At 47.7% G+C, this 144,179-nt stretch overlaps 2 protein-coding genes across 3 annotated transcripts in view; one reads left to right on the forward strand and one right to left on the reverse strand.

Annotated features, from left to right (window-relative positions):
• MRO (maestro) overlaps positions 1-3,654 on the forward strand; it is a 7,395-nt gene extending 3,741 nt beyond the window's left edge. Inside the window, exons 4-6 of one of the 2 annotated variants that reach the window (XM_069467993.1) lie at positions 1,828-1,983; positions 3,143-3,250; positions 3,601-3,654. In XM_069467993.1, the coding sequence (XP_069324094.1) occupies positions 1,828-1,983; positions 3,143-3,250; positions 3,601-3,654 (318 nt within the window). The remainder of the gene's footprint in view (positions 1-1,827; positions 1,984-3,142; positions 3,251-3,600) is intronic. The other variant, XM_069467994.1, reaches the window with a different exon arrangement.
• Positions 3,655-32,227: 28,573 nt separating this feature from the next.
• On the reverse strand, positions 32,228-80,148 carry MAPK4 (mitogen-activated protein kinase 4). Its single transcript, XM_069467996.1, has 5 exons — positions 79,554-80,148; positions 43,875-44,019; positions 39,697-39,858; positions 35,057-35,270; positions 32,228-32,934 (listed from the first exon to the last, which is right to left on the reverse strand). The coding sequence occupies exons 1-5, from the start codon at positions 80,097-80,099 to the stop codon at positions 32,241-32,243; spliced, it is 1,761 nt and encodes a 586-aa protein (XP_069324097.1). The 5' UTR covers positions 80,100-80,148; the 3' UTR covers positions 32,228-32,240.
• Positions 80,149-144,179: the final 64,031 nt, after the last annotated feature.

Genomic DNA, 144,179 nt, shown 5'->3' on the forward strand with positions numbered 1-144,179 from the left:
TCTGGAGGTGCCATCTGAACTTCCGGGACCTGCTTGCCATTGAGATGGTCTTTAAACCAAGGTTGCCTGTGATTTTTGATCAGAAATCTCTGGCCACGTAGAAACATGGAAATTCTCATGCAGAGTCGTCTGCCGACAGTTTACATCCCTCATAGATAGCATTTGTCATTGTGTGCCCTGCGCTGTGCTTGCCTGTGCATGTGTCCCCCCCCTCCTAGGGGGACAGGCACCTGTCTCGCACATCTCTGTACATCTCATAACATTAGGGTAGGGCTTTGGAAAGGGGGAGTTTTTCATAAATGTTAAGGTTTTTTTTTTTTTTAATTTTTTTATTTTTTTAGAGACAGGGTCTTTCTCTTTTGCCCAAGCTGGAGTGCAGTGGCACAATTGTAGCTCACTGCAGCCTCGAGCGATCCTCCTGCCTCAGCCTCCTGAGTTGCTGGGACTACAGGCACACACCGTCGTACCTGGCTAATTTTTCTTATTTTTTGTAGAGATGGGGGCTCACTAAGTTGCCCAGGCTGGTCTCGAACTCCTGGCCTCAAGTGATCCTCCTGCCTTGGTCTCCCAAAGTGCTGGGATTACAGGCGTGAGCCACCGCACCCAGCCGTAAATGTTGGTTTAATTGAACACACACACACACACACACACACACACTGATAGAGCAGTGACAAAAATGCAACCCTGAGGCAAATTCTGTATATGTCACATATGCTAAAAGAATATTTTAAAATAGTTCACAAAATGATTAGAAGTCCTCAGTCTTGCTGAGTCTCTGTGAACCCCAATCCTAGGTGCTCCTCGTCCCCTGAGGAGGCCCGCCCAGCCATGTTCCTTTGGGTGCACTTGGAGCTGGGTAGGACCACAAAATGTTGATATAAAAACCTGTGCACCACGAGTCAGCAGACGGGGTCACTCTGCTGGCTCTCTGCTATCTGACAATGCCTCGGTCTCCTTACCTGGAAAGGGGATGCTTGGGACCAAACACCTCCCTTTGGAGAGAAAGAGAGGGCTGAGCTCACTCACATGCTCAGGGACAAACCAACCAATTGGACTGAAAGCAGGGAGTGTTGAGAAGGTGTCAGGGAAAGAAATATGATTATTATTTCCACTACAGGTGGGAGAAACTCGGAAGAAAAGTAAAGATAAGAGACCTGGCAAAAATGCTGGGAATAATAAATAGGGAACTGGTTGCATAAATTTTGATGTAGAAAAGAAAAAGAAAACAAAGGAAAGAAAAATGAAAACTCCTTTATATATTGACATGGAAAAGCTCCTAGATAGATTGACGGAAAAATCAAGGTGCATGGTAACGACGAAATTCGTAACGACGGTGGCATGGTGTGCTTGTATTTATGTAAAAAGAGGGAAAGGACCATGTGATATATTAATACATTTTTCTTTGTTCTTCATTTTCTGAAGTGATACACACAAACTTAAAACTTTGCTTGTGGGGAGGAAAATTTGGTGGCAGATGGAGAGCAGAAGGAGACTTATTTTTTCTATAAAACTTTTTTTTTTTGAGTTTTGAACCATATAAATGTATTCTATCTCCAAAACATGAAATAACGAATGAAAGAGCTGAGAAGCTAGGAGTAGCACTAGTGATTCCCCCAGGCTAACCCTCTTGTCTGCTGGAGAAGAGGTTCATGAAGACTTCGGCCCTCTCCACCCCGTCCCCCGCCCACCCAGCTGGGTGCTTTAGATGAAATCTGACATCATACCCTGGGATAGACCTCCAAGAACCACAGCTGTGATGTGTTCTGATGTAGTTGCCTTTGGGGAATGACCTGGCTTTGTTGTTGTGTTTTTGATGGGGACTCACAGGAAAACGACAGTCTGAGATACTCGGCCTTTGTTTTGTTTGGGCAATTGGCTGCCTTTGCTGGGCGGAAATGGAAGAAATTTTTCACCAGTCAGGTTAAGCAGACACGGGATTCCCTCCTGATCCATTTACAGGACAGAAACCCCCAGGTTGCTAAGGTAAGACCGTGACCCTCTGACCTCCCGTGTGAAATCTCCATGCTGTGCGTAAAAGGAGCTGGGATGCAGCCCTCTTGAGTTGAGATGCGCAGCTATGGAGGCTTAGCAGGGTATCTGTGTGAGTCCTGGGCAAAGTGCCCCCTCCACGTACTCTCTCTGGCCAAGAGTGTTATTTTCCATTTGCTTCTGGCCCACCTGGCCAAGCCCAGCGCCTGTCAGTGCTAGATAAGCTCAGGGTGATGGGCAGGGCCCAGAGAGGCACAGGTTTAAATAGGGCACAGCAGCCCACAAAATGAGCATATGGATTCACGCCCAATTAGCTTTTGTCACTGTGCGGGCATAGATTTCCCACCCCTAGCTTCTTAATTGCCTGTGGAACTTTTGTTTTATTCTTGGAGAAAATGTGTCCTAACAGGGCTGGATCAACTTCAGGCCTGCCTTGGAGTGGGACTGGGTGAATGTTTCAAAGCCATTGGGAACAAAGTGTTCTACCAAACCACCTGTCTTCTTTAAGTAAGAGAGAGAGAGATACTAAATTTAGGAATCCAGTGCTACTTTTTTTTTTTTTTTTTTTTTGAGACAGATTCTCACTCTGTTGCCCGGGCTAGAGTGCCATGACGTCAGCCTAGCTCACAGCAACCTCAAACTCCTGGGCTCAAGCGATCCTCCTGCCTCAGCCTCCCGAGTTGCTGGGACTACAGGCATGTGCCACCGTGCCCGGCTAATTTTTCTATATACATTTTTAGCTGTCCATATAATTTCTTTCTATTTTTAGTAGAGACGGAGTCTTGTTCTTGCTCAGGCTGGTCTCAAACTCCTGAGCTCAAACGATCCACCCGCCTCGGCCTCCCAGAGTGCTAGGATTACAGGCGTGAGCCACCGTGCCCGGCCTCCAGTGCTACTTTTAATGGGAGGATAAAAAGGGCTTTGATCAGCTATGAAACTATGCTCTTCCCACCAGCCCCCAAATTATAAGGTCATTTTATAAGTACACATCCTTTAAGGTTCAAATTTTCAAACTCCCTGGAAGTTAAGTTCATACTCTCAGTGGCTCCCTGACCACAGATTGGGTGCAATCCTCTGGGACAGTCTTCCCTTGCTTGGGGTTTTAGAACTCTGTAATATTTTGGACAATAAGATGGTAATTTATTTTCCTCAGGCTTGCAAAACAACTTTTCGAGCCTGTTCTCCGTATCTGAAACTAAGGAAGGAATACAGCTTCCAGAGTGAAGACGATCAAAGGAACCCTAAACTCTGCCGGCAGCTGGTGAGTGAGCTGGGGCAGGAGAGAATTCTCTTAGGGTCTCTGCCCTCGTGGTGGTTAACACGGAAGGCGGCCAAGGACACCATGGAGTTACCCCCCCATAAAACGAGTCAGGCCAATTATGTTTCAATTATAACTGGCCCATCATACAATGTAAATGGCAAAACACCCAGAGGATTGTGCACAAAATATACTGGCAGGCCCAGTTCTGGTCATAAGTGGACGGCAGGCGATAAGGCCACCACCTCTCCCAACTGTCCTCATGACCCGCACTGATAACTGACTACTGGTGATATAGTCCAGGGGGTTCACTGAGTCCCTCGCTCACAGGTTCCTCTGCTCATTTCTTTCAGAGCCACTATCATCCAGAGCTCCTGCAGTTCTTCTATGCAAATAAAATTCTGTAAACCCGGAGCAGCAGGGAGGTGGTTCCATGTGAGCACATTGCCAGGAACCTGAGTTCCTCTGTTTTATCTCATTGGATGCCTCTTCTACTTGCTTCTTGTGAGTGCACTACAAAAGGGGATGTTAGGAGAGCAATCAATGGGGAAAAAAAAAAAAAACACCATGGAATTGTATCATTAAATCTAAAGTAAAATTCTAAATTGCTTTCACTTATCTCATTTTCTTCCCATGCAAATTTGACGAGAAGGTATGCATTTTCTTTAAAACATTTCAAATGTTTTTTAGATTCATTGCTTATGTCTTAGCTTTTTCCTTTTTAAGGTCATCTCTGTTACCTACCCTTTATTTTTAATATTTAATTTCTGAGGCTCAGGAAAATAACTGTTACCTTAAGTCTCTTAAAATGTATTTGCTGTTGTTACTTTGCTATTAATGTTTGCTATTGATACCTTCCCTTGCGAAGACTTATTTACAGTTGGCCAAGATACCAAGATGGTGATTGCAGGGGTATCTTTAGCTTCTTGTGATATTAAACAGTCATTGCCTCCAAGGGTATCCTAAACAAGAATTAATAAAGAGAAAAAATCTATAAAGCATGTGTTGAATATCCTGAGGCTGACGGTAATTTATGGAACAATAGTAATAGTAAGTAACATTTACTGAGAGTGTTTACAATTTAGCAGGCACTGTTGAAGCACTCTTTGAAAGTATTATTTGATACTCAAAACAACCCTATGAGATAGGTACTCATTATTAACCTCATTTTATAGATGAGAAAAGTAAGGTACAGGGAAACTAAGTATTAATAACTTACCCAAGATAACTCTGTAAATGGAGGAGCCAGAATCCAAATTCCTACGATTGGACATCGTGAGCTCACTCTCAATAACCAAGCAGTCTTGCCTCTTCATGGGATCATTGATGGATGGTCAGAAATGTAAAAAGCAAAATAAAACAAACAAACAAAAACGACCCCTCAGCTTCTGCTCTTCTGTTAAACCCAGTTAACTTTTGCTTTTATATGTACTCAGTATACATTTTTATTAATTTAACTTATGTGAACTAAGGGTATATTTTTATTATTCACTTCTTAGCTATTATGCCAATATTTTTGGTAACCAATCCTAGTTATTTGGGGGGTCATATCACCCATAAAAAGTTTCAGGAAAAATCTCTCAGCCCCTCCCACCTTCCCTTCAACCAGATTGCTTCCCAAGCTCCTATAGAAATGCTGATACCGCCACCAAACTCGGTATCCGGGCCACATCCAGAGTGTTGTGTTCAGTCTCGGAAATAGAAAGATCACCAGAGATGGAAAACACAAAAGGGTCAGAAGTCACAGAGGGATCTTACATGGCATTCGGAGACCCAGGAACTCAATTTTCTGCTGCAGCTCCCAGAGACAGGGCTGTGCAACACAGAGGAAGGGGTGAGGAGTGTCCCGGGGGGAGACAGGCACGTGGGAGATGGCTGATGGGGTGGCAGGTGCCAGGCAGGACTGGGGTTTCTTCCTTCCTATTTTGAAGCTGGGGACTGTGGCAGCAGGAGCTCTTAGGCAGGACACAGGCTCAGGAGCAGATGGGTGATTCTGAGTCGTGAGACCCCACCTCCGGGGATGTTGGCCTGTTTGAAACTATGCTGTGAGGTTGGTTTAGAATCTGAGCAGTTCCCTTAAGTGATCAGTGAGTGGCATGAGAAATGACCAAATTTTGCTGGCATTGAAGAAGGCAGGGATAGGGTGAGGCAGGTAGGGTTACATGCTCTACAGCAGTGGTCCCCAGCCTTTTTGGCACCGGGGACTGGTTTCATGGAAGACAATTTTTCCAGGAACTGGGGGCAGGGGAAGGAGGGTGGGGAGATGGAGCTCAGGCAGTGATGCGAGCGATGGGGAGTGGCTGTAAATACAGATGAAGCTTCGCTCGCTTGCCTGCCGCTCACCTCTGCTGTGCAGCCCTTTCCTAGCAGGGCATGGACCAGTCCTGGTCTGCGGCCTGGTGGTTGTGGACCACAGCTCTAGAGTAGAAAAATCTGTGCAGTTAGTGGCCCTCAGTGGCTTAAAATCATGGAAGATGCTGTTGGATTATTTAAGATTCTGTGGTGGCCTCTTATTTTGGTGGCCCTAATGAATCATGCCTCCTGATACTCATGTCCTTATGTAGTCCCTTCCCCTTGAATCTGGGCTGGCCTTGTGACCTGCTTTAACCATTAGATTGAGACAGAAGTGGCATGTGCCAGTTCTAGGAGCCCTGGAGCTTCCTCTTTTGCACTCTGGGGGATGCCAGCTGCCACATGAGAAGTTATACTACCAGTAACAAAGGAGAGGCTGGGCATGGTGGCTCACACTTGTAATCCTAACACTCTGGGACGCCAAGGCAGGAGGTCCACTTGAGATCAGTGAGACCAGCCTGAGCAAGCGTGAGACCCCATCTCTACTAAAGTAGAAAAATTAGTGGGGCGTGGTGGCACGGGCCTATAGTCCCAGCTTCTCGGGAGGCTGAGGCAGGAGGATTGCTTGAGCCCAGGAGTTTGAGGTTGCTGTGAGCTATGGTGACACCACTGTACTCCAGCCAGGGCAGCAGAGTGAGACTCTGTCTCAAAAAACAAAGAAACAAACAAAACATAGGAGAATGTCTGAGATCCATGTGTGGGGGAGAATGGAGAAACCCAGCCCACAGCAACATCAGAGGCCCAGACGCATGACCCAAATTGGTCCTTCCAGCCAGACCCCAGTCACTGAAGCTCCTCCAGGCGACACCATGTGGAAAAGAGCTGGGCATCTCCAATCAAGACTATCCCAATCGTGGCATCATGAACAAGGAATCAAATGACTGTTGTTTTAAGTCATTAACTTTTGGGATAGTTTGTCACATAGCAATAAGTAACCAAAAAAGATCCCTTATCATTGACTTTGGTGTTTTGGCCAATTTTGTTTTGCTCTTCATACATCCTTTTTGCGTTTAAATTATATTGCTAGCAAATTAAATTATTACGAAATTTAGTGGCAAGAGCAAGGGACCATGCTTTGTTTTTCCTTTTGTATCTCACCATACCTGTCACAGGGCCTACCACATATCAGATGATTAAGAATCATTTGCTTAATGACTAGATGGTTTCAAATTGCAGAGGGGAAAAAGTCCAAAGTCGAGCCTGCCATTCGGGGCTCCTGACCCACGAGGTCACTCCCTTCCTTTTCAGCCTTTTCCTCTGTTATGTTCTTTGCTCCTCTGTCTTCCCTGGACACTTCTTGGATTCTTCTACTCCCTCACCTTTGCTCAGTCTGTTCTTTCTGCTTTGAATCCCTCCCCCACCCCCCACCCACCCATGCACGTTCACGCCCAACCCACACGCACTCGCATGCACACGCACACACATTTCACATGCGCGTCTTATCTGGACTCCAAGGCCTAGGTCAAATGCCTGACCCCCTCAGCCAGGGAAGAGCTTGAATCTCTGAATTCCCAGAACATTCTAGCAATCTTATCCACGTAACATGTCTTATCTCATCTGACAGTTTTTTTTTTTTTTTTTTTTACTTATATGTCTTTTTCCTGTTAGATTGGAGCCGCTGAAGGCAGGCCCCTATTTTGTATATCTTTATATCTCCCATGTGACCTCAAAAGTACACTCAGCAAGGGAACGTTGATCAGGGAAAAAAAAATGTCAGAAAGTCACCTGAAGCTATTACTCCTTTTTGGGAGGAGCCCATTTTGACAAATGAGGATAATTCTTTATAACTGATCCACAGGTTACTTTTACACCTATGTATTTAAAGTTTCCCCTTCCCCATGAGAGGCCTGTTAATTTGAATGCCAACCTCAAGGTCATGCTCTGACCATCTCTTCCTTTTGAACATTAGATACTGAACAGTGGACGGAAAGAAAGAAAAAGGAATGTTGGAATGCTACCATGCTAAGTGCTCGGGCTAGAGCTGTGCATGAAACTTGGTCCCTGCTTTAGGGTGCTTTGGGATGGGTCTGTCTTGAAGGGAGGGAAAGAGGAGAGGAAGAGAGGAAGGAGAGGGCCGAGAATCTAACAGGTGTGGCCAGTTGTGCTAAGCAGTGGGAAGAGAAGCCTGTGAAATTCCACTGAATAGACCAATTAATCAGGGGAATGCTTCACATGTTATAAAAAACACGAAGAGTGTGTTCTAGAAGGAAAGAAACAACAGCTGTGTAGGTTAGCTGTCAGTGTTACAAATGAGGCAGATACATATTTGTGCTTTTCTGCATTTTCCAAGATTTCTGCAAAGAGCATGTATTACTTTTATAATAAAACCCATGAAAAAATGCCCTTTTAGGAGAGATGATTTGATATGCAAAGGCACCTATTAGTTGCCAAGTCAAGCACAGACTCCCAAAGCAGACTTTTAAGATTCTTTCATGGCCGGGCGCGGTGGCTCACGCCTGTAATCCTAGCACTCTGGGAGGCCGAGGTGGGCGGATCGTTTGAGCTCAGGAGTTCGAGACCAGCCTGAGCAAGAGCAAGACCCCATCTCTACTAAAAATAGAAAGAAATTATATGGACAGCTAAAAATATATATAGAAAAAATTAGCCGGGCATGGTGGTGCATGCCTGTAGTCCCAGCTACTCGGGAGGCTGAGACAGCAGGATCGCTTGAGCTCAGGAGTTTGAGGTTGCTGTGAGCTAGGCTAACGCCACGGCACTCACTCTAGCCTGGGCAACAGAGTGAGACTCTGTCTCAAAAAAAAAAAAAAAAAAAAAAAGATTCTTTCATATTAATAATAGACACCAACCTGTAATTTCCGGTGGCTCTTCCTCAATTTCTACTGCCCGGAACACTTGGTCCTCCAGTTCCTTGTTTCTATCAACCATTCCCTGGGCTGATTCCAAATGCCCCCTTCTTCAGAGGGAGAGCCGAGCAGCTGGGAGGATGCGCGAGGCTCTGCCACTTACCCATGTGGCTGTGGGCACCTCAGCACACCTGGCCTCAGTTTGCTGATCTGTGAAATGGAGAAAATTACCCAACTCACAGAGTTGCTGAGCTACACGGATTCAATTAGGTAACACTGAGCACCTGGCACAGTGCTTGGCACATAGAAGGTGCTCAGGAATGTTAGTTATTTTTGTTCCTCACTCCCAGCCAACTCTCCAGACCTTATTTCTTCTCTTCCTGAAACTGCCCAGGTCTTCAGAGAGGTCCACTCTGGCTTGCCATATGGTGAGGTGTCACCTTGATCCTCCAGTCCTCGGGACAGCCTCTGTGTCCTATTCCTCACCAGTTCTCCAAGTGTGTAGCTCTTAGCCGTGGCTGTCACCCATAAAGATCGGTTGAGTTTATGGAACTGCAAATGCTGGTGCCTTGACTTGGCATGAATCTGTCACCTGATAGGCTTTGGAATTTTAATAAAAATAAGAATCATAACTAAATGAGAACAGCAAGTGGTTCTTTCCCACGGGGTCCTTGTTGGGGTGTTGCTCATGATCAAAGCAGGAGCGATACCCTTTTATGTTCTCAAGATGGTTTCAATGGCTCCGTTCATTCCACCCTAATATTCCCACAACTCTGTTAGTAATTCTGTATTGTATCTTTCAGGCAATCTCTTAATAATTAATGCCCCACCTTGTGTTGCCGAGTATGACCGCTGTAATCCTGCTCCTTGCAAGCTAATGAATTTCCCACAGCCGTTTGCAAATGTTAACCAGGTAATGGCCCAAATGTCTCCCTGCAAGAAGAAAATGTTTTTCAGACATGTAGATCAGAGAGTTAAAATGTCATTTCCTAAGCCACACTGCTAGCAGCATATGCCTCTGCTACGGCAAAAATGCGATCAGAAATCCACGGCCTGCCCGACTGCAAGAGCAGATACAACCACCTGCCGGAACAGGAGAGAAGCTCAATTCTCAAGTACTTCGTGCGTGCTGAAAGGACGCTAGGTCTGGATCAGAAGACCTGGCTTCTCTGACTTTACCACTCACTAGCTGGTTATCTTGAGCAAGTCATATAACCTTGCAGAGCCCCAATTTCTTCATCTGCAAATGGGGGTAAAACCCATCACACAAGATACTGTAATAATCAAATGAGACAGTCTGCGGAAACTATGAAATATTACCCCAAAATGAAGTGTTCTTATTTACATGATTACTACTCATTATTGGAGCCTATTTATACAAGGGGAAGGGTGGAAAGAATGAAATAGAATATTAACACAGATCCCAACTGAAAAGCAACAAATAATCAGTGTGTAAAAAAAAATCTTAAAAGTATACATAGTAAAATTAGGTATGATACTTTGTTTTACATAAGGATGTTTTCCCAGATAACAGATGCTCTTTACATGTAAAATAGGATTCAGTTACAAGTTAACACCTATCCATTTTGTACAATATAATTACACCCAGACTTTTTCGGTATGACAGAGAGAGTAACCTTCAGAAATTATGGAAAACCTGGTGGTCTTGCTTTGGGTTACCCTAATATCAGGATTAAGTTTAAGTCAAAAACTATTTATGACTCCAGTAGGGAAAAATAAAAATTTTAATATGCTGGATTTAAGTCTGCTAGAGTGATGGTTTATTTACCAGCCCCCTAACAAGCCTGAGAAGATTAAACCCATGGAACTGTGATTTTCTGGCTAGCAAGAAAATCTACACAATGTGCAGAGTGGTGAATTAAATTAATTCAAAGTTAGTGAGTTCCTTTTACAAACTTAAGGGAGTAAATTCAATTTCTTAAATAAAAATTTTATGACTTAAAAAACACAATTTCCTGTGTTAAACACGGTTTACTTATTTAGGTGGTTAAACTATTTTTGTTTATAAATCTGTCTTCCTCTCATTAATTAACAATTATCAAAGGGAGAGGATTTTATTATAAAGGTAATGGAGTTTGTACAGTCAAATCTGTTTAATCTTAAAAGACCTTTGCCCTACCTGCATCTGTGTTTATACCTGGACCTAATTATTGATTAACCTCTTCACTCTTCTCTATCCCAAGAAAAGTAATAGTTGGCTCAGTGGTTTGAGTTTCACAAGGCTTTTTATTAAATATATGATTTACATTTACATGTCAATAAATAAGATCTGTCTGAGAAATCAAAATCTGTAACTTCTGGTTTCCCCAGCACTGATGCAAGACTGTCCCCAGCTGGTTGTGTGACTTCACTTCTCGGGCCACAGGCTGAGGGGGGTGTCTGAGAGGGTGAGGTTGGGTTATCCCTTCTCTAAGGGGCATCCAGATCTTACCCCCTGTGCTTCCGGAGCTGGAGCCCATGGTGTGTATGACAAATGGCAGTCAGCCTGTGACAGAGGGTTGAACTTTATAGCTGCTTCTACTTTCAAAGTTCTTTAGATAAGAGAGCAGTTCATGGTGATCTCTTAACTAATAAAAGCAATTGTCAGGCCGGGTGCAGTGGCTCACGCCTGTAATCCTAGCACTCTGGGAGGCCGAGGTGGGAGGATCACTTGAGGTCAGGAGTTCAAGACCAGCCTGAGCAAGAGTAAGACCCCATCTCTACTAAAAATAGAAAGAAATTATATGGACAGCTAAAAATATATATAGAAAAATTAGCCGGACGTGGTGGTGCATTCCTGTAGTCCCAGCTACTCGGGAGGCTGAGGCAGGAGGATCGCTTGAGCCCAGGAGTTTGAGGTTGCTGTGAGCTAGGCTGACGCCACGGCACTCTAGCCCGGGCAACAGAGTGAGACTCTGTCTCAGAAAAAAGAAGAAGAAGAAGAAGAAAATTGTCAGTACTTTTCCATGGATGAGCATAAAACAATCATTAAAAATAAATAATCAACAGAGAAACCTGTCGCCTCTAGTTCACCCTCTGCTTTCCCCTTTCTGGTCCTGTCCTGGCCCCGTGGGGTGGAGTAAAGCCAACTCAGGTGCTATGTGGGGTTTTGCAGAAAGGGGTAGTGTGCGAGGCACCACAGGTGGTTTCTAGTAAGGAAGGGCTTGGCTAAGGTGGGTTTTCCGACTAGGTGTGTGTAGTGAGGTATGGACGTCATTTGTCCCCCCGTGGTGAATATAGCTGCCCTTGTTCTTTTTAACACAGCCCTTTCACTGGGGGTTAGCTCTGTTAGGTGAACATTCATTATTCAGTTTAGTCTCCATGCTCTGATGCTGGCATTATTAACTCTGCCCACAGCCTGTCACAGCAGGTTTGGAGACTGCCTGAAGAACTCCAAGTACTCGTGCTGCCCTGCCCTTTCTAGAAGGATTTAACACCATGAGCTGTATTAACATGGCCAGTTAGGATTGCTGTACACCCTCCTCCTGCCATAAGACCATCATTTCTTACCAAATTTAAGCATATTTCTTTGACTCACTTCTTCAACACAGTTGGGTACCATTGATTCCAAAAATTGGACAAGTATATATTTGCACGTGTGTATTTTGTGTGTGTGTGTGTGTGTGTGTGTGTGAACAAAGTATGTTTGAGTGATGCTCCTGCAGAGAGAGAAGTGCTTCCAAATTCACACAACTTATCAAGAAACCTGTATTTCAGAGTGCTAGAAAATTCAGCAAAGCAGCTATTAAACCATCCCCAGCCCACTATGACAAATGGCCCAATCTAGCCAGGATTCCTTTCATTCTTCTCTCTCTCTCTGTCTTTTTGAGACACTTACAGTTTGACAACTAGCTTTTGGACTCTAGGGATTTAGCCTCCTGTGATCCATAATTAGATCCTTAGGAATTCAAGGCCCTTGGAAACTAATTAGGACCTTTGCCTTCTTTTGATCTGTTCGAGAAGGCATTCTATATTAAGAACTGCTGATCTTGTCCTGGGACCCTCATTTGGAAGGGCTGTCTGAAAGATTCTGCTTACGTGGCTGGCCTGGCATGAGCTAACTAACGTCCCCACTCCGGCTGCTGCAGAATGTTCCTTGGGAGAGAGGTGCTCCATGTGCACTTCTGGCTAACAGTGCTGTCAGCCCTTGGCTGCGTGGGGACAGGGCATGCCTGAGGCCCTCCTCCTGTCTCTGTATAGCTGTGTGACACCGCTTCTCACTTCCTCCTCCTGAAACTCCTCATCCTTGCAGCCCCTTAGCCTGCTGCCTCAGCCTCCTGAGTAGCTGAGCTTACAGGTGTGAGACACCACACCCAGCTAAAATGTTTTAAATTTAATATTTTGTATTTTTTAAATTGACACATAATAATTGTATATATTTATAGGGTATATAGTGAGTTTCGATACAACCTACCGTGATCAAATCAGGGTAATTAGCATTATCATCACCTCAAACACTTATCACTTGTTTGTGTTGGAAATGTTCAAAAATCCTATCTTCTAGCTATTTGAAAATTTATGATAAATTGTTGACTACAGTCACCCTGCAGTGCTATAGAACACTAGAACTCTTCCTCCCGTCTAGCTGCCATTTTGCATCCTTTAGACAAGCCCTCCCTAGCCCCCCTCCTTCCTGCCCTTCCCAGCTTCTAGTAACCACTATTCTACTCTCTGCTTCTATGAGATCAACTTTTTTAGCTTCCACATATGAGTGAGAACACTGTGCATTTAAAATTTTGACAGATATTGCCAAGTCGCTCTCCCTATAGGCTGCGCCAATTTGCACCCGCAGGAGCAATGAATAGGAAAGTGCATGTTTGCCCACATGCTCACTCACACAGTGGGTTATCAGACTTTTTGATCACAGCCAATCTGGTAGTTTAAAAAATGGCATGTCATTGCAGTTTTGTTTTGCATTTCTCTTATCCGCTGTGAGGTTGTGCATCTTTCTGATGGCGTATGGATGCATCAAGGTAAGATGGTAGGCTAGCAAGGACATGTCTGGGTGGCAAGCTGAGCGAGATCTCTCAAGTCACCCTGAGGAGGCAGCTCTTTATCTACATGAAAAGCCAGGCCAGCTCCGACCCAGGCAGAAGCGTAGGTGTGGTGAACCGGGCAGCAACCCGTTAGGTCTTCATAGGTGCCGCTGGCCCACCCAAGGCAAAGGGATCCTCTGCTGCCCAGCCTGCTCTGCATCACTGGCCTGGGAAGAGGAGCCTCCTTGGTGAGGAGTCCACCTGGCCCTCACTAGGTCTGGGCAGACCGTGGGAGAGGGTGTTGGAGACTTCCATCCTCGGGAAAGAAAGTTGGGGTGCCAAGGGTTTGATATCAGCCTGGGCAACATAGCAAGACCCCATCTCTTAAAAAAAATTAAGAATTAACCAGGTGTTGTGGTATATGCCTATAGTCCCAGCTACTTGGGAGTCTGAGATGGGAACATTGCTTGAGGCCAAGAGTTTGGGACCAGCCTGGGCAACATAGTGACACCCTGTCTCTAAAAAAAGAAAAGAAAAAAGCTGGGGTAGAAGCCCAATTTATGGCCTCAGAAAGGAGGGAGTCGGGCACTACATATCGGGAGCACAGTCACTGTGTAATTTCTCCAGGTTCTCTGTAAGGTTTCTGTAGGGCTTAGTAATAATCAACGTAAATGCAAAGGGGCAGGAACTTGTCTTGCAAGCAGGGAGCAAAGAGGGTGGTGTGCAAGGTCACAGGGGAGAGGAGGGCAGCCTGGGACCAGGAGCCTGCTGCGGGAGGACGGAGACGTGTGTCACGGGGCGAGCAGAGGGACAGCTCCCGTCAAGCCCTGGTACCTCGGCTCCCCGAACACATCCCATCCCTGGCCTGGGCTCACAGGAGCAGCAGCTCCCTCAGTGACCAGAGGAGGGCGACAGCATCCCTGCTTTCCGTCTTCTAGGAGGCATTCTCCCGAAACAGATGGGTGTCGGATTTCCAGGCCACACTTGGAATTGTCACAGCAAGGAAGGCTTTGTTCTTCTGTCTCCGAGGGGAGGAGAGGGCATCACTCTCCGCAGCGAAGGCGTGCGATCGCTTTCATTCCTGTCTCCAGCCTTTACATAGGTATTTGTTGAAGCCTTTTGATGTGCTTTGCCGCCAATCGCCTGCGGATCGCTCTGCCTAAGTAGCCGCTGCCGTCCTGTGTCTCTGGCCGCAGGTGCATCTGCGGAGGGACAGCCCAGGTGCCCTGCCCAGCCCACCCACCGTGGCCGGCGCTGCCGCAAGCCAAGCACCTCTCCCTTTTCCTGAGCTCGTTCATTCCCCCTCACTCTTCTAGAATCCATGCCAAGCCCCGCTTCCCTTTGCGTGTGTGTGTGTGTGTGTGTGTGTGTGTATTTTTGTTTGTTTGTTTTGTTTTTTGGGGAGGGGGGTGTAAAATTCACATAACATAAAATTCCTCATTTTAACCATTTTAAAGTGTACAATTTAGTGGCATTTAGTACATTCATAATTTTGTGCAACTTTCACCACTATCTAGTTCTAGAACATTTTTTATCACCCCCAAAGGAAATTCCATACGCTTTCATCAGTCATTTCCTATGTCCCCTTCTCTGGGTGCCTGGCAACCACTGATCTGCATTCTGTCTCTAAGGTTCACCTGTTCTAGATATTCACGTAAACGGAATCATACAACATATGGCCTCTTGTGTCTGGCTGCTTTCGCTGCATCCACACTGTAGCATCCATCGGTACTTCATTCCTTTTTAGGCTGGACAATATTCCCTTGCATGGAGTTACCATATTTCGTGTATCCATTCATCTGCTGGTAGATATGTGGATTGTTTTCACCGTTGGCTATTGCAATAATGCGGTTATGAATATTGGTATACAAGTATCTGTTTGATTTCCTGCTTTCAAGTCTTTTGGGTATACACCTGGGAGTGGAATTGTTAGGCCATATGATCATTCTAGGTTTCACTTTTTGAGGAACCACTAAACTATTTTCCACGGTGGTTGCACCATTTTATATTCCTGCCAGCCAAGTACAAGAGTTCCAATTTCTCCACATCCTCATTTGTTATTTTTCATTAAAAAGAATTGTTATACCCATTCTAGTGGTGTGTAGTGGTATCTAATTGTGATTTCAACTTGCATTTCCCTAATAACTAATGATATTGAGGATCTTTCCATGTACTTCTTGGCCATTTGTATTTCTTTTTTAGAGAAATGTGTATTTAAATTCTTTGCCCATTTGGGTTATCGTTTTGTTTTTATGTTTTAAAACATAAAAACTTTCTGTTTTTGAATTGTACTTCCTGTTTAATTCTTCTGTAACCCTAAAACTGTTTTAAGAAATAAAGTCTATTAATTAAAGAAAAATTTAAACTTCATCATCAAAAAAGAAAGAAAGAAAGAAAGAAAGAGGCCAGGTGTGGTAACTCACACCTATAACCCTAGCACTCCGGGAGGCCAAGGCAGGAGGATCGCCTGAGCTCAGGAGTTCAAGACCAGCCTGAGCAACAGAGACCCTGTCTCTACTAAAAATAGAAAAATTAGCTGGGCGCAGTGGCATGCATCTGTAGTCCCAGCTACTCGAGAGACTGAAGTAGGAGGAGCACTTGAGCCCAGGAGTTTGAGGTTGCTGTGAGCTGCTGTGATGGTACCACGGCACTCTAGCCTGGGCAACAGAGAGGCTGTCTCAAAAAAAAAAAAAAAAAAAAAAAAAGAAGAAAGAAAGAAAGAAAGAAAAGAGAGAGTTGAGTGAGCTGAGCTGTTTGTGCCATGATTCCTTTATCTGTCTTTAAATACGGTTTCCTTGAAAGCAGTATGCTGAGAACTGCTGTGCCCATCTTACAACCATGAAGGCACAAAGCTGAGAACAAAATCCAACATCCTGAGGAGGACAGAATTAAAACAAAACAAAACAACAGTAAAATTCTGTCTTTAAAAATACTGAAGGGTTGGATTAACTATCCCTTAAACTGCCCCATCTCCAGAGTTCTTGTAAGAAAATACATATCTCATTATTTATTACTTTTAATTGGTCTTCATTTGCCTGCAGTGGAAAACATCCTAATTAATATTAACATATGAATACAGTTAGCCCATTTTACACATAGGTAAACTGAGGTTAGAAATTTAGCTATGTGCTCAAGAACACACAGCTGGAAAGTGGTATCCCTGGGATTGAAACCTGGTTTTCCTAACTCCTGATGCTCCACAGTCTTTCAATCTAATATGCACTTCCTTGAATGTGGGCAGAACATGTGACTTGCTTTTAAGCAACAGAATATGGCAAAGGTGTCAGAGAGACTCTCATTGCTGTCTCGATGAAGTTAGTACCATGTCAGAGAAGCAAGGGAACTGCAGGCTGTCCCTGGGAACTGTTGGGGGCTTCTAGGGTCTGATGGTGGCCTCCAGCAGACAGCAAGCAAACACCTTGGGACTTCAGTCATGTCGCTCAAGGAAATGAATTCTGCCAACAATGAGAATGAGCTTGGAAGCAGATTCTTCCCCACTCCAGCCCCTAGATGAGAATGCAGCCCAGCTAACACATTGATTACAGCCTCGTGACTCTAAGCAGAGGACCCAGTTAAGTGGTACCTGGATTCCTGACCTATAGAAATTACGAAATAATAAATAGATGAAGTTTTAAGTGGCTAAATTTGTCACAATTTGTTACACAGCAATAGAAAATGAAGACACTATCCCCTGCGTGAACCCTGTTTTGATTTTCCGCAATTACCTAAACTGTGTTTTACAAATCCTGACATTGACACAAATATTAGACCTTATGTTTCAGATGGGTAAATAATGGTTCTGGAATGAAACAATTTACTAGCAAGAGTCCTTATCTTTTCACTTTGAATTGCAGGAAAACACAAAGAAAGATGTGTTTAGAAGAGAACATAATTAAATCGTCTTTCTTCAGACGGTGTGTCAATCTGATTAGCACGCAAATTGTTTTTCCACTGGCTTCTTCTGGATTGTAAATATTGTCTATCTCCTAACCCTGCTCCCCAGAGGGACTTGTGACACTAAATAACAAAGCCCTGTGGGGTACAGATGATTTGTGTTACAGTTTCTCTGAAATCCTCTCAACCCGGAAGAAGGTGTGGTTGCCTTTATTTGCTCCTGGGCTGCCATATTTATCTCTGTCTCCCCAGCCAGTCCCTGGGGTATAGTAGACCCTCCCTCCACATTTGTTCACTGGGGAAATAATTGATTTTTAATTGTCCTGGTTTTGCAGCTCAGAAAGTGGATGCACAGGAGTTAAATGGCCTGACCTGAGCTTGGAGTAAAGGGAACAGTTTCACTCGACACTTGCTGAATCGCCAGTTGTCTTCTAGGCTCCACGTGTCCTCATTTCTTATTGTCCATGTCAGCTGGAACGAGGGCTGACGATCAAATTCAAACCATGGCTGCAACGGAGTGCAACCTTTATAAACTCAGCATCGCTTTCTCCCAAACTCAAACTGTTCCTGCTCGTTTAGTTCCTTCCCTGGACAGAAGTTTGGCTGCACGGATCAAGTCTGTAGGTCAGGGTCTTGGAGGCACAAGTGGTCGTTTCTGGACTAACAGTGCAGGAAAGACCCGAGACCCAGCTGCTGGAGACAGGGCGGCAGTGAGAGGGGACCAGCACAGACTTCTCCCTGCAGGCACCTAACTTCAGGGTTCTCTCGCTTCCCCTTTCCAGAACCTCCAGCTTCGCCACCCAGTGGCTATGTTCTGTGTCCAGATGTGTGTCTGTTCTTGGCCTCCAGAAGGGCAGATGGTCAGTTAGGGCTCAGAGGGGGAGTGGCTGTTAGAGACACTCATTAGGACAAATGGCTCGTGGGGTAAGTACACAAAAACCAAATTGAGTAACATCCTAATTCAGAGGAAAACAAGCCCCTGGGTAGCTTGTGCCAGATGAGGTGAGAGGAAAGTAGGATGTCACTGTTTCGCCTTCCCTGTTTCTCCTCTTTCACCCGATTGCCTCCCTCCCTGTCCCCCCTCCTTTAACCTCAGGGTGAGCTCTCTGTCACCCTCGGGGCATCTTCTCTCCTTCTCCAGGGCCCTCCAACAAGACCCTCCAACAAGTGCCCTTAGAGTTTCTCTTCTTCCTTCAGATGAGCTCATCCACACCCAGGTCTCCAAGGGCACTTTTTGACAGGTGACAAGCATCTCAAAGGGGAAGCGACTCTGACAGTGGAACTTCCTTCCTCACTCTGTGGGTGGGTGGGGTAATTTTTATATTTCGGCCTCAAGTCGTATCCCACAGACCCTACCTACGAGGCTGACAGGTTCAGAATTCAGCTGGGGAGCATTTGGGGAGGTGGGGACGGATGGGATGAGATCAACTTGGCCCAGAAGCAGGTGTCGCCTGTGTTGCGGGGCTGTGGGGACCGATGCCCACCCCTTCCAGCCGGGACCAGGTGGTCAGCCGACCCGAGACAGGATGCTTCCCCTGCCCTGGCTGGCGGGGGCCTGATGGCATTATCCTCTCGTCCTGGCCTCTGCACCTGCTGCCTTCTCCTCCACTCTCGGCCCCCTCCCTGCCCTCTCCCTTCCCCCGACCTGGTACTCCTTGCACTTCCTGGTAATTCCATCACCAGGCATTTGATCCAATTTTGGGCTCATGGCTTCCCAGCAGTGGCAGATGGAAGGCATCAGAGTCCCCAGGTGAGGAGGTGGCTTGGCGCTTGGCCTGTGTCAGACCGGCGATGCTTGCGGCACAGCAGCAGCCCTGGTGGGTAGTTTCTGACCCCCTCGCCTGGCTGAGAGTTCCTTTGGGGCAGGAGAGGGCCGGTTTTGTCCACGGCTGCATCCCAGCTCCACAGGCCATGCGGCCCACAGGGCCACTTCACCAGCAGGCTGTCCTGTCACCTTGTGTCCGCTCCTACCTGGGGCTCTTGTTGCCATGGAGACTTGCCCACAGGAAACCCCCCTGTGGGTGTCTGGAGCCACCCACCCAGGTGTGTGTCCACCTTAACGCCTTTGTAAGTAATCCGTCACACTGTGCACCCGTGTAGGACTCTGTACTGTGTTGCATTCTGGACCACCATCCGGCCAGAGCAGCTCCATCATGAGACGTAGACAAGGCTGTGTCCACACTCCCCCAGTGCGTGTGGGCGGGCAAAGGACTGGTCCACGGTCGGGGACTAAGACCCAGTTCTCTGTCTCCTGGACCAGTGGTCTTCTCACTGCTGCACACATGTACCCAAAACTTTGTCTTAGTCCGTTTAGGCTGCTGTAACAAAATACTACAGACTGGGTAGCTTATAAACAACAGAAACCGATTCCTTACAGTGCTGGAGGCTGGGAAGTCCAAGGTCAAGGCAGATTTGGTCTCTGGGGAGGGCCCACTTTCTGGCTCATACATAGGACACAGCCAGAAGGCATTCACACGGTAGAAGGGCCTGGGAGCTCTCTCAGGCCTCCTTTTTAAGGGCACTAATTTCATGCATGAGGGCTCCACCTTTGTGACCTAATCACCTCCCAAAGGCCTCACCTCCTAATACCATCACCTTGGAGGTTAGGATTTTAATATATGAATTTTTGGGGGGCTACATTCAGCTGATAGCACCCTTCTTCACCATGTGTCTGCTTCCCCAAAGCCCACCTCCCCAGGAGAGTGAGGCCATGCCCCTTTCCTCTGCCCCAAGCCTAGTGTCAACCTGGGCTCCTCATTTAGTGTCTCATTTCCTGGCCTGGAGACGAAGCCCCGCTTCCCTTACCCTGGCCTCCCTGGACTTCACAGGTGTTGGCCGGAGCCCCTCCCGGTGCCATCCCTGCAGGTAGACAGTCCCAGAGTCTCCAGCTCTGCTCCTACCCCTCTCCACAGAGCAGAGGCCACTTTCTGGCCTGTCCTGAGGACTGGCCTCTCCTCCAGGCTCCTCCACCCCTTCCCTTGACTGGGCTCAGTGGTCCTTTCCAGCACCCTCTTAAGCTTCTTGAGGCATCCAAAAAAACAACACACCTCCTCCCACAATTTCCAACCATTTCCCCCTCTGCTTAGTGTTTTGGGGTTTGCATTTAAAAGCTCTAATTAAAATTGCTTAACTTTCCTTCATAGTTGACATTCTTCCCTCACCTCCCCAAGGCTGGTTAGGAACAAAACATCAGCCAAGGTAGAGGCTACTGTGTGGTGGTTTGTTTCTGCCACGCCCCCTCCTTCCCACCCCCCCAGGAAGGAGCTGGGGAGGGGGTTACAGAAAGGTCAAGGATGCTCTCTGGACAGGCGATGCAGCCTCAGGGCAGGTGCTTCCAGGGCAGGGCAGGTGCTTCCAGGGCAGGGCAGGTGCTTCCAGGGCAAACAGAGTGACTGCTCTTTCTGTCCGGATGTGGAAGGTGACAGCAATGGCCTGCAATAGTCCTTTCCTTACTCCTCACCGTCCTGGAGGGACACCCCACTCACTTCCCTGGACTTCCGCAGGTGGTTTTCACCTAGCCCGGCCCCATTTCCCTCTGTATCTTACTCAGCCCCGAAAGTGAAAACTTTAGCCTCTGTTTTAAGTGGCTTACAGAAGTGGATTTATAGATCATGTAAAAAAAACCTTTCTGCTTTATAATCTTCACACGCAATCCATACTCAGCAACGTTATTCTCAGAGCCTCCCTGGACTGGAAGCAAAGCCATTAAAACCGAGGGTCTGTCATCACCAAATCCCAGTCTGTTATTAACCTGTCACTTGTTTGGCTCCCATTAAACCTCTAGAGCTGCAGGCCATGTAAACAGACAGTTAAAAACAAGCATCAGACTTTCCAGGTGAGGTCACATGCTGGCCCTCCAGTAGTGGAGCAGGTGGTGGCCTTGGGTGGGGGGGTGAGGTGAAGGGACAATGGACTAGTTCTTCCTCTCAAATCTTTCTTGCCACTGTCACTGGTTCAAGGGGTGATGTCCCCAATGCGAATCAAGGGCCCTGGAGGTTTCCAGCCTGGCCCCTGGCAGTGTGGTGGCCTGGGGCCCTGGAGGGGGTGGCCAGTTAACTAGTAAACAAATTCCTTCAGGTGGAAATCCCTCAGGGCCCTGGGTTCTGATCTTGATCTCAGCACCAATGCCCCATGGTGATCCTCCTGGTCCTTCACCTTGTCAGTAACCTGTCGCTAAGTCACACGGTGAAAGCCTGGCGCCCTTGGGCAGATTGGCAGAGCACTTGCAGGTGGGGCTGAGGCCGGCACCCAAGAGCAGAGAATTCAGAGCTTGATTCTGACACAAGAGCCCAGCCTACCTGCGCCCCCCACCCCCCCCCCACTCCCTTCCGGGCATTCCAGGTCAAGAATACTGAAGGCTGATCTCTCATCCTGCCCAACTGTGCAAATGCAATGTCTCCCCCAGGCTGGGCTGAGGCCGGTGAGAGATCAAGGGATGGGAAGACACGGAGGTGATGGGTTTGGGCCAGAGGCACCACAGAGGGGTGTGAAAAGAGAAGAGAAAAAAAGATTACACAAAGCAACTTGGAGGTCTCCCGGCAGCCAGAGGTGTTAGCAGTTCTCTGCTGGGAGCTGCTCTGGCCCGTGTTAGCTGGACTCCCGCGTGGCCTTCTGAGATCAGCGTGTGTGGGGCCGGCTGCGGGATAGCCGCCCTTGCAGCCAGGCCCGGCTCATAAAACTTGAACAGCAGCTTCACAGAGCCTAATCCTATAACCCCGGCAGGCTCCCCGCCTCCTCCTCCTCTTTTAAGTCAATAAACTTTCTTTCTGGAAGAGAAAAGCCAAGAAGTGACCCGGTTCTCACATGCACAGCAGGGACTCTGGCAAGAGCCCCAAGGGAGGAGGCAGGTCTGGGCTTGCTCAGGGCCTGGTGGGGAGGGTCCTGCTAGTCTATTTGTCCGAGGGGACAGAGCCCCTCCCTCCCTCTTTGTCTAAGGGAAGAAAGCCTTGAAGCAGCAGGGGGAGGCAGGGAAAGGGACAATGGCAGTCTTTTTATAACTCAGGAGAGACTCTGGCAGCCGGGCAAGGGGCTCCGAGTGGGGTTTCACCATTCCTTCCCTGCAGCTCCTGCAGTTGTGGCAGCTGCCACCCAGACATCAGGCCCCCATGGTCTAGGGCCTGAGCTGGCTGCAGACGTGGGTGGCCAGGCTGGCTTCTCAGGTGTGCAGGTGAGGCGCCCCTTGGTGACTTCCGGAATTATGGGAGAAAGAACTAACTAGGGCTGGAAGTACTAGAACATCAAGTGCTACAAGAAAAACTTTAAACAAATTAAACTTGGAATTTATTTGAGCAAAGAACAGTTCATGAATTGGGCATCACTCAGAACCGAGAGGTTCAGAGCACTCACTTCAGCAGCGAGAACAGAGGCTTTTATAGGCCAAAAGCGGAAGCAAAGGGAAGACATGACTTGATTGACAACAGCCAGGAGCTTGCCTTGTTTGGGTATGATCCGCGGAATGTCCCTACTTAGAGGTTAGTTGGCAGTTTCTGATTAAGCTTAACTTTCATTTTACTAGCAACGCTGCTTACATAGGTACCCCAGGCACTGCAGCTGTCTCAGCCCAATGGCCTCCCAATTAAAATAATTTTTTTAAAACACAGGCTAGAGAAGAGCCAAAGACTTGCTAACCGCATTGCTCTTGATACCACAAGGCTAGCTTAGCTCTCGGGTTATTAGGCCTGGGAGACATGGCAACATGGTTTTTAAAAGGAGAAATTAACAACTCGGGCTTCACCCCCAAGAAAAGATGGACTAACAGGCATGAGGTGAGGAAGCAGCTGCCCTGGGAGGTCCCACCGGAAACACTAAATGTTCACTGTGGGGAACGGAAGTCAAACAGACGGGCACGGTCAGGTACAGGGTCCTCCTCTCCCAGCTCCACCATCCTTAGTCTCAGCTCCCTGTGCGTTTCTGGCCCAGGGCAGGGCTCGCTCCTGGCCTGATCAGGCGCTCCCTCCCTGGGAGGTTTTCAGATCTCTGTCTAGTGAAAACAAACTCTTCCCAAAGGCCCCTTCCTCAGCTCTCTCTGCAGAAGTTCGCCCCTTCATTCTCAGTCCAGTGCAACTGCTAGCTCCTGTGGTTAGTGATTCTACCCCCTGTTCTTTTGTTTTGGTTTTTTCTCTCTCTTCCTTGCCAGAGAGTCTGTTGCAGGCTCCCACTTTCCCTGCCAGTCTCAGCAAAACTAGCCTGACGTCTGTCCGTTTCTCTCTGACCCTGCTCTGAATCCAGCCGAGCGGGTGGAGGATCTCCTGCGAGTGAGCCGGGGGGTTCCTTCTGTCAGGGTGGCGGGCTGCCCTGGGTTCTCGGCGTGCTCTTGGCAGAATGACCAAACACACCAGAGCGCCAAGTCCAGACTATTATCCTGGTCCTCTGACCCCTGGCTTGGAAAAGTCACCAGCAGGGCCAATGCGACGGAACAACCCCAGGCAGGGAGCAGTTTCCCATGAGCAGCTCTTTTTGTAGAATAAAATGGACCTGCCTCCTCAAGTGGAAAGAAACAGACCAACCGACCCCCTCTTTCTCTTCCTAAATTCTTGGATTGTTTCCTTTTATTAGCCGCAGTTAGGGGTCAGGCTCTCCACAGGTGTGGGATGTTACCAAATGGTCAACAGGTGTCCTCAAAATTCCACCTGCATATAATATATGAGCTCCCTCTAAGAACGCTCACCTGGCGGGGGCGGGGGGGGGGTGGTGGTGGTGGTGTTGAACCACAATGTTGATTCAAGCCAATGGCATATTAATTACCATTAGGTTACTCTAGGTCACTTTCTCAATCCTATTACGCCTGAGTTGGGGAATTCCCAGATTGCTGAAGCATGCCCTCCTTCCCCAGGTGTAGCAGCTGCTCGGGATAGGATTAAGGGTGGGGCGCCACCACAATGGGGTGACCACCCTTATCCTTCCCAGGTGGAGTAATTGCTGGAAACAGCACCAACACAGGGAACCCTTGTCCCAGGAAGAACCAGAGATCCTAATTAACTACCTAACATTTCCAGGTAACGTGGTTGTACATGATCTCAATGGAGTGATGTGATGGGTGAGAGGTGGCACCTTGGGACAGACTGGAGGGTCACGAGTCTTCGATACTCCATGTAGGGGGACATCTGCCACTCTCACAAGAGGTCTGGCCCTGGCTGTCTGACCAAGGGCCATTTGGTTTTTAAGAAATGAAGTTTGATTTCCACAATTCTCCATATATGCAGATCTTCATAATTATGAGTTATCGTAGGGGCATCCCATCCCTTTTGACCTAATTTTGCAAGCAGAGAGCCGAGCTCCAGGAGAGTGGAAAGCCTCCCCCTGCCCCACCACATCAAATCAGTGAACATCTTGGCGGCAGCTCCTTCGAATTTCAGAATCAGACTAAAATTTCCTCTGCATGCACAAGACAGACTGATCTCATTGTCAAGTCTAATAAATAAATCACAGCTTACAGCCATGTGACTCAAATGTAAAATGCACTGTCTGGCACCAGTGGAGATAAAATAAATTACCTGTAATCTGGTAAGCAGGTCATCTTGATGTTCCCACTCTGTTCTGGTGACTTCAGTGATTGATTCTGCTAAACTCAGATGAAGCAGAAGGACGTTTAGGTTCGGGGCTTCAAGTGAAATGAAAGCATTTGGAATAAAAGATAAGATAATAAGCCCTCTTTGCAGAGGGAGGTGGACAGAAGAACCTTGACCTTAGCTTCCCAGGGCTTAAGGGCAGTTCCTCATGAGGCCTCATTTCTGCTTCTTGCCCTCTAATTTCAAGAGACACTATTGTATCTGTCTAATAAACATCACTTCTTTTTGTTTAGGGCTATTTTCATGACTTTGCAGAAGCCAACACTTTCATGACTGATTTGAATGAGACCTGCCCACAAAGGCTAGATGGGGCCTGGAGCTCAGCTCTAAGAGCCACTCCTTTAGTTCCAGCAGATAAAGACCCCACTGAAATGAAATATTATGGTAAAAGGATTAAGGCTGTAGTCAGTCCACAGCATTCTAGAACTCTGCTGTCCAATAGCAGTATAATTCGGCCATATGGGCGATTTGAAATTTTTGAATTAGCCTGTCACGTTAAAAAGAGACAGGAGAAGTTAGTGTTAATATATTTTATTTAATACAAAATATCGTTTCCACATGTAATCAATATAAAAATTATGAATGATATATTTTACTTTTAGGGGTCCTAAGTCTTTAAAATCTGGCGTGTATTTTATACTTACAGCTAAAGGAGATCAAAATACGCCACCCCAAAATATGCCACTTTGGCATAAGGATTATTTTCAGCTGAAGACAATCGAGAAATAGCAGATGCTATGGGAGATAAAACCCCAAAACAATTCTCTGCCCTCCCCTCTGTCCCCTAAAAGCAGACAGAGACATCTTTCGACGCTTATCAGCTCAGAGAGAGCTCTGATTGAAATCTACATGGCGAACCTTACTAAAATAACCCTTGTCTTCCTCCCGTTAGTTTCCCCCTTGGTTTGCCACCCCTAAAGCCTAAACTCCTTTTCCTTTGTCTTGTCACTTCCTTACAATTTTATTGTTCTTTGTTAAGACGCTTATAAGCCCAAGTTCTAATATGTGTTAATAAACTCCGTTTTTCTCTTGTTTATCTTTTGTCGATTTTACTTCTGAAAGCCCTAGCCAGAGAGCATATAGGAGGGTACAGAAAACGTTTCCTTCCCTTCCTACGTCTTAGTACAGACGAGCCACAGGTGCTCAGCAGCCAGGTGTGGGTTGGGTAGTGCAGACTGGAAACTCGCACCAAGCGGGATTGGAAAGAGGGAGGGCAAGTCGATTTCAACGAGAAGAGAAGCAGGTGGAGAAAGGTCTTGGGTTCTTTATCTTGAGCAGTTCTTAGCTGTAAGCCATGACTTACTTCCTAAGCCATTAAGCCTCAAGGTGGGTGGCTTAGGACACAGTGCGGGAATGGGGAGTGTGGCTCTGCAGGCCTCCTGGCTGGGCCTGCCACATGGCCCCGTGTTCTCTCTTTCACCAAAGCCACTCCTCACCCCTCATGCTGAAGGAGAAGTAGGGTTGGAAATCATAGGGAAACGGGGCTTGCAGCTGGGACTATCTCTGGAGAGATGTCTATCTTCTCCCAGCATGCAAAGGCAGGAGACAAGGGCAGATATTAAAGCCAGGAGGGGGACTTGTAAAAGGAAAAATGAGGCTGTTTCTGAGGGTGGGCAAGTGTCCAGTATACATCTCAAAAATTAGTCTAGGGAGATGGATGGCTAGAGAGCTCTAGGTTAAAGACACGATAAATAGCACACGAAGGTTTCCCTGGGTGGCCGGAGGAAGTGAGAGGCAATGTATGGCCATATATAGAGTCTACTGTGGTTTGAAACTTTTGCTCATTTGGCTCCAGGAAAAGCCAGGTTCTATGCAATAAAAGGCATAATACTGGGCAGAAATAAGCCTCCAGGGGCAGCTGGGTGGTCACAGGCATGTAACAAATTTCACCAGCTGTAGCTGTTATTTAGAGAACAGAACAGCAAGTCTGCACCAAGAGTCTACCAAGCTGCAGGGAGCCCAAACTGCAATGGTTGCAGCAATGAAGCAGAACAAGATTGCAGAGGAATCAGGGACATTCATATAAGCCCTGTGTTTGCTGGGCTGCCTTTGGCTGTGGTAAAACTTGTTACTGAAGACCAGCTGGTTTAATCATAAGGATATTTATCGCTTTCTTAACAGAAGTCTGGCTGTAGGCAGTTCTAGGGATGGTTCAGCAGCTTAATGGTATCATCATGGGCTCTTTCTATCCCTCTTTTTCACTTGTCTGTTTGGCCTTTCATCTTTGGCTTATTGCCTCATGATCTCAAGATGGCTGCTGCGGTTCCAGCATTGCATCCCTATTTAAAAGCAGGAAGCAGAAGGTAAAGGTTTTCTTCTCATGAGGCCCTTTTCACATGAGTATTGAGAAGCTTCTCAGGAAACACCTCTTTATATCTCATTGAGCTAGACCGTGGAGTACTCTTAGGAAGGCTGGGGAAGAAAAGTTTTCATCCTCTAGGAAGGGAGTGAATAAGAGAAAAGAGTATTGAAATTAGTGTTTGAATAGGTGACCGCAGTGAATGTCCCCAAGCCCAGGATAAGGTATTGTGCTGGAGAAGGGAGAGCACTGGCTCACAGCATCCTTGTTTCTGAATTTCTCGGTCATATAAAACTATCTTAGTGTTGAGCTTGTGAATTCAAATAGAGAAGATGTAAATCCTTTTTGTGTACTTGTTAGCAGTTCTTGGAGACAGAGGATGAAGCAGTTGTTGAAGACGAGGTCTCGCTCTAAGCCATACACTTGTGTGAGAACATCGTGCCAGGGAGACTTAAGACACAGGTTCAGCCCCCTGATGGGTTGTGTGTGGTTTCCGGATCACAGATGGGCCCCAGAACCCAGCCACATTGTCATTCCCATGTCTGCCGCATGAGACATCAAGGCCCAGGAGTGTTCACATACTGGTTAGCTGAGGATGTGCAGAATGAGAGAGACACAACCGTGGGGACTAAGTAACTTGAACTCTGAGATCTCAAGTGGCAACATCTGAAAGGCTTTTCAGTGGTCTAAGTGAAGTTATTGATAGAATTTAATGGGACAAAACTCACATCTCAAGGACCAAAATGGCCCTAAAGTCAGGCAAGACAACACAGTCCTTTCATTTAAGCCACAGGCCTGCTAGCAGCGTCTGACACAAAGACCTCACTGGTTTGACACCAACGCTTTTCAGCAGTGGCTGGGATTGCTGATGCCAAAGTTGGAATAGTGGGACCAGTGCAAGGACACTGATGGTGGACTTGGGACGTGTAGGAGATCCGAAAAGAAAAGCCATGGGCTGCTGAAAGCCGGTTTTCATTCTTGCAGGGAGGAAGGGAAGGCTGGGGAGGGTCAGGAAAACCCAAGCCTGGGCAGGGAGTGTGTTGCTGGCACTAAGCACCTGTTCTCTGCCTGGGTCCTGGCCCCACTTCCTATTAAATCCCACCGTTGACACCTGTAGGTGCTGTGGGTGCTCTACCCCAACAGCCCTGGGGCTCCAGGCAGCCAGAGGCCCAGGGCTCCAACACCCAGGCAAAGAGGTGAGCAGAGCACAAGGTATTCATGGTCTTTCTGTGCTCACCCCAGGGCTGACCCGGTTCCTCCAAGTCGCAGTCCCAGCATCAGCACCCCAGTTAGGCTGAATGAGATGAGTTTGACCCCGGAAAGATTACTTGGGTTCTATTTCTAGCTCTGCCACTAACTGTGTGAATTAGGGCCAATTACTATCCTGCTCTGGGTTTCAGTCTGCTCATCTGCCAAATGAGGGGGTTGGATTAGATGATCTGCTCCTGTCCGTATTTCTATCTGTAGAACAATGAAGGCAGGACTACTACCTGGGCTACTACCAGGGCAGGTATTACCTGGGCTAAGTTCCTCTCAGCCATTTAGTCTCAGTGGGAGAAGATGCTGTTTGACATACCCTTGCTACAGTTTGACTCATCACCACGTAGCTGGGGACATCAGACATTTCCCCTCTCCATGGAGAGCTTCCTAGTTCAACTGAGAACTGCTACTTTCAAGTTGGGCTTCTCTTTTGCCTGTTCTAGCTACCCCAGCTAAAAGCTGATTTTATACCATGGCACTAGTTAAAATGGCACAATGTCCCCTCAGCCCAAATAGGAGGGTTCCCACACTCTCAAGGTAACTTCTCACTGGCAAAGGAAGATATTTCCCTAAAGGATGGAAAGTAAAATAGGATGTGTAATAAGAAAATCCCACATGAAAATGTCATTTCTGAATTGAACGTCAGTGGCCAGGAAAGCCAAGCCAAGCCATGTACTTATTCACAAAGGTGTGAAGACCACATGGCATCTTACGCCAGGGGTCAGCAAACCTTTTCTGTAAAAGGTCAGGTCATAAATATCTCAGGTTTTGGGGCCCGTAAGATCGCTGTTGCGACTACTCACCTCCGCTGCTGTAGGAGGGAAGTAGCCGCAGACCAGGGTGGGGTGAGTGAGGCCCTCCTCACCTTGGGCACCAAAATTTAAGGGTGCCAAAAATCTCAGTAACTAAGATAAATAGTTTATTTCAATATTTAACATTTTTTAAATGATTGCAAAAAAAAATCCATGATAAACAAAATATCACGATGTTAAATTAAAGACAGGACCGGACAATGTGACAATGAAAGAGCATCGCTATGTTCCAATAAAACCATTCGGCTTGGAGGCCGTATTTGCTGGTCCCTGTGTTGCATACATAGCGTGTCCCTCGGACCCTGTCAAGAGAAGTTTGCCTCTCAGCATCAGGTGACTAGGTGTGGCTGGGAAATATTTCCTTCGGGCTGCCTTCTTTCCTCCTCTCTCGCTCCTCCTTCCTCTTTGGTGCTGTCTGGGCCTCTCAGCTCTGTCTGCCCCACGCCCCGTTCCCTCCACTCTAGCAGCCCAGCCCTCGCATTGGGCCTCAAGCCTTTTCCGATATAAAATTCCGACCAGGTCTCTGCCCTGGGTCTGGGCCTCCCGTCATTCGCATCCACTCTGCAGGGAGACAATTCCTCTCAGTTGACACTTTGCGGAGAATCTGGATAACTAGCTTCACAGGCCTCTGGGGCCAGGTGCATTTCAACAATGGAAAGTTCTTTTAACTAAAAGACCTGTGTTGTTCAAAGGTCAGCTGTGTTTTTGCGTAATGAATGAAGTTAGGGCGAATCCTTTGACGCTGGTATTACCAAGCGGTCAGCTTCAGGTGGGTGAAATCTCAGGCAACTGTGAGGTGCGGCTCAGGTGGTCAGTTTCCCCCATCTCATGATGTTGGCACCTTTTGTGGCCAGACGGAAGGACTGGCCCCGGTCAGAAATCCACAGTATGGACACGGGGCCTCACCAGATGATTGTGGGGTCACTTCCTGGTTACCAAACTCTGTAGATTTCCCCCTCCCCCCAAAACCATCTTGGCCTTCAGGGGTGCAGGGAGAAGCCGACTAGGCTCCGACGGATCAAGCACTGTCAAAGCCAGGATCAGATAATACATACATGAATGAGATAATACATAAATGCATCTATGTTCCAATAAAACTTTATTTGGCCTGTCCTGATCAAGTTTAATAATGTTTAATAGATTTTTTTTTAAAACATGAGTAGTTATAACAATTCCTCTGTAATAACAGTTATATATGAACCCCTGGTTGAGGTCCACGGCTTGTTCCTTTACCAAAGCAGTAAAGCCGCCCTCTGAGGACAAAATGGCACGTGAGGAGTGGTGTATATTTCCTTTTCTTTACAAAACAAAACAAAAACCCCAAACTGAAACACTTCATATTTACATATTTGCCATTTAAAAATTGGTCAGTGTGATTAATTCTGTTTTTAAATATAAGTGTCTAACATGTTGCAGGTTTCAATGTACAAACTGTGGTTTGCTGATTAGGTTTAAGGTGCTGTGATGTGAGGATGAACACAGCCCAGGACCAACACCGAGGTATCCTCTACCGACAGCCTGGCTGGGCTTCCTGTGGGTATCCCTGTGGGTGCTGGGGAGGGGAGGGGCTGAACACCAGTGCCAGAAACGGCAGAGCATTCCAGGGGACCGGAATGGGGGCTGCCTGCTGAGTCTACACACCATCACCCCACGCTCTGTGCAAGTGCACCTCTGGGTCTGTGTGCTCCAAACTCGTCTTGGCCTACGCTGCTCTGAGTCCCCTCTGTTGTCGTGAGGTCTCCATGCTGGTCCCTGACCCCCGAGAGCCCTCGATGTTGACACCCCTCCTTTCACACCTCCTACCTTTCTGGATTCCTTGCTCCCCAAGGTCACTTGCTCTCCAGTGCATTTCTCTAGGGTCTGCTCTTTGCCAAGGCTAAATGGATGACCAAAATCAAGGGCAGTATTAATGAAGAATGATGGGTCCCATGTGAAACCTTCTCTCCTACCACATTTGCTCTATGGCCGGCACCTCATGGCTGTCCTCCCAAAGAGCAAATGGTGCGGAGAACATCAGGTCCCGAGGTAGGCTTGGACAGGAGCTGTGTCGGGGGGACTGGGGGATTGGGAAGGGAGGTTGGAGGGGTTCTTGGAATCGCTGTCTTCAACCTCGCCCGTGTGGGACATCCACTGGGGAACGAGGGCTGTGTCTTTGAATGTCAGGAAAGTGCAAAGGGAGTGAGGGAGGAGGTGTGCACACAGGCCTGGGAGAAGCATTGATTTTACACACAGACCCCAAACTGCTCTGGTCGGAAACAAAGATTTCAGACCATGCAGGGGTGAGGCAAATACAGGGGTGTGGCAGAAGAGAACATTTAAGTACTTGGAGAGCCAGAAAAATACGCTCGGTGACTGGGAGGAAAAAACTGGTTCCGTTTCCCGTTTCAGAATACAAGAAACATTGCTCTGAATAGGAGAACATCCTGTGGGTCAGATGGTCATGGGCAGGGAAGAAACATCTTAGACCAAGTTGACTAGCGAAAAAGCCAGAACGACCCCAGCAAAGGAAGACATTATATAGTGGACTGGGATTCGAGGCCCTGGACACTGAGGAAGGCCATGATCTTAGGCAAGTCCCTCTGCTTCTCTGGGCCTAACTGTCCTTCCTCAGCTGTCGGTTTAGGCTGGTTGGGCCAGAGGGCTGCAGAGCTGTGTCTGCAAGATTCCTTGGCATCCCGCCACCCAGGCAGGGCCTGCACGCTGCCGTCCTTAAGGCAGTTTCTTCCCTGCACACCACCACTTACAAACGTAGGCCTCCCCCTTTGCTGGGAAAGTGATCAACCCCCAAGCCGGGCTCCCGTTCCAACCTGCTCCCAGAGGTTAAAGGCTAGTTATTAAGGCAGTTTAAGAAATGGACATTCCTCTCGCTCCTCGGATCCTTCGCGTGTTCTGCTAACACCAAGGCAGCAGAGAGGGGCGGAAAGGGTGGTGGAGGTGCCAGGGCGGTGGCCTCCTTCAGCCAGGCCCAGCTTTTTCGGGCGGCCTCCTGCTGGGACAGCGGGGGTAGCCTGGAGCACCCCCTCCGCCCTCACCACCTTTCTTTGGAGAAGGCCTCTGTCTGCACGAGGTCGCCAGGGTGCTCGGAGATGCATGCGCCGTTGAGGTCGCCCAGTTTATTGTCTGGCAGGTCCTCGGGCTTCGTGCAGAGCTTCAGGGCGCGGGAGATGAACATGTCCAGGTCGAACTGGGGGCTGGCGCCCCCGTCGACTGGGGCCTGGCGGCCGGGCGGAGAGGCGGACAAGCGGCGCTCGGCGTCGGGGGGCGGGCTGGCGCGCTCGGGGCCGCCCTGCGTGCTCTTGACCCACTGCGCGATCTCCAGGAAGAGACTGGCCGGCTCGTCCTCGCGCGCCACCGAGTCCGCCGCCACCGCGGCCGTGGGGGGCGCCCCTGCCGCCTGCTTCCAATGCGACAGGTCCAGGATGAGCTTGGGCTCGGAGTAGTGGTGCGACTTGTTGTCGCGCCACAGCAGCTTGTCCAGGTATGACGGGGAGCCCACCTTGTAGTCACACGAGCGCCCGTAGTCGGCCTCGAAGGCGCGCTCCATGGACGAGTGCGACTGCTCCAGGAAGCGCCCCGAGCTGCTCTGCGAGTCCTTGCGCGGGTCCACCTGCACGTCCTCCGCCAGCGGCGCCGAGCCCGCGCGCGGGTCGCGCTGCACCTCGCTCGCGTCCTGGCACCTGTCGGGCCGCCACTCCAGGTCCGATGACAGGCTCACAGGGTACCTGCAAGGGTACAAATGGAGCGGTGATTGGACCCCCGGGGGTTGGCTTCAGGCAAGGAGCCACGCCCCCTAAGCCCTGTCTGCCACTCACAGGCCTGCTTCCCACTCCTGCCAGCCTCGGACCTCCACCCCCAAGGAGGGGCGTGGTAGGACGGGTAACCGTGAGCCTTGAGGGCTCAGCGGGGGGGGGGGGGGGGGGGGGGGGGGACCAATTGTCCTGCTTAACCCTTGCATTCTTTTGCATGCACTGGAAGCCCTACACATAGTTCTTGAGTACCAACAATGGGCCAAGCACTCACTGTTCTAGACATTCCTGGACACAGTAATGAATGCAACAAAAAAAGTCCCTGTCCCCCTGGAACTTTCTAGCGGATCCACCTATGTAATGCTTCTCAAACTCTGATGTACAGACACATCACTTGAGGATCTTGTTAAAACGCAGATTTTGATTCAGTAGACCTGGGGTGGGGCCCGAGATTCTGCGTTTGCAACAAGCTCACAGTTGATGCTGACGTCGCAGGTCTCAGGACCACATTTTGGGTAGCAAGGCCCCATGAGTTTTTCTCACCCGGGCTCAGTTTAGACTCACGCAGGGGAATTAAAAGTGAAATCCCATGCCTGCCTCGCTGCCCCCCACCCCAATACTGATTCAGTAGGTCTAGGGTGGACCCCTGCATCAGTGTGTTTATAAAAACTCCCAGGTGATTCTAAGGCCCAGCCAGGGCTGAGGACCCCTGTCCTAGTGGATCGGGTTGGTGCCCCACAGTGCCCTGCACTGACGCAGAGCAGGTGGGCCTTGCAGACAGATTACAGACACCCTCAGGAAAGACCAGAGATCCTTGGAATTCTGCCCTATGTTGATGCCCCTGAGCTGACCCAGAGCAAAGGACGGGGAGATGGACTGGCTGAGCCCACCCCTCCTTGTGCCAGGGGCTCCTGGCAGATCCACAGTGGGGGCACAGCGGAGGCATCAGCCCACAGCCAGCTGCTCCCTGAGCAAGAGGCCTGGTGCTCACATGGGACCAACAGACAAGCCAAGGACAGCCAGGTTTGGCTGTGTGGGGCACACCAGGCAGCTGCGGTCCACAGCACGTGGTTTGAGACGCACGGGAAGGCCTCAGTCCTGTCCACCTCCCGGTGACATCACTGGAGTTGAACACCCCTCCTCACTTGAATGGCCTCGAGATTGCAGAGATTTCTAGGAGGAAGAGCTTGTGAGGACCTAGCCCTTGGCTGCTCTACTCCAAGAGCCAAACATACATTATCTGTAGTCTTCCTACAGCCCTTCGTGTTATGGCCTCTGCTTCACAGACGAGGACATCGGCATTCGTGGAGGTTGAGTAGTTTGCCCACAGCAGCAGGGCCTTGGTCAACCTCCCCCCTCGTGCAGGTGTGATGGGAAAGGTCCCAGCACAGATGCGCCAGGTTGAGGGGTGGTCGGAGTTGACCAAAGAAACCCTGCTGCTGTTTCCCTGGCACCTACCCTAGGCCACGGCCATGGTAAGTATAGGATGAACCTCGCTGAGCCAAGCTCCACATTCTGTGGAGGAAGGAGAGGGGCTGCAGGGGCCACAGTCAAGGGCAGGCCTAGCATGGCGGTGGCAGAAGAGTGAGGCTTCATTAATCTCTATTTGCTGGCAACACTTGAAAACAATTGACAACAACAAATGAGCAAACCTGCCCCAAAATAGCAACGTTGCCCTGGCCCTCCCTCGGTGCCTCCTTAATCTGAAACCCATCATCTGTCAAATGACTGAAAAGGAGAAATTGCTCATCTGTCACTTATATAACTAGCTGTCACATTCCCACAGCAGTGGGACTCCCAGTTAGGTTCCCCCGGAGTCCTCGCCGCTGAGCCCTCGACTGCTATTTCCAGACTCCCACCCAGAATTAGCAGATGGTGATGCCCAAACATTTAGCTGCCTGATCTAAGAACGTCAGAACAGGAAACAATCTAAGAGATCATTACGTGGCTAGGCAGAAACTGTTCAAAAATGTATCTTCTACCCAATGCTGATTCACTGGTAGTGGCTTCCAGGGGCACTTGCTGAGGATTCTGAAGCCAAGTTCAGTTTAGCAAGAAACAGGGGAATGTGGCCTCTAGACACCAGGGCTGGAAGCGCCTGGACCCGCACCTGTCCCAGTTGGAAAGCTGGCTCTGGTTGGAGGCCATCAGCACGATGTCGTCAATCTCATCCTCGATGCGGAAGGGGTGCTGCGAGGTGGGCTCATCCTCGGGGCACGAGTACGGGCTCATGTAGGGGTGCTGCAGCCCCATCTCGGCTGTTAGGCGATCCATGGGGTTAAAGGTCAGGATCTTCTCCAGAAAGTCTATGGCTGTGGGGGGGCAAAATGGGACAGGAAGGTCATCGGTTGCCCCTGCCAAGCTGAGAAGGGGATGCCGACACTCCCTGGAGTTTGTACTTTTGCTTTTGTAAAAAAAGGTTTTTAGCCATTTTCTTTCTCGAGGTGGTCACCTCAACCCAGTGACGAAGGCAGAGCCCACGCTGCCTTCTTGACTCTGCAAACGAATCCAGTAGAGACCGAGGGGTGGAGTGACCTGCTCAAGGCCACGTTGGTTAGAGGAGGTGGAGGGCTGGAGCCTGCCTTACACTGGTTCCTCCAGAGACAAGGGTTGGGGTGCAGCTGGCTTATGTGGCAGGGGACCCCAGGAAACACAGGTAGGGGAGTGGGGGAGAGCCAATGTGAGCTGTATTAATGGGCAGGTGGCCCCTGTGGGCACCTGGGGCTCAGTTCCACTAGTGTCCTCCAGGAGACAGTGGAGGTGGGTCCACTTGCAGGGCAGGGCAGAGGGCCCTGCTTCTGAGCCCTCGGGCAGGAGTCCCAGGAGCCAGCAGTGAGAAAGGTGACACAGAGGAGAGGTAGGACAGGGCCTCCACAGCCCGGAGCTCCTGGTCTGAGTCTAGAGCTCTTTCTACCATGTGCTGCCCCTGGAAGTGTGACAATGGCAGTCAGGTTTGACAGCTAGCTAGCTAGAGATTCAAAATACTGAACAACCAGGCTGAAGGCCCCTGCAGTGCTGGGCAGTAGCCCTTTAACGGCTAGATCAAGGGGTGTTCTGGGCAGTGGGGACCTGGGGAAGGGAAGGACACCCAAAAGCCTCGTGCAGAGGTGGTTACCAGCCAGCCTGAGAGGATATGAAGATCAGGCAGCCTGCAGGCGTGTGCTGGCTGAACACCAGCTCTGCACACGGGTACCAGTGTCCCTGCCCCAGAGCAGGGGTAGGGGACACATCTGTCCTGGGAGCCCTGCCCTGGGTGATCTCAGAGCAAGGTCTAGCCTAGAGGTTTGTACTCCTTCCCAGCGCTGGAGTCAGGCTCCATTTCGATCATGACTCGGCCACTCTTGTTACAGCCCACGTAGAGTGGGAGGAGCAGAGCTGAGCTCAAGGCCTAGGCTGCCGAGCCCTCCGAGGGGCTCCTGGTGGGCCTTAGCCCACTCCATTAACCTGCCCCTCACACCAGCCCTGGATCTCTTTGCAGGAAAATTCATCAGTGATGCAGGGAATCAATGGATTCAGAAGATCGCTGGTCTCCCAGGAGGCTGCGGTGCCGTGTAACCCTAGACGGAAAGACTAGTTAAGCAGCAGTAACTCTGATCAGCCCAAACACTCTGACACTGCGAGGGTGTTTCTGGATCTGGGGTCTCAGACCTAAAAGGGCATCCGCCTCACAAATCCCCGGGACTGGAAGAATCGGGTGATTTGGTGCAGGGCCCAGCTCCAGGCCTGGGCAAGTCTTTCTTCTCTTTGGGCTTCCAGCCCCTCCCTCAGCCCCACCCATTCATTACTCGACCTTTTGACAAAGAAACAAGGGAACTAAAGCTCTAAACATTGGCAGGCAGCAGCACCACTGTCATCAGCATTAGACCAGCGAACCCTGGAGGTGGAAAGCACCAAGCCCAAAGCCGCCCCACGGACTCCAGCAAGCGTGAGTCTCCGCTTCCCTCTCCCCGACAGCTGCTCCCCAGCGGGTCCCCAGACGCTTCTGGGAAGCCCTGAACACTAGAAGAGTCTTCCTTCTATCAAACCCAAATCTGCCCCCTTTGACTTCCACCCCTGGGCCTAGCTCTGCCCTCGGTGAGGCCCCCATCAGTATGTCCTCTCTGCCCCACGACTGCCCCCTCATGCTTCCAGGCAGCAGGCACCTCCCACGCAAGCCCCCTCCTGGCCTCCCCTTCCCAGCCTCTCCTGCGCTGGGACGTGGCTGTGCGCCTGGGGCGGATGAATGTGGGTGGAAGTGATGTGTGTACCCTACTTCCAGGCCTGACCCAGAAAAACCTGCAAGAGTCTCTGCCCGCTGTCCCCTGGCTCTGTCTGGAAGTGGATGCCTGGGGTGACGTTGAAAGCCACATGCTGAAGATGGCAGGCCTTCTGATGGCCTGGGTCCCAGCGTCCCAATCTCCCCTGTCCCCCATGCTCCCAACTCTACACGTGAACAAACTGCTAGTGGGTTGAGCCACGGAGATTTCAGGGTTATCGCCCCAGCACTAGCTTCACCCTAACTCCAGACCCCTCCTAAATGCCTCTTCTCTGGCTCAACCTCCCCGGAAGTTTTTCAGGCATTTCTTACATAATGAGGCTTCTATACAATTTTGTCACCTTCCTCTGGCCCAGTGGATTCCAAACTCAGCTCCTCAGAGCCCCAGGCTTCTGGAAGGATTCTTGGGAGCATCTCTCCAGAGTGAGGGGCAGTGGGCAGGACCCTGAGTCTCTTGACCCTGCGCCGCCACCCCAAGCATGCCTTTTCCCTGGCTGTGTGTTGGGTTTCTTCATCAGAGTCATCACTTCTGGTGTATTCATATCTTGTGATAATGGAGCTCAGAACTGAATGCCCCACTGCAGTCTTGGGGCCTCCCTCTCTTGTCCTGCACCTGTCCCATATGGGCATTTTGGCTGCTGAGGGAAGCTGTGCCCTAGACTGAATCCCTGGAGCCTCTGAGAGATACAGAGACAGATCTGGCCTCTTCCCAGGCCTGCGGGGCCTCGAACCTACGGCAGAGGGAGTGGAGCTGAGGGCCACCGATGGCTCCTCTGGGCAGTGGGCTTGAAGCTCTTTCTCCCACTGACATTTCATTTCACCGGTGCCCCATTACCCCAAGGCCAGAGGCCGACTGGGGTCGCTTTTCAAGGCCAGAGGCAGACAAGAGAATATTGGAGAAAGTGGGTGCACTGGGTGGGTGAAGCAAGCCAGACGCCAGTGAGAGTCTGCTCGGCTGCAGGGCCAAGTCTAAACTCGTCAGCTGGGCATTTGGGGCCCTCCAGCCTCTGGGCCTTCCCACTGTCCCACTGTCCCCTCCTGCAATCAGGTTTGTGACACATCTCGCTCATGGGCCTCACCACCTCCTCCAGGCCAGCTTCTCTGTCCCTCTCAGAGCTTGGCGGCTCTCTTCCCCTTTCTAAGTACCCAGAGTGCTCCATGGCCCCGTAGGACAAGCTCCTTAACATGCACACTCATCTCAGTGCGTGTCCCCTGTCCTCCTGCCAGACAACCTCGTGTCCCTAGCACAGATCTGTCGCCACAGTGGCTTAATAAATATTGACTGATGCTGGGGACAACAGTGAGGAGCTTTATTTTCTACCAGGCTGCAATTCTGGTTTCTTCTGGAAAATGCCCACCGCTCTTGGCGCCACGTCACCCAGGGGCCACTGTGTGTGTGGCTGATGGTTGTGGGGGGAGGTGGCAGGACGTGGCTGGCACAGCCCTGGAACAGAACTTACGAGACGTGAACACGGCTCTTGGCACGTGGTGGGGTTTTTACAGAGGCTTGGGAATCAAAGTAAATATGGACGGGCTGAGTCTTAATTTATGGTGGGAAACTGAGGCAGTTTACTGATGGAATGGGGATGGTGGCCAAAGACAGCGTTAGTCCAGGTTCTTCGTCTCTTGATGGGGAGGAGCATGGCAGAGACAGCCAGTTTGCACCCTAAGTTGGCTGCACAGGACAGAGGGGGCTTGGGCGGCCCGTATGATCTTGCAGAGCAAGTTCACCATATTCGCCCTGGACTATCTGCCTTTGGATTATTATGGGAGACAGAAAATACTTCTTTTTAATAAATAAGAAACAAATATTACTATTTCTTTTATCATTATTCAAAAAAAAATAGGGAACATATTATTTAAGCCATTGAGAATTTGGGTCTCTCTTACAATTGGCTGAAGCTATACCCAACTCCTACAGGGATTTCCAAAGGACGCCTCTGGCAGGTGTGAGGCCCAGTGATAATGAGATTTATGGAGCAACGACCCTATGCCAAAGGCTTGATGAGTTCTATTTTACTTAATTGTCACAACCACCCTATGTGTTACGTATGGTTATGGTCATTTACAGTTAAGGAAATGGAGTTCAGAGAAGTTAAGTAACTTGTCCAAGGCCACACAGCTACTGGCTGGTGGAACTGGGACTGGAACCTGGATCTGGCCCATGAGCTGAGAAAGCTCCCATTCTCTAACCCCCCACCATGGCTTCCACGGGGAAAAAAGCAAAGGGGGTGAAGGAGGAGAGGAAGGAAGGCAAGTGAGAAAGACGAGAAGGAAAAATGAAGCAAAACTGGGGGTAGGGTAGGGAGGACCAGTAATGACCGCCCCAGGGCTGCCTAATGGCCGAACTCCAGAGGCCCAGGATCCTCCGCCTGGAAGTGGCTGGGGCAGATCCCCCACCCCCACCCCGGCACAGAAAGAGCCTTGACTTCTGTATCCGAGGACGTGCTCAGGGCGCTCGGCCGGCTGCCAGGCTCAGGTACCTTCACTGTTCACTTCGGGGAGCAGCTTGCGCAGCGGCCGCTTCACCTCCCAGGTGCTGCTGACGAAGGAGGGCATCACCCTGAGCAGCTCGTCCTTGTCCTCCTCCCGGATCACAGGGATGGTCTCCAGGATGAGCTGCATCTGCTCCAGCTCGTGAGCCCCTGCGGAGGCAAACGCCAGGTGGGTGAGTGTGTGCCCAAGTGGCTGCCGCGTTCACAAGCCCCAGAGCGGCTCCAGGTGGCCGGGGAAGAGCAACAGGGGACAGTGGGATGGCAATGGGCTGGGACACAGGTGACCTGGGTTCTGGTCTTCTGTCACTAACTTGCTGTGTGACCGTGGGCAGGTTGCTGCCGTCTCTGGGGCTTGGCTTCGTCAACGTAGCAAGAAGGGTGAATGTGGTCGTGTCCGAGGCCCTGGCCATCCCCTCGCATTCTGTGCCTGTGGTGCTGACAGTCTGACACGGACCGAGGCAGCCAGCGCTAAGGTGACAGGGACTGCCTGGCCCAGTGCCTCCCAGCGCTCCTTCCCACACCCTCTGCACCGTCTTTACCAGGCTGGGGAGGGAAACAGCTGTAAGTCTAGAAGTGAGCCTTTCCCTGTGGCTTCCCATTAGGACAGTCTATCCAGAAAACTCTCAAGAGAAAACTCTTTCCCCTCCAACTGCAGCCACTAACTTTTTCTCTTGGAGAGTTCTGAGTCAGTATCCAGGGCTAGACCCCCCTCCCACATGTTCTCCTCCTGCCTGGAATTGGCTGGAACACATGGAGCTGTGAGGTCCGTGCAATTTCACTTGGAAAAATAAGGTAGCAGGATGGTTCACCCTGGGCACAGAGTGGCTCAGTGTGCATTGTTAGTTTCTGTTGTTGTTGTTCTTTTAACCCTTTGTGTCTCCGACTGGACCATCAGCCCTTTGAGAACAGGGACTATGTCTGACTCAGGCTTGTGTCCTGGCACCTGGTCAAGGATCCACCAAAGCACAAAATCCACCAGAAGGAAGGCACTAAGGGCTCCCCAGAGTCCGGTGGGTAAATGAAGACGTTTGCATGTGGGGCCCAGGTTTTGGGGGTCATGAGCCCTGATTTCTGCTTCATGTCACTTTCTTGTCATTGTTTTCCTTGACTTGGTTTTTTTTTTATTTAATTTTACATTCAATAATATTTGTATGTATCTTAAATACTTTCTGGAAAAAGTTGACAGCATGAATGAAAGAAACAATAGCATAGAATAACACCCTCACTGCTGGGGTTGGACATGAAGTTTTCTGGGTCTCTTGTCACTCCTCATTGGATAAATTTGTTCCTATAGCTCCTAACATTTACCTGTACCCGATATAAAGACCTTCTTGGCTATTTAGACATGGCTTTGTCTTAAAGTCCTGCCAATGTGCCCTTAGCAAGGCCACTCTTAGCCATTTCCTAGTCTCTGAGCTCACTTCCCCACCCTGCATTATTTGAAGACGATTCACCTGTTAAACAAGAGGTGAGGTGTCTAGGGCCCCTTTCTGGGGATGGCATCTAAATTCTGTCCTACGATCCTAAGTTCCCTGGTGGAGAGAGTCTCATCTGACTTTCTCTCACTGCCTCCTAACTGTCCCCCTCTCGCTGTGCTCGCTGTCCCCGTCCTGGGCACCATGTTCTGTGCACACAGAACAGTTGTCAGAGCCTGGGGCCTCGACTGGTGAGTAGGACGCTCCTTCTCCCCTGCGGCTTGAGCATTCTGCAGCGCCTGCTGAGCTGATTGCTGCACCAGCCGCCTAACACACGGTCACTCGACAAAGGGAAAGAACAGCCAGGCCAGTGACAGAGAACTGCCAGCTCCACGCAGGGCTGCGGGGGCATCGCGAGCAGCCCTGACACTTGTAGGCTCAGGTTGGTGGAGAGAGGGAAAGTCGGGATTTCAGGGTGGACGGAACCCAGATGGATACTAAAGACACATCTTTGCTCCCAGGGACACCAGAAGGGCCACTGCTGTCTTATTTGTTGTGGGACTCAGAGGCTTTGGTTAGGGGACTCTTATAATATTAGGTCCTGGGTTATGAATGGGCTGGGGTGACTCATCCCACTCCCTCCCTCGCCCCCTCCTTTCCCTGCAGTGCAGGGTGAGGCAGCCCCAGGGGCGCACGACTGCCCCGCAGGCTTCAGTGCCGGCCAGCCTCCGAGGAGTCGATAGAGAGCAAAAGGTGCTCCTGCTGGGCAACGCCACAGTCACTGGTCAAGTGGGGGGACAGGGTGGGTGACTACTCAGGCCTTCCAGCTTTAATGTCCTTTTCCATTCCCTGGACACTCTGGGTGATGACACAAAGTCCAGGGCATGGACACGGAAATGACAGGCTGAAGAGGGCGGTGAAGGTCCCAGGAATTGAGGATGTGGGGACTCTGAGGCCAGGATAGTAGACGAGTGAGCCACACCAGCCACACAGAACGGCAGTGGGACCAAGAGCGGATGGGGAGCCGTGATGTGGGTGGTGACAGCCTCAGGGTGGGGGTGACGGAGGTGAGTAGGTGTTGGCATGGGAGGACGAGGTGGGGAGGAGACACCATCTGGCTGGCATGTGCCACAGAGAAGGGTTGCTTTTTTATAACAGCAATGAAGCAACAGTGAGCAAGAAGGAGGCTGAGGCTGTCCCACTCCTGTGCGTGGGGAACGGGAGAGAGGACCCCTCAGCTGAAGAGAGCCGAGGGGAGACGGTGTCTTCTGGGGAGAATGGGGTGAGGTAAGGAGTTGGAAGCACACGCAGCAGGGGGCCGAGGCGAGGCAGGGAAGGAGGGGAGCACCGAGGAATGAGGTCAGGCAGGAGGACAGGTGCGAGACGGGCCAGGGGGCCCGAGCAGTTTGGAATCCAGGCAGAGGAAAGGCGGCCAGGAGGCGGCTCATAGGGCTCTCTCTGACAGCCATGCCAGGGCCGGCACACATGGAGGCCAGCTGGCGTCACCGTGGGCCTCCAACAATGACTGTCTGGAGCATTTCTGGGCTTCCAGACCCTGCAAAGTTAGCCTGCGGTGGAGGGGTGGGTTAAAATTCTATGAGTGAGTGAGAGCAGCACTTAGGGCTGGGGGACATGGTGGGGTGAGCAGCAACTGAGGAGGCCTGGCCAGCGAGGTAGGAGGAGGCTGCCAGCCCAGGGAGCAGAGAGCTTCAAGAAGGAAGGGATGGTCATCGCTGACCAATGCTGCAGGATGAGGCTAAAGTGGATTCCACTGGATTAAGAACATGGCAGTCTGGGTGGGCACAGCTCCAGCGGGATGGCGGGGGTGTGAGCCGCACCGCAGAAGAATGAGGACAGAATGGAAGAGAGCGAATGCTCTTCCTAGCAAGGAGAGAGAGGGCGAGAATGAATATGAAGTGCAATGGGAGTGACCCATGCCCTGGGGAGTTAGGGAAGACAAAACACAAACTGGGTTTTGAAGGCTCAGTAGGAGTTTTCTAAGCAGAGAAGGGATCTTTGTGCCACGGTGAACAAAAAATGATGATGGAGTAGGAAAAGCTGTGGGTCATTTGATGTGGCTGCAGGACAGGGAACAACGGCAGGGAGAGAGGAGGAAGGGGCTGAAACATAGGGTGGGTGTTTTTAACCATCAATCTCAAGGCATTTCAATATAAGTGTGTCTCAGTCCATTCGGGCTGCTGTAACAAAATACCATAGACTGGGTGGCTTCTAAACATTCATTTCTCACAGTTATGAAGTCTGGGAAGTCCAAGATCAAGGCACTGGCAGATTGGTGTCTGGTGGGGGGCCCATTCCTCAAAGATGGCGCCATTGTGTGTCCTCACACAGTGGAAGAGGGAAACAAGCTCCCTTGGACCTCCCTTATAAGGGCACTAATCCCAGTTATGAGGGCTCCACCCTCATGACCTAATCATCTTCCAAATGCCCCACCCCTTAATACCATCATATTGGGGGTTAGGATTTCAAACTATGAAATTTAGGGGGACATAAACTTTTAGGCTGTAGCAAAGAGGTTACTCGATTGCAAAAGTTCTGTGCTCAAAGGGCTATTTTTAGCCTCTCCAGTATTTTCATCTGAATTTATAATAAGGTGCCTCCAGGTAGTGGAGCCACAGAAGTAATTTCAGCAAAAGATTGGCATGCTTTGTGTTTGGCATGTGTTTTGCACTCAGCTCTCCTTCTTACAGAACGACACCAGACGAGGAGGAAGGTGGCAGGTTAACAACTCACCAGCAAAGAGCATTTTCCCCGTGAGCATCTCGGCCAGGATGCAGCCAGCGGCCCACATGTCGATGGCTTTGGTGTAGTTGTTGGGCGACAGGAGCAGTCGTGGGGAGCGGTACCATTTTGTCACCAACCCTTCCGACAGATAACCCTGAAACATAAAATTCCCGGTTCCACCTGTCAGTCATTGGCAGACACCCTCCCCCGCCCCATGCTGCTTCCAGTCTCCCCACCACGAATCAGGCCCCTTTCGGGGTCCCTTTCACTCTTACTTCTTTCCTGTTGACCTAGAAGGAATGTGAGTGAACAGAGGTCTGGGTAGAGGGCCTGGGCCTGGTTTGTGGGGCTCAAAGGCTTTGGTGGTGGAATCTTACGAGGTCTGAGGGTTCTCCTTTGTAGAAAGAGATCCAGGATATCAGTATTACAGAAGGAATGATTTCCCAGCCTAACTTAACGCAGCAAGAAGATGCATAAATAGGAGCCCTGCTCAAGTTCATTACTGCCATCAACACAGTAGTGATGAGACAATGGAGTTTTATTTATGCGGCGGCTGAATCTCAGAAATAGACACATATCTGAAGTTAGGCCAGTTGCTTTGGTGCTGAAGATTAGAATTAATCCTGCTCCAAAGTCAGACACCAGGGCCCCACTGAGAACAGATAAAGCCATCTTCATAAAGTCTGTAGGTAAGTGGCCTCTGGAAGCAGCCCTCAACAACAAGTGGGCACAGCTTTTGTTGGCCCATAAGATTGCGGGGGTTCTATCCAGTGTCTTTTTGGTGGATAGATGTTCTAGCTGATTTTGGCCACTGCTTAGTGATTTGTGGTCTGGGATGGGATCCCTCCTTATGGCATATAGTGATGACATACTCCCATATATGATGCAGGAAAATATACTCAGGCAAGTTAGAAACAGTTCCCTGCATCATTCAGAGAGCTGGCCCAACGGCGAAATCCGGGAAACATCCGTTTGGATTCCCTAGAACAGTCTTGAGGTTAAGGTGAGACAGTTGAGACTGAGGGGATCCAATGGGAGATCGCAGGGATCTTGTTTGCTGTTCTACTTCCCACTTTAGCATCGGAATTTTCCTTTACACTGATGTGGAAAGTACCAGTAGCCGTCCCAGGTTACAGCAGATGAAAAGTGAAGAAGCCCAAGTACCTGAGAGTTTCTGATCCATTAATCTGAAATCTCTTTATTTGTTCAGCAAAGACTTATTAAGTGTCTAAAACCTTTTGAAAGCCTGGAATTATGATAGCAGTTTCCTCCCCTCTCTCTGTGACATATATTTTCTCGGAGTAGAGCCTCAAACTGGTAGAGGAAGGAGGGAAAGAGGAAGACGCCTTTAGCTGAAAATGACTAGCGTGTGCCCATGCCCTGGCCTCAATGCTCCCGCCAAATCACACTCCTTACAACTTGCAGAATGTGCCCCTTTCCTCTCTCCCTTGGGCCTTCACATGTGTATATTCCACGACGATGTCCTCATGCTCATTGCCCTACCTGGCTAACACGCTCCGGCTGGCTTTCCCCCAGAAACTTCCTTGTCTCATTGCTGTTTCTTTACTTCTATGCGCCCCCCACCCCGACCACTAGCCCACGCACCCCTCGTGGGCAACAGCCGTATTTTGTTCTGCAGCTACTTCTGCATTGCCCAGCCCATGTCTGCCTCCGGGGAAGTGTTCGATAAACATGGCTGGGTGCTGAATGAATGAATGAATGAATGAAAGATGGAATGAGAAAGAAACGTCTTGTGTGGTCTGAACCCCTCCCAAAACTAGGCACCTTCTGCAGGGACCAGTGATCCTCCCACATACCTGACTTCACAGAGAGGTCCAGTTTCCACTTTCAAGGGTAGGTGAGGAGTTTATGTAAGCTGACAGCCACTTAGGCCTCCTCTTGTTCCAGAAAGGATTGGCCAATGTAGTTATTATAGGATTTTTTTTTTAAGTCAGGCTTATTGAGGTATAATTTACATAGAGTAAAATTGGTCCTTTTTGGTGTGCAGTTCTATGAGTTTTGACAAAAGCATAGAATTATGTCACCACCATCACAACCCAGATATTAATATATAAATCCCATCATCTTAAACCACTCCCTCATGCCCCCATCTGGTCCCCCCCAGCCCCAGCCCCCAGCACCTACCGTTTTCTGTCTCTCTGGTTTCACCTTGTATAGCTGTCATACAAATGGAATCACAGTATGTAGCCCTTCGAGTCTGAATTCCTTCACTTAGCACAATGCATATGAGACTCATCCGTGTTGTGTGTACTGTAGTTTGTTAGGAATTTAAATTTTATTCTTAAAATTACAGAGACAAGCCCAGCTGTTTGTACAAGTTCACTTCTGGGTAGGTAGATTATAAATAAAGAATAGTCTGGTTTTATTTTCTAGTTGGAGGCTGAGATTGTCAGGGAAGACTAAAGCAAAGAGTACCCAGAGGGGAGTTTCCTCTGGTAAGTAAAAGAACAGTCTTCTATGGGATGGAATGTTCTGGAATGAATATGTCCCTCTTCAGAGTCTAGGGCTGGAGGGAAGTGGGAACACAGGAGAACTTCCTTCTGAAACACTTTCCCTGAAAGTGAAAGGAGGATGTTCACCTGGGCAAGGCTGCCCTTGGGCCAGGATTATGGACCAGGTCATGACAGGAGCTAAGAAAATTCCTCCTTAGCTCTTCCTTACCTTTGAATGAAAACCAAAAACCTGCTGAATTTTTGTTAGCTACTAGCTGTTTCCCTGTGCTTACTTGTTCATCAAGCTCTTTAAAAAACATAAAGAGGATTTGTTGATATGTTTCAGAAGCCACAGGGCTGAGAAGAATTTGGGAAGTTGTAGCGTCTTCTGCCAAGCCTAGTGCTAGAGAAGAAAACAAAAGAGAAGCTCTGTTCCTGGGTCTGGGGGCAGACACAGGGGCCAGGGTCGTGCCCTCAGCTGAGATACGCCCTGGGTGTCTGAGCAGGAAAGGCCCTGGGGCCCACATGATACCGGTGATCTGAATTCAAGAGAGGAGTTTCAGTTCAGTGGATGGGGTGAAAGTCAGAATTTTCTAGTGAAAAAAAAAAATCTTTAAAGACTACCCAGAAGTGGAGACTCAATTTTATTAGAAGAGCTCATAAATCAATAAGAATATTGACTCAGAAGAAATCCTCAAATGGCCTTTCTGCCCGAGCCTGCAGGGTGAGGATAGTTTCAGCCCAGTTTGGATGCAGAGAGGAACATGTCCTCGGTGGTCAGACCTGGCCTTGCAGGGCAGGGTGCGCCCATCTCCGGGATGACCGGGGAGCGGGTGGGTGGGTGGCAGGCACACGCAGCGCACAGGCGGGTGCTGCCTGATGCAGGTGTCGTGGCCAGCTGGGGCCAGGCTCATTGCTGCTGTGGGAGGACACGAAGCCCATTCTCCGTGAGGACCTCTCAGCACGCAAGAGGCAAGACAGAGTTGCTCCTTCCTGATGTCTCTTTCCTCCCACCACCCTGTCCCCACCGGGAGGCAATTGGACGAGGTTTCCTTTCTAGACCCTTTCATGGGTGCTTTGGAGCCTTCTTCAGCCATTGTTCCCACCAGCCCGTTTTGCTGTCCCTTTAGGGTCACGCAGAGCCCATGGGAGGCTTTGAGTCTGAAAGCTTCAAAGGTGTTTGGGAAATAATCTAGCAGCAGCTGCCCTGTCAAGAGCATAATTAGGGGCCTCCAACAGATCTGGAGAGAAGGTGTAATTAAAGCTCTGAGCATTTTCTTTGCAGAGGGAGCAAGGAAACAGCTCAGTCCCAGCTGCCTGCCGGGGAATTCAGAACAGCCTGGATCAAAGTCACTCCAGAAGGGTGGGCACTGGTCACGGCTCCAGTGAGCCAGCACTGGGTGGGCACCAGCTCTGCTCTGGAGCCAAGTCTGCTCGGCCTGACCTCTCTGGGCCCCCACTGCCCCGAGCCTGATCTCTTGTGTCTGGGGTTGGAAGGTGGGGGAGAAGGTACGATCCAGTGAACCTTCCACTTCGCCCTTTGATGAAAATGTGCCCACTCATCCCTCACAGGTACGATGAATTTCAGGGGGACAACTTTCTCCAAGAATAAAACCCAGTCACCTGCAGCTCTGTGTGTGTGTTTGAGTAGGTGGGGGACAGGATGGGGAGGGTTGTTTTCCCCTCACACTGAATGGATGTTTAGGGCCACCCCTGTTTCCAGGCCAGGAGGTCTCTGACAGCCTCACCTTCCTGACCAGAAGTTTCTGGGATGTGTCCTGGGAGCCCACCACGTGCCGGCTCCTGTGTGGCAGATACAAAGATGATTAGGATCATCTCTGTCTTCAAAGAGCACATCATGGGGTTAGAGAGATGAAATGTGAATGTGCAGAAATGATGGGGAGGACCAGGGCGCGTCACAGTCAACATTTATGCGGGACTTGTCCTGTGCCGGCGCTGTGTTAGCATTTTACGATTTGATGCGGGCTCCTCATGGAGTAGCAAACTGACTTGCCCCAGGCCCTACATCTGGACCTGTGGACACATGGGAAATGGGAGAATGACCTTTGCCCTGAAAGTCAGTGGTCCCCAGGGACCCCTGCACCAGAACCAGGGACGTGCTCGTGAATGCGCAGCTTGCCCAGAGCCACGACTTGGAGTCCTCTGATCTCTGTCCTGCGGGGCTCCCCAGGGAAGCCTAATGTCCCTCCCAATCCCAGGGCTGCCGAGTGGGGAAGGAGTTCCAGCGTGGGCTGCAGAAGGGCCACCAGGGCAGGCCTGCGCCCTGCAGTAGGGTCCCTGCGGTCCTTGCTAGTGGGTGTGGCGCTGTTGGAATCAGTGCCTCGCCCAGGCTGGTGAGGCCCGCAGGCCAGGCCGGCAGCGAGGCTGCTGCTGTCCGGACAGCAGAGGATTAACCAGCTCAGGAAGGCCCGGGGAAGGCCCCCGGCAGGCGCTTCCTCGGAAGGGGTAGGAATGCACACAGGCTCCCCTGTCTGATCTAGGGGAAACTAGGTCAAGCCAAAACAAACCAGGTTGTGGAGAAGCAAAACTCAGCCTGGGGGGAAGTGGCGCTGTTACAAGGATACTGTGATTCTTGCGGGGTCCGGGCTCCCTGGAGCCTTCCTGGTGGGTGTGCAGTGGAAATAAAGGGCTGTCGCACAGGAATGGAGAGACGGGGGCACTTATAGCCTAGAGACACGGAGGGGGCGGGCATGAGAGCTGCCTACAGACATTCGCAAGGCTGTCAGCTGCAAGAGGAGCTAAGCTTGTTCTCCCAGGCTCTGGGGACAGACGAAAGCCAATGTGTGAGACAGAAATCTACGCAGCATGGTAATACTGGCTAACGGTTATCGAGCTCCTCAAACTGTTTTATCTGCTTTCAGTGAATTAACTTACTTCATCCTCACAACAATCCCATGGGGCAGGGACTCTCATTGTAGTCCTTTTACAGGGAGGAAACTGAGGCACAGAGAGGGTAAGCAGCCTGTCCTCGGTCACACAGGCTGTAAGAGGCATGGCAGGGATTCAGCCCCGGGTTGTGTCGATGTCGCTCCTTTGCTGTGCACGCGGGGCTCTGCGGCCTGTCACACGAGCGAGGCCTCTACAGCTGCCAGGGCTTGGACAGGCAGACAGTCCAAGCGCAGATGGGACAGCTTCCAGGAGAGACGTGCCAATACCGCCCCCTGGTGGATGCCCCAAAGCACAGCTTCTCAAACCTTGGGGGTGCCCGAATCCCTAGAGGACCTTGATTGGTTAAATGCAGATTCCATTTCTCAGCGCGACAAGGTGACGCTGATGTTGCAGTGCAGAGGACCACACGTGGACCAGCAAGTCCCCAGGACATCCTTGCTATGCTGGCCTGCCCTGTGAATTTATGACTTGCCTTGGCTACAGGTCAGGGGCAGATTTCTCAAATGAGCAGCAGACTGACCTATAATAGGGGTTAATTCTTTGAGTTATAGACACTCATCAAAAGATCGTTTAGAAAAACAACATCCTCCCAGAGGCCCTGTCTAAGCAGACACATACAGCCTTCCGTGGTCTCACCCCTCTGAAGGCATAATTCTTATTCGTGCCAACATCCATATGAGGCATGTGAGAAACATTTTTTAAAAAGGAATAACACCACAGCCAAACAGCCCTTCTGACTGCTGACTCCAAACTCATTCCATTAAACTCATTTCCAGGAAAACATGCAGCAGGGAATCTCTCACACTGAAGGAGGCAACACACAATCTTAAAGCCCCTCTCATAGCACAATCATTGGTAAGTCATCTGGCACATTCCATCATGCAGCTAAAATAACACGGGTGAAGAAATAGCGCGGTTAAATGAGCTGCACTGAGCTTTCATGAACTTCTAAGATGCCCTCAATGCTGCTCCGCTGACCTGCTGTCAGGGCCGCCCCTGCCCCACTCCATGTTGTCAGGGATCCTGGCCAGATCCTGAAACTCACCATTTCTTCCCAGGTTTCCAGAGAAATCAACCAAAAGCCCAGTTAAATTCCTATAGGCCTGCAGACCCTTGCTGAACCCTCCAGACACTATGTGGGCACTTCTTATACAGAAAATTATGATAAAATTGCCTTTAAAAAATTATTTTTAATTGTGGTAATATACACATACCATACACTTCATTTTTTTTTTTTTTTTTTTTGAGACAGAGTCTCACTCTGTTGCCCAGGCTAGAGTGAGTACCATGGCGTCAGCCTAGCTCACAGCAACCTCAAACTCCTGAGCTCAAGGGATCCTCCTGTCTCAGCCTCCCGAGTCGCTGGGACTACAGGCATGCACCACCATGCCCGGCTAATTTTTTCTATATATATTTTTAGCTGTCCATATAATTTCTTTCTATTTTTTTTTTTAGTAGAGATGGGGTCTCGCTCTTGCTCAGGCTGGTCTCGAACTCCTGAGCTCAAACGATCCGCCCACCTCGGCCTCCCAGAGTGCTAGGATTACAGGCGTGAGCCACGGCGCCCGGCCCAGTTCACCATTTTAACCATTTTAAAGTGTACAGTTCAGTGGTATGAAGTACATTCGTAATGCTGTATACCAGTCATCTCTAGAACTCTTTTCATCTCGCACAATGGAAACCCTGTACCTATTTAACAACAGCTCCCATTCTCCTTTCCCCCGTGCCCTTGGCAACCACCATTCTTTCTGTCTCCACGAGTTCACCTGCTCTAGGGACCTCACAGAAGTGGAATCATGCAGGATTTATCCTTTTGTGTCTGGTTTACTTCACTTAGCATAATGCACTTCCCTTTACTTTTAAACAGCGGGAAAGCGGGAGCAATGGAGTTGGGCTTCTTTTTAAAAAGCACTTTGTTGAAATGTGGTTGTCTTCTAATTCAACGAGAGCTCACCATCAGATAAAAGCTTCGGACATTATCCTCATGGGGTCCCAATCGTGAACTCTGAATCCGGTTACAGTGCAGAGACAGGACACGATGTACCAGGATTGGCAGCTCTGTTGCCACCGTGCCCGCCAGGCCCAGTGGCTGTGCTGGTTGGAGAGGTGGGTGGAGGGAAGGCTTGGTTTGGCTGCTCCTGCCTCAGTTTCCCCATCTGCTTGTGCTGGTGGAGGATTTACAAGTTCTCGTCTGTGAATCATGGGCATCCTAGGAGGCTGCATCACAGTTGACAGCAATCTTTAAGCGAGGAGCCCTGCTGGGCCAGAGTGATTAATTTTTAATGGGCTGGTCCTTGAGCAAATGGCTCCTTTTAGGAAGATGAATGAACTGCCAAGCCATAAATAGACATGTGTTTCTCTGACTTTCAAGAGCATATCTGGTGGCACTCTGGAGTGGTGGCTCTCAAACCTGCTACAGGTTAGAAGTGCCTGGGGAATTTCAAAACGATTCCCATGTTCAGGCCACTCACCACACCAATTACATCAGAATCTCTGGGGGCGGGACCCAGGCATGAGTAATTTTTAAAACTCCCCAGGTAATTCCAATGTGTAGCCATATTTGAGAACCTGCATCCTAGAGATCTTTGGTTCACCTGCTTTGGAAAGGTAAGTCGTGTTTTGATGGTTCCCCAATGAATGCAGTTTCTATTTCTGGCTCCCCTCAAGATGAGACGAACCCTTGAGTAGCCACAGAGGCCTTCCCCAGATGGCTGACCCATGGGATGTAAAAAGTTACTGCAAAATAACCAATCATAACAATAGCTACCATTTACTGAGAACTTACGATGTGCCAAGCACAGTGCCACGTGCTGCTTTATTAGTAGTGCATTTAATTATCAGAATGACTGTATGAAAAAGTATAGAGAGGTGAATAACTTGACCAAGATCAGATTAGCTAATAATTGGCAGAGCTGAGATTTGATCCCCACAGTGAGCAAAACAGAGGCCCTATAATCACGGCATGTCCATTTTAGTAGAAAAGACAGCTGAACAAACGCATGTATGGAATGTCTGGGGGAGACAAGTGCAAAGAATAAAAATAAAGCAGAGGAAGGAGATAGAGAGGGATGGGGTGGGTGGTCCGGGAGGGGCTCTCTAAGGGGACGTTGGAGCAGAGACCGGAGGGAATCAAGGGACTGAGCCGTGCGGCCATGTGGGGGAAGAACACGAGAGAAGCTGACCTCTGAGCCCTCAGTCCCCCTTTCTGTTCCCCACCCCTGCCCCCAGAGGAGGGAGCCCCCTCATCTTCTCCCACCTAGCAGTCCTTCCTCTCAGCGCCCTCGGTAACATCCAGGTATAAACAACTGAGAACATCTCAGAGCGGGAGGGAAGTAACGTTTGCTGAGTGCCCATTCTGTACAAGGGATTTCGCCAGCAGGCGCTCAGCTCACTCCATGAGAACACCATTTAGGAGAAGTATGTATTTCACATTTTGTATCTGGGGAAACTGTTATAGGTCCCTGTCCCTGACTGACGGAGCGGGTGAGCCTGTGTATTCACACAGTCTCCTGGACCCTTTGTCCCCAAATTCCTAACTCTATAGTAGGGGAGGCGAGGGTCCCTGAAGGCAGGGACCAGCTATTTTGTCTCTGTATATGGGCAGTGCACCCTGCACAGGGTAGGTGCTCACTTAAAATACGTGGAATGAATGGAATAAAGACCGTGAGCTCAAGGAGATTGATACGCCCGTGATATGTTTGGCCCTGATACACCCAAGCTGAAGAAATGACTGATATATCCATGGGATTTCGGGAATTGACCACTCACCAAGAGGAAATGATTTGGGAGTTGAATTGCCACGTTATAAATCTCAGGACCAAGGTAGCCTCCGTGTTCAGGTCTAGCCCTGGCGTGTGGGTACAGGCGTGGCTGTGACCTCAGCAGGATCTTGACACTACAGTGTGGTGACTGGACCCTTTGGCTACTCATCTTGCCCGGGGCCCACCCTGAGGTCAGACTCAGCACTTCACTGCACTCCCCACCTCTACCCCCAAAAGAAAGAAAACATTAATCTAAAAGCACGTCTGAGTTGTGCGTGTACTAGTACCGACGTCTCCAGCTGCCGGCTGTGTGCTCGGTGCCCTCCTTGTCTGCTCTGCCTCCCTCCATTCGGCCATCACGACGGTCTCCCAAGGTGGGCTCCGTCACTGTCCCTGCCCCACAGAGGAGGGTGCTGAGCATGGAGGTTAATGACACAGCACAGTCCAACACCACAGGGTCCATCAGACGGTTCAGGCCCCAGAGTTCCCTCTGACTCCAGCCTCCTGCTGTCTACGCAGCCTCTCGCAGCTGCTCTCAGCCTGGAGGACCGGACTCCTCCCCAGTTCAGCTTTCAGAGCACACTCAGGAGCACCAAAGGAGCTTCCTTGGACTCCTCCCTCCTCAGAAGACTCTGGGGTGGGAACCCCAACCTTTGTTGAGGATAACCCAGGTGGACTAAGTAGACTAAGAGAAGTAAGAGAGAAACACGTCATTGTCTTGCTTTTTTCTACTGATGCAAGATCAGGTGGAACTTAGCTGGGTGTGGAGGGCGTGGCAGATGGGTGGGGGGGCCGTGGCAGATTTTAGAGCCCCCAGGTGGCTTCATTCTACAGATGGCCGTGGAAGGGAACTGGCGTGGGCCCAGAGGGCCAACCTGAGGTGTCAGAAGTCCCTCTCTCACAGGGGCTACCTGGGATGGAGACCCCTGCCGCAGAGAGGTCCCTGACCAGAGCAGGGCCTGTATATAGGTGGGGAGTAGCTGTCTGCAGAATGTGGTAGAAGGAGCCAGAAATGCTCTGCTCCCCATGAACTTAAATATCTGCCTGTCCTGGTACAGAACAGTCTCAACTACAGAGACTGCTTTCAGTTAAGGTGGTGTCTCCTGAAACGGTTTCACATCCCAAAGATGTTAATAGATGCTGGGGGAGATAAGGGTACATGCTTGAACACCCTCGGGACAGGCTGGCAACAACCAACCAAGGTTATTTATAAAGTCTCAGAATCTCCTAGATGGGGACTTAGTGTGTGGCACTTGTCAAACCTCCTTGACCACATATCCATTTTTTATAGGTGCATCTTGGGGACCAGTCTTTCTCAGGACAGGCTGTGGGACACGCTGGGGAAGGTCCCTGTTAACATGGTAACACAATACCCGGGAGAGGAAACACACTGGCCTGTCAGCCCACCGTCATGGTAGCCGCACGGCAGTGATGGGGCCTGCTGGGCGCAGCTCTGCGTGAAGGGAGGTGCACGTGCCCCACACGCCCCTCCCGAGAGAACTCTTGGACTTGGTGTGCCCGGCACCCGCAGACGGAAGATGCTGAAGGCAGGTGGCTGCATGTCACAAAAGCCATTAGATATGCTGGCTACTCGTACTCCACAGAGGCTCTGGCCCGGGGGAGAGAGGCAGGGATGCTTTGGTTAAGAAAGGGAGGCTGGGCAAGGTGGGGATGCTTTGGTTAAGAAAGGGAGGCTGGGCAAGGTGGGGAGGGCAGGTTCCTGGAGGGAGGGCCCTAGCGCTGAGAGCCCCTCCCCCTCTGCCCTCCAGGCAGGGAAGAAGCAGGGCAGTGGGGGATGAAGGAGGGTGGCAGAAAGGGCCTGAGGGATCACCAGTGTCACCTCTGTCAGGGTCCAAACCCAACTCTTGGCCCAGTAACCCTGACCTCAGGAAGGGTCTTTTTGCCTTGGTTACCCCAAGGTCTCACCTTGGTAACCCAGGCAGCCTGCCCGGGTCATACTATTAATAGGGGACCACTCCTTTTTGCAGAAACACCTGCAGGTCCCTGGCATGTGTACCGTTTTTGAAGTGCTCACGTGCTGGGAGGCCACCCAAGTCACCTGCTCCAGGGAATTACGGTCTCATTTCATGAAGTGTTTCCAGTGGGTCTGGCCCTGAACGTAGTGCTCTCAGTTGGGGGCCTGTCTTCAGGGAGCTTACACTCCGGCTCTGGGCAGTGAGTGTGCTGGTTCAACAGCAAAGACCATCATTAAATCAGGGGACAGTCAACACTAGGTGAGGCAGGAGGACGGGGCAGTCACCGTATGAAGAAGGAAACAGCAACGGGCCAGGGTGGACAGAAATCTCTGAGGGCCTTTTAAAAAATACAAAATTAGATATGAAAGTGAATATTTTGAATCAGAAAAGTAACTGCAGCAAATTAAAAATTCTAAAAAGCTAACAAATACCACAAACATACCACGATTCATAAAAATAGCATGTTTGCTAATTAGCTGCTTGGCACACAGCAGGCAGCAAACGTAAACATGCCGCACACGCTCTGATCATCTCTTCTTGACAATTTTGTAATGTAATTCTTCACAGAGAGAATTCAAAGATAACTCAGTCTTTCAAAGATAATCGAAAAGGTAACTCAGTCTTTTTTCTGGGATGGTTGATACTTCCAGTATGGTTGATGTTTTAGAAGTTTCTCTCAGTTTCAAAAGTCGTTATGGGTAATGCCTTATAAATTTTCACGATTATTATCAAATTTGGGGGAAATCCTATTAAGAACTTTTTGTACATGAGCTATAAGATTTGGGGGGCATTTCTAATTTTCTTACGTGGTGACTCAACTTCTGTTATCTTTGAATCAAAGACACTCATTAACCAGGCTGTTGATGATGTCCTGGCTGTAGTCACGTGGTATGAGTTGTAGGGTGGGCCCTGTTTCTTGTGTCATGACCCTACGAGTTAATTCAGTGGGCCACAGGAGAGTTTCTAGAAGTTATTCCTACCCCAAGATGGCTGGCAATAACCTATCTTTATGGAAGTAACTGCAAACCACAGAAATAGATTCTACTAATCTCAAACCAAACACATCTCTAGCTCAACCTCCCCTTAGTCAGTCCCCCCGAATGCCTGGCCACGCTAGCACCACCCAGCAGGAGGGAAAGAGGGGTAGAGGGAAATTCAGAATGGTAATAGCCCATTTTCTAACAAACTGCTCTTAAAATAACGTTGCGAATATCACAAAAATACATGGCCATGTGAACACAGCGGTAGGGTCCCTCCCAGGGTGTTGGTCAGGGTCGTGCAAGTGAGAGGCCTTGGGGTTAAGTTTTGTGAACTCCATGGTAAATTGGGCCCTGATCAGGAGCAAAAGGGGCAAGAGAAGAGGACAGTGGCCAAGGAGGACCAAGGGAGGCATCTTGTTGGAATGTTCAAGCTTGGACGGAAAGCAGGAACACATCCTAGGAACCGTCTTTGAAGAAATCCATGGTAGGGCTGATGCTCTCATAGACCGAGGCAAATTATCTAGAGAGCTGGTCACCCCGGAGAGTTTGTGAAGAGGCCCAGGTGACCCTCAGGAGAGGGAGTGTGTGTGTGGGGGGACAGCTGCCGAGGAAGCTGGCGTGGTTATGAAAGGTTTCTTTCCCTCCTCAAACAAGCTGGTGAGATTTTTGGCCACCAGAAAAGGCCTCTCTGATTTCCTCCCCTGTCACCTTACTCCCTTATACTCCTTTACCAAGGGCCAAAACCCTTGGTTTCTACTTTTAGAGGAACAGCTAGAAAAGCAAATTCCCTGCCTCCCCCAAGAGAATATGCCGGGACTTTGTTCTCCACACTCAGCAAGGCGTCTGAAAGGATTTGGAGCACTAAGGTGGGCAGGAGATTGCAAACAGCAGGGATGGGTGGAGGGACTTGGGGCTTTGAGGAGGAAGAAGAGGAGGAGGAGACACTCAGCAGGTGGGGGTGGGTCCCGAAGGTGAAGTCTGCCTTCGTCACGACTTTCCACAGCCCTGCTTGGTGGGTCCTGCCCACTCTTGGCAGATGGTTCCACAGAGGAGTGGGGATGTTTGCTTCACCATTCATCACAGCACTGCCAGGGAATCTGGTTTGCAAAACTGTAATACACGCAACAGTTGATACGTGAACCTGCGGCTTATTCATTTTCACAGCTGTATTTACACAGAGAGTTTGTAAAGATGGACCAGGTAGTTTTTTGTTAGATTTAATTCTAGCTGCCTGGTGTATAATAAAGAATTTGGCTGGTCTTTCTTTCCAATTCCTGGAGGAAGTTTCTTTCTAAACCCTTGGAATTTGCCAAGTGATAGGAGTGTTATTCATGGTGGGCTCCTGGGACCACATCTGAGTTGATGCTGAGGCAACTCATGGTCGCTCCCCAGATGGGGATGGCCATGCTGGAAAGGCCACCATGTGATTAGAGGGTCGAGGCTTTGAGCCAGAGAGTGGAGCGGGGCTGGAGATTGAGTTCAATCAGGTGGCCAATGATTTAATCAATCGTGCAGAAATAACCGCCCCCACCCGTAAAGGGAAAAAAAAAACCCCTCTGGACACTGAAGCTCAAGTCAGCCTCCCTGGTTGGTGACACAACGTGCTGAGAGAGTGACATATCCTGAGAACACAGAAGTTTTGCATTTGGGAGCTTCCCAGACCTCACCCTAGAGGTCTCTTCTTTTGGCTGGTCCTGATTTGTGTCCTTATAATAAAACTATAATCACAACTGGAGGGATTTCCTGAGTTCTGTGAATCAACCTGGTTCACAGAATGATGAAATCTGAGGGGGGGGGTGGGAACCCCCCACATTTGTAGCCATTTGGTCAGATGTGCAGGTGACCTGAGGACCCTGGGCTTGTGGCTAGTGACCAAAGTGAGAGCAGTCTGGTGGGAAACTGCTCCTACCCTGCGAAATTCACCCTAACTCTGGGCCAGAAGTGCACCGCCAAATTACCAAATATTATCTGGTTGTTATTATAAATGGTATTAATATATTATTTAAATTATGTTTTCGGCTTTGAGCCAGTCCACAGAAATGAAATCGATTTTTGTATATTGATCTTATATTCAGCAACATTGCTGGAGTCTTTTTATTAAGTCATTAATTTGCCTGGGTTTTATTTAGACAATTGAATCATCTGGGAATAACAACAGACTTGCCTTATGTTGCCTGCCAGGACCACCAGTGCAAGGACGTGGCTGGGGGCAACCTCAGTGTGCTCCTAGTTTTAAAGACAAAGCTTTTAACATTTCATCGTTAAACATAACATTGCTGAAGGTTTTTCGCAGAAACCATTTTTTGGATGAAGGAAGTTCTTTTATTCCTAGCTAGTATGAGGTTTTTAGTTTTATCACTCACAGATATTGGATTTTCTAAAATGATTTTTCTGCATTGAGATGATCATGTGGTCTTTTTCCCCTCCTGTGTTTCTGGTAAATCAAAATAATAGATTTTCTAATGTTAAATCAACCTCGCATTTCTGGGATGAGTTCAATTTGGACATGATATATTTTTATATATTGCTGAATTTTGTTTGTCAATATTGTTTTTCGGGCCGGGCGCAGTGGCTCACGCCTATAATCCTAGCACTCTGGGAGGCTGAGGTGGGAGGATCGCTCAAGGTCAGGAGTTCCAGACCAGCCTGAGCAAGAGTGAGACCCGTCTCTACTGAAAATAGAAAGAAATTATATGGACAACTAAAAATATATATAGAAAAAATTAGCCGGGCATGGTGGCACATGCCTGTAGCCCCAGCTACTTGGGAGGCTGAGGCAGAAGGATCACTTGAGCCCAGGAGTTGGAGGTTGCTGTGAGCTAGGCTGACGCCACGGCACTCTAACTAGGGCAAAAGAGCGAGACTCTGTCCCCCCCCCCCCAAAAAAAAATGTTTTTGAGGGCTTTTGCAACTATATTCACAAGGGAAACAGGTCTGCAATTGTCCCTTCTCATATTATACTTGTCTGGTTTTGCTACCAGGGTTACAATGTAGGAGAATATTCCCCTTTTTCTATTCTTTATAAAAGTTTAAGATAAGAATTGTTATTTAAAAGTTTGCTTGAACTTGGTAAAACTATGGGGCGTGAGGTTTTCTTTCATTAGAAGATTTTTAACTATTGATTCAGTTTCTTTAACAGTGATTGCATTATTTAGGTGTTCTATTTCTTTTTGAGTCAAATTTGATGAAATAGTATTTTTCTAAGAATTCATTTCATATAATTAATAAATAAAAATATAAATACAAATTTATTTTGTATACTTAGTTATGTTTAATAAACATGTATTTAATAAATGAACATCTATGAGCGTAGAGTTCATAGTATTCCCTTAGTTTTGAATCTCTGTTGCATCTGTGCTTTGTTTCTTGATAATTTAGGGCTGTCTGAATGGTCTGGTCCTCAGTGGAAGGCTGACACCCTGATATTGCTGAGTTGAAGCCTGATTTGATTTTATTTCATGTTGCTCAGAGATATACCATAAATACGAGTGTTTGGGGGCAGGGCCAAGAAATGCAGTCTGGTCCATGACTCAGTTTCTTTTTTTTTTTTTTTTGAGACAGAGTCTTGCTTTGTTGCCCAGGCTAGAGTGAGTGCCGTGGCGTCAGCCTAGCTCACAGCAACCTCAAACTCCTGGGCTCAAGTGATCCTACTGCCTCAGCCTCCCGAGTAGCTGCGGCTGCAGGCATGCGCCACCATGCCCAGCTACTTTATATATATATATATATATATATATATATATATATATTTTTTTTTTTTTTTTTAGTTGGCCAGATAATTTCTTTCTATTTTTAGTAGAGACGGGGGTCTCACTCTTGCTCAGGCTGGTCTCGAACTCATGACCTTGAGCGATCCACCCGCCTCGGCCTCCCAGAGTGCCAGGATTACAGGTGTGAGCCACCGCGCTCAGCCGACTCAGTTTCTTAATTTATTCCTTCAGGAGAATGGAAGCCATGATCAACTGTCACTTTGATTCCCAGGGGTCAAGACTATTATTGTTGCTTAAGGAGCTGATTTTTGGAGCTGTACTATAGTTTATATTTCCTAGAATGAGGGGGGATAAGGGTGATCTCTAACTGAAGTGCGGAAAGAAAGCCTTGACAAGCCCGTTCCACAAGTCAGTCTGGAAAACCGCAGGCCCTGAGGAGCCGCAGCGTTGAGGGTTTAGTCTCAGACCCAGCTGGTATGAGTGACTCGGGCTGGTGAAACATCCAATCTACACAGGGGACCTTGACATCTCTAGATGGCTGAGCACAGCTTTGAACTTGCTGGGCCCAAGGCTCAGGGGTGACTGCTGTCATCTTCCTTCCTTCTCTTCCCCACTGTGGCCCAATTCACAGCTATCCCCTCTCCCCTGCCCATTTAGGTATTTTGTTGTGTGGTTAGAAACCTCAGAGGCGGTGGCTCTGACCTTCTGTCTCTTTCTCTAAAGAGACGTTATAGGTCATTTCGGTCGAGTCTCTCATCTGGCACAAGAGGAATTGACCATCACCATCATCATTAACAGCAGAGATTACTTAACACGACATGCCGGCCACGCACTGTGTTAATACTTTGCATAAAGAATCTCAATGAACCCTTCCATTAAATTATTAATATAGCAAATATCTATCAAGCTCCTACTCTGCTCCAGGTACTTCTCGGGGTGCTGGGACAGAGCAGTGAACCAAGTGGATAAGCTCCCACCCACACGCTACCCCAGCAGGTTTGGTGTTCTTATTCCTACTTTACAGGTGAGTAAAGTAGGACTTACGAAAGGTAACGTGACGGCAGCTACTTACGCGTTAAAGCTGTGGATAAACCCAGGTCTTGTTTTGAACAGCTATGCTATGCTCTTCATCAGCAATTCTCAAACGGAAGCATGCATCAGAAGCACCTGGAGAGCGTGTTACAATTCCTTGCTGGCCCCACCCTCAGAGTGTCTGAGTCAGCAGGTCTCAGGTGCAGCCAGAGAATTTGCATGTCTAGTAAGTTCCCAGGTGTTGCGGCTGCTGCTGGCGTGGGCACCGTACTTGCAGAACCGCTGCTCTGCGCCACAGAACCAAGTCTCTGAGCCTCCCTTCCTGCTTCTTTCAGACCCCACTTCCTTCTCTCTTCAGGGGCTCAAGTGCCACATCTCTCCATGCGTGTGCAAGGGGCCCCACACCAGGCGGACTCCCTGCGTGTCCCTGGGACCTCAACCCCACTGCCGTCAGTTAGCGTTGGTGTGCACGGCTGTCACCATCTGCCTATGTATATAATTACCTTAATTAAACAGGTTCTCACTTACAATCCACGTAAACAAGCTATGCTGCTAAAAAGAGCCGCTCCTGCCCCTGATTTCTCAGGCTGTTATGGGCAACACACGCAAACCGCACCAGCTGATGCCCTGGCTCTCAGCCGGGAGAGGCTCTGCATTTGCTTCGGGGCGGGGCGAGAGCTGCTGAGTCTCCCCTGTCAGATCTGCAGGTTCTGCTGAATGTTTTCATTTGCACCTTGCCCAGGAAGCCTATGCTATTTGCTCCTCAAGCAACTCTGAGGGTTTGGACCGCAGGAATCAAGGTCAAGGCAATTTCATTTCACACTGTTCTCTTGTGTCCCACGTGCAGGAGCCTCAGCCCACCTCAAGGTCGAGACCTCCTCCACCGTATTCCCCAGACTGCTCAGCTCTGTGCGCCCTTGGACCAGAAGCAGTTCTGTTGAGGCACACAGGACTGGAACTGCTAGGGTGCCCTCTCCTGTGTGCAATTCGAGTAAAACCAACACAAACCATAAAACATGCGGCAAGAAGCCCAACAAAGGTCAGTTTTTCTTCTCACAATGACTACTCTGATTTTTTTTTTTTAATAGCAAAAATCAAGTACTCTACAAATCCTTTTTGGGTGTCCCTGCTCTGCTGGTGCCCTTCCTGACTCTCGGGTGCTCCAGCACAGGGGCGGGGTGCACAGTGCACACTTTGTTTCTTTAGCAGGAGAACCTGGCTCTCATCTCGATACCAGTGCATCCTGAGCCCCCTGCCAGATGGGGATCCCTTGGACGCTGCGTATCTGTGTTGAAAACACAAGCCTTGGGGCCAAGTTCCAACCCCGGGCCAGCAACTTATCTGCTGGTGATTTAAAGCAACTTTCTTAACCTCTCTGAGCCTCAGGTTCCATCTGCATAACAGAACTAATACCTACTCATGACTTCAAAACGTGGACTCCACTTAGGAGCTAGCCACTGTCCCTAACTCAGTTCTGTCCCCGCTGGGGACCCCGTAGGAGGACACTGGATCAAAGCTAGAGCTCATAGAAACAGGTGTCCTGGTCCTAGCTTCTAACCTGCTTTGGTCCTTTTGTTTTCTGTCTTTCCACGTGGCCCTGGCTCTGGGCCACCAAGTAATAAGAGCTCATGTTTACGGAGGGCTCGCTCCCTGCTGGGTGCTCTGCATTCTTTATCTCATTTAGTCCTTAGAACAACTCTGTAAAACTGACCTATTATTTCCTTTTTAGAGGTCAGGAAACTGAGCTTAGAGAGGATACATAACTTGCCCAAGGTCACACAGTGCTTAAGGAACAGAACCAGGGCTTGTCCCCTGTCTGCTACTCTCCAGCCGTATTTCTTCTGGGCTCTCAACAGTGAATCCAAGTGAATCCCGCTCAACCCTGAATGTTGAAATTCTCTCCTACAAAGGGTTCAGTGGCCTGCACCAGGGATCTCACACGCATCATCAGGTCCATGTTGAACGAGGGCAGATTCCCTCTGGAGGAGCGAGGGGGGCGGGGGGGCGGGGCCCACCAGGACTGGGTGAGGCCCTGCACGGAGCCTCCGGGTGAGAATGGCTGAGACCTAGGCTACAGGCAGACAACTGTGGGGGTGTGATCTCTGGAGCAACAACAGAAGGGTTGCTCAAAAATTACTGCTGGCTGATGCCTGAAGACTCCTTTCCCTGGGATTCAACCTTCCCTTTCACAATCAAAATAAAACTTAAACTGTAAATATCTCTGTGCTGTGTGGCCCTGGGTTAAATTCATACTAAAGTGTAAATGGCTGACACCAGTTCCCTTTTTAAGATCTATATAGGGTTTTGAGAGAAAGTGGGTATAAGAAGGTGACGGGAAAGGAGATGGTGAGAGCAAAGTGTGGATTTGAGCGCTAACATGGGGAAGGTGCGCAGAGAGGTGAGGCTGGGAGATGACAAAGAAAGACTCTGCCGACTCTGCAGTTTTGTCTAAAACCAGTCCTGGCTGCAAACGCTCTCACTGTCTTGACAAACCCTCAGAGCTGCTCTCTTTACAAAGGTGCCGTGGGCCAGAGCCTGCTGAAAACCTTTAGGTAAAACCTGAGAATGATAAAAACCTTACTTTGAAAAGGAATTCTCCAGACTAAATGTCTCTTTTCTATACGCCCTGACTTCAGAATGATTGGTTCTGGAAAGCAGCCTCTACGTGAATGTCACACGGGCATCCAAGTGACAATGTGTATGAGTGTAGCCACTTCCATATCTACATAGACTCTTACACACAAGGTGCCCCAGGACTTTGGGGTTAAGTCGTTAAGTCGAATGGCACAGGCCTTCGTGATCTTTATTTGCTCCCCATCAAAAAGCAAAAAAGGTTACATTTCAACTGACCATGAGTCCTTTCTTGATACACCCAGTTAAGTCAGACTCTTGTTCCTTCTCACCTCCACGGTGCCCTGCCCCTCTCGGGACTCGCTACACGCTTGGCCATCCCTTCTGGAGCTTTCCTTTTGCTATCTCGCAGGGTAGACTGGTATTTACATTTGTGTTTTTTAATTGCAAAAGTGGTATAAGTCCATTTTTATATAAATTTAATGAATAAAGAAGCAAACTTTAGAGGGAATGTCATTCCTCATACTGGCAACCCCATTCCCCAAGGGGACTCACAACTGAGTGTAATTCCCATTTTTCCTCCCCTTTCTATGTACACACACATATACTTTCTTTTGCGGAAAATGAAATGATTCTATTGTACTTCCCCTTGACTTTTGTTCACTTCATCTATTACAGACGACTTGACTTCTCGTATTAGTATAAAAAGAGACTTTTAAATGGTTGCACTGCACAGAATCCCTTTGTCATTTAAAATCTCTATTCAGAGCTCTTTTAGCTTTTGTTCTAAATGGCTTGTTCTCCGTATGAGTTTGGGTTCTCTAAAATATTTCAGCCTGTGCTAATTCGCTGTGTCGAGCCGTGAGTAGCAAGGTGTTCTTCTGAGAAGGAAATTATTAACGGTATAGTTTGCATATAAACTCACAGCTGGATCTGAAAGAGTAGGCATGGGAGTGGTTAGAAATATAAAGCTTAACCTGGAAGGTTCACTTTAAAACGGTGGGATAGCTACCATTTTCCTGTTCTGCTGTTTGTAAAGCAAAAGGCCTGGGAAGAAGCGATGTCAGAGCTGCTGGCCAGGGAGGTCCCTTCAGTGATCTCACACACCCAGGGCAGGTGATGGGAGCCCTGCCGCCAGCAGGAGAGCCAGCTGCGGGGGGTGAGCCTTCGGGGGTCCAGCTCAAGGGGAGGGGAGAAGGAGCTCCACGAGGTGGGGGGAGCAGGTCTGCTTTTGCTCCCACTGGATTCCCCATTTTACACACACATGTAAAATAAATGAAAGGAAAGGACCACTTGTGAGCATGTGGAAGAGAAAGCAGAGACTATTAAGAGCTATTTTAAGAATTCAGGAAGAAAAAGTTAGATTAATGTTACCTCGCTGTTTTTAAGTCCCTCATTCCCTTAGCTAATCAACTGATATTTGTTGAATACGCTTTAGGTGCTTCTATTTTACTAACGGGGTTATTAGAGGGGCAGATCAGGGAAATTCAGGATATCTCAGCAAGGCATTCTACAGAATGGCTTTGTTGATTAGAAGAAAATGGAGCAGCCCACTCCTAGGTATACATCTATCATAAATAAAAACACATGTTCACACAAAAACTTGCCTATGAGTGTTCATAGCAGCACTATTTGTAATAGCCAAAAAGTAGAAATAATCCAAATATCCATGAACTGATGAAAGAATAAACAAAATGTGGTATATCCATAAAATGGAGTATTTGGCCATAAAAAGGACTGAAATACTTACACAATCTACAACAGGGATGAACCTTAAAACCATTATGCTAAGTGAGAGAAGACAGTCCCCCGAGAGCAATTATTATGAGTCCACTTATATGAAAAGTCCAGAATAGGCACATCTATAGATAAAGTAGCTGAGTGGTTGCTTAGGGCTGGGGGTGGGACAGTGGCAGAAAGGAGTGACTACTAATGGGTATGGGGTTTCTCTGTGGGGTGATGAAAATGTTCTAAAATTGTTTGGGGTAATAATGTGCAACTCTGTGAATATACTAAAAGCCATTGAACTGTACAATTTAAATGAGTTAATGGCAAGGTATGTGAATTATATCTCAATAAAACTGTTTTCTATATGGTGTGCATATGTGTGAATTATATACCTCAATAAAGCTGTTATATCTGTATATGTACATATATATAAAACACACACACACCCCAGCTGCGCCCATCCAGGCTTTGTGGCAAAGACTTGTGGCAGAGTCTAAGGCAGAGAGTTCGCCAGGGACCTCAGATCCACCCGATCTTGCCTCCTTGGTCTCACCGCTCAGAATCTGTGATCTCTGTCCAAACTCTGCTTTCCTCTCCTCCAGCTAGCCGAAGTCAAGCCAAAGGAAGCCATGCACGTTTCCTGGATGGTCCTGAGTACCCATGCAGGACATAACTGACACAGATTTCAGGAAAGCCTCGCTTCACACAGCAAACCTGTCAACTGAGCCCACGCTGGATAGAAGAAAATCTCCATCTGTTTAAAATGCACAAGCTTAAAGAGAACTGCAGGAAGTATATTGGCAAGATGAGTGGCATAATATGAACAAACATCCCTTGGTTAGCTCGATACAAAGTAGGGAGATTTGGTTTGCTGAAATCAGGAGCCACATCTGAGAAGAAAATCCACCGTCCAGAAAGGAAGCAGAGTGTTGTGAAGAACATAATGTGGACGAAGTTCCAGTGCTATTTAGGAAGCGGTTTGGGGCTCTGGCTAAATGAGGGCTAAGCAGAAAAGACTTGTTGTTTCAGCCCCTGTTGCTAGAAATCTCTCTAAAGTGTCTCTGTTAATTTCCTGCCTTGGTACATAGCACCTAGGGAACAGAATTTAATTTTTGAGGACTCAGTAACTTCCTTAGCTTCCAGGTCTTTCTGAATTTTAGTTCATTATGGTGCAAGGCCATAGGGTAGAAATGTAGAAAACTTGAGTCCCATGGCAGCTTGGAAGGTTCAGAAGAGAAACCAATCTGAAGTTAAAAACCAAAGAGCAACAATACTGCTGCCGAGACTTTTGTTTTGCCGTCCTTTGCTTACTCCTCAAAGCCAAACCCAGTCTCTACCATCACCTCAGGCAAGTTACTTTTCTGGGGGCTTCTCTGGGAGTTAGCTGATTTATAAAAGTTCCTACCTGGCTCTTGCCTTCTATGTCTCCGAGAACCAAGCTGCCCCGCTTAACTGATAATTGCCGTTTGCTGCATGCCACTACCTTACCCGGACTCCCGTGAGGGCAGCAGACTTCTGCCACTGGGACGACGGCACACTCCCGAGAGCTGGGCGCACCACGTGTCATTAGCCAGCACCACGCGAGAAGATGACAGGTTTTACACCTGGATTCTCTTCCCAAACTCAGTCTGAGAGTGATAGGTAAACAGAACTGGCCTCCACTGAGAAGGCGGAGGAGGCAGCCAAAGGCCAGAGGTTCCGGGATGAAGGCTGTTTGCATCCCACAGAGCTGCACATCTGCAATTTGGGGTCTTGGCCTCCAGGGGAAGGTGCTGGGTCTGAGTCCTTGCCTGGCTGCATGAGCAGTCTCACTCTGGCTTTATGCAGCCCCGGGCCTCCCACACATGCACTGCACGGCCATTTCTCCACGTGTGCCCTTGTCTTTTGCCTCGTATCTTCCCCACATCCTCTCTCATCTGACGGTGAGTGGGGAAACTGAGTCTCGTGGGCTTGGCAACTGGCTCCAGGTTGCACACGTGATACTTGCGAGGCAGGGCTGGAAGCCAGGCCCCTGGTGCCAGCCAACTGGTCCTTCTTCCCCATTGCTTTCAGTTCTCACATTGCTTCTGTGCCCTTAGAAGAGAGGAAAGTTTCCAGATGGGGAAACACAGGCACAGGCAGTGATATTTGCTCCTGGTCACTTGGTGAGTTGGGAGCACTAGAAATCGGATTGTCTGAATCTCAGGCCAAGGTTTTGTTCCCAGATGAGCAACTTCTTTAGTCCTGTGTGTTTCTAGCGGTTCTGTAACGTCCACCGTGAATGCTGTGGGCACGGAGGCTCAGAGGAGCAAACAGGAAGACATGAGTGGGACAGAGGAGAAGAGGAGGAGATGGAGGAAAGTCAGGTGAGCAAAGCCAGGGCCTGGTGCCACCCCTGGGCGTCCCCACTGTGGACTGTGGAGATGTCTTCAGGGCACCGTACACACTGCTCCCGCCCTCTGGCCCCAATCCCTACAGAGTCTGCAACCCTGCAATAGCCTTCATCCCTTTTAGGTTCATCCCAGTGTCTTCTGACCTATGGCTTCTGGAGAGTTCCCCTGGGGGGGAGGAGGGTGTTCCCCAGACCTGCCTTCACCTGTCTTCCTCAGTGTTAGAGCCACCTGATACTCCTCCCCTCCCAAACGGCCTGCACTCTGAGGACAGCGGCAGCTGCTCTGATGAACTCATCCAGTGCACACCTAAGTGTGATGCAGAGGCTACGGGTGTCTCCTCCCCGAGTCCCAAAGGCAGAGCCCACCCTAGGGAATGAAGGGGAGTGAAAGCTCTTAATTGCAGTAACAGAAGCCACTCAAAAGGTGCTCCACCGGGGGCATTTAAGGAAATCAGGGGCAAGGTAGAGTCAAGCCCCCAAGGGACTGAAAACATTAACCAGAAAGCCCTCCAGCAGCAGGGCACCCTCTCTCCCTGTGGCCTCCCTACTCCCCGACTTCCCGTCTCAATCAGCACCTCCATCTGTGCAATGTGGCCCTCTCTGGTGCAGCAGGTCTCTGTGGTGCCATCTGCTCTGTTCTCAGATAGGAGGGACCACCAAGCCTGACCCACTTCCTGCTGCTCGGGGATGGGGATTGACTGGATGCCTATCGGGGGCCAACCAGAGAGAAGTGAGACAATCTAACCCATGCTATTCTGCGGCTGAGCTCCAGCCACATGCAGCCCTGCACCCAGCTGTGTGGCCAGTTCTCCTGCACTTCTGGGAGGGAGGAAACTTCCCCACCTGGGGCTGGAAGAGTTGTGTGGGTAAATTCTGGGTCTGTTAAAAAATAAAATCCAGTCTACATAAGCTTCCCACTTAAATATAAATTCCGTGAAGGCAGCGACCTTGTCTAGAGTCTAGTGTTTCAGCCTTGTATCTCCAGCACCTAGATCACAGTTGGCACTCAAGTATTTGTTGATTAAATAAATATCTGTATTTTAAAACAGCTTTATTGAGTTATAACTGAACTACAACAATCATACATATTTAAAGTGTACTATTTTGGTAAATTTTGACACATATATACACATCTGTGAAACCATCACCAAGGGAAATAAAGAACATATCCATCACCCCCAAAATTTCCTCATATCCCTTTGTAATTCCTCCTTATCCCTAGGCAACCACTAATTTGTTTTCTGTCACTATAGATAGTTTGCATTTTCTAGAATTCTTCATAAATGGAACTTTATAGCATCGACTCCACTTATTTATGTCTGTCTTTTCATTCAGCATAACTGTCTCGAGAGTCACCCATATTGTTGTGAGTGGTGGATTCCCTGTTATCGCTGAGTAGTAATTCCATCGTAAGGACATGCCAGTTTCAATGTTGATGGACATTTAGGTAGCTTCTAGTTTTGGGTTATGAAAAAGAAAGCTGCTATGAACATTTGTATACAAGTCTTTATATGAACATATGCTTTCATTTCTGTTAGGTAAATACATAGAAGTAAAATGTCTGGACCACATAGTAGATGTAAGTTTAATCTTTAAAAAAAAAAACTGCCAAACCATTTTCCAAAATGGTTATAAGATTGATTTTCAAATACCAAATCACACTTGCATTCCTAGGATAAAACACATTTGGTCAATATCTATTATCCCTTTTATATATGATGGAATTCAATTTGTTAAAATTTTGCTTAGAATTTTTGCATCTATGTTAAATGGGATATATTAATCTGTTGCTTTTCTTTTACTGGTTTTTGTCAGGTTTTTCTATCACAGAAATGCTTAAAATGAGTTGAGAAGTATTCATTTTTCTTCAATTTTTTTGAAAGAGTTTGTAGAACTGGTATTGTTTCTTTCTTGAATATTTGGTAGAATTTACCCGTGAAGCTATTTTGGCCTGGAATTATTTTTTTTTCTTTGTGGGAAGATTTTTAACTACATATACAATTTCTTTAATAGATGTAAGGATATTCAGATGATTTTATTTCTTAAAAAAGTTTTTCCTGAGATAATACACATGCCATAAAAGTCATCATTTTAAAGTATACAATTTAGTAGTTTTTGGTATATTTGCAAGGTGGTTCAACCATCACTGCTTCTTTAATTCCAGAACATTTCATTACCCCAATAAGAAACATCGCACCTATTCGCAGTCATGTCCATTTTCTCCCATTCTCCACCCCCAGGCACCATAGAGATAGAGTTTGTCTCTTCTGTACATTTCATATAAATGGAATTATATGCTATGTGACCTTTCTGTGTCTAGCTGCTTTTACTTAGCATACTGGTTTCAGGATTCATCCATGTTATAGCATGTACCAGCATTTCATTCCTTTTTGTGGCCTGAATAGCCAAAAAAATCTTGAAAAAAAAGTTGGAGGATTCACACTTCCTGATTTCAAAACTTACTGCAAAACTGCCTGTGGCAGGTTAAGGAAGTTGTCCAGGGTCACCTGGCACCAGCCGGCACCTGCTCACTCCACCTGTGAGGAGGTTGTCCTCCTTCCCAGTGGTGTGGCAACCCCCCGTGAGCCTGTCCACAGCCCTCTCAGAGGGAGGTACGACGGATACACGTGACTCAGTGGGCACCTCAGAGCAGAAGGCGTATGGGGGTCCCTGTCTGTGTACCCCAGGGCGCTAAATAATCCAGGCTTACCACTCTTTTTGCAATAAACCAAATTCTTTGTAAACTTACCCTTGCAGCAAACTTCCCTGACCTCCCACCCGAAAAGGTTACTGCGATAAAACCATGCACGTTCATGTCACACCTTTTGGGGAATTACAGAAAAATAAAAAGGAGAAAGAAAGCCATGCATTGTCCAACCATTGTTAACATTTTGGAGTTTTTACTCCTTTTTTTTATATGCAGTTCTTTTCTCCTTGTTTTAAACTGCTATGTTTATACCATCTATATAACTCTGTATCTTGCATTTCAAACTTATCATGATTACATAAAAATTTGCCATGTTATTGCAAACTCTTCAAAAATACCATCGAAATAGTGAAATAGTTGTATAACATTCTATTTAGTGGATGAGCCATGGTTTACTTAAGCATGCCTTAACTTCCACCACAATTTCGTAAGATTAGATTTTCAGGTATCAGGTTTTCTCTAAGTAAAGGGGTGATGTTTGCCAACATCTGTGCTCCGTGTATCTAGGAATTAAAAATGTTACAGCTGATCATGTAGTTTGAATTTGGCTTTTCTACTTAAGGATAAGTTTAAAATTGTATTGGGATAGAATAAGAGTGATGTTCTCAGCATCCCTGAGTCTCAAAAGGCATTTAACTAAATCTCTGAGGACATCTTTACAGGCAATGAGAAAACATGGGTCAGACAATTTTATTATTCTATTATGTAAGTTAATAACTGGTTGGACAACTAAACCTGAAGAATGTCAGTGTCATTTTTAAGGGAGGTGTTATGTGACCATGAGGCCTTTATACATATTTTAATCAGTGATATGGGTGAAGTCAGAGAAGACAGGCTTATAAATTATGAAGCTATAAGGGACAAGATTATACGATAGAACAAAGATCCAAAAAGATCTCATCAGGTTGCAATATCTGCTGGAAGCCAAGAAGATGAAATCTACCAGGGATAAGGGTGGAGAAGTCCTGTACCTGGGCTAAAAAATTAACCAGATACGCGTGAAATAGAGAATACAGAGCTAACAGAAGTTAGCGGGCTACAAGCTCAACCAGCACTGTGACGTGGCTATCAAAAAGCCACTGGCAACACGGACAGTGCGCCATTTACAGAGTAGAGATGTGGCATCCCGCTGACTCTGCTGGTTAAATCACATGGTACCCGTGCTGGAGGACGTATTTTTAAGAAAGGGTCTGATAAGACAAGGAGGAGGAGGTCAGTGAAGGGCAGCAAGACAGCATGAGCTCTGGAAACGCAGTCATCTAAAGACACCAAAGTAGCAGAGTTCAGTGGCCAAGAGCACGGTTTCTGAGCCACCACTGGGCTTTCAAATCCCACTGTGCCACTGACTAGCTGGGTGACCTTGGGCAAGTTACTCTCTGTGCCTCAGTGTCTTCATCTATAAAACAGGGACAGCAATAGCATGTATTCTATTAGGTTGTTATGAGGATTAAGTAGGTTAATAACTGTCAAGCACTCAGAACACTGTCTGAATATTACTGGGGAGAGACGAAAGGATTCTAGCCTGCAGAGATTTAGAGGGACATGGTAGATGACTTCAAATATTTGAAAGCCGCCCCAAGGAAGAGAAATCACGCTTTATCCTGAGGACCATGCTGGATTCAATAGGAAGGCAGAGGCTTGGCTGGTTCATTAGTCAATAAGCATTTAATGAGCACATATTATGGTCCAGATACTGTGCTAGGTGCCAGGTATATAGAGATGAAGGAGATACGTGCTCCTCCCTATGGGCTCTCTGGGTCTCTCCGGGCAGAGGCATGTAGACAGACCATCATACTAGTGTGGGGATAACTGCTGTGGGCAGCCGGAGGAAGGTATGATGAACTCTTCCTGGGGAAGCTGGGCAAAGCCTCAGCACTGGGACATTTGAGCAGGGTCTGCAGGGATAAGTAGGAGTTTATGTGAGAGCAGGGAGAACAATGTGTGGCACCAGAGCTGTCACCATGTGTTATTTTCCAGGGAATGGTGACAAGTCAGTGATGTTACAACACAAGGGAATGACGTGGCAGCAAGTGAAGTGAGGAGAAGGGCTAGTCTCTCCCAGCTCACGGATGTGTGACACTGAAGTAGAAGGTAGCCACAAGTGCAGGATAATCATAGCAATGTGACGCCTCACCCCCTGAGCCTTCTATTTCTTCTCTTTTTCTGGGGGAATCACAAAGTAAATCTGTCTTTCTTTCTTTCTTTCTTTTTTTTTAGAGACAGGGACTTGCTCTGTCATCCAACCTTGAACTCCTGGGCTCAAGCGATCCTCCTGCCTCAGCCTCCTGAGTAGTTAAGACTACACATCTGGCTAATAAGATTTTTTTTTTTTTTTTTTTAGAGATGGGGTCTCACTATGTTGCCCAGGCTGGTCTTGAACTCCTGGCCTCAAGTGATCCTCCTGCCTGAGCCTCCCAAATTGCCGGCATTACCAGTGTGAGCCACCGTGCCTGGCCTGAGCCTTCTATAATCTTTCTATACTACTTTCTTCTCAACAGGCTACCATGGCAAAGGCTGAAAAAGGAAGCACATTTCAGGAGAAAATGGAAAAGGATTTGATTCGATTTTCTAATCATCCTCTTTCTTCGGTATAAACAAAAGAATACCTGCCTATAGAATAAGACCCGGTCCTGCTCCTGAGACATTTAGATTACAACACTAAGAGTCCTCAAGTGGAGGGACCGGAGCAGGCACTTCCCCACCAAGACCGAAGATGCTCTCTGAGAGGGAGTCAGTACTCACAGCAAATCCCAGGTATACAAGCAAGGAGGGGCTCATTATTCAACATTTATCCGCCAGGCTCTCCCACTCAATTCCATTCGATAATATTCACTGAGCAGCCAGAGGAAAAAGACGTCTTCCATATGGGGGAACAATGAGATTTGTGAAGACCAAGTGCTTTTCAAAAACAACAGGGACAAGGAAAGCAGTGACATTCTTTCAATATTGAAAGAGAAAAAAAACTTATAAATTCAGATTCCTATAGCCAGAGAAAATAAACTTTAAAAACGAGAGTAAAATATACATTCCAAATAAACCAAGAGTTTGTCACCAGCGAGCCCGCGCTCCACAAAATGCCAGCTCCTGTCCAGCATCCCTGGCGGCTGCACGCTTCCTGCTTCTCGAATTCTCCTGGTGCTTTGGCACTGGCCCCGGGAGGTGGCAGCTCTAACTGCGAGTGGGCTGGGGCTCTGAGGAGGGAACTATTGATTTCTCTGAGCCATTTAATCAACTGCTCACGCTTCGTAGAGAACCAGACCCCCAGGCACAGTGGCAAGGGTGAGCTCTGAGCTGAGGAGGGAGGGCTGGGCTGCGCTGCTGCAGCTAGGCCGGTTGCTAGAGTAATAATGATCCTGGTCGGTAAATAGCCACCACCAAGCCTCAAGCCCTGATTCCTTTGCTTATTCCCTTGATCTGGCAAGAAGGGGGCAGTTCTTGGCAAGCAGGGGCCTCCAGGACCCTGCCTCAGGGCTCTGGCTGGCGTCCTTTCTGATTGGTCACTGCTGGGCCATGCCAGTGGTTAAAGGTTTGTAAGGCCACTCCAGGAGCTCAGCGGGGCTGCTTCCCAGGAAGGGAGGCCTGGGTGTGGCACTCTGGTGACAGTGGGAAGGAGAAGCCCCCAGGGGGCCAAGAGCCAGGGGGCCTGCTATTCTGCGGCGGGGAGGGAGGCCCTGAACACCAACAACACGATGAACTTTCCAAGCCTGCTTTGGGTGTTCAGGGACACTTGACTCTCTAGTACGGCCTCTGTTCTAATCCCCTAGGTCATATTTTTCCCCTTTAAAAAGGGATATTTCATAGTCTTTTAAATAAATCTTTTCTGCTCCACTGATTTGGAATAACATGCTTAGTGGCTTACGAGCAAAGTGACCTTTCCTGCTAGCTGAGCCCTCAGCAAAGTGTCCTTCCACAAGCCCACTTTCCCATGAAATCCCAGCCTCCGCAGACGGCAGATGGCTGAGACCCTCCCAGCACCAGCACTGTAGATCTTAGTCCTGTCCGCGGCCCTGGGCAAGTCCTTCCCCACCGCCTGCACCTTGGGGTTTGCCATCTGCAACGTGGAGACCACCTGGAGTAGACGCACAGAGATACCAAAAGGGCACTTCCCTGATCAACTGCAGAAGTGAGCATTCCTCCAGCTAGGTTTAGCTTCGAAGGAATTTGTGTATTAGGGGAGCTCTCTGTGTGTTTTCTCAGGCAGACAGGGGGAGGTCATCTTGGCCTAAGAAGCCATCAAAGGAAGGCAGAGTGGCCAGGAGAGGGAGAAAGTGACATGATTAAACCAGCAAAAACCCCTTGCCAACCAGAGCTCCCAAGCAAAGCCTTTGTAACTGGCTGTATGTGTTCGACACCACGTACCTTTACCTCCTCTGGGGCCTCCAACTGAACCACAAGCCTTAACAAACTACGGTAATTTGCTGAGCCCTCAATCAAGCACTCAATCTTACTGAACTGTGAAACCAGTGTTTTTGCTTTTAAATATAATACCATCTAGTAAAGTAGTTTATACCAGAATGAAAAGTATGTGTTTTCCAAAATTATTCTTCATATCACCTGCCTAATTGTTAAAAACCAAAGCTAAACAGAAACAATATGGTTTAGGTCCTTGGTTTGCATAGCTTTCCACTAAACTTATGCCACGGTGGAGCAGGCAGTTTCCAAGGTGATGTGACTGAGGCCATACAACATCATCCTGCCTAAAACAGTCCTTACAATTCCCTGTCACAGTGCCAGAGACCCCCACCATTAACTGCCCCTTTTAGCCTAAGGTACCTGCTTTACATACACCTATGTTATCTGGGGGGACTTAGTCATCTTCCTTGTGCTGAAGTTTGAGAACTGCAGCTGCAAGCTTTAGCAAACACGGCAGGACCAACAGCTTTCTGTCCACAGATGAGCTATCCCACGTCTTTAGATCAATTGTTCCTAGAAGTTCAGGAGCTTCAGGGTCACTTGCAGGCTTGTGAAAATACAGATCGCCAGGCCCACCCTCAGAGTTGCCGATTCGGTAGGTCAGAGCTGGGATCTGAGAATGTGCATCTCAGAAGAGTCCCCAGGTGACACTGCTGGCTGCTGCTCTGGGACCTCACATTGAGAACCACTGTGCTAGTTTTTAAGGCATCCTAACGAGATATGGAGGCCAAGTGTGGAAACATTCTGCTCAGGAATGACGAAGGAAGACAGAGAGCTATGAAGTAGAAAGGGGTGAAGGCTCCAAAGCAAGCCAGCCCGGCAGAACACTCCAGCTTGCTCGAATGATCCACCACCACACAAGAGCCTTTGCCCCAGTTCTGTTGGGTCCCCTTCCTCTTCCTTTCTTTCCTGGGCATTTTCTGCCTCCCACCTCCAACAAAAAGCAGGTCTGCAGGCAGGATCTTGGCAGCCCAGCATGGACTCCGAGGCAGGAGGAGAGGTTCTTCCTCCAGGCCACGGGTGGCTCTTCCTGGGGGAAGCATTCACACAGCTAATCAGGCTGCCAACGCGCTACTCAGGCCCTCTGCACGCTCTCGAGGGCGTTCCTGACATTTCTTAGACTTTGCACAGCACTCGGTGAAGTCTTAATGACATTTTTTTTCTCTTTTGAGATCATCTACTTCCCAATAGAATAAATTCATAGGAAAATACGCTCTGATCCTTCAGCTGCCTCTTCTCAACACAAACAAGGAACTAATTAGCCTGCCAGGGAGGTGGGAAGAAAGGGGTTCATCACAGGGCCACAGGCTGGGAAGCCCCTCAGGTGGGGCCTCATGACTCCCCCCTTGGCCAGAGTGTCAGGAGTTGAGCTCACATCTCAGCGGAGGGCAAACTGACGTCTGGCTGTCTGCCTGGTACGGCCATGGCATCTCCTGCTGCAAAGTTCTGTTAGTGATTTAGCCCTTTGTACACCTGAAAGCATTTTGACATCTACACGTTTTCATTTGACTCTAACAAGACTCCGCTGAAATAAGCAGAACGGGAATGACTATCGGTATTCGGCAGATGAGAAAATTGAGAAGTGAGACTCAGAAAAAGCTGGACGTGGAGTCAAAACTCATGCTCAGTCGCCCATGGGGTGGCCTTGATGAGCAGGGCTCTGCCCCTTTCTGTTTTGTCCGCCGTGAAAGGAAGGGGATGGACAAGAAGATTGTGAGGTCTTTTTACAGATCTCTTATTCTAGGAATAAACTGAATAAGGAAAAGGACTTGCCCAAGGTCATGCAATTAGTGAGGTAGTAATAACAGACCAGTGTTTCCAGACTGCCTCTGTTGAAAGAAACCATCAGAGCATCCCCCACTGCCAGCTCCCCGAATGTGGGCTGCAGGGGCCTCTAATTGCCCTCTGGACCCTGCAAAGACCAAGACCCCTAGAGGTGGTGTGCAGAGGGACACAGCCCCCGCATGCATCCTGCCTGTCACTTGGTGCCCCCGTGCTGCCAGCTGCTCGTTACAGAAGAGAAGGTCACTTCCCTTGGCATCTCCCTCCCTAAGCAACCTAACAGGCCCCTACCTACGTCAGGCCCTGTGCCAGGTGAGGAGATGTGGATGCAAAGGAGACAGACTGTCCGCTCATGAGGGACATGGGGAGAGTGAGAACCGGGCTGCTGCTTGGTGCTGGGTGGGAGTCAGGATCCAGAAACCTTTAGGAGGGGTTAAGCTTGGAGCACTTTGCCTGTAGACATCGTCCTCCAAGCACACTGGAGACAGCAGATGCACGTGGCAGATGCACACGTCTGACCCCGACCCCTCCACTGTCTGGGAGAATTATGTGCTCTGAGAGTCAACCCTTCTAACCGCGGGGAATCAATGAGCCCAACAGCTTCCTATCTACAACGTGCTGGTAGATGACTCTTCCATCTGTTTAATACCCTCAACGAGTCAGCTGAAGGCCACGTCTCAGGCACAGGGGTGCCACATCTCGGACTCCATGAGGGACACCAAGATAAACAAGAGATGGCTTCAAGGCGCCAAGGGACTCTCAGCCCAGGAAAGCACAAGGTCACAGGCACAGATGTCCCTAGGGCAGAGTGGAGAATGATCAGTGTTGGAAGACACAGATTATGGGATGGGGGAAAAGTGCCACGGGAACTCGGAGGAAGGAAAGATTAATTCCAGCCCAGAATCCAGAAAGACCTGTCCCCCGAGGACGTGAGAAGGCCCCAGTGCCAGAGCCCCTCCTGCCACAGCCCCCGGGTGAGCTCGAGAAAGCCAGTTCTCTCTGTTGTAAAACGGACCATTTGCCCTATGTGCCTCCCAGCATTACGAGGATTAAATGAGAACTGATTTAAATGCACATTGGATAAATAAAAGCACCAAATATAAAGGCTTTTCGTCATCGCTGGGGGAAGAGAGGGCAGAAAGCTAAAAGCAGAAAGCGTGTGAGGGAGGAGGCAGGGTTGGGGTGGGTGGCGCCTGGCGCCTGCCAAATACCGGGGCGCGGGGTGATGTGAGCACCCACTGGGCTCATAGCTGCCTCCGATGATTTCTTTAACCTCCCACAGCTCATTTTATTGCAGAGCCAGAACATCTAAATGCCTTTGCACGGGGAAAATGAAAGTCCCAACCAGGGAAGTGGCTTCCCAGCCCTGAGTGACTGCATAACGACGCCCAGCCCAGCACTCATGGTTGGCTCGAGGGTCTTGTAAACCTGTGTCTGTTTCAGCACCAGGCCTGGGCTTGGTGTGTACTCAGCAAGCACCCAGGAGATGAATGGGTGTCGTCCTTACTGCTTTCCCCGGGATTTTACATCCATGGTCCATTTTGATTCTTAACCACAAGCCAGAGAGGCTGTCAAAGACGGGAAACTGAGGCTTCCAGGGGGTGAGTGACCATCCACATACAAGCTAGCGCTGTCAGAAGGAAGCCCAGACCCCTGACACCACCCCCGAAGAATTATTACTGCAGTCAATCTTTGCTACAACAAACCATCTTCCCTGAGGGCCTACTATGTGCTGGTCTAAGTTCTTTCCCTGTAACCCTTCACTGAATCAGACCCTTTCAGCATATATTATGATTCCCAAATATACTGGCTTCTTCCACTGCAAAAAGTGGTTTTTGTGGATCCCAGATATGAGAGTTGTGGATTTCCTGAGTCTTTTTACCACATAAGGACTGATTTGGGTGCAAACCTTTGGTTTGGTTGTTTGGAGTCATTGCTCCTTAGAAAAAAGAGAGAGAAGAACCAGCTCAGGGTATTAGGAAGACAGAAAGGTGCTGCTTTTTTCGTTTGTTTGATTTTACCGTGGACGTTCCTGCCTACAGAGTGGGCTGTCAGTTTTGACAGATGGCCTGGCTGCAGGAGGGACAGAGGGCAAGTTCATGGTTAAGGTGGATAAATGATTTGTGGCACCAAGAAGCTGGAGCCAGCTAGGCTGATTAGGGGTCTGAAACCTGGGCCGGAGCCCCAGGTGCAGCCAGTGAGGGTAGGACAGAGAGCCCTGCCTCTCCCTCCCCTCGACACCTGCCCTGCAGCTGTACCAGGCAGAGCAGTGCCTTTCTGTGTGGGGTGGCGCAGGAGAGAGGAACGAGCGCAGGGAGAAGCCCAAGCACGCTCAAGGCCGGAGCCGCCCTCACCCCAGGCCCTTGACTGATAATAGCTCACCGTACACCCACTTCCTAGGAGATGTTTTATTCTATCGAATAATCTTGCAGTACAAAGGTTTTGCCACAAGGCTGGAAACCACGCCCATTGTGTTGGGAGCTCTGTTGAGGGCTGCCTGGGGACGGGCTTATGCTAAAGAGCTCAGAGGCACCCCTAAAGTGGCAGGAACCTGGGTTGGGGGAGGAACAGAATGTCGGCTTCTGTTCACCCAGCTTCTGAAGAGAGCAGTGGAGCAGGCGAGAGGAGATCTGGGCCCTTGAGAACAGGTCAGTGTGACTTTTGTCTCCACCAGTGTGGCCCGGTCAGCTCTGATGACTGCAGCTGGTGGAACATTTAGCACCCACCACGGGGGGAGGGGTCCTCGATGGCACCATCCTGACACCCATGGCTTTCAAACCACACCGGGGGCGAGGGCATCAGGGGACCCAGGAGAACCGAGTCATTAGCTAGAGGATTAGTTTATCCAATTAACCACTTGTGCCCACTGTCCACTGAGAGAAAGGGACACAGAGTGGGTCCGTGTGGATGGGAGGAGGCGGTGAGATGAGCCAGAGCATGAGGCTCGCTGGTGAGAAGCTGGGACGAGAGGATGCTAGAGATAACTTCACCAACCACACAGTTTTAAAGCCATAGCATCTAGAGCTAGAAGAAATTCTAGAGATCATCCAACCTGCACTTGTACATCCCAGAGTCACTGGCCACGGCCCTGTGGCAGAGCCAAGACCAAGAACCAGATCGCCCCCCACAAGCCCCAACAACTTTTCAGGCCAGTGATCTTTCTAGCACCCTCCGGCCTCCCCCCAATATTGATCCCAGTCCCCTGATTACCACGGAGCTAGGAATGCCCTCTGGAACGCCGTGAGCATCCCCGGGGATTCTACGGACCACCGGACCCGTCATTCCAGCCAGACATACCTTGTGCGAGTAATGCTGATCAACGATCCTTGCCAACCCAAAATCCCCGATCTTGAGCACGAGGTCCTCCGTGCTGATGAAGATGTTGGCGGGCTTCAGGTCCCTGTGCAGCACGTTGGCAGAGTGGATGTATTTGAGCCCGCGGAGCAGCTGGTACATGAAGAGCTTGGCGTGCTCCTCCGTGAGCGTGCCCTGCTCCAGCAGGCGTGCCAGGTCGGTCTCCATGTACTCCTGGACGATGTAAGCCACGCTGAACTTGAACAGCTCGCCCTGCAGGTCGGTGCCCTTGGGCCCCAGCACCTCGTACACCTTGACGATGTTGTCATGGTCCAGGCGACGGATGATCTTGATCTCCCGGAGCGCGTGCTTCATGCTGCGGGCGTCGCTTAGGGCGATCTTCTTCACGGCCACCTTCCGGCAAGCCCGGCTGTCCACAGCTGACAGCACCAGCCCGTTGACACCAAAGCCCAGGGGCTGGAAGTCAACGAAGCGCCCACCGAGGTCATATCCGTAGACGCTGGCAAAGCAGTCGCCCTTCTCGGCCATTGTTGGCTCAGTGGTCTGGGGCTGCCCGTGTGACGAAGGGGCAGTCAGGAAAGGCCAGGTCCCAGCTAGTGGCCTCCCTAGCACACCTCATTCTGTCAAGTCCCACAGTGGAGGGATGCTTTTTCTCTGGGTGAGGTCACTGGCACCAGCTCTCTGGAGACAGGGGTGGCATATGTCCACACTCGCTGCCTAAGGTGGAAGCTCAGGCTGCTTTCTTGACCTGCATCCGGAAGGCTGTTCCCCAACGTCTGTGCTTCCTGAACCCTGACTGAAGCTTAGAATGGCTCATCCTTCTTTTAAATCTTGCATCTTGGAGAGAAAAACCAGTATCATTATCTATGGGAACGCAAAGTTTTCTACCACAATGGCCCTCAAAGTAAAAGATGCAGAAACTCTCCCCTTTAAATACTTCGTTACAAGAGGTTCTTTCTGGCTGAAATGCAAGAGCTGTTTGCCAAACTGCTGTGTCCTTTAAGATGGTCCAAAGCTCAGTTGTATCACAGCCTCTCTCTGTTTCAAGCAGTATGAAGGGTTCCTGTCAATGGATTCTGGAGGCTTCTTTCTACCTCTGCCAGCTCCTCTTTCTACCAGCTCACCTTAGATTCCAAAACCCAAGCCAGTGCGGTAAGCAAGCATTCCTGAAAACAGCTGGTGAAACCCAAGCACCTTTCATGCACTTGACACCAAGTTACACCTGAGGTCCCAGGTCCAGGGGGAGCTCAGCTGCCAGGCCAGGATCCTCTGGAGGCTTCACGTGTGGGCAGCATCCTCTTTCACCCACTCACCCACGACTCCGCAACGGAGACCGTATTCTGCTGCACCCGGAGAGGACGAAGGAACGTGGCATCTTTCAGACCAAGTCTCCTTCCCTGTCAAAGAAATAACGTTGGGTAAATTTCCACGTTCCAGCTTCCAACACCTTCCCACTTGCGTCTTTTGTGAACCAGCCCAAGTGTTATTTGATCTGTCCAGCCAGCTGAAACACTGCTTGCTCAGGGGATTCCAGGCTTGCGCTGCCCAGCCACCCCTCCTGCTGTGTGCAGCGTGCCTCTGGAAGGGAGAGAAGACGGATTGATTTGATAAGACCATCAGATGGTGTGCCTTTTATGTCAGTGCCTGCTCCCCCAAGGTTAACACGTGCAAATTACGGGGGGTGGGGGGAGAGAATTATTCCTTCTGACCTTTGCAAAATTAATTTGTTATGCTTTCCAGACACACACGTCAGCCCTAGCTAGGAAGGGTGAGAGGGGAAAGTAGCTAGTTGCAGACAGAAAACAAAGAATTGATACTCTTGTTTTTGCACTTGGGCCCATTTTCTTCCTCCTTTTGCAAATGTCTTTGAATATTTTAAGAGAGAATTTGCCAGGGACTGAGATTTGTATCTCTTGCTTTTCATGTAGGTGGCTGAAACACACATACAAAATTACAAGGAAATTTCATTGCCACCCATAAAAAAGGGACTCTCTCTGCCCAGAAACCAGGGCACAGACTTCCCAGCACTACACCAGGTTTGGCATGGTGAACTGCATTCTTTTTGATGAGGAGCACCTAGCTCTTCAAAACTAGGGGTCAAATCCAAGGTTCACTGTCCTCCCCCTGGTGGCTGTTGACTCAAATTACAGGCATAGGACCTAAGTAGGGAGGAAAAAACCCTGCAAAACTAGCAATGTAAATTCAGACCTCTGAAGGAAAGGCATTATCATAGCTTCTGGGTAAAGTCCATGGGCACACAGAGAGAGAACATTGTATCCAGCACAAAGGAGTGCATCTGGCCGGACTGCTGCTTACTGCTCATCATAATACAGGGCCTCCTGCTAAGACACTTTACTGACTGAACTCCGCACAATTCTGCAAATGATAAATGAAGCAAAAACAACAGTCACCTCAATGCTCTGAAATTAAGAGGGCAAACTAGGGGACACAGATGATCTGAAATAGTAAACAATCTGATCCCCTTAAAGACTTCTAAGGAAAGAATTTTGGTAAGGGTGTGGAACATAGTAATCACTCAATAAATAGATGTTACCTGTTGTTGCTGGGTTTTTTTTTATTTCAAAATTTTTATGGGGGTACAAATGTTTAAGGTTACATATATTGCATTTGCACCACCCGAGTCGGAGCTACAAGCGTGCCCATCCCAGACCATGCGCACCGTGCCCATTAGGTGTGAATGTCCCCATCCCCTCCTCCCCCCGCCACCACCTGACAGATCCCCGATGAATGTTGCTTCCATATGTGCACATAAATGTTGATCACTTAGTACCAATGTGATGGTGAGCACATGTGGTGCTTGTTTTTCCATTCTTGAGATACTTTACTTAGTAGAATGGGCTTCAGTTCCATCTAGGATAATATAAGACGTGCTAGATCACCATTGTTTTTTGTGGCTGAGTAGTACTCCATGGTATACATATATCACATTTTATTAATCCACCCATGTACTAATGTTTTAAACATTCCCTTACATTCGAATAAGATGTACTTACTATTCTTATAATTTGTCAGATCTTCAGCAATTCTACTCTGCATGTTTTTATTGGGTCCGGCAGCAAAACAATCACAGACTCCCAGAATTTCAGATTGTGAAGCAATCTTAGCGAACAAGTCCCATGGTCCTTAACTGAGGACTGTGCTCCCCTCCTTGTCTCATTTGACTACGAGTCACTCCTGGCTGAGCATCCCCATTCATGAGCATCCACCCTTCTGCCCTAAAATGCCAAGAGCACTTCTACAGAGAAACACTGATTCTGGTTCAAGTTCTCACTTTGCTAGTGAGGACACTGGCTCTTCGAGAGCATCAGCTTAGTGCTTCCAGAAGAAACAGGTCAATATGCACTTGAGGAGTGGATAAACAAATACCACTCACTCTGAGGGTGCCTCGCCACTTAGAGACAGTGCTGGGACCACGCACTGGGCCACCGTCTAGGGCCTGTGCTAGCGAAGTCCACCCGGATTCCTAACTCGGGAATCAAAGAGTCACTACAGTTCTTCATTCTGTTGCCCTCTGACTCCTGCTGCCCACACTGGGTAAGGGGCAACTCAACTGAGCTTTTACTTTCTACCCATATGCCTGCTCTGGCTCCCAAGGGCACAGCAAAGAGAGGTAATTGTATATTTTGCTTTATGAAGAGAGATGCTTAAGCCTTCTTCCCTTTCCAGCTCCCGCTGGGTTGTAAGCAGAGACAGGAGCAGAGAGGGATGACATCACAGGCAAGCTGAACGCAGAATTTGTCTGAGATCAGCTGCAATGCAGATAATCTTGAATAATTAAGAGGTGCTTTATTTATTTTTAAAGCTCTTTCCTGTTCCTCTCATGTGTGGGAGGGACTGTCTCCCCACATGTGTGTCTTTCTCAGTGGTCTCCCCACCACACTGTCAGCAGTTGTGGGCAAGTGCCACGTCAACGCGGGAAGGCTGGATTCCAGCCACTCCACCTTCCTCCTGGCCTCCACACAGACTCTCGATTCCCGCCTCGCTGCTCTCCTTGTGCCTTCCCGGTTCCTGAAATGCTCTCCCGCTTCCTCCCTGCTTGCTGACATCCTGCCTGTCATTCAGAATCTGGACAAAGTCTTGCTTTTTCTCTGAAGTGTCCATCCCAGTTCTCAGTGACATTTCTCCTTTTTCTAAACTCCTGTGGCCGTCGTGTATACTGTTTGACATTCACCATATACTAGACTGGGCTTCTGGTTAACTTTTTATGTGTGTCCATCTCCCAACTAGACTGTAAGCTCCCCAGTCCAGGGAGCAACATAGTGCACAGAAAATAACTGGATTGGAAGGACCTGAGTGCCATTTATCATGTCTACAAAATTGCGATGCCCACATTTCCTAGACGGTCAACTGTCCTTGCTATGCGTGCTGCCCCAGTGCAGCCTGCTCAACAGGGCTCTTCTCACAATAAGCCCCAACCACTCAGACAAACCAATCTTTCTGAAGTTCAACGCTCTTAGTACCATCTGCTTAGATGCTGACTCTCTTACAATTTCAATGCTCTAACCAGCAGCTCTTGTCTGACCACTTCTCTGCTCCCATCTGAGTTTACTGTTTGTTATCTCTTCTCAAACCTCTTCATTTTCTATGTTTCTTTCTCCAATTCCTCTGTTAATATAATTTCTATCGTAAAACCCCTGCCTTTCTCTATAGGTGAACTGATTACAAAGCACTGACCATCTTAGAAGTCTCAGGTTAATGGTCTATTTCTTGTACGATATGCCAAGAGGCACTAGCCCATCAGCCCTGGAGAGGGGCAGACTGGCATCTGGATGTGCCCACCTGGAGCGGAGTGGGGACGGCAGCCCTCGGCATGACGTAGCTTCTCCAGGCAAAGCCTGACCATTCTTAATTCGGAGGTGTTGGCTCAGAGCTGCTCTGAGTCACAGGTGCGACTGCAAACCCCGGGAGGTGGCATTCGCTGTGTGAAAGGGAAAGGTCACCGGTTGGGTCATGCTCACCGACACCCGGCAAGAGGAATGCATGTAAGTCCTGCAAGGGCGGCCCAGGCCCCCACGGTTCTGTAATAAAACACAGGAATTCACATTCTGCCCTCAGGACTCCGAACAGTGGAGCTTTAGCCGTCAGTCCGTGTCTCACTGACTCCCAGCAACAGTTTCTGGGAAGTCAATTAATTATTCTCTCGTTCATCTAGCCTTTTAACATGTGGAGGCAAACCAGAGATGAGACCGTGTGTGCCAAATGTCCCTTTCTGAGATTCCTGGGGCTCTGGTTTACAAATCAGCTTCGGAAAGTCTAAATTTAGACTCACCTCCTGCCTGCTCAGATCCTCTCAAACCTCAGCAGGAACTATCACCCCCAGCAAGGTGCTGACATTTCACAGATGCCGCTTTCCTCCCTCTCCTGAACACCCCCAAATGTGCAGGAAATCCTTCTCCTGCGGGGCGGATGCTCACAGTTGAACAGGCTGTGCACCGTACAATTCTGGGTGGCACCGTTCATATTACAGTCCGGTCTGACTGACTCCAAGGCTCATGTCTATGTGAATGAAGTCCTCTAGACCAGGGATCAGCCAACTTTTTCTATAAAGGGCCAGAGAATAAACATTTTTTAATGTTTGTAGGACATACAGCCTCTGTTGCCACTGCTCAACACGACTAAGCAATTTTGCCTCTAGAGCACAAAAGCAGCCACAGACAATATCTGAACAAATGGGCATGGCTGCATTTCAATAAAACTTTATTTATCAAAATAGGTGGTGGGCTGGATTAGGCCTGCGGGCTACAGTTTGTGACCCCTGCCCTAGATTTAATGGGAACATCCTCCAGTTCCTTGACAAGGAGGCACTGAAATGTGTTGGAACCCAGGTCCCTCTGGGGCTCCCCCGGTACTGCAGTCTCCGTCCTCTTGGACTCAGTCTTCCTGTTGCCCCACATGGTGGCACTGCCCTAGGAGGTTACGTTTAGTTAAGCTCAGCTGACAGTTTCATGCCCTCAGGGCTGTGTCACGTGGCAGCTCTGTGGGGAGACCCACGGGAGTTCTTGGAGGTGGATCCTCTGAGGCCGGCTGGCCACCGTGCCAGGGAGCCCGGAGGCAGATCTTCCCAGCTGAGCCTTCAGATGACCATGGCCCTGCCCAACAGCTTGACTGACGTCGCATGAGAGGCCTTGAGTCAGAATCCCAACTAAGCTGCGCCCAGATTCCTGACCCCCAGAAACGGTGTGATAATCAGTGTTGTTTTTAAGCTGCTCAACGTTGGGGTGTTTGTTATACAGCAATAGATAACCACTGGAGAGGAAGGACTCAAAGACCTGCGTTCTTCACATTTCCAAGACAGAGAAGAGTCTATGGAAAGTCCTCCCTGGGTCGGGGGTCCTGGGTCTCACCCAGTGTGGACCCCATCAGCCAGGTAGAGCCTCGGGGAGAAGAGGAACTTCATCTCTCACTTTTTTAACTGTTGTGACCCAGGGTCTAGCACGGTGTCTGGCATATGGTGGGGGCTCGATAAATAAATATCAGTTGACACAGGAATGGTTACCTGTTTGCAGTGAGATTTTGGTTATGACAAAGTACAAACCAAACGGAAAGATAAATTTTAAAAGCATCCCTAAGGCCGAGAAAAGAAAGCTTTTTAAATCCCTCCAGGGTGAGTCGAAGCTAAAGTTGGGGGTTCAAGAGAGGAGGCCACATAGGCCCCCCAAAAGCACAATGACCAGATGGCCTTTCCTCACCAAGCCAAGAACTGCCACCTAAACTCTGACCTTGACCATTGAGACTCAGCTGGAATTCGGGGAAAGACTCGCCCTGCTCTTCCAGCTTGTGGAATTAAGTGCTGCTCCCTCCACCCGGGAGGTGAGCAGGCTGGAGTCCTTCACGGGCAGTAATCTGCGCATGCCCAGGAACTCCTTTGGCTTTGTAGAAACCCCATGCATGGGCAGATGACTGCTCCTAATGCTGCTGCCCAGGACGCCAACCTCGAGCTGCACTTGCCGTGCCTGTGCTTCTCTCGCACCCAGTGCCACTCCCAGCCAAGGTCCTGGGGTGACCCTCCACACATCGGCCTGCAGGACACGGAGTGACCCAAACCAAAAGCATGGCCAAGTCTCAAATATTCGAGCAGAGGAGGCACTGACAGGCTCTGCTGCCCAGGAGAGGCCCCAGGTGAGCCTTGTCCCCTGGGATGTGCGAGTCTGCAGAGACTACAAACACCTTCATGTCCCTGTGATGTCACCCACCCTGGGTTGTGTTTCCCTTATACAGTCCTCTCAGGAACATGCTTGTTGGGGACACCCCCGAGAAGGAAACAGGGGTGGGGGGTGACTAGAGGAAAGCAACTGAGGGCAGGAAGGAAAACGTGTGCAGAAAGAACATCAGACTCTAGGGTGGGGAGGGTCCCCGAGTCCCCAAAGAGTAAACTCCGGAGCTTTCAGGTTCTGCTCTGTTTTTCCTTTTGAAAATTATATAACCAGCCAAGAAGAACAAAGCCTTCCCAGGCCTCCCAAGAATACCAAAATAGCACAGAGAGAAACTCCGGCTGCCTCGTCGGAGCTCCAGCCCCACAGCAGCAAAGCTGGGGAGGGGGCAGCCTGGGTCCCTGCGTGTGGGGTGCGGGTGCTGGTGGCCGTGGGCGCAGAGACTCCCGCCCCGGCTGCAGGCTGAGCGTCTGGCTTCCGATCCGCAAGGGTGCAAGGGGGCCTGTGCACGCGGGTGTGTAAATCCTTCTGATTTTAAATGACTCCTACAACATCCGACCTTTGTAGAGTCCAGGGGAAATTTCTCAATTCTTGTTTCAAGGAAGGAGATCTGAGATAGAAGATGGTAGCCTCTTTCAAAATCTAAATCAGTACAATTATGACATCAGTGGCTGAGACAAGGCGAGAGGTCCCATTTGGGGCTGGCTTTGTGTGGGCTGTGTTCCGAAGGGAAGGCATCCCAGCCAGGGTCTGAGCTTCTCAGAGGCAGAACTTGCATCTTTAACTCTCCCGCGCTTGCCCGAGCACTTACTGAACAGTGCCTGTGGGCCACTGTGCCTTCCCTGAATCCAGAGACTCTCTCTGTGAGCACACATTTAATCAGCCATCGTGGGAACGCAAAAAGCCCCTGGCCCTGCAGGAGCTCAGTGTTCAGACCTGAGCTTTTCTGCCAAATTTGGGGGTCCATAAATGGGACCACTTGCACCCTCCCTGCAGGGTTAGCCCACGGCAGGGATGCTCAAAGGGTCCTGGTTTGTGGCTATAGAAGTCAGCATCACCTTGCTTTTAGACCGGGAATGGCAAACATGTGTCAGACGTACTGCTATGACCCATTTTGTGCTTATGACAGCCATTGATAATCAGTCGTCACTCTCTCCTGATGACCCAGGAAAATCAGAGTCCCTCTCAAACAGCACTCCCGAGAGCCTCGGCCAAGCACCCGCAGCTGGCACTCAGGCAGAGCCTGTCTGCTTCAGTGGCCTTGACCCTGACCTTATGCTCCCATTGCTAATGGGCCCAAGCCCCGCCTTGTCTCCCAGGCACACAGTCCAGCTCAGCTGGCGTTTATCAGAGCCTCCTAGGTGCTGGGCACGGTCACACACATTCGACAATGTTTGATGTGAAGCGTCACAGTGACACTGTGGGGTGGGCGTAACTATTCCCATTAAATGGATCAACACAGCAGGGTGCCCGGGGCACAGCAGGTGTTCTGCAGGTGCCTGTCTTCCTCCTCTTCCTTCCATTTTGCACAGTCAAAATGACTTCCTCAAGGTCACACACTAGAAAGTGATAGTGCCTGTGTCCTAAATCCAGTGCACTCTGTCATCTCCCTGGGGGCTTCCTGTTACGGGGCGCCCCCATCCCTCTCATACTCTAGTGCTTGCTTTTGCTTTCCCAGTTCCTTGGAGAAGATGGATTTCCCTTGCTTCCTAAAGTCACCTGGGAACCGACAGCTTTTCTCAAGGTTTCTAGTCTCCGATCTTGTGTCTTCCTCCTGAACTTTACTTACCAGCCAAGATGCCTCTCAGTCCATTGAAAGTGTCGTGCTTCCCTTGCCTTTGGGCCTTCACACGTGCTATTTCTTTTGTCAGGGGGGAAAATTTCCCCCTCCTTTTCACCTGGCTAATTCTTACTCACCCTTTAGGTCTCAGTATAAATACCTCTTCCTCCAGGAAGCCTTCCCTGACGTCTCCTTTCCCTCCCCAGACTAGCTTGTCCATTCAGGCTGTGTCCCCTTGTTCCCTGCCCTCATGTCACTTTTCTCCCTTTCTGTGTCAGCTTTGCGTGTGTTCGGTGTCTGACTGGAAGCTCAGTAGGACAGTGACTCCACCGTGCGCGCTATTTAATTCCTAGCGCCCGATTCCTGACCTGCCCAATAAGAAATATCTGAGAACAAATGCCTTCTGCGAAGCTCCACACTCCAGACTGTCGTTTACAAATTCAAGTTTGTAATGCTCACTTTTTTCTTCCCCATGAGGACACCAACTAGACATGAGAATTTCACAAGTGTTGTCTGATTTAAATCCTGGATTCAGTCCCTTTAAATTTCATAGAGTTCTTGACTTCTTTCCACCACGCCTGAGCCCCTGCCGTTCACCAGGCCAGTCACGCCGGCTCATTACCCGGCACGTGGCCACCCCCTGCGATTCCCATGGAGACTAATCATTTACAGGGTTGTGTCCAGAGGCAAAAAGAAATCATTCCTAGAGAAGGAAAAAACGTTCCCTCTCTCGCCGATTGCATCTCCCTGTTTGCCAGTGAGAGAAGTGGCATTTTGACAGCTCAGGTCAACAATCCCCGGGCCACATGGGGCCATCGTAGCAGAGGAAGGTCAGGGCTGGGAGCCTCGAGGCCTGGGTTCTAGTTCTGCGGCCTGCGGGCTCTTCAGCAAGGAGTCCTATCTCCGCCAGGTGGGAACCACCACCCTGCCCACTGACTCGTGGGAGGACAACACAGGCCGGCAGTAGGAACGCACTTCCAACAGTAAGCACTGGTTACAGTAACAGTCATGACCACAATCCAATTGCATTAAAATTAACAGCTTCCAGAATGACATCGAGTAGATACGAGGGGCCTGGAAACGTCACCCTTTCTCATGTCTTGGGCACCTCTTGACACTCCTCCAGTCGTGAGTGGAAGAGGTGAGTATTGGCCAGCCAGCCATTCCACATGTGTCTGGAATCTCTTCATTGTAGGGGTAGCGGGTGGGAACTGGGGAGAACTTCAGGCTAAATCATCCCTCTGCTCTCTCCCGGCACACACTGAGACATCCAGCCTGCGATGGCCTCTAGGAGTGAGCCTGCAAGGACTCTCCAGCTGGCTAACCCCGTCCATCATGGTGATGTGCTTACTCGGTTCTAACTCCCTGGGGGCTGCCGCCATGTGCCCAATGCCCTCTCTTCTCTCCACTGTCAGTGCCTCCTTCACGGGCAGCTCATTAAACCCTGAGGGTCAGAACTGCATGCCACAGAGATCACCTCGTAGGGGCATGGCTGTTGGAGAGGAAACCTGGGGCTGTGCACTCGCTTTTTCATTTCGCTCCTTGAGGAGAAAGGGGGAGGAGGCAATGGGAAGAAAGAGGACAAGAGTGAGCACTGTGGGGGGCCCTCACCTCCACTCCCAGGGGCAGCTGTCTGCCCTCCTGAGTGGCCTGGCTGCCAGTAGCACTTGGCACACAGACAGACCATCCTCCCTGCCCAGGAGCCTTATCGCACCCTGATAAAGCCCTCAGTGCGGAAAACGCTGGAACCCTGACAACAGCAGCAGTGTAACCAACACAGGACTGCACATTAGCCTGACAAATGTCATCCTGCCGGCCGCCAGGAACTCCACAGTTCTCCAGGTACTGGGAGTCCTGGGACAGAAACTGGATTCCGCCTGTGCAGGGTAGTCGGTCAGCTGGGAACCCAGACCAGGGCCAGCACCCCAGCCGGTGCAGTCGGACGTTTGGCCACTGCAGGCTGGATGGTGACGCACTAAAGCATTCCTTTGCTTCTCCCTTTCTCTACACACTCCAGATAAATGACTCTTGGGATTTAATGAGCTCTGAAAAACCAGCACAAACCAGGTTCTTGTTATGACCTGGAGTTCTCGTGTGTCAGGAGTAAGACAGAAGTCACTGGGTCTGGGCAGGGGGCTGCCTGGGGAGGCTCTCAGCCACTCCCAGGCCTGTGTATAGACCCAGCCTCCAAGCTGCCCTTTGGGAGGATGGGGACTTGATAGATGTGGCCTCATCTCCATGCCACAGGCCGGGGCCACTTGGCGCTCAAAGGAGCAGGTAAGGGGGTCGACCTCACAGACGGTGTGGACAGGGCTTCTCTCTGGAACGCGCGGGAGAGGTAAAGGCTGCATGATGAGAACAGGGGCTGGCCCAGGTCGGCGGAGGCTGGAGGGAGCTGCCTCTCCTGCACCGGGCCCGTCTCACCTGCAGTAAACCGCTCACTGGGCGTGGTAGGAGGGGACGGAACCCCAACCACCCAGCACAAAACGTCTAGGTGGGAAGAAGTTGGCTTTTTCATAGGCTTTATTGTATTGCTGATGACAAAATCATTTTCTTTTTTCAAGTAGTGATGTAAATTGTTTTTAGTTCTGAATGTTTCAACCGCCCCAATTGCAAATTAGGATCCCAAGGGTGGGCAGGCAGAGTCTGAGGACACCCCGAGAGGCCTGGCCTCAGAAAGGCTGAAGATACATCCCATGCGGGTCTCGTACAGGACCTCACCGAGTGTCCCTGGGAGAGTCTCATCACCAGCACTGAGGTGGAGGATGGGGACCCGAGGCCTACCTCTGTCCCTGTGTTTAGCTTTATAAGGTGAGCGTTCCTTCGAAATAAAACAAAAATCAAAACACTGACTTGGAGAGTGATCTCTTTTCACCTCGTGCACAATTTTGTTCTTTCTGTGACATAACTGCAGAGAGGGGTGGAGTCCCAGCTTCAACCCTGTGCCCACTCGGCCTCCAGGGACCTGATTCCCTCTGCTTCCTGGTGAGTTGTCAGCAAAGGGGCCCGGGAGTAAGGCCTGGAGCAATCTCAGTGACCTTTCACCCCCGTGCCTGGGCTCGGATGTTCTCTCAGCCTAGACCTCTTTCTCTCTCCACCCCTTCCAAGGCCTCGCTCTGAGGCCGCCTCCCAGGGCCAGCATGGCGAGGGCTGTGAACGGGGGTCAGGCCGCAGTCAGGCGAGGAGGTAAAACTGTCGCAGAGGTATTGCAATCCGTCCCCTTTTCTTCGCCCTCACTGCCTTAGGGTAGGTCCTGGATATTACCGCTAAATGTCTAGATTCTGCATTGTGCCACCTCTAGCTTTTGTCCCCATTGCAGCAGCCGGGGGCGAGAGCCATTCACTTCTGCTTCCCTGCAGCTGAGAGTGCCGCAGGATCTGTGGCATCCCTCGGTGAGAATGTTCAGAATAAGCCCCCCAAAGCTCTCTCTGCCGCTTGCTGTGTCCACTCCAATCCATCCTCCTTTCTGCTTCAATTATTTCTAAAACAAATCTATTCATTCCATTCTCCTGTTTAAAAAAAAAAAATTTTAATAGCTCTCCACTGCCCAGAGGTTCCAGCCCAAGCTCCTTGCAGCCTCCAATCAGCCCTGCCCCGTCTCCCCTCCACACAGCCCCCCACTCTCCAGCAGCTGCAGAGACTGGGGCGATCTTCCCAATTCACCACATTCCTGCCACGTGCAGGTCCCTCTGTGTGCCTGGAGCAACCTTACCTCTGCTGTGCCCCAGTGTCACCCCAACTTCTTCAGCTCACAGAGCACAGTGCCACACTTGCGGCGGTTATCCTACGGGCTTCTCTCCCCATGGCTCCTTCTTCCCACTGCACTGGGGATCCCAAGAGCGAAGCGTGGCGGCGGGTTCACCCTATATCCCTGCCAGGCACAGTTCCTGGCCTGTCACAGAAGCTCCATACGTTGATGAACGGAAGGAGACACAGCAGAGGGAACGGGGCTGGGGACTCGAGGGTGGAAACATCTGAGAGAGACACTTGGGGAAGGTGACTTGTGAAGGTGCGTTCTCCTGGGGGGGTGTGACCTCCTGGGGGAACCCTGGTCAGCTCGCCAGGAGGAGAGCAGGGGGTGGAAGGGGAACACCACGAGGGAGCCATGGAATGGGGAGCCCCGAAGACCAGGCTGGGCTTCCAGACTGCAGTGGGGCAGCTCCGGCACTGGGCGAAGGATGGGCGACAGGGCGGTGTGCAAGAGCAGCAGGCTCGGCGGAGGTGTGAGGGACAGTTCAGAGGCACTGAAAGAAACTGGGGCCAGAGGAGGATTCGGTGACTGCGTGCACGGGCTGTTGGGCGTCACTCCCAGGCAGGGTGACACACGAGTACACGGGAAGACCAGCTTGCTAGTCAAAAACAAACCCAGAGGGCAACTGCACGCCATTCCCTCAGGTGTTTCTCTTTTTTCTTCTCCAGGTTCAGTCCATCACACTGACACACTCAGGATGCTAAAGTCGAGTTGTTTACCAAGTACAAGCTATATCCTCAGGCTCGCTTCTCTACTTCCCCTCCCCCCCCCATACTGCGCAGCTTATCAACCATTCTGAGTAAGTCCTTAGGAACTGTTTTGTATGATTCTTCCGCTGCAGACAGTTCCTTTATCATTTAAGTAACCTCATGGATAGCAATAAAATTAAGATGAAAACACATTTGCAAAGCAACTTTCCACTGTCCAAAGCACTTGCATGTCATATTATTTAATATTTAATGCTTTCATGGAATATTTATCGAGCGTCAGTATGTCCCAGGCAGCAGGGATCCAGAGGCAAATGTACCAGACACGCACCCTGGCTCCGTGGAACTTAGAGTGGAGGGCGGAGGGGCAGACAAGACACAAATAGCCACTGTGGATGATCGCATTTGTGATAAGTGTATGATGGAGAAGTACAGGACGCTACAGGTGGGGGTGACAGGGAGACAATTATTTTGGGGAAAAATAGATTTCCTGAGGAAGTGACATTTAAATTGAGACATGAGGGGTAGAGGCTATCCAGGAGCTGTGCAGGGGTCACCAACATGACCTTCAGAAGTCTGATGTTGGAGGAACAGAGAGGGTTGGTGGCATATATACTGCTGGGCCACAGAAGGAAAAATGAGGTTGAAGAGAAAAGTGGAGCCAGAGCAGGAAGATCTATTTTATTCCCCTCAGAGAGCTTGAGCAAGAATCAAACTATAGCTACATAGGCCACAAACAACACATTAATAGCATCAACCTGATAACGTCAAAGTTCAGGGGGAAAAATGTTGGGGAAGTGGAAGGGAAGGAGGAGGGAAGGAAAAGAAATCTAATATTCTCGTATTGAGTTAAGAGCGACTGCTAACAGTTGATGGAAGGAGAAACGGAAGTTAAAGAGAATGAATATAAGCACTTAAAGGACAATATGAGAGCTTTAAAAAGTGATAATTACTATCAAAATCAAAGATGCTGACTACAAAGGTTACTTTCAAGTGAGGGATGTAATAATGATTCATCAAGAAATAAACGTGTAACATTATATCAGATTACTTAATGGGGAGGCAAACAGATTTGCATTCCCTATTACCCCTCTGTGTTATTGTTTCTTTTTTTTTTTTCTACTCGTTACTTTTTCTACATTCCCATGGATATTCTTTGTTTCTTAAACAACAGCAATAAAAACAAACAACCCCCCCAAAAACCAAACAAAGGCAGGTAGGGTATATTATTGAGAGATATGGAAATAACCAGCAAAGCAACTAAATAAAGAAATGCTTGAAAGTTTGCAGTCAGAGACGGGACAGGGAATGGCAGGTTTTTAGCTTTTTAAAAAAAACCATTGCTTGCACTGATTAAAGCTAGAAAGGCCTAGGAGTCACCCACTCATTTCCAACCTCATGGCTATTAGGGCCGGTGGGAAGGGTGCTCCAGGGATGGGAGGCTGTCTCTGTGCAGCGAGATTGTGCTGGAGAGGAGACACACCCTGTGACAGCCGCCCGGAGAGCCAGCCTTGGAGCAGCTACTTGTCTTACAGGGGAAAAAGCATTTCCCTCGTGGTCCATTCCGTGCTCCTCTTCATCCCTTTCAGGTGCCCTTGACATTTTAATCCAATGATTTTCAAATTCAGCTGCATATTAGAACCACTTGGGAAACTTTTAAAACTCTTGATACCTGGGCTGCACTGTGACCAATCAATCGGAATTTCAGGTGATTCCAATGTATAGCCACGTTGAACCCACAGTAAGAAGATGAAGACAGGCCTGCATACTGCTACTCTCCCAAACAGCACACAGCTGGGAGGAGCTATTTTTCCACTATTATAGACAACCACAGAGTGCCCTGGTAGAAGCATCTCTTGGGGCCTGTGTGTGCACGTGTGTTAAGGCTGACGGAAGGGATGAAAGCAGCCACCATTCCTGCTCCTTTGGCAAGACCATCCATATCATTTTTTGTAAGCAGTTGGCATGGCATCAACGAGAAGGCCCCAGACATGGTTCCTGAATAGCCACCCTGCCCATGTCAGGCATTACCTACAACAGTGGTGCTCACACTTGAGTGAGCACCAGAGTTACCTGGAGGCTCACTGAAACACAGGTGGCTGGGCCCACCCCAGAGTTCCTGATTCAGTAGGGGGAGTTCCCAGGTGATGCTGATGCTACTAGTCTTGAGATCAGACTTTGAGAACCACCAACCAAGGGGGACTTGGTGTAGGGAGGGTAGGTGCATGGTGGGTGCAGACATCCCCTCTCCCAAGTTAAAAAGAACATAAGGCAGCCATGGAGAGAATGATGGCACAATGCCCCTCTAGTCTCCCAGCAAAGGCTCAAGGCTGAAGCTGATAACCAACAACCCCTGCAGGCTGTGAACCACAATGGCACCATCTGGACTTTGAGCACTGTACGTGGAACCTGATATGATGTTCCCTGTTCAGATTTGCCACAGGTCGGATCCCACGGCCCAGCATCATTAACACCCCCCCAAAAATAATCAAATGAGGGGCAGCCATTCTAACCAGCGACACCAGTCTTGACAAGGGGTTCTACGTATGTTTCCTTACATTTATATTACAGCGCAGAGTTGCTCCTGAGAACAGCTTCCTCGTAGTCCTGACTTACTTGAGTTATGCAATTTCTTGGAGTTTTTCTTCACTAAATATATTGGGGTGGTTGTTTTATAAAATAAGATGAAGGAAGGCAAAATGCATACACTAGCAAAGTTTTCCTAAACCAAATTTAGAGTCAGTACTTAGTAATTTAATTTAGAATGATCAATTGAGCAATCACCTAAAACCTGTTTCCTAAAATCCCCTAGGGTGGAATTCTCTAGCCCTGCAGTGTAGGCTAGCCTTTGGAATTTTCAAGTGAATCTCCTCTTCTCAAATATACAATAATACGTTTTAGCTGACAACCAAACAGCAACCAAACTTCAGAGGAAAATAATTTGCAAATTCATTAATTAGAATACTGCTTACACTTCTTTTAAAATAGTTATTTATTTTAATTACAATCCCCTCTCTTTTACTAAAACCATTAATGGTCATAGTATATACTATTATGTTTGCAGGGCCACAAAAATGTTTTGTTTTACATGTAAAAATATAATTTATATAGAATGTCAGGTCTGAAGAGTTTTCAGAAGTAACGTTGCAGTGGAACATTTAAAAAAAATCTTACAGGAAACCAAATATATTGCTAACAGTCAAAAGACAGACATTGGACTATGCTATGTAGTATAAATTTGCTCCATTTTTAGTATAAGTTTTAACCATTTAATTATAAAAACAATGAGAACACTGAACCTGACTCTCATGTAATACTTATCTAGTTTATTTTTAAATTTTGTTTACTTGCTTATTGAGAAAATCATAATCCACAGAGATTTTTTTACAGTTCACATTGACAATCCCCAGTTATTTTTAAGTTAAAAAAGAGATGGCAGAATAAATTTTGAGACAGCTAAAAATCAAATTAGCACATTGAGGGTTTTAGTATGTTGAAAGTTGATAAGTAACACATTTGAGTGTATTGTTTTGTTATAATTTTTAAAAGAGATAAAAATATATAATTAAAACTACAAATCTACATGAACCTCTTTACAGATGAGAAAATGGAGGCCCAAGAAAGGTAGGGAGACTTGTCCAAATCCTGGCAGTGATTTAGTAACCGGGTGAGATTAGAACCAACTTCTCCTGACAATACACCCACCCCACATTTTATGTTCTGTGTTTCAGAGAGAGAGAGAGAGAGAGAGAGAGAGAGAGAAAGAAAGAGATCGCGAGATCGCTTTGTGGGGATTTCTATAAGGAATGTGCACGTGTTTAGTGACCTAGTGACAGACCAAGAATGGAGGCTGGTTTTATGGATCACAAACAGGACTTCTCACCCAACCCTCTCCCCACTACCACCAGCTTTTCTTTTTCAGGTGAAAGTTTATGTGGTGCTTCTGAAATTGACAACCATCTTTGGCAATAGCAAATGTAAAAGACGACAACACTGATCTGTGATTCACAAATAATGTTTGTTTGCTACAGGACATTCGCCTTTTTATTTTTCTGGATACACTCACGGGAGGCTGCTCCATCAGTCTTTAAGTGGTCCCTTCCTCTCCTTCCCTGGCTGCCGTGTGCGCGTGTGTGTGTGTGTGTGTGTGTGTGTGTGTGTGTTAGCTAAGGGCCAACAGGAGGGATGAAAACAGCCACCATTTCTGCTCCTTGGGTAAGGTCATCCATATTAATTTTTTTGTTGTTGTTTGAAACAGGAAGAATGTCCTGGAAACCAGAGCCAAGTGGGATTTGGGTATAAGCTCAAGTTTTCTTAGCGTGACCTCAGGTGACAGTGCATGGCCCCACGCTGCAGATACAGATCCCAAGGGGATAAAAAGCCCATTTTGTAGTGAGTCTCTGATTGTCAGTTTCCTTCCAAACACCTCAATTGTTATAGAAACTTTTCTGCTGCTAGTGTGGTTGTTTTTGCCCCTTGTGCTTTTGCTCCTCAATACGTGTACATAGAAAGATCATGCATACGCATGGATGTATGCAGATAACACTGGGCTATGCCTGCAGTTCCCAAGATGAGTACCTTTCTCCAACGTTCCCTTCCAGAATAAAAGGATTGTAATACATTTGAACTGATTTCATTAGGAAGACAAAAGAATGTGAGGTGGCTATAAATATCAGACCACTGGTTAGTTAATACTAGAGATAATTATTAACAGAGTGAAGAGTATATAAATAGCATAGATTTCCCAAGACAGACACCTGTCCTGATGTTCGAGGCTCCTAATGGGTTATATCCTACCAGTTGAGACAATCGAGGGAATGAACTCTCAGTCATTTTGATGTCCAACAAGGAAGGACTAATTAAATTATGGTATATCACCTGATAGGAGAGAAAAAATCATGTTTGAAAAAGACATTTAAACTAGCCAGACATAGAGGCTCACATCTATAGCCCTCGCTACTTGGAAGGCTGAGGCAGGAGGACTGAGGTTGCAGTGAGCTATGATGGCACCACTGCACTCCAGCCTGGGTGACAGAGCGAGACCCTGTCTCTAAAATAAGAATGAATGAAAATCAAAAAAAGAGAAGGGCATTTAAAGAAATTGGAGCATGTGCCTGATACGGTACTAATGATAAAAAGTTACTACGTGATGCCCAGTATAATCCCCCTTTTTTTGTTTTAAAATTATATACAAAAAGACTAGAAGAGTAGTCTTTTAATATTTTGCTGGTTATCTGTGAGTGGTAGATTACAGAATTTTTTTTTCCTTTATAATTTTCTGCATTTTCTCCCAAATTTTCTGCAATGACCATATAGAATTTTACAACACTAATACTGAAACATAAAAATGGTTCAACATTTAAGGTTACGGTTTTTTCTCATTTCCACCACCTCCCTTAACAAAACACCAAACTCTCAGAGCCCACTCAGTGAACCACCATGGAAAAAGGTCCTTTCGGGGGGCAAACTGCACACAGAAAACAGATGACAGACTCCTGTCTCAGGACTCAACTAATCTGGCTCAGGTTTAAAGATTTCTGCTTTCTTGGTTCACTCCCATGTCCTGTCATTAAAGCTTGGCCCCAGCCCTTAGGGGATTACTTTAGTTTCTTCGAGGCTGCTCACTTCTACCCACAGGTGAGGTTTAGCTGTGTTTCTCTCCAGTCCCCTGGTTGGTGAGGCGGCAAGGTCATTTGGGGTCTGGGTGCTGGGGTACTCCCTCCCGATGTGGGAGGCAGCATTCTCTCCTGTCTGCCTGGTCGCCTACATGGCATTCTAGGCTGTGCCCACGGGAGCCTCTGAGTGGCATTCCTCCCTGCAGAGGTCCGCAGGTAAGCAGCTCTGGCGGGGAACCTGGCTGTGCTGTTGACTAGCGCGGCACCTCGGGCAAGTGGGTTCGCATTGCTGAGCCTCAGATCCGGGCCAGAAGAACAGGATCGTCAAACCCACTTCTCAGGGGGGTGTAAAGGTCGGAGATAATGTACATAAGGACTCTGCTCAGTGCCAGGCGTGGCACAGGCACTCAGCCAGCAGCAGCTGCCATTAGTATTATGCTACTATGGCAGCTTCTTCCTCCCTGAGCTTGATCTTTCTCTAAAAAGGGCTCCCACATCTGCGTCCACTTCACCGTGCTAGAGCATCTTCATGAACTCAACAGTGCTGACGTATGTTCTGACTCCCCAGGCTCCTCTTGAATAGTTCACCTCTAACCTGTGACTTCGGATAGGCGGCCTCCCAGGAGGGAAAGTGAGGCCCAGCTGTAAACACTGGAACTCTCAGGGTACAGCAGCGCTTGGCAACTCCGAGATGCCTGTTGGTGTTCGTGTTAAAAGTGCTGACGCCTCAGCTATTCAGCTGCAAGGGGAAGGAGGTGCTGCCTTGCTCAGACAGAAGGATAAATTCACTTTTGAAAGGCAAAATAACGTCCTTGGATAAAATATGTCATGCAAGTTTGAAGGGCTGTGATTTATCATAATATTTTTCTAAGACTTCAAGGCCTCCAGTGTTAACTCTAGAACTGTAAACCATGCCATAAGTAATCTAAAATGAGGGAGAGATTTTTTTTCCACTCTAGAAATAGCTGCCAAACAGACAGATTCCACCCAAGGCTCACTCACATGTTGCCAAGAGAGCATCACATCCCATCATTAACCAGGAACAGGGCAATGGATATGAAGTGAGAACTGGCAGAGAGAGGGGAGGGACCCAGCATTACAAGTCAGCCACTATAACACACATGATGTTCCTGAAGGTGCACAAAACTCACTTGTTATGGATTCAACTGTGTCCCCCAAATTCGCATGTTGAAGCCCTAAGCCCCAGTAATTCAGAATGTGACTGTATTTGGAGATAGGGCCTTTAAAGGGGCTAGTAAGGTAAAATGAAGTCATTAGGGCTGGCCCTAGTCTGACAGGTGTCCTTATAAGGAGATAGGGACACAGACAACATACAGACCAGGGGACAACCATGTGAGGACACAGCAAGGAAGCAGCCATCGCAAGCCAAGGAGACAGGCCTCAGAATAAACGGAGCTTGCCACTACCTTGATCTTGCCCTTCCAGCCTCCAGAACTGTGAGTAAATAACCATCTGTAGTTTAAGCGACCCGGTCTGTGGTGTTGCACTATGGAAGCCCAAGCAAACTGATAGCCCCCGAAGCAGGTATTATTCCCATTTTGCATATGCAGAAGCAGGTGCACAGAAGTAGACTTGCTGGGGTCCCGCAGCTGGTAAGTCGCAGAGTCAGTCCTCAAACCAGATCTGCTTGACTCCAGAGCCTGTTTTCTGTCTTCCACGCCAGCTGGGTAAGAGTGAGGGCTTTGGAACCAGTATTCCAGGGTTCAAATCCTGGCTCTGCCACTTCCTGGCTCTGTGGCTTTGGGCAAGTTGCTTAACCTCTCACTGTGCCCGAGTTTCAACGTGTAAAATGGGGCCACACAAATCTCTACTTTGCTTGTGAAGGGGATTAAATAATTAAAAAATACTTACCATTTGACCCATGATATATGCTCAATAGATGTTAGCTAATATTATTATTACTATCGTTACTGCCATAATTATTACTATTATCGTTATTACTACCTGAGGGGACCTCAATTATCTAGTTCAAATTTCTCATTTTACAAAATCAGTGAAGTGAGGCCCAGAGCTGGGAAATAACTTAGGAGGTCCCAAAGTTGGGTAGAGGGGGTCTAGTCCAACATTCTCCTCATTGTTTTGGGAAGGTCAAAGAAAGTGTTTGGATACAGGGTTTTGCTTCTAGTGGTTTTAAGATTAGGGAGTAGAAGCAACCCAGAGGCTGTGACGGGAGTCAGGAGACTGGACCTGGGCCCGTGTTCTCATCGGGGAACACAGATGATCTCACACACTCCGCCCAGCCACCCCCACGATCACCCTGAGGCCGCAAACACTTCGATATGCCAGAGACACAAATGAGAAAGAGCAACTGCTGAAAATTCTTGTCAGCCAGATGGGCAAAATTGAGATACACATCAAGACCCTAAAAAGTCAGTTTTAGGGAAGTTCTGGGGAGTTTAAGAAACTTCAAAAGATTCCACAGAAGAGCAATTGATGGATGTGGATATTAATAGATCTTTAGGAGGTTGCTGAAAATAGGGCAAAGCAGACATGTCATGTGGAATGTTTTACATAATGAGGCCGCCCCCGCCTAAGGGAAGAGGGGACAGGAGAAGCCACCTGGTCACAGAGCAACAAGACCAGGGAGGTTTGGCGCTGTTGTGCAAAAACATCCAGTCAACAAATACTCTGAGCATTTTCTAGGTGCCCTGACCTTTGCTTGGCACTGGGGATAAAAGGAGCAGACAGGGCCCTTTGGGGCTTTGGTCAGGTGGGGCAGCGAGACACAGATCAAATCATCACGCAAATGGAAGCTGCAGGAATGGGCTGACTCTGGTGTGGAGGATGGATGGTTGGACTGGGCTACACACAGCCCAGCTCAGGAGGTTTTAAGGGGACTGATGATAGTATCTGGGATTTGGATGATGCCAGTGGGCACGGGAATAAACACACAGCTATGAGAGGTATTTAGTATGTAAGGTCACTAAGCACAGTGAACTTGGGCCATCAGAGATGCATCCTAAGCTTCTGGCTCCCACTACTCGATAGATGGGAACGCAAGCACCGAGATAGGGAAACCTGTGAGAGGGACAGGCTCTGGGCTTGGTTTTAGAATCACGTTGGTGGAAGTGATTTGTCATTCACGGGGAGATGCTGACAGGGGCCACTGGCTTTAAGTGAAAACCCACCCTGTGCCAAGCACTGTGTGAGGCCCTGGAGACACAGTGATTAATAAGCAGACACCCTGCCCTCAGACAGCTCCTGCTTAGCCTGGGCTGCACTCTGGCACCACCTGGGGAGTTTGACAGCTACCGATGCCTGGATCCTACCCTGGAGAGTCTCAGTTAATTGGTCTGAGCAGCCAACTGGGCATTGGGGTATTTAAGAGCTCCCCTGGTGCTTCTAATGTGCAGTCAGGGTTGAGAACTACGGCTCTGGAGCGTGCAAGACCCGGTGTGGCCTGCGTCTAATCACACAGAAGGGAGAAGTAGCAAAATGACTCATGATCGCAGGTCTTAAGAATTTAGAACAGAAATACTGAAGCACATGGGTATAATGGGAATAATATTATTTGGATATTAAACCAATATATTTTTATCCTTAGTAATTTCCGGTTCCTAGCTGTTCCCAGGTTCCCTAATTAAACACTGAGCCTGGCTGTCTCAGATCATAGAATTTCTTCCATGGCATATAGAAACACCTCTTACGCCTGTGGGGGAATTACGACATGGATGACATATGATCCCTATTCTGAAAGAAGTGACGCTCTAACAGAAGATATAAGTCAAACATAACATAAGGCAGGATGTGATCCATGCCAATGATAAAGGAACAAAACAAATGCCCAGGAATTACTGAGGAGCAAGTCTATTTGTGTTTGGCTACCCTGTCCAAGTCACTACAAAGGAACACTCAAGATTTTTTCACTCTTGGAGCTGACCTCGCCCTGTCCTTGAACCCAGTCTGAGAGCACACATTCCTTGATTTTCCTGGAAAGGAAAAAAAAAAAAAAGCTGACAGCCATGCTGAAAAAAATTTGCATGTGGTAGGCAAACAACACCGGAACTATTGCGCCCGGTGCTCACGTCTGCCCCCTTGAGGTGCAGAGCCAAGAGCTACTCAGAACACTCTTTGCAGCAGACTGATGGGGACGCAGGCACTAATTTCATCAAGCATCTTTGGAAAGGAGAGAAATGATACACCTGAGAGATACAAAAAGGTGTATCTGTCTGGGAACGCCGGAGACCCAGAACAAACAAATTCTGCACTTCAACCTCTAACAAAACAGCTGTTCTCCTGCCTCTCCCTCTACCCCCTGTTCAAAATTCCAACTTCCTGCACAATGTTCCTGGAATTCTTCCTGAGGCCCCTACCTGATTATAAGCAAAGCAACACACAGCAGTGAAACCCCGACTGTGGTAGACGATGCTTTCTACCTTAGCATGCAGGACTGGCTGGCTGACAGCACTCTACAGTCTTGGAATTCTCCAGAAGGACCACGGATAAAATCAAACCCACACGTAGCATTTCATCACCGACCATATCACCCGTCATGAGGAGACTACAAAGGAAGATCAGATGGAGTCCCTGCCTTCAAGGACGTTACCGTAAGATTTAGAGTTTAGATTCTATCCCTTAGTTGGTGTGAAGTCACTTAAGGCTTCTGAGCCATAAGACCAAGGTGTTTGGGTGAGACTAATCTGGCAGGAGCGTGCCCAGGTGGCTTGGACTGGGAAGCCACTAAGCAAAGGGAAGCCCCTGACAAGAATCAAGTCCCTGGAGTCCACGGTGTTATTGAATATACCAGAAAGGCACTAGAACACTCTCTGAGCCAGTACTTGTTACCATGTTTACATCAATGGGGGTGACTGCTCACTGCTGCAGGACGCAGGACCTCCTCAAATCCTTCTGCCACAACACGCCAGGGTTCAGACGCTCTGAGTGCCCAGCAATGGCTGAAGGGGGACAGCAGCCCATTCCCAGAAAGGCCCCTGTTTCCAGGCAACCATTCCAGACAGGTGGATGTCACTTTTTCCTAAAGATTTCCAGTGAAAGGGATTCCCCAGTGCCTTCGAGGAGCTTCTAGACTCTACAATGACACCTCGTGTCCTTCCTACCTCTGCCATGCCACAAACAACTTCTTTCCTCACCAGAGAAGAGCTGAGCTGACTCTTCCGTGCTACACAGAGACAGCTGGGACTGGAGTGTGACTCCAGCATGTCCATTTCCTTATTGCTCTGGGGACCCAGACTGTGACCACAGTCTTTGTTAAGGCTTTCATTAAATTATTCCATCAGTCCAATATGTAACAACAACAATAAAACAGCAATGACATTCTGAGCATTGCACTATACATGGTGGTGTGTATAAAATAAAATCAAACCAGACCCAGCCTCTGTCCTTAAGGAATGATTAAAGTCCAGAGGTGTTTAATATATTTCACAAAATTCCATGGTAAGAGACAGAACATGATAGAACATGAAAGAATACAAGAGAAAAGGTTGAGGGAAAATACTACAGGCTGAGGGGATGCCGGAATGATTCATTTGAAGGGAAAATGGAAGGGAAGGGGAGGGGAGGGGAGGGAAGGGAAGGGAACAAAGGTGACATTTGAGTTGGGTGCCAGAATGACAGATTCTGACAAAACACAAGAGAAAAACTTTGCCTATCTAATTATTTGGAAATCAAAGAAGAAGAAGAAAACTGGATTCCCCTCATTAGGAGGAGAAGAAACATAGGCCCTGCAGCCCACACAGCAGCCTGCTGGCTCGTGGGAATGCCTGTGGGACCCGGGCAGCTGGGCCAGCCCTCAGCCCTTGTCACTCGCAGCCACGTGAAGGCTGGAGGGAAATACGTGGCCTCTGTCAGTAAGGAGGAGGCAGCAGCCGAGGCTAACCCAGGACCACCTGAAATCCCACCTTCTCCCCCAACATCACAAAATACTTGTCAAATTGGACACTTTGGGTTCCTGGCTGAAAGCCTCCAACCACGCTAGGACCTCATCGCCCTGGAGATCAAACCTGCAGACCCCCACTCCATTTCTTTCTCAATGCCACCCACAGATGCCAGTGGCGACAAACATCTGACACTCACACAGCACTTTCCAAGTTTTCTTTGTGCTTTTACAAACATCGCTGATTCTCCCAAGCACCCGGGATTCTCAGAGCTCCCCAAAGGGGTCGGCGCTCTGAAGTTTTTATTACTGATGAAGGTTCTGTCGTTATTGTGTTTAGTATCTGTCCACAAACACATTCTGTACAAACAATTCCTCCACGTCCGCTTCAGCACATCTACCCAGGAAGGCCAATAGGTTTTTGCCCTAAAAGGACGTACTGTCCATCTGGAGGCCATACCTGAGGAGTTAACATAACAATTCAAGGGGCATCAGAAGTTGAAGTGAGTATTAAATAAAATGGGAAGATACTGATATAAAATGAGTTTACAGGACAGAGAAAGCTCACAGGCCTGAACCAAGTAGGAAGCACAAAGTTCCAGAAGGGTTTAGATGATGCCCTTAGGAGAAGCTTAACCTAGAATTGATCCTCATTTTTCTAACAGGGTTAGGTTCCTGCCAGCCTCTGGTTATGACAATGGAGTGGCACCATGGACATGGTGGTGAATTGCCTCTTCCGTTTTCTGGAAGTATCTTGTTATTGATTCATTAATATTGAACTCATGACCAACATGTCTGATGGAAGCTTATCTAACACATGTATTTTCTGCTCAGGGCACACCGCAGCCTTCTGGAGCTCAGGGACACGAGATAGCACATTAGCACTATGCTGAGGGAGCCATTTTAAACTGCAAAATCACCAAAAGAAAAAGCACAAAAATGCAAAAAAAAAAAAAATAAAATATAGCATTAACTAGACCATGAGAAGGACACCTGTTTACAGTACGAGAGCTAAAACCAGAAGGCAGAGTGTCACCTTGCCTGACCTCAGCTGGGAATGTGCGTGAAGGGCGAGTCAAGTTTTTCACCACTCTGTGCATGTCAGGGAACGACTGTGAAAGTACCAAGAGTCCTGATTTGGGGGCACAAATAAATTTTACCGAGTAGGCAAATTGGCAAATATGGAATCCACAAATAATGAGGATTGACTGTACCTTGTTCCAGAAAGGATGTAAGGCAAGGCCTTCGGTACCTGTCTGTGGGACTGAATTGAAGCTGCAAAGACAGAGGAGGCTCCCAGGTTGGGGGAAATGAGTGTGGGGGCTGAAGAGGGGACAGCGAGAAGCCGGTTCTGTACGCTGGAGTGATGGCGGCGGCACAGCCAGAAAGGTGGATGTGGTCAGACTGGGGGAGGAGCTGGAGTTTGCCCAGCAGACCACTAAGAATATGGCAGTGCAGAGACGGGGGAGAGCAGAACTTCAGGAGCTGAATGATTCGTCAGAAGAGGAGGAGGCTGTGGACGAGGGGCCAGGTCAGGATGCCCAGGACGGCTATGAGAGGCTGGGCTTGAGACAGAGAGAGGAGGAAACGGCTTCGTGGCGTAAGACCCTCAAGCCTTAGCATCCATGAAAGAGGAGCTAATCCAGGCTTCAGCTAGGCCGAATACCCCTAAGCATTAGGCCTTCCTCTCCCCTGTCCTCCAACACACATGGTTCCCCCAGCTCCCATCACACGCTCACTGGCTGTTTACCTGTCTGCTTTGCTAACATTCCTTAATGCCCTTCACATGCCCAGACACCTGCACGTGCCTAATTAACATGCTTGGCCCTCACAACTGTGATGGGCATTATCATCTTGAAGCCCATATACAGACAAGGCTCTCAGCTTTAGCTACTGACCACAGCTCCTGCTGGCTCAGCACTGGGTTCCTACTGCTTGGAACAGAGTTCGGGCATCCCGGTGATTCCTTACGTATAAGTTAAGTGATTTCCATCTCTGACCATCCAGGTGAGGTGGCATTCAGTTCACACAGAATCCCTGCGTGTGTCCCCTCCCTGCTTCACTGGCTCCCAACCTGGTCCAGCTTCAAGAACCTGTGACATAAGGGGTCCCCTGGCACCCCACCCACGCTCAAAGGGACCTTGCACTGGGTTGATGCTCTGCCGTTGCTGTCATGAAATTCTTAATTTCGAACAAGGGGCCTGAATCTTCATCTTGTGCTTGCGTCCTGCAAATTATGCAGCTGGTCCTGCCTCGGACTCCCCACTTTGCTCTCCCATGGAGTGTTTTGCTGTTGGCCAAACTTGAGGGCCAGAGACAAGTCTGTGCAAGTAGCAACTGCTTCGTTGAAAACTTTCCATCCCAAATTAACACGTACATTTCTATTCTGGTTATGGAGCCAGCTAATGCGTGTAACTTAATCACGCTGTTGTTTGCTCAATCTGGCTGTAAACCCTGTAAACTCCATCCTCCTGGGAGCTTTCTGCTACAGTTGGGGAATTAACAACACACGTCAAGCTCGTTACGTGATTCTCTCAGGGTTCTGCTCCAATTTCTGCTCCTGGAATTTCTAAGCATTTCAGCCCTCAGCAACGCCCCCCTCACTTTAGTGAATGTGAGCATTTACTCTTGAGAAGCCCACCTCCTGCTCCCCCAGGCCAGAAAGAACAGAGCCAAGCAATGAAACTCTAATTGCATATTGTTTCTACCCTTCCCCACCAGGTATACAATGAGACTTACGTCCTGAAATCTCTTTCCAATATCCTGTTTCCAGAAAAATAAGGAAAATGGATACTTTTCTCCTCGCCAGTCTAAGCTGGATATAAAATGAAATGAAAATCAACAAATAATTCAATGTGCCTGGGCCTTAGTTTATTAAACAAACAAATGGGTTGGACAACGTATTTAAATTTAGTACCATGGCCAGACAGAACAGCAGTTGGCTGTCAGCCCAGAAAATTGTGATATACAAATATCTGGCTCTGTTGAGGGATATAGCGGGGTCCACAGGGAGAGTGTGCGTGGGAGACCCTGACCCTAGCCTAGTTCTGTCACCGACAGCTCTTAGAGGTGGGTTTACATCACTTCACTCTCTGGGCCTTGGTTTTGTCCTCTGGAAAACACTGACATAAAAATATTTGGTGACAATGAAATTACATAAGAACGTGGATCCAAAAAACACTTTGTGAAATCTTAAGAGTATTATTCTAAAATATTAGATGCTACCAGGATAAGGTGTGGCATGTGCTTAATGGGCCCCCAGAAGGCCCGCATTTGATTCTAGCAGGTCCCAGGGAAACTGCCAGAACCCTGAAAGAATTTCAAGGGAACCCGGGCCCCAGGGAGGCGAGCTCACAAGTCAGTGGAAAGAATTCTATTCCCCATGGCCTGCCAGCCCTTGGCCTCCTAAAGCGATCAGATGCTGGATTTGGAAATAGCCAACCCAATAGAATTCTTCACACTTCTAATTACTTCATGATTTGTACACATTTTGGTGGTTGCTTCAAGGCTGTTGTATTAATTCACAGATTTTCATTATTTTTGCTTCTCCTTTTCTTGCCAATTAGCTGAGCTAGCTGCAGCTTGGCATCTGGGAAGAGCTGCAGTGGGAACCAGGCCTCCCTCCTCCCAGCCCCCACTGCCTGGGAACTTCACCTCAGAGCTCAGAAGTCACCACAGGGGACAGATAGGTGGGAGCTTATTCCTGGGTGACCGAATCCATTTCCCCTGCTTTGGGACAACCCCCTGGGTCTCCTCTCCCCATCTGTGTAACACTGACTGAGCCCTGTGGACCCACACCAGAATCTAACACAGCAGGGGAATGTGTCATAGGGCTGTCTCACTAACCCCGTGAAGATTCTCTCGTCAAGCCCCGAGAAATTAGGAGAGGACCCTATGCGGCCAAGTGTCTGGCGCGGCTTGTAAATACCGTCCGAACTCATGGCCACGTGAGACCCTGCGCTCTGTGCCCTCTCCCAGGCAGGCAGCACCAGCGAGGGGTCTGCGTCAAGCCCTGGTGTTCACTGTGCATGGACGTGGCCCTCCGGGCCTTACCTTACCTCTCTAAAACGGAGTGATGACACATGCTCTGCCTCCTTGCCAGGTGACTAGGAGGAGGGACGTTAAATGCTGTCAGTGCTAAATGCAGGCAAGGGGCCGTTACAACCAGATAACTTGGGTTTGCAGACAACCCAGTGGTAGGGTGTTTTAGCTCTGCTTTCAAATCAGAAGGATCTCAAGGCTGGGTTTTGACAAGGAGTGGGCAACGTGGTTTAAGTCTCTCCTTCCTCTAGAGCCCAGACCAACTCTGGGAGTTTGTGGGGAGCAAGAAGGAATGTTCCGGAAGGGAGTGTCTGTGGCCTCACTGAGCCATAGCTATCCATTGTACCCGCCTCAGGTGATTTCTGTCAGCTTCTTGCTTTCAGAACCTTCCCCCAGCTGAGGAAACACAACAGACGCTGAAATGGAGGCCCCTTGGCCAAGGTGACTGGCCAGGGGTGGGCGGGAGCAAAAATGCCAGAGCAGGAACGGTGACACTCCCCTGCTCCCTTAGTTACCAGGCTGCAGGTTAATGGGGGACTGCAGACAGCCAGGAGGCAGGCTTCCCCGTGCAGCCAGCAGAGGGGCTCCCTTGATAAATCGCACCTGCCTGATAACTGACATTGCACCAATTAACATTAGCAAAGAGCCACGTGGGCACAGGGGCGGGAATATGGCACAAAGCCGCCTTCTGACCTTCGTGGAGAACTGGGTGTGCGACCCCGGCTGTGTTCATTGTGAGGCTTTGGAATGAAGCGCATTTGCCGGAGCTCCCTGTGACCTCCTGTGAGCCAGGGGGCCTGGAGGGCAAAGACAGGAAGAAAGGGTGAAGAGGAAAGGGAGGGGAGAGGGGACAAGAAGAAGGAAAAGCAGGTTCTCATGGGGGGACATGCTGGGGAGAGTGGGCCACAAGTAACAGCCTGGGTGACCACTGGGCCTTCAACCATCTAGGAATCCTTCCCGCCTCCCGTGGGGGCCGTGGGACGCAGACTCCCCCGTCCATCTCCTGGCTTAGTGTGCAAGGACAGCAGGCACCAGGAAGCCCAGTCCTTCCCCCATGGTTGGTTCCTGACACCCCTTCCAAGGATCTTCTCTGACCATGGGTCCCTCTGCCGACCTCACGTTCAGAGGGGGGGTTCACCACATGTGAAGGTTAATTTTACGTCAACTTGGCTGGGCCACAGCGCCAGATATTTGGTCAAACATTATTCTGGATGTTTCTGTGAGGGTATGTGTTTTTAGATGAGATTTACATTTAAATTGGTGGACTTTGAGTGCAGCTGATTACCCATAATGTGGGCAGGCCTCATCCAAGCAGTCGATGACCTTAACAGAACAGAAGGGTGACGTCCCCTGGGCGAGAGGGAATTCTGCCTTCAGACTTTGACTGCAACCTCTCTCTTCCTGGGTCTCTCGCCTGCCAGCCCACCCCACGGATTTTGGACTTGCAACCCTCCATAATCACGTGTGCTGACTGCTTAAAATATAACTTAATATGTATATATGTGTGTGTACACACACACACACACACACACACACTCTACTGGTTGTGTCTTTAGAGAACACTGACTAATACATCAGGAAACTAGTGACCTTCCAGAGTCCTGGGAGGGGCTCTAACTATCTTGTATCTCTTCTTGTTAAGAGCCCTCCCCTGCCAGAAAGTTGCATAAGCTTCAGACCTCACCAGTCCCGGACTCAGCCTGGCTTTTGATACGCCACTTACTGCCTCGTGTCTGCTCCGGTGTCACACTTCATACTTTGTCTTGCCCGTAAGCACACGTCTTCTCTCTCTAATTCAACCGGAAGCCCCAGAAGGAAGGGACTGTGTCTTCTAGGCCTTGGCCGCCTCTGCAGTCTGCGCCAAAGCCCTTGCACGTGCTAAGAGCCCCGATACACATTTGTTCACAGAATGCTGGTTCTTGACTCCTGTGGGCCTTTGGGAGGAGCAGCTAGAAAGGGGCTCTCAAAGAATGAAGCTGCAAGCCCAGGAAAGCAGGAAGATGGAATGCAAGGGCAGTGAGGAAGGAGAAAAACCTCGCCACATTCCATGTCCTGCACTTTTGCTGTCCCAACGTTCTGGTCACTAGGGCTCGGTCTCCCGGGGTAACGGAGGCCAGCTATGCCTGATGCAGACCGTGCATTTTCCAGGGCCAGCCCTGGCTGCTGTGCCTTGAACCCTCTCCGGCGCCTTCCCCTGTGCCCTGAGTCAACTCAGGAAAGCAAAGAGCTGGCTGAGTTTTCAGGCAGCCTGGGCTTCAGCCTCCCCATGCTGGTGTGCTGGGCAAGAGCAAGTCAGCCAGGAGAGTTTCCTTTGCATATATTCTTCCCTGCAGGGACCCCAGAAAGTGAATGAGAATGGAGCTCAGTGCCACAGGCTTCGGGAGGGGACAGGATGTCTGGCCAGGCTCTGTGCTTTGGCAAAGCTTACAGCTGACACAACACTCTTTAGCACGCCACTGGGTGCTCTACAGTGTCATTTTCTGAACACACAAGTTCTCTAAAGACCTGGAGGTGGCCAAAACTTCCCAGGCGGCTGCACCAGGAAAGCATACCCGGCAGGGCCCTCCAGGAAGAGCACCTGCGGGTCTTAGCAGAGACGTGTCTTCAAACCATATTATCACCAATGACACCACCACCACCACCTCCACAAAACTCCTGACTCAGAACTTATTTATAAAAATTACATAAACCAAAGCATAAAAATTTGTATGTAGGCAAAAGAGAAATATGATGATCATTCTTTATTCCACAAAAGGATTTACCATGGGTGTTATTTAAAAAGAAAAATGAAAAAAAAAATTTTTTTGCTTTTTAAAAAATTATAAATTCATCATATAAATATCAGGTAATAAAGATAAGAAAAACAAAACAGAAAGAATAACCCTAACACTCAGGATAAGCCCAGCTAACACTTTGGTAACACCCTTCTAGCCTTTTCTGCTTATATATAAAATGTTTTAAAAGGAAAAATAGGATCCTACAGTAAATACTACTTTGTGAGTGATACACTATAAAGAAATTCTTTTAATGAGGACACTGCTACATCATAACTGCACAGCATCATCATACAGAGCATTAGGATTTACTCATGTGTTGATTTCCTTAAACAGTGTACTCTTGCAGAAACTTACATAAAATATTTGCAAATTAACTGAATGTACAAATCTTTAGGAACTAATTGGGAGATCATAATTTGGCTGGTGTTTTTGTATTCTGCTTTCCTTTGTCCAACAGGCACGCAGCCCATATACTCATGTATTAATTTACTCTTTCACCAAATGCTGACCACATGCCTCCTCTGTCCCCACCATCGTGTTAGCACTGGAGACGGGCAGTACACTAGTACAGAGGTCCTTCCCCTGATAGAACTCACACTGCAGTGAGACAAGACAAACACTAAGATAAGTATACAAAGATAAACAAAAGGGCACAATAGGGACAGGTGATGCATATCTCAGGGAAGGAGATTATTTCAACTAGAAGGCCTCTCTGAAAAGATATAATGTGGCTGAGACCTGCAAAATAAGAAGGAGCCACCCATCCATGTGACAGCTGGAGGAAGGGCAGTCCAGGCAGAGAACATAGCAAGTGCAAAGGCCCCGGGGCAGGAAAGTACTCCATGTATTCGGGGGAGAGACTAGTGGGGCTGAAGCCAGAGAGCAGTGTTGGGGACAGGGTTGAACAGGTAGATTGAGTAGGGCCTTTATGTCATGGTAAAAAGTGCACAAGGAAGCCAAGTGTCCCCAGCAGGGGAGCAATGTGATCTAATCTGCATGTCCACAAGTTCCCTCTGGCTGATTCCTGAAGTGCAAGGAATGTATTGGGGGGTGGCAAGAGTAGGAACAAGAAGGGCAGTGGCGGTGGCTTAGACTTCAAGGTGAGGGATGTGGAGGGGTGTGTGGAGAGATGCAAGATGTATTCTGGAAGGGGGACTAATGGGGATTTGCTGTGAAGATTGGGGACAGGAAGGAATTCCTAATTCTTTTGCTTGACTGACTGGGTGTTGATGGTACCATTTACACAGACGGGAAAGTCTGAGGACAAGCTGATTTGGGACGGGTCTAAATGAGTGTAGAAAAATCAGCACGGCTGCACAATGTTTATAATCCTTTTGAGATCCAGCCTCCCTCTGGCTCCAAGGAGCCTGGTGCTTCAAGCACTGAGACCTGGCCGGACTGGACCGGGTTCTGGTTCCAGATTAGCCACTCCCTGCTGAGACTTCAGAGAATTAACCTCACTCCATGGGGTTTCCCCCACCTCGGGCATAACAGATGGAATAAGTACCCGCTTCTGAACTCCTACAGCTCTCTTAAAGGCTGATAAATGACACCCGAAGAGCTACTTCAGCTCCTGGAAAGGAGGCAGCCTATAAATTACATTGTTTCCTTAGCTGTCTCCTGAATTAACTAACAGTTGTGTCCACACGTGTACCCAGGAGGTGGTTATCTTACTCCAAGGGCTTTGTCCCTGAAAAAGAAAACTCTTTTGGGGACAGTATCTGAAATGATACCATTTATCTGACCATACAGGTCACTAATTCCTCCCGACAATCATTAATTGGCTTGGGACCATGGGCATTCACTCTCATTACCAGTAATGCTTGTATTCTCAAGTCTGAAACCCATACACTTAGCAGTTTGTGGTGGCTGCTACACAGCTATTTTCGGCCTGGTAAATTATTATTTAAACAAATGCTGCCATTCCAAACCTATTCCGCCCGTGTCAGACTTACAAGTCAGGGACCCAGTGCCATCAGGGAGGGTGCTGTTCTCAGCCAATGTGCACCAAGTGAGAGCCTCCGTGACGGACACTGCATGTGCCACCCACATCCCCCTCTTGCCCCAGCGGCTCGGGGTGCTGCCGGCAGACAGTGCTCAGCATCAGACCCCACTGAGGACGGCCTTGGCTGAGCACAGCCGCCTGGCCAGGGCTCACACTCCCTCCCTGGGCAGCCCTCGGCCAAGGACAAACCGACTGGAGAGAACAAAGGGCCTCCAGCTTGGGCTGCTCTGAAGGACCCTTTCAGCTGCAAAAGTTCCCAGAGTGTCAGATGAGGCTACCACCGCTCCTGCATCCCAGCCCAGGGGGCCCCTCAATCCTGCTTTCCTCTTCCCTCTTTGTCAAGCCTTGACCCTAAGAGCACTCCCTAACAAATGCCCTTCACAACTAATCTTGTCCCAGTCTTCTCGCAAAGTCTGCTTCCCAGGGAACCCTCAGCCTGTGTGATGCCCAGGGCGGGGGACCCCCAGGGGAGACATGATGGGACCCTGAGCCCCTCGCGGAGACAGCCCTGCTGGAAGCACCCTGCTGCTGCTTCTTGCACAACTCCTGTCCTTCCTGCAAAACCCCCTTTCAAGGCCTGCCTGCCTGCTCTAGAGAGCAAGTCCTTCACACCCCAGGCCAGACCCAGGCCCCGGGCCTCTCCCTCCTCCTCTGACTGGCCCACTTTCGATTTGTCCTCTCAGTTGTTTGCCCACATCCTGCTTCACCTTTTAACAAAGTCCATTGAGATTGCAGTGAACTATAAGGGCTGTTAACTGGCATTATGGATGTTTCCTGTCTCCCCAGACAGGCTGCAAACACCCAGTGGCAGGGACTTGTCAGTATCTTCTGTTCCTAGCACAGTGCTATGCAATGGTAGCAAATGTCACTGGACGATGCTGATGGCCATGAGTAGCACATGAAATGATGGCATTTGCTAAGTGCCAAGTGAACTGTACAAAGTATCGTGGATACTTGGAGATGAGAGAGACTGAAGAAACTCCATGGAAATCATAAGAAAAACTTACAATAACTCAAATTCTCCAGTGACAATGGAGATTTCATGTTGGAGAAAAATTGTGCTCCTAGTAGCACCTACACTCTTAGTCATTAAAAGCTTGATTCTCCAACTTGTCACCCCCTTTCCCACCATTTGGAGTCCTGTCTGTGCTGATTAACAGCTCTGGAGAGAGAGTCCAGTGTCAAATGTTTAGTGTCTCTGGCAAAGGGTCTCTTTGGGGAGTCAGCCAAAACTGATGGCCTCATGGCAGACCGGGAGGCTCTGTGACTGGGTCTCGTGTCACTAGGTCATTTTGCTGTCCCCAAACCTATAACAGCAGCCTCTGCCATTAGGAAAGCATCCCATTTTTCTCCCTGTATTCAAGGCTGCCAGCTCACATATATATTTCCCTGTTCTCACTGCCTGTAGCGCTAGGTATCTTTAGCTCGCGTTTTAGTATTTAAATACACTTGTTATTTTCATCCTCTAGTTGTTCCCTGTTTAGGTCTCCTTTCCTCATGGGGATGAGGACCTGCAGGTCAGGCATCTCTGTCTTTTGTCTGCTGTCTGGAAGGCAGTGTAGACAAGAAGAGCAGCTTTGCAGTCAGAGCTTTCTAATTTGGTACAAGCTACCTATCCTTTCTAAGCCTCGGTTTCCTCATTTGGAAAATGGGGATAATAGGGCCTTCTGCATAAGGCTGACGTGATTAAACGAGTGATCGTTCAGTGCTCACTAATGTAGCAAACGCTTGCTAAAATTAAATATTCTTTTTTCTCTTTAATAGCATTCAAGGGCCCTGTTTCTTAGCAAGTCAAATAATCAAGAGGCTAGCTACTTGGCTCAAAAAAAGTAAAAATAAGATAAAATAATTACTAGGTTGATAGTTACCTAAATACATGGAGAAGCTCTCCAAAGATAGAAGAGAAAGTAGATAGATGGTTTGTGGTTTCATGAGGGGGCTGGGCCACGGTGGGGTATTTTTCTTTCTGTAAGGATGTTACTGTTGCTATAATGTTCTTTGTGCTGTAATTTTTAAATATGAGTAAGAGTATGTGAAGATCTTCATATTTAACTGTGTGGCACCACTTCCCTCCCTGGGTGAATACAGGCAGAAAGTAAATGTTGACAAGCCAGAGCGATCTTGCACATGCAGATGGTGTCTCAGATCATGGCCACATGGAGATGCATGTAAACAGGCAGATCCCACGTCAGAATTTCTAATGAGAGGGCCTAAAAATCTGCATTTTATTACATAAGTTCCTCAGGTAATGATATGCTCCCGGAAGTTTGAGAGATTCTGGCTGACAGCAAAGAACACTGGATTTGGAGTCAGAAGGTCCAAATTCTAGTCTCAGCTCTGCTGTTATCTTAGCAAGTCATGGGGTCCTGTGGAGTCCCATTTTGTTTTCCTACTATAACACTTCCAACTCAATGGTCATCACAGCCCCTTCTGAAGGGAGAGGGCATCTGTCATATTCCCCACTGGGAATCCGTGCCAAAGGAGAAAAGTTGGATGGAGAGCCTGGATTCCTGAGGATAGCTAAATAATCTCCAGGACAAATAAATATTCAGCAAGTGATCAGGCCTCAGCAAAAGTGAAGTGCATGCCTATTGTTGCCAACCCAAATAAAGAACTTGCACAGCCTGCATTTCCTTGGAGAGCCAATATCCTATTTCTGTTTCATGGCTGGCAGCTCTGCAACACAGCCAGCGTCCCTACTCATGCCAACCTCCCCGTGGACTGGCCTGAGGTTGATCCTTCGCTCTCACCAGCAGCACAAAGAGAAAGGACTGAAGAAAAAAGGACAGAAACATCGGTCAATTGGGCTTAACTTTGGTAAAAGAACAAAATGGTTAAAAATAACACCTAAAAGGAGGTTCAGCATTATGAGTGGGTTTCCAAGGAGCATGAGTGTGCTCACTGAATTGGGAAAGGGAGGCTTACTGAAAAGACACAAGAAGAAAGGGGCCAAAATCATTGATCACTGAGATTTGCTTGTCTCATTGGGTAAGTCAAGGACTCTGGGTCCAGTTTAATTTAAACTGAATTTTGATGTGCCAGGTAACCATTATACGACTCACAGGAAAACAAATCATGGCCGATCACTTATTCCTTTTTCTGATGAAGGGTATCATGGTTGCAGACTAGTTAGTATACAGTATCAGGGCTTCATATTCCTTAAGCTAGGAATCTCTGGCTGGGTCATGTTAATCCAGGTTTATAGAAATCTGAGTCTTCACAAAAGATCCTTGAAATGGTTCTTTCTTTTTTTATTTTTTGCAGGGAGATGGCCTAATTAAAATGATACATTTTACCACTTCTCAGTTTACATGCACCTTCTTGCATAAGTAACACATAATGACTTGAACCAACTTGGGTCATAGAAAGCATGCTCTAGAAGGGCAGTTACCAGGCCAGGGGCCTGAGTCTTGCAGGGTTGAGCGTGCACCACACTGACTCGCAGACAGTATTCTGTAGGGCACAGTCTTTGCATTTTCCCTCTATGTTTGCGATGGTCTTACTTGTCCTGATCCTTCCCTTCAAACACCTTTCCCACTCTGCTGTGACGAGCACGCTCCTACCAATGGAGCCAATGCTTTCTCCTTAGGTTTGCAGATGGTGCCTAATTGCTTGTGGTCTCTAACACTTCTAAAGATAGAAATAGATTTAAACATTACCTTGATACATTTTAGAGATAATGAAAAAACACAAACATCCTCAAAGTCAAGGGAAATTTAGTAAAGACAAAAGATGCAGCATTTACCCCCAGTCTTATCTGAAAAAGTCACTGGAAAAGGCCTGAAGGTCTTAGAGGACCCCAGATTTATTTCTAAATTGGTATAGCAGAACTATTTTCTGACAGCCATCTTGATACAGAAATGTATGATGAGAAATAGAACCTGAAAGCCTGTATATATTCCTCCTTTTATTTTCCCATTATTATCAAACCACTATTTGGGGTATTATGTATAGCTTTAAAAGCAAAATGGGGAGAAATGGAAAAACAGGAATGAGAGTAGGTGCAGGGTATGATAACTAGTTTGAGTGAACTGACTTTAACAAGTACATTTTCAACGAAACCAAGGAAGCCCAGAGGTCTCGATGACCGGGCAAGTGAGGGTCACCACGAGATACTAGAGAGAATGAGAGAACTCAGCAGCCGAGCCTGGGTTAGCTTCAAATATCTGCAAGGCCGCCTGTGGAAGAGGAATCAGATTTATATAGGCTTGATCCAGAGGGCAAAAAAAGGCTTAAGTATATACGTATATATGAGACGCATATGTATCAGAAAAGCAAGTTTGGGGGCAAAAGAAGAAAGTTTTCAAATAAGTTGGAGCTCTCCTCCAAATGAGTGGCTGACTCCTAATAAAGCAGTGAGCTCCCTGTCATGGGATGTGTTCAAGAAGGAGAAATGATAATCTGTCAAGGATGATATGGAGAAGATTCTAGCATTGGATAAACTTTGAGCATTGGTTCAGTGCTAAGACTTTCGGATTCTAGAAACAGGAATAGTCACAGAGATAGAAAACAAGATGGATGGGGGTGGTTTAAGGTCTTATGGTTACAAGTTGGAGTAAAGATAGAACAGGAATGTTCCGGAGAGGATTTCAAGTTATCAGATGGGTGAGAGGATCAGAAGGTCTGTCACATTTCTTCCATCTGATTCTTGATATAGAATCTGATGGGCCCACGAGGAGAGTTGTAATCAATAATCTTCAAGTTTTCTCAGCTCTAGAATCGTTCAGATCGGCGCAAGGTTTCACTGGCTCTGCACAGAGGTGGCAATGTGGCCCTCTCACATGGAGCGACCGAGTAGAACAGACTGGAGTTTATCAAGGGTTTAACAAACTGGAATGAGCAAGGGTCTAAAATCAATTTCAGGTTTAATCCCTGGAAAAGTCACGTTTGACAAAACGTAATACCCTGGGGGTTTCTGGCTTATCCTTCTCTTTAAGTATTTAAAGCGCTTTAAACTCTGCATTTTATTTTCCTGCCATGAGCAACATTAAAATGGAATAATTTTCCCCCTTGATTTAAAAGATCAAAAGTGTTTCCTTTGTTTAAAAAAAAAGTTATTACAATAATGCCTTTGAAATTACAGAAACTTCCATCTTGCTTACGTTCCAATTGTTTTATCCACCATGGGCTAATTCTAGCATGCCTCATTTTGAGAAAACCTGCAAAAATCCAAGAGCAAAGAGAAAAACCCACCGATAATTATTCACTCCTAAAAGGGTCCTTCATTTTGCACAATAATTCACAGAAATACAAGGCCTTAGAGCCAAAAGCTGGAAGCTTAGAGAGGAAGTTAATGGTGGTAACAATAATAACAATAACCATTGCCATTTATTAAACATGTCTCTGCGTTAAGCCCTCTTAAATATTTTACCTCATTTAAGCCTCAAGACAATCCTGAAAGGTAAATAACAGTGACCATATTTTATGGATGAGGAAATAATATTTTAGAGCTTAAGCTCAAGAGGGTTGAGGACTTCAGCCTGCAGAGCTGGGACTGAATCCAGGCACTATGGACTCTGTACCATGCTGCCTCCACTAGGTATCACACTGCCCAGGTGATCTTAAACTTTCTCTGTAGCTGTAGGAGCTCCACTTTCACACACCCTCCTTTTTTCCATAAGATGACTTATGCAGAACCTTAAGACATACAATCAATCAAAATGGAGTTGTCATGGCTAACACATAGGGAAGACGAGTTCAAAGCCAGCCCCTAGTACCTGAAGCAACACTGAGTAATCCTAAGGTTCCTTGGAGTTTGTAAACCAGTAGTCTAGCCAAAGCCCTCATTTTACAGAAAAGAGATCTGAGGCCAAGCATAGTAAGGTAACTGGCTCAAAGTCACTTTACTATTAATAGTTTGTGGCTGCTTGTAGATAAGAACCCAGTTCCGTTTTTTCCTCCAGGTGTCTTGAGTTAAGAACCTCAGCTTAACATTCCAGGTAGCATCTGGCCTGCAATGTGCTTAAAATCATCCAAAGCTCTTTCCTATATGTCTTGTTTTGATAAAGTACGACTCAACTTGGGCAACCTGGCATCCTTTCATCTTAATTATCATACCCCCTTCCAAATTTATATAAAAAATACACACCTGTGGCAGAGATTACTGGTTGTCACCCAAATTATGTTCTCCCCTTCTTCCACAGAAACATAATTTTCAGTTGGACATGAGGATTCCCATGGAAGACTCTCTCTCAGCTGTTTGTGGCCAATGGGATGTGTGTAGAATTGATGTGTGCAACTTCAGGCCAGGCCCTTAAAAAGAGGGGCATGCCCTGCCTTTCACCCTTTTTCCTTCCTTCTGGCTAAATTGCAGACACGGTGGGAACCATCCAGAGCCATGCAGATGAGGGTAACATCTTAGGGAAAGGGGAGCAACAAGATAGAAGGAGCCTGGGTCCCTGAGATTGTTGAACTGCCACACCGTGGTAGACTGCTTATCCTGTAGCACTACACAAGAAGGAAATAAACTTCTATATTGTTTAAGCAACTAATATTTGGGGCAGCAGATCCTCCCACAATGTAGATGCAAGAGGGGCATATGCACTGGACCACACTCATCAGAAAGCACTGGATCTCCCTCTCTCTCTCTCTCTCTCTCACACACACACACACACACACACACACACACACACAGAGTTATTAAACAATGCCTGGGCACCCCACTGAGTCAGGACCCAGTGCTAGGCGCTGCCACAGCATGAATAAGTGGTAACCTGAACATCCACTTGTGTGACTAACATCATTCAGGCCCCAGGGAACTGCTTCTCCACATCTCTTGCCCTCAGAACAAAGGGCTATTGTGTCCAAATGTGGTGAAAGATGGGGGATTGTCCCGCTGCCAGCACGAGGGACAGACGCAGCTTCAGAGCACAGGGAGAGTTTGAGCAGTGCCAGACCCTGGGTATGGACTCATCAAATCCTTCTTCTCAAAGACCAGCAACGCAACAGCATCCCTACACCTGCTCCCATAACGGGGAAGTACTGTTTCCCAGAAGAGTGGAATCCTCATTTTCTTTATCCTCTAATTCTTGGTTCTACCGGCACAACTGAAGCAGTGTGGTATTCACAAGAGTTGCATATGGAAGCTAAGGGACAGTTTGCAATATTAAACAATTCACATAGCCTTGAAATACATACATGTCGAGGTAGGTCTAGAGGTAATATGTGTGACATCTGAAACTGATTCTTTACATTGGCAACTACATGGACTTTAAAAGCTAGAATTATAAATAGTTTTATTTTCGTAAATATTTTAAAAGATTCAATTAAATAGGAACTTAAATCACAATTTCAGCTTTATTTCAATAATTTTCACTTAAAATTTGACATTATTCATGTTTTGATTTTTAATTTTAAATATTTTGAATATTTTAGAAAAACCTTTTGGAAAACATTAAGTTTTAATTTTTTGATTCATTACTTTAAATTTACATTTTGATGGCAATATATTCAAATTTGGCACATATTCAATTTTTTAGTCTCTCAGATCTTTACCGTCAATTGAACACGGGTTATGTTAAACAACATAACTAGTCATTATTCTGAAATGAAGGTGAGAAAATATATATTATGGAATATATAACTTATGACTTATTTGTATATTTTATTACTCTATCCAAACATTGTCCATCAGCAGAATACCCAACATGCATAATGATTTAAATTCCATTATCTTTAATATTTTGCCAATTTTTGTCAATATTGGTCAATGATATCATTTATACATATTTTGTCATGTATAATTGTGATTTATAACTTTTCATGCTTTAGATATGGTATTTCATCCATTTGTATTCTTACCCTGGGCTCTACAAATATTAGAAAAGGGGCTGATTTAGGGTTTGTCTTAGAGTAACTAAACTTAAGTCCTGAACAATGCAGTGCTTTTGTTTACCTCTTAGATAAGTCAGAACCCACAATAGTGTGAAAGTAAAATGCTAAATAGCAATCATGAAAATAATTCATTGGCTGTTATTCTACATCCTCCATATGGTACATAGGACTCAGTCTCTGTACAGCCAAGTGTCACACAGGGGTTGTTCTGACACAATCAATGTTTACAGATAACTTCATGCATTAGTTATCTGTTGCTATGTAACAAATCAGCATAAAAGTATCAGCTTAAAATAACACATACTTATGAAATCATGAATTTCTGCAGGTTCGGAGTCTAGACATGGTTAAGCTAGGTCCTCTACACAGTGTCACAAGAATGCAATCAAAGTGTCACATGGGCTGTGTGCTCATCTGGAGGCTTGACTGGGAAGAATCCAAGCCCATTGGGCTGCTGGCAGAATTCATATCCTGGCAGCTGTAGGACTTAAGGCCCCACTTCTTACTGGCTACTGGCCGGAGGCCACTCGGGTCCTAGAGGCCACCCACAGCTCCCTGGCATGTGGCCCTCTTCCCAGACCCTCTCACGGGTGGCTGCTTTTTCAAGGCCAACAAGAGACCTTCTCTCCAGTCTGCGAAGAGTCACGGGAGCAACATCCATCACCTTTGCTATATTCTATCAGTTAGAAGCAAGTCATGGTTTCTGCCATGCTCCAGGGATTGGATTATACAGGGGGGTTATAAAGCAGTAATACGCATCAGGGGTCACCTTAAGATCTTTCTGCCACAATGTGTGTTCTTCTGTCCTAGAAGGATGGGAAGATCTTGAAAAAGTTTCCACCTACCTAGAGAAGGAAGTTGATGGACACAATTTTCAGAAACTCACACAGGGCCCTATGTTTTCCCTAGCTAGAGGATTCCACACCAGGAACGCTGCTGAAACTGACATTAACTGTCATAGATCTTTATAGCCTTCCTAGGTGTCTAATCAAATCAATCAAGATGATAACCTGTCACCATCTGCCCTCTGCCTAGTTAGAAAGTTCTAGGTGTATTACTCATGCTCTTAGAGAAGACATCTTTTAATGTTTGGAGGTTGTAGACCATGAATTCAGAAACAATTTCCTGCTAGTTCTATGACCACAAGATGCCACAGGATATACATAGAAGATGACCCTAAATCCTACCTGTTGTCTGAAAGTATATAGCCCTGTTGGCAAGAAAAAACAAGAATGTGCAAGAATGCAATTCTGTCCTAATGTCATCTCTTCCTCCCTGACACCTCCAGTCCTAGACTCCTCTAGGTATCCCCACAGATAAACAGCCTCCTGTACAGAGTTCTGTGCCCTCCCATGTCCTGTGTGATTATCCACCTAAGGTCTTTCTCTCCCGTTACACTGGGAGCTCTCTGAGGGAAGGGATGATTTACTAGAATCATTTCTGACACAAAGCCAGCGTTCCGTGTAGGTTTGGATGCATGGATGGACAGATGCACACGTGAATAAATGGATGTATGGATTAAAACAAATGAGCTGTGTAATGGGAAGTAGTGTGAGACTGCAGGTGTGTAACCTTGTTCAAGCTATGACACTCCTCTGAGCTTGTTTCTAGTTTTTCCATTAGTAAAAAATGGAATTGTACAATATTGAGCAAAAGATCCAGACATAGATGAGTATTTTTTTCCTACAATTCCATTTATATAAAGTTCAAAACCAGACAAAACTGAGCTATGGGCAGAATGGGAAGGTGAAGAGAGCTTCCTGGAGGGGGCACAGACAAGTCTTCCAGGGGCCTAGAAATAGTCTATGGTCTTATCTGGTCACATGTAAAAAATTCATCAAGCTGTACACTTCAGGTTCATGACCTTTACTTTATGTAACTGTACTTTGATTTTTAAGGACATGGGACTGAGCCTGAGGGCCCTCTGTAAAGAGCACGGCGTCATTCCTGCAGGAGTCAGTATTCTCACCAAGGAACGTGGTATCGATGCTGTGATCATCTCAAAGGCATCCAGCACTGGAGTTGTTTAATCTAGTGTTTCCATGTCTTGCTTCTTGCTGACGTAGGCAGGTGCCTCCAGAGGAGTGCTACCATTTCCTCTGGGCCACCTTATCTTTCTCTGCAGACCTTAAAGATCAAATGCTGCGTCATTAAGTGATTCCCTGAAGCCTTCCTTGAGGCCAGGGAACAATGTCCCGGCTGTCAGAGACAGCAGCAGCTCTCCCTGGGGCAAGAGTAGCAAGGTTACACTCTGGCCCAGGCCTGGACAAGGAGCTCAGTGGGGCCTTCTAGCAAAAGGTCTGCTCTGGTCACTCCTTTGGCGGAGGCCTGCAAGGATGTGTGTCTCTGTCGCACATTTTCTGCAGCCACAAATAAGTAACTGCTGGATGTCCTCTTGATATCTCCAAATTCATTCTTTAAAAGGTAGGACGTTGCACATTACTGAGCTTGTGATGGGATGATAATGCCGAGGAAGAGTACAACATTGGAAGCCTCTAGAGGTGACAGAATAAATCGCTTTTCCAAGCACACACAGTTTTGGAGAAATTTGCATCTCCAAGCCAGTATGTTGGAGGTTAATAAGAAACAACCTCCTCTCAAAAATTTTCTATTCCAGGTGATGTGATCACTCTCCCTTCCCTGAACTCAAACTCTACCTGAACCCACCCAAATCTGAGCCATTTCATCATATAAGTACGAAACTGCTCTCCACTTGTTGGGTTCATCTCACCCCATAACAAGATTGTCAGTTTATTCACAGGCAGGCCATGCCTCAGGCATGTCCTGCTCCCCCACTGTCCCTGGCCCAGGGCTGGATACACCCTCTGTGGTCATTAAATACTTGGTGACTTACATACATGTCCAGAATCTGATAATTATATAATTTGAGCACATAATGAGCGACCTCCACCGAGAACTGTTCTTGGCACTAGGCAAGTACGGGTGCGGGGACAGGGAGGAAACATTAGGCCTCAGACACTCACCACCAAATGGAGAGAGGGGAGGAGTAGAGGATGAAACTTGATAAGCTGCCTCTCTTTGCTGCGATAGAAGCCTAGGAGAGGGGTATATGGAGCACCATTCACCCCTGCCCACCATCTGTTCAATTTCAGGCCTTACAAACAAAGAAATGGCAGCAGAAGAGGGTATACCAGTTATGAAGCTCTTGTGACTCAGCTCTGAACCACCCCTTCTATTCTCTGCGCAGTGATGCCTGGTTGGGAATCAGCCCACCTGCGAATCACATTGCTCCTGGGACAGCTGGCTCCCTGTTTGTTCCTGCCAACAGGGGGCACCAGAGGGAGACTGCAGGGCAGCAGGCAGGCCGTTCCTGCAGCATGGCCCCAGCGATGGCTCTTCACCCTGGCACTGGACTTGGTTCTAGTTTCTCATTTTCCCTCCACTCCTAGAACCAGCCTCAGCGCACCCCTCAGAGGCGCGAGCAGCACCTGGCAGGGCCGGCTTCTCCAAGGTCTGAATCTCTGCTCTGAGAGGCCCCTCCTGCAAGGACCCCAGATAGCCACACCGGTCAAGTGACAGCCCCTCCTGTGAAGGCTGAGCCGCAGTTCCAGGAGCCCCTGCTCCAAGCTTCTCTCCTCTGTTCCCTCAGCCCTGGGGGTGGTAGCTGCTTCCTGCAGTTCTGTCTCTGTGTTACATCCGGGTCCCTCTTGCCTCTGCAGGCCTCCCACGCCTGTTTAAACGCTTCCCTTCCTTAAACTCTCTCTGTTACAGTAACCAGTGTGGTTCTGTTCTTCTAACCAAGATCCCGGCTAGTACAGAGGGGAGGTGACCTGCCCAATATCTCTTGTGACAGAATGAGGACCAGGATCCAGGCTTCATGGCTCAAGATCCCAATTTTTCTATCCAATATATCCACTGCATCTATAGAACAATATGATAAAAGAGAGCACAACATAGTGAGCAAGTGGACTTTAAAGGCAGACTGTCTAAATTCAAATCCTGCCTCCACCACGTACTAGGTATGTGACCTATGGCAAGTTACTTAACCTCTCTGTGCCTCAGTTTCCCCATAGGTAAGGGATAGGTATGGGATGTTGTGATGCATTAACCAAGTATCAAGCACTTAGAATAGTACCTGGCACCACCACCACCACCATCATCATCATCATCAAGAAGTAACTGTGGCAAAGTAGAAAGAGGAGGTGCTCAGTCACAGACATCTGTGTTTAAATCTTGGCTCAGTCTCTTATTCACTGTGTGTCCTGGCAAGTCACTTTACATGACCCCCAGTTTCCCCAGCCCCACAATAAGACATACCTCACAGGCTAGAGGAGTGAACATGACGGCGCATGCAAATGCTCAGTATGATGTCTGGCAAGCAAGTGTGCAATAAGAGATATCTGCTGCGGTTATGAATTTTACCAAATCTGATCTAGAAAAATCTTCTAGATCACTGGTACACAACATGTGATGAGCTTAGAACAAGGGCACCTTGAGTTGTCATTGTGAAAAAGGAAGTGACTCTGTACTCTCAGTGTCTCTGATGGACCGTACTCTTAGATGATATACAAGAACTTCCAACTAGGATGAGGCAAGCAGTATCTCTAAATGTCAACTCAGCACTCACTGACATGCTATCTTATGGCCAAGTGAAGTTAAAATTATAATTGACATCTTCTCTACTTGCAAGAAGGATGTTCTGTGACCTATAATAAAACATTATACAATTTAAAATTTAAAGTCAGTGGAGGAGGAGGGAGGAAATGGGTAAAAATAACCTACCATGATCTTAAGTCAAAATGGTTATTATTTTCAACTATCAAATAAATCCTATTTCCCAACAGGCAAGGTATAAAGGAAAATATAATTGCTTACATAATTCTCATTTTTGATAAGGGAAAAGCATAATTTTACTGAAAGAAAATTGTCCATGATACTAAATAGAAAAATTAATTAAACGGGACTTTAAATAAGGAATATTGAATAGCATAATGGATAGTATCTTCAATGGGAGCTCTTGAGAATTACAAGAACTCATTATGTGGCTTCTTCTTATATGGTCCAATAGAGGTAGGCTCTTGTAACATAAGATTGGTAAATCATCTGCAAACCCATCAAAGATGACAGTCACAATTTATTGAGTGCTTGTCCAGGCCAGGAAGGGGAGTAACAAAATTTTAGGACCGTTCCAGAATATAAATTATTTTTTTTTTCTTTCAAAGAAAGACAAGAACATGGCTGAGAATGGAAAGATGACAACAGGCCTTGGATGACTGATGGAAATACAGGGTACATGACTGAGAGTGATTCCTAAGGATCTGCCAATCTCCAGCATGGTCATCGCACTGTGTTTGGCAGAACTGCCAACCCAATTCACGCCTCTGGCCATTTCCATGTACCTTCTCCACTGCTCAGACCCGTGCTTTTCTAAAACAAGACTCTTCATTCTCTCTCTGTGATTATGTCAAAATAGCATGTACAGACAAGAACAGGGATCAAAGAAACAAAGGGACCAAGAGATAAAAGAAAAAATCCAAAGGCATGGACTCGAGGCAGGATACACAGGGCTTAAGAATTTAGGATTTATTAGAACGTGAAGACCTAGGCTCAAGTCTCACTTCCTCCACTTAACCATTTGCGAGACCGTGGGCAAGTTAATTCACCTCTCTAAAATCCCATCATCTTTTTCTATAAAAATGGGTATAATAATAATACCCATGCTCACAGTATGGCTGTGAGAAGGAATTATCAAAACAATGTTGGTAAAGTCCTGCCCGTGGTATGTGGCATATACTAAGTGCCCAGTAAATGGTAGCTGTGATGATGAGGACTAGGAAAATGATGATGGTGGCGTTTTGTATGCAAAGGTGATACTGTATCGTTCAGCAGAGAGAGGTTATGCTACAATAGGGAACAACGTCAAAAGCTTAATGGCTTAACACGGCCAGGTGTACTTCTCATTCACACTGCGTGCAACATGCACGGGCAAGGACTTGGGTCCTGCGGGGCCCCAGCGGACAGAGGCTTCACTTTCACATGTGCCTGCAGGGCACAGCAGTGGCGGTGCATCAGGCACCAGCTCTTCACGTTTCTGTCCAAAAGCATCGCTTCTGCTCATACGTGCTGGTCCCGCGCTCAGCAGGCCAGCGCCTGTTTCTCTAAATGAAGTTTACCGTAATGCCGCCAAAGCTGTCCCTTTGCATGTTGTCTATGGCTGTTACCGAGCTTTTACGGCAGAGCTGAGCAATTGCAGCAGGGACAGAATGGCCCATAAGCTGAAAACATTTACTATCTAGTCCTTTAAGAAAAAGTTTGTCAACCCCTGCCCTGGTCTGAGCAGGTCACACAGTCACATCAAACTTTGAAGCAGACAGGAAAATACAATCTTACTATGTGTGATCCCAGAAGGCAGAGAACTAGAAATATTTAGCTTACGGCACTGAAGACTCCCACAGTTACTCACATCAGGCTATCAACAGGGCAGCAAGTTTTACTGTTACTTTTTCAGATACAGGCATCAATTTAAACTCAGTGTGACACTGCTGGCCTCATCTCACTCAAGCACCTCTCTGAGCAGCTGACACCCCTGCTCAGCAACCTTCAGTGGATCCCTAGTGTATGACAGACTAAACCCCAACTCTCTGCTTGACACTTAATTAAGATCCTTAAAAACCTAGCCCCTGGCTCCCATCCTGTAATATTTCCCCCCTGTTCCTTGCCAGGATTCCTTTGCTTCCATCTATCTAATCTCCCTCAAACACCAAGATGATGTCCGTGGTCACAGAGCCAGGGGCGGGCGGGGCTTTCCCCACGTCTGTCTGACTCCAGGGCCCGTTCCCATTCCCTCTGCAGTGCTCCTTTTACCATGAAACTGGTTTTGTCGCCGCTTTTTTTTTTTTTTCTTGGACTCCATGAGAAATGTAAGCCCTCATTTCTGCTCGGGCCCAGAATTTGCTGTGGGTCAGGATGACTTACCAGAGTACGTGGACCAGGGTCTGTCCTCACTTCCCTTCCCCTTTGAGTTCATGGCCCGCATAACCCACCCTCTTATCTTCCCTCTGACTGCCGCTTACCTAAAGTAGGAGAAGATGCAGGAGGAACTGGGACCAGGCTGAGGCAATGGACAGGTGCTGCCAGTGCCCTGGGGCAGGAGAGCGGCAGCTGAGTCAGCTGGAAAGAGGAACAGAGGGCCAAGGCCTCCCAGGAGGACAGGCACCCTGCTAGGGAAGGCCTGCCCTCTGGAAGGATGCTTGAGCCTCTGGTCCTCCTCCTATCCACTTCCGGCAGCTTGTTCCCTGGGAGAAATGACAGCTCAGCTGCCCCCAAGAGACACCCCAAATGAGAACCACCTCAAGGCTGAACTGACTATCTAAGGAGATCAGCAATGGAACTGCCCAGCTAGAAGTGACCTGAGAACGCCTGTGAGTAAAGACGCACTGGCCTTAGGAACAGGTGTGTCAAGAGTTGCCCTTGCAAGGTGGAAGGAGATTGGTTTTGTTCCGGCCCCCAGAGCAGAGGGCCCACCTCTAGGAGAAGTATCATAACCAGTGTTACATCAAGGCCACTTGCAAAGGGATCCTTGTCTTTGTCCCTGGCATCTCTCCCTCGGAGCAGTACCTGCTTACTCCTGGGAGCCCTTGCTTGGCTCTTTCCTCCACACAGAGACCAAGTCCCAGCTGGTCCCAGGGCAAAGAGTTGTGCTCCAGTGAGCCATAGTGCTGGTGTGTGCACAGGCTGGTACACAGCAAGAACTCGGTGAATGGCAGTAGGTATGGCAGTAATGCCAGGCCGTGATTACCATCCTCCTGAACTCCATCCTCCTCCTTAATGAGGAAACATGTTCAGTAATTGAAGCCTCTGTCTCTTGCTGTATTGTTTACTGCAGACCTTCAAATCCCTTACCTATTAACCAACTTATGCACCTCTGCAGAAGACAAGTCAGGATCCAGACTGGGTCACATCCTAGTCACCTGCTCCAGGCCATTCCACTCTCAAGCCTGGCCACTCTCGAGAAGCCAAGGCAAACTTGAGTACAGCACCCCCATGATGGTCTCTGCAGCCCACAGCAAAATATCCACAGGCCTTTCCCTGATACTAAAATATATCTGCTCCCAACTTAGCAAAATGTAGTGGTGGATACGGCCTTCTGGGGCGAGACAAAAAGTAGAAGTTAGACATAGAACTTAGAAAATGGGTTGTGTTACTTACAAGCGTCAGTCTCTTCTTGAGACCCATCATCTAACACGCTCTCTTGTTCCCACATGTATCTGTAAAACTCCTTAGGATTTAGCAGGAGTCAGATGGAGTCATGGGAGTTGTTTTTCTAATAGAGTAAGAGAGCTTGTGCCTAAGGGATGAGGGGATATTTTACAAATTATGAACTGCTCTAACCACGTAAAGTGATGCCTCGTTTACGCAGTAGGATCTGGGAACGGGGTATGTTATATAAACTGCCTTAACAAATAACAGGAGGATGACTGATCACTTTCAGCATCAAAACTTTAACATTTGCCACTTTGTTGGAAGTTCCAAAGCATATCACATACTTTTCTGCCTCACTAAACCAAGTACGCTAAAAATCACTTAATCATCTCTCAATAACTCAGGGCCATCATTGTAAACATCAACCATTACACTAGGCTTTAGAACAATGACACTATTTGAGAACTACTGTGGTACGGGGCTATTTTTTTTTCCCTCCTAAATGATCCCAGAATTTAGCGGTTGTCTGATCTTTTTACTTTTGTGACTCCTTCTTCACTATCGCAGTCACTTCTTGCTGCTTTGACTAAGCCTGTCTCGCGTTCCTTCTAAATTGCTTTCTCTAATCTGTGAAGTAGGGAAGCAAATCAAGCTTGTTAGAACTCCATGTAAACCAAGAGCAAATGAGTTCTGAGTAAGGGACCCAATGGAGTAGAGAAGTGAACATTAGCACAAGGTCTTTGTGATGTCTCTCTTGGGTAATGGAAGGCTGTTATAACCTGAATTTGTCCATTCCACACCAGTGTAATGAGCCTGCCTGTTAAGACAAAGCTTGGTAATAATAAAAAAAAAAGAAAAAGAAAAAGAAAAAGAACAATGAATATTTACTAGTGTTTACAAGGTGCCAGGCAATGTTCTGGGCTTTGTATATATGAACTAGTTTTCTCTACAACAGGCCCATGAGGGAGACACTATTATTATTCCCATTCTGCAGGTGTGGACTCTGAACTGAAGCAGAAAGAACACTGACCACACCAGCTGGTATGGAAAATCAGGTTTCGGAGGGACGACAGCATCACATTTGCTGGTACAGGCATGGCTCCTGCAGAAACCCCAAGAATGTACATGTATGGTCAGGACACAGGCAGGAAACTGGCATGTGGCTACCTAGCACAAGAGTCTCCTCTCTGTAGTGGTCACAGAGGGAGAGGATATATGGGTGTCCCTTAATGAGTGCCTTAGTGGCTCAGAGGTCCCTAATGAGCCACTTTTACTTTGTGGACAGAGCACACACCAGGGAGATGGAAGCTGGTTGAGCTGGCTGAGCTCTGTGGAGGCTGATGACTCCTTGCCCCAGTCAGCAACACCCTGAGAACAGAGCCAGCTGGGGAGGAGGACTGCACCAGGGATCATGGCCTGTGGAGCACTTACCTGTCTGCTGACCCGCCAAATCGGCTTGTCAGGCTCTTCTGGTAACTACCTACAGCCTCTGCATTAGCTGAGGGCTCTGCAGTCCCTCTCCACCACCTCCTCACCAGGCCTCTCCACCACCTCCCCACCAGGAGGTAGGGCATAATTTAAGCAAGTCTTGGATGACATTGATTAGCAAGTCTGCACACAAAGTCACAGGAGCAGTTCTTGTAGCTCAAGGAAAGTCCCTATCTTGACTCTCTGACACCTCAGCCTGCACCCAACCTCCAAGGAGGCTGCAGTAAAATTCTGGGATCGTAGGGGATTCAGGCACCAGAAGTCCTCCCTGAAGCAAGGTCCTCAACCCTGACCCTTGCACACTTGGCCTAGACAACTGTACTGAACCCTGGGGCTTGCAGATTTTTATACCTTGTTCATGCAGGGGGCGTGGCCTGTATAGTCTTTCTAACCAATCACTGCTCTTGAACACCACTCATTACACCAACAAAAATTCATTTCTCACATACTTTATGCTAATTTACAAACCCTCTAGTATAGATGTCAAGCATACTTGGAATGCTGAATAACTATCTCTGGAATGTTGATTTCTGATCAGGATATTTCAAATGCTAAGCACTTACCCCTAGGGTGTGGATTGGAGTTCAGTTGTACCCACACCCTTGCTGTACTTTTTATATGGAGATATTTGAAAGTGAACGATCCCACAGTCACTCATCTGAGCTAGGCTCAAGGGGCAGGGCTGGCCATTCTGATTGACAAGACAGCCATGTTCCAGGATGTTCCTCCAAAGAGGAGGCTTAGAGGCCCTAAAGCTCAAATGGGTTCAGGGCATTGCAAATTCTACCAGGTGGGTTCCATAGGCTTTTGCATAGACCTTGTGGGGGCAAGGGAGGGGGAAGCAGAAGTGGAGGGAGTTACAGTCAAGTAAGTTAACCCCTTGTCTTTACACAGGGTTTACGGGACCTACAATGCACTTACTAACATGCGTGGTGACTCTCTGGGAAGCTCTACAGCATTTCTCAAATTACTTTGTCTGTGGAATCATTTTTCTACAGAGCACCTTAAGGGACTATATCGTAAGGAAGATAATTTAGGCAGCACAGTATAAAAAATACAGGAGATAAAGCTGGCTCACACTAGCTAGGAAATACTGGGCTGTGGACTGGAGAGAAAAAAGAAATTTACTCACTGGGCTAAGGTTTATGAGACTGAAATAATGGGTCGTTTCCTTAGGATTAAGTGCCCGCTGGAAATGGAGAGGGAGAACTGTTCTCACAAAGCCCTTGAAATGAGCCACCGTGGCCCACAACAAGTATGACAAAGGAAAATGAGTAGTAAACAAGGGCAATGAGAAACAACATTCTGGGACATGTTGGGTATCAGCACACAGAGCTCCAATGAGAAATGAAACAGTCCTAAGTTAGTACCATAAAGCAGCAATAGGATCTCCAAGACAGAGTGGAGCAAAGCTCAGGTCAGACCCCAGCACTGAAGGGTTTGTCCTATTCCAAAGACCCAGGCAGAGGCTCACCGTGCATCTGGGAAGACACAGCTCCGTGGACGTCTCCCCATAGGAGGATGCCCAAAAAAGAAAGAAGAAAAGAAGTGACGCAGCAGTGGAAGGAAGGGTGGAAGGGACTGAGACAAAATACCTTCGGGAGGAGAGAGCTGCATGTGTCTTAGAGGAGGCTACAATCTATGCCATTTCATGGTCCCCAGAAGCCATGTTATTGTCATACTAGAACAAAACAGATCAATCAACTGCACCCTAACTTTTATTTTATATTCTCAAACCATAAACAATATCAAAGTCTAAAATACCATTTAGTGAACAAATTTATGAGCAAGGAATGAACAGTAATAAAGACTGTATATTCTTTAAAATTTTCTAACTGGGATGAAATTCCTTTCCCAAAGTTAACTAGTGTTTTTTGTTTTTATTTTTGTCTTTTTAATCTCTTCTGCCTAAGAGGTCACTAAAATCAATCAAATAAAATATTTATTTATAATTGTATATCACTGAGGATGCCTTTTTGGCTGTGAGAAATGAGAAACTTAAAATAGGAAGTACGTTTATTATTTCACAAAACTGGAAGCCACAGATTGGCACAGGCCCCACGGTGCCCCTGAGATACTCCTGTATATGTGTTCTGACTCGGGGTGGGCAGCTTTTGAAGCTCTGACCATCACGGCCATGCATGACAATGTCTACAGGTAGAAGAACCACCTCACCTCTCCCTGTAGCTTTTCTTAAGATGGAGGAAACTTTTCTCGGAAGTCCCCAGCAAGTCCCTCTCCTGGGCTGTTTGAGGCCATGTACACCTTCCTAAGCTAATCATAAGCAAAGAGGACGAGTGCCCTTAACAATCAGATCCACTCGGAGCTAAGGGTGGGTCAGTTTCCCCTGAGACGCCTGGTTAGGGAGGGGGAGGGATACCTAAAAAAATTGGGATTCTGTTGGCTAGAAGAAAAGGCACAAATGAATGTTGGATGGGCAACCCACAACAAATGTCACATCCTAGTTACCATGGGAGACAAAGGTGTCACAGACTACTCTCTCAAAACCTTCAGAGTATGGTTGGGGAGAAGCATACATGCATATATATGTGGGAAAATAATTATAATACACAAATTGCATCAGATACAATGCATTCTACTGGGCCACACCCAAGATAGCTTCATCTTAAACCAAACTCTGCTCTTGTAGAAACCAAGTCATAAGGAGACTGGAGTTTTCTGAGAATGCAGATATTACCTAATTATATATCAAAATTGGCTGGGTACTCCTTGGAGAAAGATGTTCCATTTAGAGGTTATAATATAATAAGTAGATTAAAATCCAAGCTATTTTCACAAATACATTCTCTATAAATGACTTAGGATAATGCTCCACAGGAAAGCAGAAAATACAATGTAAAATATTTGTGGAAAGTTTCTCATGCTAAGCTGTCCCAGATAAGCTCTTTAGAAATACATTCATAGCATACAATTATTATGTGTCAATTAAAAATAATAAGAGCAAAAAAAAAAAAAGAAATACATCCATGGACATAGACTTTACTGATTAAGCATATACTTCCACTTTTAGCTATATACATCTCAGCTCAGAAATGAAAGACTAATAGGTTTTTAGAAAATCTGTTCTATTTAAAGATCTATAATGTGATAATTAGTGAGATTCTGCTGTAATTTCTAATTAGGATCAATTAGCTAATGTTCTCAAAGTATACAGCGAGAGTGAGGTTCAATTTTACTGTAGTAGAGAGGCTGAATATTAATTCTGTTCAAAACACATGCATCCAAATAATATATGCAGATACTCTCTGTTCCAGGAGGTAAAGCTTGGAGTGTGCTAGACTTAGTGACTCACTTCCCAAGAACACAGTATGGAAAGGGAAAAACAGTAACTTCAGAGTGGAGAAACCTAGCAAACATCGCATGTTGACCAAATGATCAAGGTTAATGTCACCCGTCATGTGGATACCATGTATCCCCGATACAGTATGATAAGAAAACCATTTCACCTTTATGGTGTTCCTCCAGAAGCCCATCAACCCCAGGATAATCATGAGAAAACTATCAGACAAACCCAGATTCAGGAACAGTCCATGGGATATTCTGGCCTGTACCCTTCAAGACTGTCAAGGTCGTGAAAAACCAAGACTGAGAAGTGTCACAGACCAGAGGAGACTGAGGAGACATGACCACTAAATGAGATGCTGAATCTGGAATGGATCTCGGGACAGAAATAGGACATTAATGGAAAAGTTGTTAAAATCCAAATAAAGTATGTGGTTTAGTTAGTTAGTTTGTTTGTTTGTTTGTTTTTAAAGTCAGCCTAAGGCATGAATTATGAAGATACAGCTGTGTGGAAATTTTTTAAACAAAAGCCATCCATAAACTGAGAACATAAGAGCATCAAGTTTATGACTTCTTCGAAAGATACAGTCATTATTGATTTTTCGGTCTTTTCTTAGAAGTTCATGGAAGGATTTTCTTCTTGGCTAGGCCATTGTTTTTTTTTTTTTTTTTTTTTTTTTTTTTTTTTTTTTTTTGAGACAGAGTCTCTCTCTGTTGCCCAGGCTAGAGTGAGTGCCGTGGCGTCAGCCTAGCTCACAGCAACCTCAAACTCCTGAGCTCAAGCGATCCTCCTGTCTCAGCCTCCCGAGTAGCTGGGACTACAGGCATGCGCCACTATGCCCGGCTATTGGCTAGGCCATTGTTTACTGTAGAGAGAAAACTCAGGGATTAATTTCTTAATGTGTGAAAAAGCAGGGACCGAGGCAGATCAAATAACCTGGTAAGAAGACTAGCAATGTTGGTTAGTGAATGAAACAGGAGGACACAATCTGTTTGGGATTCTTCTCCTGTTGGGAGTGGTGTGATCAAGTTATAAATTCCTGGAGGACAAGAGCTATCTCGTACTTATTTTTATAACCTTCACAAAGCTTGGGATGCAGTAGGTGTTTAATATTTAAGTCAGTTGGCTCTATTTAGAAGATCAAGTTTCAAACTAATGGTTCTTAGGAGAAGAGGGGTGTTATGGTGGTGGTGATAGGAGGGGACTTGAAGTCCCTGGAAGCTTTTAAAACCCAAAAGGATGAATGTGCCAGGGTGAATTTTCAAACACAGAAGGATGGAAAAAGTTGTTTTATGTTCCCAAACCCCACTTTGTTTTCCCTACCAGCTCAGCTTCTTCAAGTAGCCATAGTGAGGCTTTTCCGGGCAAACGTTCCCTAGTGCCACACCACTTGTATACATTCTCAGAGCTCTAACTAACTAATAGCTCATTTAAGTTGAGCCATAATCTTAAGGGAGAGTAACAGCATTAATCTCAATTTTCAGATGAGGACTTTGCAGCCTGAAGAAGTTAAGCATCTATCCACAGCTGAACGATGATGGAGCCCCAGGGAAAACATAGGTATGGCTTCTCAAACACGCACATCTATTAGGCATCTCACCCACATCTAACCCCATGCTATGTCCTGTGGGTGCCCCCCGGTCCAACATGGTCTCATGTCTTTTCTCTGCCCCACTTAAAGCAACTTAAAGGTAGCCAGCAAGGCCAATTTGACACAGGCCGTTAAGAAAGTAGATCATTGAAAAGGTCTAAATAAGACTTACCACCTGGAACTTTCCAGTTAATTACATGCTCCATGGCAGCTTTCTTGGTGACACAAAACCAGAAACCTATGTTTAGATCTAGCAAGACTCCCTGAGGCCACAGGTCTAGAAACAAAATGAGCAGGACAGAGTCATAATTTCAGAAGCAGGTGAGCAGGAACCAGGACTGGCTGCTAGGAGGGGACACTGGCTTTTAGTGTCTCTGGTTGGTAACGTCTCTGAACCTGCCTCTGCGAGGAGCTGTCTCCAGCCTCTGCCATCCCCTTCCAAAGACTCTTCCTGTGTGCTCGTGACATGTACCAAGCACTTAGAGAGGGTGAGTAGATAAAAATCCCAATCTGGTCTAGAAGGCCTCTTTTCTCTGGATCAAAATATACCTTTCACGGAGGTGGGTGGGAATTGACTGGATGGGGACAGGAGGAAACTTTCAAGGGTAACAGAAACATTGTGTACCTTAATAGTCAAAACTCATTCAGTTGAATACTTAAGATCTGTGCGAATTCTACCTACATGTTAAAAAATAATAATGGCATCTGAAATGGAACAGGTTAAGATGTACTCTAAACAGTAAGGAGTATAGTAGAGCTGTTTACTTCCATGATTTGAACTCTCTACTTGTTTATTGGATGTGGCCTGAGGTTGTGTGAGGTTCTCTTGGTTTTTGTGTTTAGCAGCTTCACCACACTCTTGCCATTCACTGAATTTATGGCTAATGATAACCACCAAGTCTCTCTCTATTTAGGCTTGAATTGCTACCAAGCAGTCCTTCCCCTACCTGACGTCACACCATTGATGTTGATTTTTGTGGATACTTAGAACAGCATCACGCACCTCGTGGCTGTTGAGCGCTACTGAAGGAACTTTTTTCAACTGTGGTGTGTGGAGAGAGACTGCGGCCAGGGCTTGACCTGGAATGACGTCTGGAGCTCATGAGAGCCACTCCCCTAATGTACCCAGTTGCTCCTTCATAAACAGGTTCTCTCATAAGAGAATTCCCATAAGGAATTCATAAAGCACCCTGGGTATAATGTTCCTTACGGGAGTGACCTAGGCTTGAGCTACTATAAGAGGATTAACCAGAGACAGATGGAATCCTAGATCTTTAGACTCAAAGAATCAAGCAGAAGCAGCAAACCAGGGCCAGGCATAATGTTAGCATCGAAGTTACAAGCACAGATGTTGGCATCAGACCTACCAGGACTCGAACTACAGCTCCACCCCTTACCGGACATATAACCTTGGACAAGTCATTTCACCTCACTGTGCCTCAAGTCAGCCCATCAGTAAAACCTCTCCTGTGGGGTTACTGTGAGAATGAAATTGGTGAATATGTGTAAAACCCTAGAAGAGTTCCTGGCACTGAGTACTATTTAATTGGAATCTGTCCTTATTATTTACAGCATTACTCCTTTGTGGAATACCACCTTTGTTTATCTAAGTTCTATTCATTCCTTCCAGGGCTGCATATAGAGCCACTTGGATAAACAAAGGCGGTATTTCAGAAAGGAGCTTGGTAGCAATCCATGCCCAAAAAGAAGAGACACTTGGCACTTATCATTAGCCATAAATTCAGTGAATGGCAAGAGTGTAATAAAGCTGCTAAAAAAAAAAAAAAAAAAAGTTAACACAATCTCAGGCCACACTAATAGAAGCAGAAAGTTTAAATCACAGGAGAACAATTCCACTGTACTATTTAGAGTAAATTGTGCTGTCTTCAATTTCAGATGTTACCATTATTATTTCTTAACATTTAGATAGAATTTTCCCAGATCTTAAGTGTTCAATTTAATGAGTTTTGATGACTGTGTCTACCCACAGGACCATCAGTACAATCAAGATACAGAATGTTTCTAATGCCCTAAAAGTTCCCTCATGCCCTCTCCAGTCAACTCCCATCCACCCTCGCCAAAGGCAACTCAGGTTCCGATTTCTATCACCATATATTAGTTCTGCTTGTTCTTGAATTTCATGTAAATACAATCATTTAGGACAGAGGTCCCCAATGTTTTTGGCACCAGGGACCAGTTTCATGGAAGACAATTTTTCCACGGACCAGGGGTGGCGGGGGGATGGTTTCAGGATGATTCAAGCCCATTACATTTATTGTGCAGTCAAACCTCTCTGCTAATGATAATCTGTATTTGCAGCCGCTCCCCAGCACTAGCGTCACTGCCTCAGCTCCACCTCAGGTCACTGGGCATTAGATTCTCCTAAGGAGCACGCAGCCTAGATCCCTCGCATGTGCAGTTGACAGTAGGCTGTGTGCTCCTATGAGAATCTAATGCCGCTGCTGATCTGACAGGAGGCAGAGCTTATACAGTGATGTAAGCAATGGGGAGCAGCTGTAAATACAGATGAAGTTTCACTCACTTGCCCACTGCTCACCTCCTGCTGTGTGGCCCGGTCCCTAACAGGCCACAGACTGGTACTCATCCGTGTCCCATGTGTTGGGGACTGCAGCTTTAGGAGTTACTCTTCTTCCTGGCTTTCCTTACTATTATGTTTTTGAGATTCTGTTGCATGTATGGGTATTTCATTCCTTTGCACTGCTGAGTATTATTCCACAATCATACCACAGTTTGTTTATCCATTCCTCATTGATGGGCCTCTGGGTTGATTCCAATCTAGGACTATTATGAATTAAGCTGCTATGAATACTCTCCAGTGAGTCATCTTATGGACACACGTTTTCATTTCTCTTAGGTATCTAAGAGTAAACTAAATGGGCCACTGGAGATACATGTTTAATTTTATAAGAACTGTCAGTTCTCTAAGTTGATTGTATCGCTTTACACTCTCACCAGTATTTTGGGAGTGTTCCAGCTGTTCCATGTCCTTGCCAACATCTGGTATTGTCAGTCTTTCTGATTTTAGCTATCCTAGTGGTGTGACTAGTATCCCCTTGTGGTTTTAATTTATATTTCCCTTATGACAAATAGTGTTAAATCCCTTATTGGCCCTTTGTATATCAAACCTCTGTTCAAGTTCTTTGCCTGTGTTTTTCATCAGGTTGTTCATCTTTTTATTATTGACTTGTATGCGTTCTTTATATATTTCATTTTAAAGCCTTATTTATTTATACGTATTACAAATATTTCCTCCTAGTCTTTAGATTCTCTGTTGATTTTTGTAATAACATTTCTTCATGAACAGACATATCTGATTTTGACAAATTCCAATTTATCCTTTTTTCTTTTACAGTTAGTACTTTTTATGTCCTAATATCTGAAAGATATTCTCCTATGCTTTCTTGAAGTTTTTGTTTAGCTTTTACTGTAAGTCTATTATCTAGCTCAAATTAGTTTTGATGTGTAGAGTCAGGGAGAGATCCAGGATTGCTTTATCTACTTTTTCTAGCACCATCTGATAGGAAGCTGTTCCTGTCGAATTGACTTTATGTCTTTGTCAAAAATCAATTGACTGTAGATACATGGGTCTATTTCTAGATCCTCTTTTCTGTTTAATTGATCTATTTGTCTATCTTTGTACCAGTACCATACTATCTTTATTATTATAGCTTTCCAGTAAATCTTGAAATTAGGTAATGTGAGTCCTCCCACTTTGTTCTTTTTTAATATTATTTTGCTATTTTAAATCTTGTATATTTTCACATAAATTTTAGAATCAGCTTGTCAATTTCTTCAAATTAGCCTCCCAGGGTTTTGATCAGGACTGCGTGAATCTGTAGATCCATTTGGGGAGAATGGATATAGTTGTCATTGCTTATAACAGCAACAGTAATAATTTCCCTTTATAGAGCTCATGCTATGAGTCTTGCCTTTTGCTTATCTTCGCAAAGATGCAGGGAGTTCAGGATTAGTTCTGCTTCATAAACGGAAGGCCCTCTGCTCAGAAAGGCTGAGTGTTACCGGCTCAAGTACATACACCTAGTAAGTAGGGAAGCTGGGATTCCAGCCCAGGTAGGGCTGACCTTAAATCTCAAGCACTTTGTGCCAAGCGATCTGAAGCTGGCATGCAGCCAGAGGAAGCATCTAGAGGGTGGAAATCATGCCACATGAGAAAGTGTTGGGAAAACTAAGGGTTGCCAGCCTGGTAAGTAAATATAATAGAAAAACATGATGGTGTGTCTGAAAATACTTGAAGAATCACATGGAAGACTCTGGGGTAGAAATTGCAAGGGGCCAACTTTGATGGTGCAAAATGAGAAAAAAAACTTACTAATTACTAAAGACGTCTTATAAGAGAGATAGCAAAGCTGGTAGTTAAATGTACAGACTGTGGAAATGCCTGAGTTCCAGTCCCATCGCTGTCACTTACCAGCTGTGTGGTCTTGAGCAAGTCACTTAACTGCTCTGTGACTCAATTTCTTCATCTATAAAATAGGGATAAAAGTAGTGTTGGATTACTGACTTCGAGATTGTACAGGACTCACACCAGTGTCTAGTACACAGTAGGTGCTACATAAGGATTAACAGGCTAACAGTTTAGAAAGGGAATGGACAATCTTGTGAGACAGTAAACTTTAATTCTCTGAAAGTGTTCTACCCAAAAATGTCTGAATTGCCCTCTATTTGGGTACCTTCATTAGATGGATAGTTGGACTACACAGTCCCTAAAGTTTCCCTTTTTCAGTCCTAAGATCAAAGATTCTAAATCAACTCCTAAAAATTATGAACAAAAGAACAGGCGTGACAGCCTTCTCCCATCCCTCAGTGAAAACATTCTCGCTTCATTCAATTGATAAATTCCCATATTCCTTGGAAATGGAAACAAAAGCCTGTGATTGATATAAGGAAATCTAAGTCAGTTTGTGCCGTCAGTTACACAAGGGTGATAGAAAATAAAACAGAAAGAAAGAAGACAGACACCAAGCAGAGAAGTTATAATTAATGGGCTCACAACATGAGTTGGTGGCTTGCACTGGCCTGAGGGCCAGTGTCTTTGATTCTCTTACTGAGTTCTATCAAAGATCATGGCCAGGGGGAGGAATGGCATTGCTGTAACCCAGAGAAAGTGACATTATTTTTGTCCTCAGTTCCTCATTGGTGACTGTTTCTTCTCTAGCCCTATTTTTCATAGATCTCTATTTCTCTAAAACTTCTTGCCCCTCAAGTCCTCCCTGCCCCAAATAGGAAACCAAACACAGGTTTCCAATAGAAGGAGTCATTTGGTACATCCTTGAACTGTCTTCTGGCCCTTTCTTTATCTTCTCTAAACTTTGTGGGCCTCTAGAGTTTCCCAATCCCATTTCTTACTCATGACAGGCAGTCTGCAAGCTTTCAAAACACTTTTGTTCCTAAGTCCTTTCCCCTTCTCTAATTGCCTTCTGCCTGCTTGGTTCCATTTGCAAATGAGCTGCTTAATTAACTTCCCAGGACTTTTGGTCTTTTTGTCTGTTAAAATCACCCATGCCACGTACCAAGCTGCTACATTTCTAACCACTGCAGCAGTCGGGGACCATACTTGTCCCCCTTCATAGAGGAGAATCATCTCAGCATTTCATGAGGTGCTTGTGGGCCCTAGAATCAAATTTGATAACATGGTGGAGACGCCCCTCGAAACAGGAATGAAGAACCCATGGAGGGCCAGGTATCAGTGGGACTCGGCCTTTAGCCACGTGCTGTCATTGACTAGATGTGTGACCTTAAGCAATTCACTTAATCTTTCTGAGCCTCTTTCCTCCACTGTTAGGGAAAGAATGGTGACAGCAAGACCTCCACTGTTCACCTGTGCCTCACACTCCCAACTCATCAAACAGATGTCACAGACACTGTGTATAAAATGCTTTGTAAATCATAAATGCACTAGACAAACATAAGGCTTGTTTCATAAGCCTGCCCCTTGACCACACTAGATGAGCAAACTAGCAACAAGGCATGTTCTAGAGTAATCAAATTCTGCACAGTCACCTAGGTCAGCATGCTACTTCTCCATCAATTTTATTGGGTGCTGAAAGAAATATCTTAAGTCAACATGGCTACTGTCAGATACAGCTGGTGGGAACATCTACAAGAGGCAGGATTAAGGGAAAGACATCAAGTCAAAAGGAGGGAGGCCCAGGTCCCAGTTTCAGTGATATTCTTGATTAGCTGTGGGATCCCAAGCCCACTGCTAAACCTCTACTGGACCTCCAGTTCCCAAGACTCCCACTGAATGGGGTTGCTGTGAGAGAAAATAAGCATGCACAAGAAGAAATCGTTTACCAAGCTATAAATACAGTGGACAATATCATGATGAAGATTTTACTGACTGATCCATGAAGAACCAGAGACTCCTTTCCCCACTGTGCTAAACTGAATCCAAACCCAGCAGAAGTTGGATCAATTATTATGCTAACGTGAATTTGAATAAGCACCATCACATTTAAAAAGAAGACCTTAACCAAGGAAAAAGTCCTGATTTCTGCTTCTAGTTTCAAGAAGAATAGGTTCATTAAAGTCATAAAATACACAGTTTGTGTGGCTATTTCCCTGCAGACTTATTGGCTTGTCAAGGCAGAGAACTCGCCTTTCCTGAATGACTATGATATGCTGAGCTCTGTGCTCTCTGGGGGACCATGTAACTTACCATCCAAGCCTGAACGCTTGTGCGAGTGAAAGGGGACATGGTAATTATGTAAGGACAATGAACTGCACTGAGACTGTCTCTGACAAAGCAGAGTGCATTGTCCCCTATCTCTACACAGCTCACATCGATGAACTCCAAGGGCAACAGAACTGCTAATCCACACTAATCTTCCCATATGGTACAGCATTATTATTCCACTCCAATGATATGTGTGTGTTTACCTTTCAGCTCTAATTTTAGCACAGCAGTAAAGCTCATTAGTTGCTATTGAGAAAGTTTCCCCATTAATTTATATAAGGTGTTCTGAGCTGAATGACCCCGGCCCACCTCCTTCCTGATCAGCTCCCATCCACGTGGGCAGTCATGGAAGAACTTCCCCAGCTGTGCTCACGCTGCCCTCTCTCTCTCCTACATGATGCTCAGGTCCAGGAGGGAGAAAGCTCAAATCCTCTTCCAAGGACAAAGTCACTATCAGGGTTGGGTAAAAACATATTTCCTGGTAGTCCCTCCACTGCTGCAAATAGTAAGTTTTTATGCCATTAATTGAAATTCAAGTTAAAAATGTGTTATCTTTGCATCTTAACTTTATGACCAAGGCCATAATTAAGCTACTAACAGAGGCTTTAGTCTCAAGAACTGCCCCCTCCTTATCACGGCTGGTCACCATGCCCTGGACATTAGGATAGGCATATTACAGGAAGGGAGGGGAAGACACTGAAATAGAGGACCTAGGTCTGGCTTTGCCAACTCCTTGATCAAGTTCTTAACATCCTGGACTACAGCTTCCTTCCTACTGCAAGGGAGTGATCTTACTCAGTGTTACTTTATGGAGTTGCCATGAAAATGAAATATAATAATATCATCTGAAAGTTCTTTGGAAACAACAAAGAGCTTCACAAATATATCGGCAATGCAACACACAGCACAATAGAAGCTCCAGCTGTGAATTCTCTGTTAATTGCAATTTGAACTCTGGTACTCAATTCTCTCAAGGCAATTAGGAGCTAACAAAAGCTTGCTCAGGAAATAAGAATGTGGTTGGATGGATGTACTAAAACTGAAAGAGAATACCATATTGTAGCCACAGGCAATTGGAGAAGTACATGTTTGACCAGACTATTTAGATTTGAACCATAATTTGGTTCCAAAAAGCTCCGGACACACCATGATCATGCATTTAGAGTTAATATTTTTCTGTCATCTGATGGGCTAGTTTTTTGGTTATTTCTCCAGATTTTCTCTATCCACAAATGTTTGTCTGAACTGATTTTGGGTTAGATGCATAAAGTCATCTTTAGAACCAAGGCCATGATTCTTGAAGCTGTGGGCAGTCCCAGAAAAGAGCCCAGATGTGGACCTGTATGTCAACAACCAGAGGACCTGTGTCTCAGGGCCATTCCTCCACCATATTTTCACCTTGGATTGAACTTGCTATTCTTGAATTTTAAATCTACCAAGCTTCATGTATCCATGAATGGTACATGCTAGGAAAAATGTCCAAGTTTCTCTTAGCAAATGGATACATGAATATCCTTGTGGTAGATTCCTAATGTGGCTGCCAACAATTCCTCCCATCACTGCATGCATGCCTCCTCTTACATCAAGAGGTGGAGTTTATTCTTTCTTCCTGTGAATCACGGCCGGTTGTGTGACTTGCTTTGACCAACAGAAGGTAGTGGAAGCGTTGCTTATTCTGGGGCTTTTGTGTGCTTGGATCTCAAGAGAAATAACAACTTCTGTTGCTTCCTCATCCAGAAGCCAATCTCTACATAGTATTTCTAGCCACCCTGAGACCACCATGCTGTGAGGGAGCCCAAGCTAGACGCA

Source organism: Eulemur rufifrons, chromosome 5 (assembly GCF_041146395.1).
Source record: "Eulemur rufifrons isolate Redbay chromosome 5, OSU_ERuf_1, whole genome shotgun sequence".
Classification (NCBI taxonomy): domain Eukaryota; kingdom Metazoa; phylum Chordata; class Mammalia; order Primates; family Lemuridae; genus Eulemur; species Eulemur rufifrons.

What these genes read in the sequence shown, in the direction of transcription:
- MAPK4 (XM_069467996.1), bottom strand. Translation starts at nt 80,099, where the DNA reads ATGGCCGAGAAGGGCGACTGCTTTGCCAGCGTCTACGGATATGACCTC. An exon ending in GGGGAAAATGCTCTTTGCTG is followed by an intron (nt 39,859 to 43,874) that starts GTGAGTTGTTAA and finishes TTGCCTCCGCAG; the next exon opens with GGGCTCACGAGCTGGAGCAG. An exon ending in CCCCGAAGTGAACAGTGAAG is followed by an intron (nt 35,271 to 39,696) that starts GTACCTGAGCCT and finishes GCCCCCCCACAG; the next exon opens with CCATAGACTTTCTGGAGAAG.